Raw genomic sequence first — 144179 nt, 5'->3', positions numbered from 1 at the left:
GCACAAGAATCAGCAAGCAGGATCAGAGTTACATTCCAGCTGGAACAGAATCTAATCTGCTACAGCAATCCAGAGCACATAGCTCAGGAGTCAGTGTGAGAAATTTTGCCATAAACAGTAACCAACCTAACAGCTTTTGGAAGGTGCTTTTCCCCAATTCCAACTGCTGGCATAGCTGGCTTGTACTGAAAACAGCAATACATGTGATTTGGGGTGTTCCTAAGAAAGGAATTTTCAAAAGTGGTCTGCACTGGCATTTATCTGTTTCTGTTCCACTAACCAACAGCAACATTTACCCAAAGGAATTGTCCTCAAATACATCAACTGTTTTTAAAGTTAAGTTTCTACAATAATTGCAGGATCATCTAGCTGAACTTTCACTAAGTTTCTACATTAGAAGTGCTTTGTACACATTTAAGGCTGGTTAGTCAGTAATCCTAGTGGAGATGGAAGGATTAAACATGATCATTTTCCCAATTCCTCTCCATTGCTTTGCAGACTCTGCTGGTGACCAGTAACCACTCAGAGACAAACCTGTACTGTTCCAGTCTCATGTCACAGGTACAAGCTCCACAGGACTACTTGGCAAAGCCAGGTGTCAGAGTAAAACCCTCAGTGCTGCTGCTAGAGGGGTCTAGGGAACACCCAGCCTTTGCTCACTGCTGCTCAATAAGCTGCCATCTGCTTCACTGAGGGCCCAGGTTCTGCTTGAACAGCATTACATAAAACCAACCACCATGACATTCCATGGAGTTTTGCTTGGCTGGACCAACCTCTTCAAAACACAGTTGTCCACAACAAAGACATCGGACCCTCGGATCACTGGGACACATCCCCTACACAAGAGGCACAAGGAAATCCTGTTCTGAATCAGAGTGCTGTTCCCAGCAGTACTGGCATATCCAACCCACCAGACATCTGCAGCTCCCTGCCAGCAAGGGATGTGTGCTGGTCAGATGGTCCAAACCAGCAGTACATGATGAAATAAAAAATCTTTTAGCATAAAGTATTGTTCATTTAAGTTCCAGCCCCCTGTTCAAATGCTTCACCACCCTCCCAGGGAATTAATTTCCCCCTTCCATCTAGCTGGGATTTCCCATTGCTCCATTTGTCTCTCTTACAGGGCACCTCCAGGAGTATTTGGCTCTGTCTTCTCTTACCTTTCCACTTAGCAGCTGCAGACAGCAGCAACACCTCTCTCACTCAACATCTCTAGGGTCCCAGAGTCCCCTAGGAGCACCCACACCCCACTTCTGGAACTCCCCTCCCAGACTGAACAACTGCAGGACCCCAAGCCTCCATCCCTACCCTCTGCCTTTGCACACTCCCGTACTGTTGTGTCAGTACAGTGAACAGCAGCTCCTGGCAGAGGCCTGTGGCTGCCTGTCTGCTCCAGCTGCCCAGGCTCATACAGATGACAGGGAGATAACACAAGGGCTACAATGACAGCTCAGTATTTTTACAGTGCTGCTCACGACATAGATTTCTGCAAAGTCCCAGGATTGGTTGGGACTTTTCCCTCCTTCCCTCAGAATATAAAACCACAGAGAAATGGCTGGAGGGGAGGGGGGGGAAGCAAAAAGATGGCGTGTGGTGGTTTGAAATGAGCAAGATGTTAACTAATTTTACTTTTAATCTTCCCTTTTGCTGCAAAGTGAGCCATTCAGGCATCACATCTTCTGCATTTTCCTTGCCTCTTTCAGAGAAGCATATTGGGGCAGAACTTGCCAGCTGTCTGCCTCCTTCGCCTTCTGCTACCATTATCCTGAGGTACCACCCCACCTTCTGGCCCTCCAGCTTGTTGGGGGGGGGGGGGGGGGGGGAAGGAAGAGGAGGGAGGATGGGGAACACAGTTACTCTTACAACACATCCACGGTGGGGAAGCCAGAATGAACCGGACAAATATTCCAATAGGACATGGCATAGATGGAGAGCTCCGATTTCTCCTAGCAGAGTTTACACCTGCCTCCATCCATCCCCGTGCACACCCCTGTGCCCAGAGAGAGCCCTGCACTGCAGTTTCACTGTCGCTGCCTTGCGACTTCATTAACCCTTCCCCATTAAACCCTCCAGTCAGACACAGAGCGCGCTGCCCCTGCCCCCACCGCGGGAGAATATTCTGATGCCCGCTCTCAGCCAAAGCAGTGACTCAAGTAGGAATGATGCATTTCACCGCCTGTGGGCTCTGAGCACATCCAGCAGCCTGGCAATCCCAGCCCAAATGCCTCGTGCTGTCTTCAAGTAGGTGTAGCTGTTTGCAAAATACAGAGCACATAGAGCCCGTGTGTGGCAACAGCTCCACAGCCACAGATGGATTTAAGGGATGTGGAGCATGAGCACATCACAGAAATCTAGCCTTTTTTCTATACCACTCTACACATTAAGAAGCATGAAAAACAGGAAACAAAAGAGCATTTCTACTTATCCACATGCTCAAATATTCCCCTCTGGTTTGTTGGTTTTTTTTTAATTTAATCAAACCCTGCCTACCTAGTGTTTCACCTCAAGCTGTTTTAACCCCTTCAAGTAAGCTGCATTTTAACCACTAAATCATGCCCCGGTGGCATAAACGGGCAGTCCTTTTTTTAGCAGTAGAACTGCACCAAATCATACTTTCTGCCCAATCAGGCTGTTAACTTGCATAGAAACCTAAAATGCTTCACAAACAAGTTTGAAGTTTACAAGCAGGGTTTGTGTGCTTTCCCCTGGGTTCAACCGCTCTTCTGCTTTCTCCTGTGACACCACCCAGCACTCACCCAGAACCAACACAGCAAACAGAGATTACTCCATCCATGCCTAATGCAGCCAAAGACAATACAGCAGCTTTTGTCTTTTGCAGCTGCTGTTTTTCATAGATAACTTTCTGCCTCCATCCTCCCTGGCTAACCCACAGTGCCTCATCCCACCCAAAGCTCCCTGGCTGCTGTCTTTTTCTCAGCTGGACACACTGGATGGCCATCAACAGCCCCACCTGGCAGAACAAGCTACTCACACCTCTAAGGACACCACCTCACTTAAGTGCTCTACAGCTTCCAGAACTGAGCAGTAGTTAGACCTGCCACAACTTATCTACTTAATCTCATCTAAATCAGGTTTAAAACATACGGGGGGAGGGGGGGGGGAACGGGACCACAAACCCACACTAACAAGATCAGACAGTTGTAATGTAGAATTCTCATCAAATTATCAAGGTCCTCACACACTGGGATGATTATATTCCTTCTGGAAGAAACTGGGGTTTGGATTTCAAGTCCTGAAGTCTTCCTTGATAAACAATCAGCCTCTCCCATCCATCACCAAGCATCTAGCAAAAGCCAGACAAGATCTCTGCTGACCAAAACAAGCTTTCCAGCCAGAATTAGCAACAGTCTCCAATACTTGCTTAGTGACAAAGAGTGCTTCAAATAAAACTAACAAATCCAAAGAATTACAGCTGAAACAAAGCTCAGGAGGGCCTTTCAGCCCACCCTTCTTCAAAGCAGAGTTTTCTGACTTTGAACTCCTTCTGACAAGACATGGTACCACATACCTCCAAAGAAACTTTTACAATTTCAGTATTTTGCGTTAGCTTCTGCCACCAACTTTGGAAAGTCTGGGTAGGTGCCAGTATCAGCAAGGGGGAGAGGCCTGGTTTTCCACCCACTCCAGCCATGGGAAGGAGCCTGAACAGCAACTGAGAAACAAAGCAACCCATCAAGATCTGAAATATTCCACATTCCAGACCGCAGCTGCTAGGTAAGCTGGAGCCGTAACATCAAACACATCCCAACAGTCATTAAAAAAGCCTTTCAAGAGTCCACTACATCTTATGAAAGCAACTCATACCTCACTGAATCCATGTGCTTTCCCAACTAGGTCTTTATTAGTTCCAAGTAGTGATAGCAGTAATAAAGTATCAGCCATGCTCAGCTGCTACCAGTGGTCTCATGACAATGCTGAAAACTAGACATCCTGCCCAAAATGACAGCCTAAAAAACAGGGTACCACAAAACTACAAATGAGCAGTTAGAGAAGCAGGTCCTGTGTACCAGCGCTAAACTGGATCACCACCCATCATCCCAGACTGATGGGAATACAGAGCCCTCATCCTTTCTCTCTGCACTACTCTCTGCTTTGAAATCGACTCCGGAAACCAAATGCCATTGCAACATAAATGAACTAGTCTAGTGAGCAGAACTCAGAATTTACACATGGCTTTGTTTCAAGTACAGGCTTTTTCTTGTCCATCGAGTATATGGTGCCTTTATTGTTCTTCTGGTATTTCTTTTTTTAACTACTTAGCCATCTAGAAAACACAGGAGGTCCTAAATGTCAGTCTTCTCTAAATATCACCAGAAGGCAACACCACAAAACTACATGCAAATCCACAGGAACATTCTGGTTTTGTTCCATGCCCTCTCTGACACTGCCACCTCTGCTTGCTTTCACGGATGATAATCCCACTGACATCCATGAGGTGGAATTCACTTATACCTACAGACAGCTCGAGTAATGGCTAAGTATGGGTTCCCAGAGCTGCCAGACAGGCTCTCTACGACAGTGTGCTCCAGGTATGGAGAGGGCACGAGCGGCAAACCCTGCCTGCAGGTTTTTCTTCACATCAGTGTTTCTAAGCAGCCCAAGCAAGCGACTGTGGACACACAGAACACTGCAGCTCAGCTCCCAGCGTGCCAACAACAGAACCCACCTCAGGTGTCTGACACGCACAGACAGGTGACCTTTCCCCACACCTGGCCCAAGAGTTCTGCCTTCTCTCCAGCTGCACACGCAAACAGCTGCTGAGTTACCTCAGTTTCTAGACAAGACTGAGACACTGGCTCCCCTACCAGGCAGGCAGTCATAACCTCTGCAGCCATCCTCTGCTGCCGTGGCAGCAATATTACTAACAACAACATAGGAAATACAGGGTGCTAGGTCAGTGAGAACACAACAGAATAGTCATCCTTCTTGCCTGAGCCTTTTTTCTACTCTTCCATGCAGGTTTTGCTCTTGGCATTTTTTATTTTTCAAACATCTTTTTCTCCAGCCTTCTGAGAACAGAAATGCTTTGAACGCTACTCTTGTGAGGCCCTTTATTCTTAACTGCTATTAAGCAAAGCTACCCAAGAGACATTTCTTGCACACAGCGAGTTCTGCAAACAAGAACTGAAGGGTTAGAAGTAGCCTGGCTGTGAGGAAGACACGGCTGATGCTAAGGGGGAATGACAAACTCTGGTGTTCCTCTCTAGTTAATCTGATGACTTACTCTTGGAGCAGACAACATGAAACCTTTTTTACACCGTTAAAATTGGGCTCCCACCAATGAGAAAAATAAAGGATTCTTCCTTCCCACTGCAGCAAAAAACATCCATTTTAACTGCCTGCACAGGGTTTAGGAGTTTCACATCTGGACTCCACCATTTAAAAACCTGCTTTGTATTTTTCACAGAAAAAACACCATCTATTTACACATGCACAGAACCTTAGCTGGTCCTTTTTTTCAGCATGACATACTGTCCCCACCCAAATTCAGTCCTGATCTTCTTACTATAACTCCAATTTGGTTTCTGAGGCAACGTGTTCATAGCCGACTGAACCAGCACTCACCAGAAGCATCCACACAAGTCAACAAAGACCTCAGACATCTCATTTGCACACAGAAACACAGGACTGGAAGGCAATCCCTGAAAAGGCATCTAAAATGACAGAAGGATTTCCATTTTATGCTTACAAACAGATTTTCAGAAGTGACTACCGATTCCATGTGTTTCAGTTTCTCCATTTTTCTCTCTAGATAAGTATGTAAAAAGCTGGATTTCAAGGCACTCCACTTTAAATGAGTTCTTCACAGGATGGAATTGCAGCATTTGGTATTCCTAGAAAAATCTTTACTAACAAACAGACTCAATTTTGTGTGAATTAATGATGCTCTGGAGAAAAAGAAGTAATCGTCCAGATTTGAAGCACTTTTAATCTACCTGGTTCACACGCCAGAAACATCTGCATATTTAACTCTAACACTTTATATCGCAAGGGAAAAGGCGCACCTTTGGAAAAGGCCACCCTCAAACTCGGAACATGGCAAAAAACACACAGAAGCCACTGTGCCACGCCACAATGCCTTGCTACTGTCCATAAAAACCCCATGCACTTTATACCTGAAGCACTGCTGAACAAAAAGTTACGATGATGGAATAGCACAAACCAGACTTTTCTAAACGCTGCCATCCCTTAATTTCTTATTTGTCTCCACCACACTGATGTCTTGCAGGCTCCCCTTTAATGTGCACAAGTTATTAAATAAATGACTGTGTGCAGTGGCAGTGGCCCATGACACGCAGCCATTCCGCACTCCCGATGCAAACGCAGCGGGATGGATGAAGCTGTCACGCTGCATCCTCAGAAGGATATTTGTTAGCCTCATTTTGCTGCTGTCATGGGCTGTAGATGTTACTCTGGCCTACCCTCATGCCAACAAGAGTTCAGAAGGCACTGCAGGAAAAACTCAGTGTGGCAAGCAGCACAGAAAGCGCTCAGCTTCCCTACACAGCTTTCAGAAAAAAACAAAGACATTTTATTACAAGGTAGAGAAAACACAGGTTTAGAAACACACATATATGCTCAGAAAGGTGTCTCGTGCTAGGTTTTGAGGCTTAATTTCCAAGTGCTTGTGCAGTTTGATGATGGAGTTCTCAACATCAGCTGCTCCAGCGCATCTCTAATCCATACTGGTTGTTGATAAAATTATTATATGAAGGACACAGGGAATGAGTAACTACCCCCTAACTGACAGCAAGAACGGAACAGCAGCACAGCTCAAGAGAGGCTAAGGTGGTTGAGCACCTCCATGCCAGCACCACGGAGCGCAGGGACCCAGCTGCTATCCACCTTCAGTCAGCTGCTGGGCTCTCCATCAGGACTGTTCCTCCCAGCAGTCATTTCTGAGGCAAGTACTTGCGTACTCTAAATGGCTGTGATGCAACCAAAGTTACTTAAGGACAGCCACTAGAAGCTGGCAGCTTGTGACAGGGTAACACAGACAGGACTCAAGTGTCTCTAAGAGAAGCCAGGATTACTCACTGTATTTCTCCTGGTAATTTCTCCTCACAAAATACCTACTGCTACGCATCCCACTTCCCCCAGTCTGACCCAGTAAGCAGCACCCTTATGATCCACACACAGACACACACAACCACTCCACCATATACACACACGCACATGCATCTACAAATTATAAAAGCCAAAATAACTTTGGCACAACACAAAGAGGTGGTTGTCAACAAAAACAGATGGTCAAAGAATTGGGCAAACACTCAGAGTTCCAGAAATGAAGCTTTTGCTTTCATTCTAAATGCCACACTTCTTACCCAGCTCCAGACAAGAGGATACACGGAGCCAGTCACAAGCTCGCTTCCTGCCAGGCTTCTCTGTTTTCATGACAAAATTAAGAGTCCACAGATGGAATAACTCAAAGCTAATTTTTACACAGGTTGGTTTTCCCTCTCTCCCTCCTCCCCACGATTCCAAACAACAAGAATAACATATTGTACGAAATTAAAGAAACAACTACAAGGAGGGGGGAGTAAAGTTGCAGTGAGGTCATTTTGTTGCTATGACTTCAGTTATGCAGGGAGTTCTATTTAATTTGAGAAATTATTTCTTTCACACTGTGCCTCAGGAAGTCTGCTTCAGCCAAAAGCCTGACAGTATCACAATCCACCATTCCAAGTTCTTATTTTCTCCAGAAATTCAAGGCAATGATCGTAATCTTGTTCTGGCCCGTGACCATACTGCCAGTCAAAATAGTCCAAGCCTTCTCTCAGCCCTCTTACTCTCACTGTTTCCTCCCCTCTCCCAACTCCAGTGGAAGCTGGATTCCCACTCCCACTGAATTCAACAGAGCCCAGTGAAAAGCAGACAAGGTAAATCCTAGAGGTTGCTTCGCTCACAGCACACCATATCCCAGGTACTTGGTGGACACTCCTCTGAAACTGCACATACATGGAATCTAGTCCAATGAACGAAAACAAACACAGTATTAAGAAGCAGGAATATCTAGCAAAGAATGTGCTCATCCTTACCTCTTAAAAAAAGTTCAGAGAGATCTTAGCAGCACAATAAAAATGAATTATTTTTCCTTTCTTTCAAATGGGCATTCCCAAGCACTTGGCCAGCACCAGCGGTGTTCAAATCTGTGGGCTGCATTAAGGCTGACCATCTCCAAGCGCCGCCACTTGCCAACCAGCACTGCCCTATCAGGCTTTGCTTAACAGCAAAAGAAAAGTACCCTGCTGCAGTGCATTTAAAAACTTAGGTAAAACGTGGCTTGGCTGGGACACAAAAACATTACATTTTTAACCCGAACACCCAAAGCTCTGAGCAGAAAGGGAAGGTGCCTGGCCAGCTTAACGTTAACAGTTTCCTGGGGATCAATTTGGCATAAATCCAGCATCATTTACAGAAGCTCTGCTGAAATGTCTAATTTTCAAACTGTAAATTTTTTAAGGCTGACATACTACAGCCCAGTGCTGATACTGGAAACAGCCCACATAAAGGGCCAGCAGCTGCCACGAATTCTAGTAGAAGTAATGAGTTACTTGCAACTGACTGATACCAACATTTAAAGCAGCTGAAAAACAACAGCCTATCAGGAGACTTGGCCACCTTCCCTCCAGGCTGTTGTCAGCACTGACTGCACTGTGTGGATGCAGGAATACGTTTCCATTTACCATACCCAAGGAACTACTACTCTGCTCCAGCTTGAAACCACCATCCTGTTACATGTGGCTCTGTGCCGTTCACAAGCCCAAGCAGAAGCACTAAGACAGCAACAATTTCCACTCGGTGTGAGGGTATTGACTTCATGGTGACATTCCTGACTCTTAAACTTGGCATTCAATCCCTTTGTCTCTATGTTAGAGAGAGTTTGCACATCCCTCCCCCCCGCCAGCACACAGCTATCAGTTTGCCAACACGCACCCGTTATCTGGATTTGCCCTCCATAAAGCTCCCATTATGGACTGAACTGAGTACTCATTAGCCAACGCTACAAACAACTGAGGTCAGCTGACTGAGAGACTGACCTTTTGAGTATGGTGCCTCCAAAATAAACTGCACCATCCACACCATTTGATGTCCTGGTTAATTGGAACCTCTTTTTCCTGCGTTTTGTCAAACACAGTAAATGTCACAGCAAATTTTAAGTGACAAGAACTTGGAAGACACATTTAATTTCCCAGTGGCATACAACAAACTCATCCAGTTTGCATTACGCTTGTTAGAGCTGATCTCAAAGGTCTAATGTATAACTAGAGTTTGAGGAATGTTCATTTACAGATTAGCTCCTGCCCTCTGACCTCAGCAGGAGCTTAATTTACAATGATGCAAACTCAGCTGTGCTGAGCTCCAAAGGCATTCACGGGGAGCTGGAAACTCCTGACCAATACATGGACTAGGCTCCAGCACTCCCACTTTTCCTCACCAGAGAGCAGGTGGGAAATCTAAGGATGGGCCAGGTCAGATTCTTCAGGTTGCACTGCATCTCCCTGTGAGATGTACAGAGGCCAACACATGCATTGGCTTGGGCATATTCAGATAGGGCTCAAAAAGTTCTGATCCTCACCTTTTCTTCCCAATCTAAGTAACTTCCAGGTGTACAAGGGTTGAACACTCTCCCACAGAAAAGTAACTCCATATGTTGATATGGATCAGAATTTTAACTTCTATGCTGAATCTCATATTTTGAACCCCAAGGAGTTTCTGAACTATCTTTCTTTATTAAACATGTCTTGTACTAAACCTTCTCTTTTCTACCTTGGGTGGAGAATCCACCTCCTTCCAAACCTACTATACTTATTGCAGTTCAGTGAATATCCACAGCAAAACCATCTTAGCCCAGGGCAAAACCATCTCAGCCCAGAAGATGATTATTTAGTTAACTGATTTTTTCTTATTTCATTAGTTATTTTCCCCACTTCATCACTTCTACACAACCCTGGTCAGTTTGCTCTTGAAGCTGTCCATAATTTACTACACAACCCTCACTTTCAGTATATATAGTTACTTACATAGGCATACACTGAAATGTGAGAGGCAAGTCTTAGGATTAGCTGACTGCTCTTAACAGGTTAAATTCCAGTGTACCTTTGAAACACAGAAATCCCCAGCTGGGGAAAAAAAAATCCCATGTCCTTAGGAAGATGAAACATATTTTAACCAAGCATTACCATGAGCACCTTTTCAAAGTCCCAGATGACAGGAAAGATGACTCCGCAGCCATGATAAATAGTCTCCTTAGTGGATTTAATGGCTGTCATTTAAGACACTATTTTCCTTCCTGTTGGCTTCACAATACAAAACCATCACATACTCTTTTTCTGGTTTGACAGCACGACAGGGGCAGGGTGCACACAAGGTTTAACAAAAGACAGACCACATCCTACTCTAGGTACAAAAGTCTCACTTAGACATGAAAGAAATGACAACAACTAACAATGGCGGCTCCATCCAGACCAACCCAAGACTGCCCACAGCTTCCTCACCTTCCCACAGCCACGACTAGTGCGGCCTGCTCGTTGGAGATTGCCAGGCTCTGAACAAGTGTTTGGGTTACAAGGAATACACAAAGGGGCAGCCAGTACACCCACATAATCCACCAAGAGCATGCGATGTGTATGACACAGCAGGACTCCACGGACAGACCTGGCCACGTCTATTCCTCTGGGGCTCATGGGGCTACAGATCACTTACTCTAGGGAAAAGACAGCTCTTAGCAGAAAGGTGAGCAGTGAAAGACCACTGCAAAGCTGGGGACAAAGCCATAACTACAATGTAAGAACAAAGTCTTCAATCAAGCTTTTCAGCCATTTAGGGAATCAAAACATCACACATTTCATTCATGGCTAGCTCCAATACATTTATGAGCTTTTGCATACTCCCAGAGTCATCCGCTAACTCCACTACCCTGCTCTGCCTTGCAGAGAGGCCACCTTGATTTACCACTGCTGTGGGCCCAGGATCCTTGAAAGGCAGGGGAAAAGTCATCTGCCCCTCTTCTCTAAAGCCCAAAGACGAGACAGCTTCCTCTGCTTGTTTCCAACAACCAGTGAGCCAGGAAAATTTAGCTCGGGCACTAAGAAGTCATTGGTGTACTTCCAAGAATACTAAGCTCCCTTTGTTTCGCACCATTTCTGCAGTAGCTTCTTTCAGAAGATCATCTGGTGTAGCCCACACCAAAGAACCATCCAGCCCAGCACACTCTGACAGAATCCAGCAGCACACACCCTGTCAAGGGACATAGAACAAAGCAGGCCCACAGGGACACTCATTCAGGACACACGCCCAGTCCCTTAACAACATGTGCCTCTGGGGACTACCTGAGCTCAGGATGGCTTTCCTGTGTTTTAACTATCATCCCTGTTTCTGTTCCAGGCACCTATCCAGACTTCACCCCGGCCTGACAAGCCATCACTCAGCCGAGTCAGACCAGTCAGCAAAGCTGCACTCAGCTCCCCAGAGCCCTCCCAGCTGCCTCACTGCTCAGCCACACCTTCATCTCCGGCACACCAAGTCATATGTTCAGATCAGTACAGACAGCTCGCCTGAGGATCCTCTACCACCAAAACAAAGGTCCGTGTCCCCTCCGTATGTAGGAGACAGACAGCAGATGTATGACAGAGAATCCTTCAGTCTTAGGCACAGTTCTGTCACACATTTGGAACCTGCCGTGGCGTGGGAAGATTGTGACACAACACGAGCAAGGCAACTACCCAGTGCTGTTCCCAACTGTGCTGTCTCACAGTCATCTCAGCTCCTCGCCCAAGCTTTCCTGACAAACCTCCTCGTTCCTATCCTCACAACTTCCTCCATCTCCCTTCACAGAGCAATGCTGTATCTGAAGAGTTCAACTCCCATAGGAACGCTACATTATTTCAGCATCTGTATTGCTTTGCAAGAAGATAAAAGGCAAACAGCAAAAGAAATGGGGAGGAGGAAGGAATGGCCAAATCCTCACTGCAAGGTCAGGCACTAATACACCATCAAACTGGTAACAAAGAAACTCACAGTTAACATTTCCCTTGGGTGACATCATGTACGTTCCTGTATATCCTGTCTCCTTTCCCTTTGTCTCTGCCCGACTCCTGACAGACCAGACCTACTGAGACACATCTGACAAGGCCAGCCCAACGAGGAATGCTACATGGGAATTTGGTAAAGATCCAATGGACACCTCACCGATCCTTCCCCTTTCTCCTTTCCTCCATCTCCACTCGGAAATGGATTCCATCTTTACCCTGCTCAGTAACTGACCTGCACTGGTTGCGTTCTTTCCCTGGGCAGCTTAATTTCTAATTCTAGGCACTTGGTAGCTGGTCCATTTCCTTTTCCACAGGAAAGGAGGACCCTGCCACATGGACCAGAGACACTACTCAGCAGGGAGCCTTCCTGCCCAGGATCAACACTACCAAGCAGCAGCAACTGCTCCTCCAACTCTTTCAAGCACAGCTTAATCCTTTACAACACAATTCTCCAAAAGCTGCAGAAGGCAACTGAACAGCTTGAAACCTCTGCTCAGACACTCTACTTGGTACGGAGATTGGCTTTCCGGACCAGCGGCTGAACATGTGACCTTGAGCCTCCTGCTCTTCCACTTCTTCACCACCCGGGACATTCTGGGCAGACCCATCTACAAGCCACGGCCCTCCAAAGCAAGCCTGCAACTCCACACTTTGCATGGCCGTTAAGACCACCGCCTTTCGCCCACAACAGAGGAATCCTGTGATTCTTTCAAGTCACTGACCACAGAGGAAGAATTCCCATACCCTCAAAGAGCAAGTGCTCTTTTTCAGCTCATCCGTCACACTTCTCTAAGACACCAACTATTAAGGCCATAAGTTCTACTGATATAATTTAAAGCAAGTCCCTTGGAATAATTCCCCTTGTTCATTCATTCCCAGGTGGCAACTTCTCGGATGATGAATTCATGTACTACACAAAAAATTTCAATAAAATACAGAGTCTGCATTTTAGTCTAGTCCATACAAAATGGACTAGGCTGCACTGCTCCAGAAGTGCAAGAGCCTCCAGCACTACAGATACATTAGCTAGAGACCTTAGCTCTGTCCCTCTACCCTTTACACCTTTTTCCCTGGCATTTACCTGCTCCCTCCATTCAGACTGCAGGCTCTGCAGCTCACCTTGCCTTGCACTCTCATCTCCTCCAACATGTGACAGGAGGAGCCTGGGCTCCAACCACTTAACACAGAAGCAGAAAGCGATCAATTCACCCTATGCAGACTCCCATTTTAACCTACACGTTCCAAACAACCGCCCCAGCCACAGCACATTCCAGCAGTTTACTGCTTTAGCAACCAACTCGGTAGTCTCTCAGCAACAGCCTTACAGAACCCAACCCAGTTCATCTCCAGCCATCATGTTAGCTCAGACATCATTTTAACTCTGCTTGCTTCATTCTGCCTCAGGCCCAGATCACATCAAGCAGACCAACCCCAACCAGAAGCACGAGCTCTCTAAAGCCTCAATTAGCCAAGCAGAGGCTTCTGTACCACTGAGGAAGCCTCTTTAATAAGAGCTTTCCTTCCAGCTCTTTGATTAAGCAAAGTGGCCAGAACAGCAAAAGTGACAGAAATGTTCACTGGAGGCCTTACATTTAGCCTGTGTAGGCAGGCAAGCCAACAGCAGCTGACGGAGTATGTGAGTGCACACTCCACGACTGAGAGCCCTGGGAAGAGACAGGAAGAGCTCTGCACCACAATGCTGCCCATTTCTTACAGCGCTTACCCCAAAAATGCCGCATGTACAGTCCACTGAGCTTTGAACCCTCTGCACCATGGATAGTTTATCTGAAAAATGGGAGCAGGACAGAACTGCAGAGGTTTCCTCTTCTAGCAGGAGCAAAGACAGAAAAGGGAAAGAAAGACGGACGCAGAATAAGCAGAATATCATATCCAAAGTAAAAATGACAAATTAAATACAACTTACTGAAAGCTTAGCTCTTCACCAGAGGTTAGTAATTCTTTACCATAGGACTTTCAAGTGTCAGTATCGAGGGCAGCAGGGACAGATTCATATCATGTGGGTTCTGAGACTAGTGAGTGGAAGGTTCCTTTGTACCAAGACAAATTACAACAGCTCTTCTAGCGGAGAGAAGTGGTGGATGGCCGGGACCCTCTACAGCTCTTGGAATTCCCTTTGAACACGCTTGTGCCACAGCAAACGCAGCACCGGACATCGCTTTTGAGCCCAGGCAGTCAGCGGGATACACTGGACACCCAGTTGCCTTCTCCTTAAAACAGCCATCATTGTCAATTATTTAACAGCCCCCTGCCTTTATTTCACATTTCTCCACAGCCATCCATGAGTTCTCCCATACTTGAGCAGTACAGAGCAGCCCCAACAAGCACTGCCACTTGGAGCATGTGCCCCCTACTGAATCCAAAATTCAGTACTTCGTCCAGCAGAGGCAGGAACAATTAGTTACTTAAGGAAAACACCACTGACAGTTTCCTTTTACACCATTCTTCTGGAAGCCAGAGTCCAGCAAAATCCATGCAAAACATTAGGATTTATCCATAATGTCCTGCAGAAGCGCTGCTACGCTTCCCTCTGGAAGCCGTAGCTGTGTGCAGCAGCCAGAACCAGACGTAGTCAGGCAAGTGGTAAAGAGCTAAATGCTCATTGCCAACAGCCACTCCTGTTTCCTTTCAACCCTCAATAGCTAGAGGGTTAGCATGTACATCCTGCACCTTTAAAAATCGTCTTAAATCTAACATTTTTGCTGCCTTTGTCCTGTCAGATGGGATAGTTTTTTAAGTCATCGACTGCTGTATGTTACACATAATTGAGAAAATTATTTCAGATAGCTATTACAATGCTCCAGTGACATTCCTTTCACTTGACCAGCAGTATCTCTAACAGCAGCCATCCTCCTCAAGATTTGGTGCTGTAGATATTGCCCTACCCAAACAAATTTCCAGTGATAGGTGATCGGTCCTGCCTTTATTTTCCCCATCAAACATTACTCAAGGAAGTAAAACTTTCCTCCTTGCTAGGCTCTTAAGTCTTCCCTACAGTTAGTTTATGTATAAGATCTATCAGCTCTTTCTTCCCAGGGAGAACAGCCACCTCATGCTTTCCTGAAATTACCATACAGATTGCCTGTAGAGGTACTAATATGATTTTCCTTATTTAGAAGCCAACAGCTGTGTAATATCACATGTTCTATTCAGCCTGGTTTGTGACAAGCTTGAGCTGTCAAAAGCACACATGCTGGCCACAGAAACAAAAGCACGGAGCTCACCCCTGGGCCACTGGGCCTGCAATAGACAGACCAGAGCAAGTTAAGACATTAACAATGAACAGCATTCTAGCTTTTACCTAGGAGCTCCTGTGGGAACCACTGCAACACAGGAGGGTTGCAATCCACAAGGCTTGGCCTCACTGGGAGTAGTGGGATAGCCTTTCTTGAGGAGAACCCAGGCAAGGCCAGCTAGCCAGAAAACAACCCAGCAAGGGTCACAACACTGAAAATCCATCTAAGAGCCCCTGCAGTTTGTCCTAAGAGTGGCTGGAATCCAGTCAACTGGCACGTCCTCACATGTCTAAAACAAAGCTGGAGGACAGACTTAGGGTCAAACATCAGCCCCTAAGTTTGTACGAAGCTAGCAAACTTAAACAGAGGGTCCTGAATGATCACACATGAAATCGAAGTCCTCTTTCCCCAGTCTCAAAATTTGTGACTGGAGGCACAAAGTTATTGACCAAGTGATACCAGAGGTGTTTAACTCAAGTCCACTCCCTTGGGAGAAGACTCCCTAGCATACAGCCAACAGATTAGCATGAATTTAAAAAAAAAACCTCAAAATCCTTGGTAGGTTTGAACAGCCAAGAAAAGCATTCTGAATCTGAAAACAAAGGAGAAGGAAGTGTTTAGGGAACATTGACACTCCATTTGTCTCACGTGTTAACTAGCTAACATCACATCTCCCAAACAGCAAAGTCTTCTGTTGCCTTTCATTTCTCATGTCTCAGGGTCGGACACCAGAGACATCAGTCAGGAAAACACGCCTTTCTTTATTCACCATGATCTGCCCTGGCCCCAGGCACTTCAGAACACAGTTAAGCACCTGCTCAGATTAAGACCAGTCCCAGAACCCTTTCTTTCATCACGGCACACACTCCACAACCCTGCGGGCACAATTTCTAGCAAGCTACAAGGTAAAGGCTCCTCTTGTCTCTCTAGTTCTTCAAGCTCAATAAAAATTATTTACAGCCTCTCCGGGCTATCTGGTTTAATCCTTTCCAGCTCAAGTATGACATTTGCTGGGACACTATTAGGTTTCTTACGGTGCTCTGACTAGCAATCACATCTGTACCTGACTGTCAGGGGACACTCTTGGCTGAGCTGGCCACCCCGGTCTATGCTGAGAGCTCTGAAATTTCTCAATTGAAACATTTGAAAGTTAATGAACCCTTCTAACACAAAGCTCCCACAGCTCGAGAGATCTTTTATGAGCCCAGCACATGGCGGATGCACAGGAAAACCTCACTTCAGGCAGGCCTCTCTTTTCAGAGCGCACCCAGGCAGAAGGTCAGACTCTCAGGCACAGCACGTGGCAGTCAGGACCAAAAGGCACCACCTGCAGGATAGCTGGGTGGCTCTGCCACGTGGCGCTCCAGGCCACAGCCTGCTCAAAATAGGGCTGCCCATAATCACAGGCCCTCACTGCATGAGCACACAGCTACTATAAATGGCAAACCACTCTTAACTCTCTGAACACAGTCATCAACTCCCAGTCACTGTGCACATGTGAAACAAATATAAAAACGTCAAGAGTCACTTATACAGAAATGTCACAATGGGAAAAAAAAGGACAATATTTTCAAAACAGTAATTTACTTACGTGCATCTTCATTTGAGCTTCACTTCATCTTTCAGGAACACTTCTGTCCTGTGAACTTCAAGCAGTGGAATCTAGAAACAGAGCCCACCCCCACAGTTCCACGTGACCATTGTTAAGACCCAAAATCCATCAGATTTTGGGTCTTAAAGAGTCAGACACAGAGAACTGGTGCCGTTTTTACAGGCATTGAACAGAAGGCAAGAATGGGAGGCAGGACCAAGGAAACCCAGTGCCTCTGCTCCAGAAGCACAATCTTCTTCCAGCTTCCACTCACTCATGCCAGCTCATATTCCTCCCTCCAAAGCTGCACACCTGGCCCAAACGACACCACCCAGCCCAGGGATAGCACTGCATTTAACTGGGAGCATTGGAATGGGGGCAAACCCACACCCAAGTGCAGGGCACTAGGCTATCACTGCCTTAGCAGAAAAAGGGACTGGCTTGTGTCTTTCAGGTCATGGGTCCCATTTTTTCCCCTTGTTTTTTAATTTCTAAGCCTGCAATTGGGGTTGAGCATGGAGAAGGGGGAAGGGAACAGAATCTGGTGAACAGCTGGGGCCTATCACTTTTCATTGCAGGTCTTGGAGAGATGTGGTTGACAGAGTGATGCACAGAGGCTGTCCCAGTTAATGACTTCACCATTCTCCATCATTATCCCCATCATTAGGAAATTAGGAGGACAGAAGGTATTTACTGTAAACCTGCCACCTCCCAAGGAGAGATAAATAGAAACTGATAAATGGGATCTTCTGGTGCTGTTCGTCTATTAACCTTCTGCTTCCCAGTTTAGGCATATGCAGGCTATCCTGCCATTAATATCCAGTAATTGGCATAGCAGTGGGCAACACGCTCCTACCTTGAGCGTCAAACATCTCCTGTGCTGCGTGCGAGCGCACGGCCACGCACACCTCAGCTCTGCGGCTGGGTTTGGGGAGGGGCTCCCATGCACTGCTCACACCTCAGCCCCTCGGCTGAGCGAGCAGCCAGACCAGCTGGGTCTGAGCATCACACAGGGATTTGATGGCAGGAGACTTGGGAGGAGGAGAGCGCACTGTGTGTATGACCGGCCCTGCATGGAACCAACAACCAGCACGCAGGGACACCGGCACCTCCAGCTGAGCTGCTGTGTGTTCTGTCAGCCTACCTGCAAGAACAGCTCACAAACGCCTCCGGGGATGAGAGTCCCACTCACTGCAAACTCTCAGCAACCAGGAAAGAAGCGTTTTCCACACCACCTGAAAGCCATGTGTTCTGCAAACTGCTAAAAAAAAATAAAAAGGCAAGCTTCTGAGGACTTGGAATTTATGAAGTCACCTTGCCGGTCAAAAACAAGCCAAGGTTTCAGCATCCTGGACCGACACTTTTTCAGCTCCCTCCCCACATGAAGGGCTCTTTGCATGTGCTCCTCGCATTACTTCACTCCCACAGACTAAACCTCTGCAAAGGGACAAGTCCTCGGAGGGACAAACTGAGCCACTTCTTCCCTCAGCAACCCAACCCTGCAAGGCTGGAGCAAATCCATACTCAGAGACCAGGATATTACCCATATGGAAAGCAGGCCCACTGGCAAATCAGTCAAACAACTACAACTCTCTTAATCATTTCTTCCACCTAGAAGGTTACACCTCCGCTTTGGAAAAGCCCTGACTCATGGCTGCTTTGCTCTACTGCTTGACATCATTAACCGCTTTACTTACCCTACCTCTAGCATTTTGCTTTCAACCAGCACTATAGCTGCCAATTCACAGGGTGTGCAGGTGACTACCAGCAGGAGACACCAGCCAAGATGACAGCTGCATTTCTGATGAGGAACAATCGGAACAACTTAACACAAGTCTTAAGACACCCACGTTATTATGGCAGTATTTATCAACACGTAACCTTTTCCAGAAGCTCAGGGCAAACAGAGGGCCTGTTTTTGCATGTACTAACCTGGCAAGCAGCTCATCTGCTCTGTGTTGGATGGATGGCTCCAACACTCTGGAAGGCAAGAACTGCAGGCAGGAACCACGCTTGCTCCTTCCACATGCACTCTCTTGCACACACCGACCCAGTGCAAAGCCAGCGTGACTGTGATGGTGAGTTCTAATGGGAACACCGGTATTAATTCCCATCTGTCTAAGCAACTGGCAGTGTCCATCAATTACAGCAAGAGCCAACTAACAGTTGCAGCTGCAAAATAATAAAAGCAGAATTAACATTTCAAGTTCCTGTCATTCACCTGAATTTTTTACAGTTGTAATTAGCAGGCTGCAGAAGCTGTCAACAATCAACATCAGCCAATCTGTCTGCACCAGGAACCCAACTGCCTGCCAGAAATTGTCTTCGACAGGTTTTTTTCTCCCCTTGCTTTCCTCCATTAAAATTTTCCCTTCAAACCCCCCCTAACACTCTCATCTCTTTTACCACCAGTCACTAGAATTGACCATGTCAAAACAGCGAGAGACAGAATGACTGACACTTAACTGATAAAGTCATAATTATTTCCTTGCTCCAAAGCTCAGTATCAAAACATGCTGCTGTCTGGTTCCCAGGCCTCTGCTTCCCTGCCAGTAAAGAACCAGTGCTGCAACCCCTTCCCAGTAAGGTCACTCTTAGCGGAACCCAAACATTCCTTACGCGGAGACACTGAGATAGTAAAAGAACCTTTTCAGCTGAAGGCCGGCCCTTTGAGGAACAGGCGCAACAGTTTCCCAATCTTTAGCACAAGAGCTTGTTACAAACTTTACAACCTGCACCGGCTCCTTTTACTCAGGATCACCCAAAAGCCCGGCACTCCCAGGGCTTCAATTTCTTTTTTCTGTTGTGCACCACCACACAAATAAGAAAGAAACCAGAAACTAAGAAGTCAAAACAAAAACAACAAACCCCAAACATCTGGTCCTTTCAGTGTCAGCCAGACACCAATTCTTGTGAAAGACCCGAGAGCGCAGAAAGCATCATCCTTGCAGACTACAAGCACCTAGAACCAGATGCTGTACTTTCAGAGTCAAGTTAGGTTCTGCTGTTTGTTGGGGGTTTTTTTGCAGGTAGGGGTTTGGGTTTTTTGTTTAGTAAACCCTCACACGTTTAAAGCTATTGATCCGCCTTGAAAGCAAGTTGTAGCACAGGTAAGATACAGTTAAGAGCCGGTTTTTAGCCTCTGCATTCAGAGCGGTCAGATTACACGCCACACACTGCAACAAGGCAGGACACCTGTAAATGGCCTGGGATTGGCGGCTCTCACAGGTGCACCCCTTCACGTAATTGCCAGTAATTGCTATTCGGAGCTGAGCGCGCCCACCCCCTGCAGCACCGGCACGGAGCATGCAGCACCTCCAAGGCACCCGACAGGGGCACGGCCGAGCAAAGGCTAGCACGGAACACGGCCAGTGCTCCACACGCACCCTGCTACCCAACCTCCACCCAATGCAGGAACCCATCTGCCGGCTGAGCGACCACAACCAAAGCACAAAGCCACATAACAGAAAAAACCAGCCAAACAAACCAACAACCCAACCCCTCCCAAAAAACACAAACAAAAACAAAAATCAAAACAAAGGAAAACACACACAAAAACCAAAACGGAAAAAACCCTAGAGCCTCAGCAATTTGTATATCCACCAACAAAAACCGCATGAACTGCCCCTTTTCTTCAGAAAGGGCTGCACAACAGGTTTCAAAGACAACTCACATAGATAAGTGCAAACCTGGTAGACTTTACGTAGCATTAGTATGTTACTACACACACTTGCTCCCAATTAGTATCACTGAGTCACCATTGTCTTAACAAACAGCAACAATGGAACAAATTGAACACAGTAGAAAACCCTTCCCCGGCACTCTTACACATATAATATTGATAAGTTGAACAAATAATAAGAGAAAAATATATTTAGTAACACAGAAATATCTGAAGAACACATTAGAGAAAATGTTCCTTCACACAAACATCACCGAAAGTGCATCAGACAAATACAAACGAAAAACATACTACTCCAGAAACTGACACTTATACCTCTTAGCACAATACAGGGCAAAATTCACCTGCTTTGCAAATGACTCCACAGGATATAAATCCCAGTTTTTCCCAGCTCGACAGCGAGATAGGCTTCCAGCCTGGGACAGAGCCTGCAACCCTTGTGCGGCCCTGTGGACCCGAAACCACCTGTTTCCCAACACAACCAAAACCCGTTTTCCTCAAACCCAACCTGTGACACTGGGAGCAGCAGGAAGGGTACAAAACCATCACTTGGGCTTAAAGAACTGCGACCCGCACTCCCATCCCGAGGGCACCACAGCGCTGCCCGGGCACCCCTCGGCAGCCCAAAATGCCGGGGAACAATCCCCGCCCGAGCAAGAAAAGCCTTCTTACCGACAAAATCTAGCCGGAGTGCCAGGGATGATGGGATGTGCGGGACCAGCTCCTCCCGCCCGCGCCCTGAGGGGAGCCGCTCTCTCCTGAGGGCAGGAATTTCCCGCCGCGCCCTGAGGGGAGCCGCTCTCTCCTGAGGGCAGGAGTTTCCCGCCGAGCCCTGAGGGGAACCGCACGCGCCGCGGCGCGAGGGCCACGTGAGGGGTGCGCGAGGGCCTCGTGAGGCGTGCGCGAGGGCCACGTGAGGGCCGCGCGAGCGCCCCAACTCCCGAGCCGGGGACGGCGCCCCCTGCTGGTCGGTGGCGGCGCGAGGGGCGCCGAGTGGCGCGGCAGGAAATGTCGGGATGCAATGCCCAGCGTTCTCCTCAGTATGTGAGACTACAAACGAACTAGCGCACGGCAGATTGATTCACATCAATAGACCAAGTGAAGGCAGTACAGAAACTGACACAAGGGAAGCCTGAGAGTGCCTTGAGGCTGCAAGGCCTGGATTCACAAATGGAATTAAATAGCAAGACATTATGCACCAAGTAGAAGGCAAGAAACTACTACGTATTTATCCAGTATTCTTTTGGCTTCAGATGATGAATTGTAAAATTGAGGAAATTCCCAATACTTTCCAGTCTTAAAATGTCACTAATAAAGGAGAGCAGACCCATGGGAAAGGTGGACTTTTGTTTTGACAAGCAGCATTTCAAGTGATTGCAATGTACCTCCTCACACTGCTTATTGTAAAAAGTGCACAAAGCGCTTGTAAAGTGAACCTGGTGGTGCCAAAATATTCAGGTGAGGAATACCCGGATGCAGGGCAGGCTCTGCTCCAGGAGCTGAGCCAGCTCTGGCCCAGTGCTTGAGGACAGGCTGCCGGACAGGGGCTGGTGGGACACGCTCCCGCCCCAGGGCACGGCGCTGCTGCCCCGTGCTGCCCACGCTGCCCGAGCCCCTGCCCTGCGAGGTTCTGCACTGGCCTGGGCCCGGAGAAACCTCCCAAAGGCTTCAGGAAAAGGACTGAGCAAGAGATACAGTCCCAGAACCCCAGGACCACCAAGGCTGGGAGAGACCTGTAAGACCACCCGGCCCAGCCATCAGCGCAGCATTGCTGCTGTAACCCCCAAACCACTGAACACATCCCTCAGCGCCACATACAGATGCTTCCTGAACACCACCAGGGATGGTGAGTCCACTGCCTCCCTGGGAAACCTATTCCAGTGCCTGAGCACCCAAACAGTGAAAAAATACTGGTCTAGTATCGAATCTGAGTATCCCATTTCAACTTAAGGCCGTGATAAACACACAAAGTGCTTCCAGAGCAGAGGTGACCTCCCAAAGGCTGGCTGCAGTGCGCAGTTCCAGCATACCGCAGTTCCAGCATACTGGACATTTCCTGGAATGGCACAGGGGCGCACGGCCCCCAGGTGAGCCGTGCCGGGTGCCAGGGGGTCCCGATGGGCCCACGGCGCCGCTTCCGTGCCTGGAGCTGCTGGATCGGCACCGGGGCTCTGGAGCTGAACACTCTCAGGAGCCAGTGCAGATCCAAAACTTGTGAGAGGAGCGGGTGACGGAGGTCAGGGCGAGCCAAGCTGTGCGAGTGACCGCAGGGCACCCGAGCCAGGCTGTCGCTGCCAGGGCTGATGGAAAATGCAGACAGCAGCGGGCATGCCGAGACCTGCGGAGTCAAGGGAAGGGATGGACACGGAGCACCGCCTGCTGTGTCCTATGCTGATGGCATTGTCACCTATGTGAGCAATGCCATCAGCTCCACCAGATATTTCACCTGGGAACCCCTAATCTGAAATGTTCACCTCTGGTTTCAGCTTTCTCATTTAGAGCCCGTTACCTCAAACACACTGTTCGTCATCTTGGCTTTTGGATCCTCCCAAGTGATTCCTCTTTAGAAAGCCCAGGGGACTCCCTGCAGAGTATCCGGGGGAACAGAGCAGCACAGGGAACGTCAATCCAAGGCTGTACAAGAACCCCCAGGTCTCAAAGCACAGCAGCCCCCTCGGCCGAGGCATTTCTCTGAGCCTTATCCCATCCTGCGGGCTGGCCACAAAGGCTGAATGCACATAGCTGGCATTCTATCCCAGTTACGGAGATTAAGTTTGGCTTGGGTTCACTGTAATGAAGCAGCCTTACATTTTATCAGGAGATTGTTTTTTCACCTTAAAAATTATCCAGGATTTCCCTAAAAGGACAGAAGTGACAGCATTAATTCCTTTTATTATAATCATTGGAATTAGGATTGAGACTTGAGTACTAATGCCATATGATGTAGTTTCAGCTGTGCATTCCAAACATTCCAATGCCCACTGCCTAATCCTGTCCAAATATTTTAAAAATAAAAATTAAGAAAAAATCAAGGTGAAGATGTCAATCTTACATGAGCTAATATTTCACTTGACCAACAATTTTGGGTTTTAATGCTAGAATTAAATAGTGATTCAAAATAGCTTTGGAAAAATCATTAGAATCTTGAAGTCCAGGGATTTGAACAGTCACAAGCTGTAGAATCAAAAGGCATGGAGGAGTTTACTTCCTTTGCCCAGCTGACAGTCAGGTTTGCAGCTAACTTCCATGGTTATCTGAGAAAAAGGGAGGAAGAGGGATAGAGCCTGGTGCCCCACTGAACTGCACTCCAAAACTGCTGTTCCGTCAGCTGAGAGCAGGATTGGGTCCTAAACATTTCCGGGAAACCATAAGAATTCTTCGATTTTTCCATCCCCAAGCAAAGTATTAGATTTTTTTTTTCTTTCCCTTCTGTGTAATTAAATTCTCACCAGTCAAGAGGGCACAAAAGCAATCTATAAAGAGCAGTCCTCGGAAAAAGGATCTGACTCACCCTCACTCTCTCCTGCACAGCAGCTGGGGCTTAATTGGGTTACTGGAAAGTATGCATACAAACTAGAGAGATCGTATTTCTCATCAAGCATTTAAAATTCCTGTAAATAAGACAACAGTAAATACTTCACATGAAGCATAAACTGGTGCCAAGCCATTTCACACACAAAAAAAATAAAAAAGGAAACTGAGCAAACAAGCAAACACTGCTGTATCCTGATCTCCGGCCTCAGATCCTGTTTCAAGGGATGCTGCTCCTATAGTCCACGACCTCTTAGCAAAGGGCTTGGCCCTGGCTTTCACTGCTGAATATTAGTTCTCTTGGGAATGAGAGATTATGACACTGAAGTGATGGGAAAAATATTTATGACTCAGGGGGAAGATGGTTTGAAGCATTTTCGCCCTTTTAAGCTCACAAGTCCAGGGAAGGGACACGACAGACCAAGTCTTGAAAGAATTGTTTTATCCTATTCTACTCTTATCAGCAGCAAACAGCCTAAGGTGTTCAAGACCCACCCACCAAGTATGCATGGCTAATTTAAAAAATCAAGTTGTGTTTAGAATTTTATCCTGACCGTGGAGTATCTGGATAGCCTGAGTGTGCTGAGCATTATGTGAACATTGCAGACTCCCTCCTCTGCAGAAACCTGCCCAAATAGGAATGCTGGAGCAGAGAGAATTTGCCCAGGCTGGTCCTCTTGCCACTTTCCTTTTCCAAGAGAACAATACACAACTCCTGCTTTCCCTCTGCTTGTTTGCTGGCTGTCCTACAAGGTACTGCCCCAAAGTCAGAGAATGCACTCCCAACTTCCACAGCTGCCTTCACACAGGACCAAATGTACTCACTGAAAAATCACACTTTCGCTCTTCTGACTTCCTCAAGGAAGGAACCAGAGGAAAGGTCCAAGTTCAGCTATTACCCATCATCTTGGAAGGTTTTCCAATCTAAAGGGGCTAGAAGGAAAGCAAAGCCATGTTTTTTGGCACTGACTGTCACCAGTGGACAACATTTGTGATGGCACCTCAGGGCTAAACCAGTTTGAACACTCTCTCAAAAACATGAGGGAACAGAGCCATATGAAATGAAGTTGGAAAAACCATATTTATCAGCAAAGAGCAGCATCCTGGAGACTGGGTTATTGAGCTGAGGGATAAAACCTTGTCACTGTTTGTCATGGGTCTCTGCAGTGTGCACAGAGCTCAGCTGCACAGTGATGCCAACACCCAGCTGCGACACACCTGGAGATGATCCCATATCCTTGCAGTGTTCCTGCCCTTCCCAGGCCAAGGCAACGCAAGTACTCACACAACAGCCAGCTCAGCAAGTAGAGAACATCCCAGGCAAGTGCCTGTGTTCAGACACCTGGGAACTGGGATTCTGGAGGACAATAATTACAATACCTTGCCCCAAGCTGGCTCCCAGGTGCCTTGTTGGGGCATACCACCCTTGCAGAGAACAGCACTGCAAAGCTTCAGGATGGTTTCCCCCTTTGCCAGGGAAAATGGGGCAGTATGCATCCAGCAGCAGTGAAAGGAGTTATTAGAAACAGAGATTGGGAGCTGAGGAGGGAACACTGGGCACAGGATCCTGTCTGTGTACCTGCATTTGCACCCACTGCCCACACAGTGAGTGTCACTCAATCATTCACTTCAGCATCTCTTGCAAAGCTGCCAGCAAGTGTCCCAAAGATGGTAACAGTTTTGGGCAGAATAACTGAGTTCACAAAAAGAAAACCACCATTTTCTTCACTCTTTCAGTTCCACTGATTATTATGAATAAAAGAACAAAGGAGAGGAAAAAGAAACCCGAACCAAAATAATTGCAACACTGAGACCTTTCAACACCAAGACCCAGCTCTAAGCTACTGAGCTCCCCAGCACGACTTGCACACTGCCTCATTCTGAGAGCCCAGCATTACAGCACTGGCAGAGTGGCACGGAGTTTCTGACACTCTCCTTGACCAAAGGACCTGTGGCCCAGGTGGCTGTGGTGTTCCCTCCACATTTGAAATCACGCGGAGCTCCAGCAGAACCAAGTGCCCTGGACAGTGTTCATTCCAGGACAACTCACTAGAAATATTTCCCCTAATTAAATACACTCCATTCTTCACAACACAGGAGATCTCTCGGTGCTTGAGAAATTATATAATTTCTTTTCAGTGAGATGGTTGTGCCTTTCCAAAAATGTAAATTAATTCCTGCGGGGAAGGAGGGCGAGGTCTGGCCCAAAGAGCGCTACTTGGCGTGATCACCTCTCCTTGCTGTCTCACAGTCGCTCCTGCACAAAATCTGATGTGGCAGCTTGTTTGAAACTTGTTTATTGGGAAGAGGTCATAAGCTGAGAACTGTTCAGAACAGGTCAGGCATCTGATTAAAGGGTGAAAAAACTGAAATGCTTCACATGCATCTCTCAGACAGAAGCTTGATGAGGAGAGAGAGCTTGTTGTAGAAGACTGTTGCCAAGTACCTCACACGGCAGGCAGCAGCAGACTGCAGGACTGGTTAGAGCAGGGGAAGATTAAACAATTCTGCTCTCGGCATTAACAAAGAGTCAGTATTGTTCTTCTGTGCTTCAGAACAGGTTCGTGCTGGAAGAAAGGCCCTCTCTAAAAGAGAGACAATATGAAACTGTGCCAGCCCTGAAGAACTGAGAGTCAAAACAGACGGGGAGAAAGAATAACATCTTGAAATGATCTACAAAACAAAGGAGAGGCAGATCATCTGCTTATCCCTGGTCTTGTACCACCTCAGTGGCTGAATTCCCATGTCCTGAGCCCCAGCTCCGTGACTGTTTCCCCAAGGTCTTCCTTCCATCTGTTGTGCTTTTTGCTGTGCACAGGGAAAAAGAAATCCAGGGCTTTGCTATGTTCTGCACTGTTGCTCTCACACATTCCTGTCAGCTCCGTGTGAGCTGTGCCGTCCCAAGCTTTGGAGGCTGCAGCCTCCGGCCTGGTGACACTACCAGGCTGCTCTCACCGCTGTTGAACGGGAGCTGTCATGCACTCCAAAAGCAGCAGGCAAACAGCCATGTGCTTCCTCTCCTCCTCTCACTCTGCCTTTCTCCTTCCGACTTCATTGTGACGCTGTTCCAGGGAGCAGCCTGAAAAGACAAATTCCTTGTTCCCTGCAGTGCAGGTATGACACAGTTTTCTTTCCAACCTCACACACACTCCTGGTCACGCCCTGCAATGTCCTACTGGAAGACTCGGAGTTATTTGCATCTGGGATGGAACAGCAAACCCATTTCAGAGCCCCCTGTAAATGCTTAAGTAACTGCAAGTTAGGAAAAAAATAACTTCCAGATTTTCCAAGAAGAAAATGCTTAGGAAACAGTAGGGAGAACCAAAGTAAAACATGAGAAATCAAAGTTGTCTGAGAGGCATGAAACTCCACTAGAAAGGCAAAATCTGATAAATTTTTCAAGGATGATTTCCTGATCAACAGCTGCACAGAGAAGGGATGGCCCAAGCTGTCAAGCACAAGTGTGTGGTCCTTTGCTGCACTTTCCCTGGGAAGCTTTGTGGCACTTCCAGGATCTCCTGCTCTCCTGGGCCAGTCCCCTCCCAGGAGCTGAGCTCAGCACTGCATGCCCACAGGATTACTGAATCGGCAAAGGTCTTCCAGGAGCTCTGACCCTGCATTCCTCAAACCTCTCTCACTCCTTAGAGCATTATGTCCCTCTAACCTAGAGAGCACCAAATAAATCTCTCCAGCTGTTCATTCCAGGCAGGCTCTTGCTAAGAGTTCCCTGGAGCAGGGGGTGCTGCTTTAGAGTACACCAGCATCCACTGTACTATAACCTGACCACTCCTCTGGTGAGAGCCTAGTGCTGACAGCAGGGAACTCCAGCCCCCCTGCTGCCCTTCAGGGGTGACAGGAGCAAACCCCCAAACGTGTGGTCTGGTCTCTACAGTTCCACACAGGGGCTGGCAGATACCATTTATGCCACTTAAAGTACAATTGTTGTGCCTTACTAGCTGGGCTTCCAGCATGCAAAGCTAATACAGGGAGTTTTTAACAGATATTTAAAAGCTCTCAGGTGAGGCATTTATTATTAAGAAACCAGAAAGTCATGAGAAGCCCAAGTAAGGCAATAATGCTGCATCTGAAACACACATTTTGCCTGCAGCCTTCAATGCAGTAGTTCTGAAAAAACCACCAACCAATCAACCATATCAGGACTGCACACAGCTCCTCACCGCTTACAGTGCTGAACTTAGCCCTGGGGAGGGCACAGCTCTGGCCTGAGAAGCACCCCAAACATCTCCTCTTTAGCTACACTCCAGCCTGAACAGGTTTTTTGCAGAGTAACAGATGGCCTCAGAAATTACAAAGGTTGCAAAGTAGAATCGCCTTTTGAAAAAACAACTAAAAATTGTTCTACTCTAAAATTAGAGTGCAAAGCACTGGCAAAGTGAGGAGGACACAGGAGACTTGCACTCCCTCGTGCCTTTTCCTTCTGGTTTTTAGAACCACTTGAAGGACTTCCTCCTGCCCCCCCAGTTAGGGCACTGCTCTCTCATGCACACTCACTCTCCCCCTGTCTCCCCACTGCAGTCTCCAGCAAAAACATCAGAGGAAAAGAAAAGTGACAAGCTCCTAAGAAACTGAATAGCTCATTCTGTTTGAATATCGCATTAACCCAAAGCTCTGCTGCTTCATTTGTCAGCTTTTTCAGCACTCCCCACCCCTGCAGCCCCCCTGACCCCATGGCTCTGATTAGCCATGATCAATGTGCACATTTGTGGGAGCTCTGTGCACACCGCGGACCCTCGGCCTCGCCCGCTCATGCAGATAATAACGGCACTTCGAGTCACTTGCCCATAACTCCAAGCTTCATTAAACAGGGGGGATGTCACCAAAAGTCCCTTTAACTGTCTTTTCGTTTGCCCGTAAGGGAAAAATTGACAGTGCTGAAAAATGGGATTTGGAATATAAATAACCCCTGGTTTGGGTGTTGCAGTGAATGCTCGCAGTTGCCTGAGCCCCCGTGCAGGAGCCTCCTCGCTGGCATGGGTGGGAGGAGAGGTGGCTGTGTGGAGTGGGAGACTGCACAGAACCAATGCCAGGGGCAGCAACAGCTTCCCAAGGAATGGTTTTCCCTGCACAGAGCAGGCTCTGGGCAGAGAGTCCTGTCAGTCACCTCTGCTGCTGGCTGGCACACTATTTTCCATCTACCCTAAAAATTAAATAGAAGTCTGATGAAGCACCAAGGGGAGAAAAAGGTAGAAAAAACCAGGTATTTTCCTAAAGCAATGAAACCCAAACCCACAAACCCCCCAAACCCAATCTTTTGCATTTCTAGGCCATGTCAGATATTACCCTGACAGGCTCTGGGGTTCAGAGGTCTGAACCCTAATTACAGTAAATATCTACAGAACTACTTCTTATCTGCCCCCCAGGATGTCCAGGACTATTCTCATCTGATCCCTGAGCAGCTTTCCACAGAGCTCTGTCCAGATGATCCCTCCACTCCCTCAGTGGGTCTGAGCCAGGAATGCTTTCCAGCAGAGCCTTAGGGTGAGCCCTGCACCCCTTGCATCCCCCATGAAGTCTCCGAGTAGATCCTCCCATACAGCTCAGCCAAGCGTTGTTCTTGTCCTATTACGGCACATTCCATGATGCAGACATGCTCCCAGTGATTTCCATGGACTCCAGAGCAGGTTCATGCGCTGTCACCTCTGCTGGGAAGAGCTACACATTCAGGGCAAACAGGAGCCCCTTCCTTTGGGAGACTCCTGACCCCAGACAGAATTCCCCTTGCCTCCAGAGCACAGCCTGCAGAATGAGCCACTGTCTTTAAAACAAACACTCCAACGTCGTGCTTCTCATTAGCCCCAGACTTTTGTCCCCTTATTCATGGGAAGGAGCACCCTGGCCACGGAGCAGTCGTTCCAGTGCTCTCCCTGAATAGGGTCTTGTTTTTCTGTCAGAGCCCGCAGCTCTGCTGGGCTGAACTCCCCAAACTGCAGCAATTATTGTGGCTGAAACAAGACACAGAGCGCATCGGGATCAGGCCACAAAGACTCCAATAAAGGCAACAAGCACATAATAAAGCCCCATGACAACTGATCCTTACAAAAGGCTGTCCTTACAGAGTGATGTATGGCAAGAGTTTTCAGCCCGGTGCTCCCTGCTTTATCCGGATCCAGTCAGCCCTGAAGCTGAGATGATTTCTGTGCTTTGCTCTCGTTTTCTCCCTCCTGGCAGTACTGCCCACAGGACAAGGGACAGACTGACAGAGGCCAGCAGCCTCAGCAGGGACACTTCTATCCCAAACCTGCCCCTTCTGTCCTGCTGTAAAAGTCAGGGAAGATTTGAAAGGAGGAGCAAGGGGGAGGAAAGGAATGCTGGACACGCAAAAAAAGAGGGGGCAATAAAGATGACATGCTTGTGCTGTTTGAGGGAAGGCAGCCTGAATATGCAGTGGGAGTGCAGCCTGAACCCCAACACCTGCTGGATGTAATGGACTCTGAAGTGTTGTTTCAGAATTAATCAAGTCATTTAAAATCATAGCTGTAGTCTCCATTCACTACTCCTGTGCATAAACGCACTGATCCCGATACTCATCCATGTCGGGTGACTTGAGCAATATATCACCATAATTGCCATTTTAGGGCTGCAAATTGGAGCTAAAATAACCAGATGCAAAAGAGATGGCCATATCATACTCTCAAGATGGATCTACAAAGTTCAAGGAGAGTTCAAGCATGGAAGAGGCAATAGCGAGGGGTCAAGTGTAAGGAGATTGTTCATGTTCAAGAGGAATTAACTTTACAAATATATTGTTTCTGAGGTGGTAATTGTACCATCTTACAGCTATTCATACCTCATTGAATCTTTGCATTCTTCTCAGCCATTAGAGTGATTGTTCCTCGTTGAAATAAATTTGATTTTGACAAAATATTCAGTTTTAAAACTGCAACTAATTTTCCCAAGATTTTCTGCTTTAAAGTACTTCGTACTGAAACCCCAGAGCATCCTAGGTATGAGATCTTCAAACTACAGCCTTTGCATCTGTGAGAGTAACAGAACTCTGGCCCTGAGAGCTCACCAAAAAGAGCCTTTAGAGTGCTGTTCTCAGCCAAACCCATGCAGTGTGGCTGTGGGCCTGGCCTGGAAACTTGCAAGTATTCAGACACTTCAGCTACCATGGATTTATGGTTGCCAACACAGAAATGCCTTTCAGCAGTCAAGGATAGTATTTTCCATACAACTTGATGAAGAGAAGTTCTCATAAAGAGCCAAGTCAGTTGTTCTCTGGAGAAATCAAGTGATGGAGCGTCACGAGCATCACGGCAAGGACCGAACGAGCAGGAACAAACTGTCCTGCCTTGTCTGGCCAAGGCTTACAGCCAGGTGATGCCCCATGGTAATACAAGCACTCCTGCCCTCAGAAGACAGCAGTCCCACACATCTCTGCAAACCAAAACAAAAGGCATTCCATCAGCTGTAGGGCAGGTGCCTGTGGAAGTTTTAAGCCTCTCATGAGCACTAGTTTAAGAAATTGCTTGTCTTTTATGCTTTAGAGTCATGAGCCCATTATTTGTGTTTCTATTCCTAGCTTCAAATTGCACCATTTAAACTCTGATTCCAGCTTATTGCCACACCACCCCCAGACCTAAGAATTACTGGCAGCATCTAGGAAGTCACATGCACAGCCAGGGAAAAGGCACTTCCCATTGTTCCTGGAAGGCTGGGTAAGTCTCCCCTGCAAAGCTGTGATTCCAGCACGCTGCTGCTACACCCCCAGCAGACAAAGGGGCAGCCTCCAGCCCTGTAAATCAGCCTAGCACCATTGTGCAGGCAGAGCTGTGCTAATTCATCCTGCGAGGAGCCGGTGACCTGAGCCCTCCCCACAATGGCAGTACAGAGAGCTAATGTGCTATGGGTTACTTGGTAATTCCTGCAGCATAATTGGCCAACATGGAAACGGTAGCAATGATTGAAGTTCATAACTAATTGCAGCCATTACCGAGACAGCATTATTTATGATTAACTGCATGTAGCAGGCCTGATTCCGATTTCACTCACATCTCATTCTGGGCAGTTGTTTGACAGGTAGCTGCTGATGTTTCCCTTCTGGAAGAGGCTCACCCTCATGGCTACAGCTGTGTTTCCAGCATATCAATTCTACATTTGTCAGCTGAGAACACCAGGAAAGTAAGGGGTTTGGAGCCTGAACTCTAGGCTGAGGGGGGAAAAGTCTGCATTTACTTGTTCTTTGATTGCCTGACAGCAGAACTCTGTTAGCCCACTCCTGGTGCTTCAGGCAGCCTGCTGACCTGTCTGCTCCTCTACTCCCATGTTTCCCTGGCTGTCCGGTCAGGTGGGACTTCTGCAGCCTCACTTGACACATTCAGCACTGGCAATTGCCTGTGTTTCAAATCCTCACGTGCTGCTTTGTATGGAATGGGAACAGAGAAGGCAGATTCCCTCAAGAAGCTTACATGCCATTTATGGTTCAAAATAAATGGCTTCCATTTCTCATTTTCTCCAGAGGTCTGGCTGCTGAGTTTCAGCAGGAGTTTTTGGGAACTGGCCTGCCTTGGAAGTCTGCTTTCAGCTACTGGTGCTCAGCACAAAAACCCAGCTGGAGGGAAGGCAGCTCAGACAGCATTTTTTTGGGTACTGCCCTAAACATGGACTCATACACAAACATACAAGAATGTGTGTGTGCACATACATAAAACGTATTAAAATTAAGTCTCCATAAAGTGCCCCAGTTGGACACACTCATTACATTTGATGCAGCCAGGTCAGAGCCAGAAGTCCCTTGCACAGAATGAACAATTCCATATCTTTATTTTACTGAGAGGCCTTGTCTAAAAACTATCATCTGCAAATGGTAATTTTTCTCCACCTTTCATAAACACCAGCAATAGCACAGCCCTCTCTCCCCCTCTCTTTTTCTTATTCAGGATATCAGGCAGATAAGAGTTATCAGTAAAGGTCATCCTCAATTTCTGTACAGAAATGATCTGTCTCCGGTATGTAATAAACATTTATCCATGCCTTTATTAGCTATATTGGATCTGACAGTTCTGTTAAACCATTTTCTTTCATTTTGCTAGGTCATGACGGTTAATGCTGCTAAAAAATCTCATCACTGCTTTTGATCACTGTATTGTCTTCCCAGCGTTAGCAGGATTTTGTAAAGGTAAGCACTGGCTGGAATGACCTATTAAAGTTACAGCCCGTTGAGCTCCTGGCTTTTTTCTCCCCACAATAAAAAGCGAAGGAGTGCAAAGCATAAATTCTGCTCTCGGGGTTATATTTAGTTGGGCAGCTGACATTTAGGAGAGCAGCCACTTCAAGCCCACTTTGCATTGGTTTCGCTCCATCTTTTTCACATCCTCGAGTGTCTGAAATGGTGCTGGAAGCCACAGCACGGCAAATGAGCACAATTAGTGGGTCCGGGAGGTGATGTCCCAGTTAACCCCCACCATGCCAGCAGCATGTTAGGCGGCTGCTCAGAAAGCGGTGGCTCGGCATAAAGCCACAGGAAATGCCAGAGAGTATGAAGACCATGCCGAGCCTCCCCAGAACTGGGATCTGCAAAGGCAGCAACAGGAATGCAGCTACCTCTCACGTACCTGGGCAAAGCACATAGTGAATGCAAGTCTGGCAGCCTCTGGGGGAAGTTCACTGTGAGTTTAACCTGCTGTTCCATGTAGTGAGCAGCAGCCCCCTTAGCCTGCTGTCCTGCCAAGCACAGCAGCCAGAAACAACGGGTTCACAAGGTGCACGCATCCCTTGTGATGGCTGGCAAGAGAAACCTGTCCTCAGAAGGAGCCTGCATTGAATTATGAACAGCTTACACACAGCTACAAACCCCAAAACCCCACTCTGCTGGGGGTGGAACAGGGCAATATGGGGATATTGCAGCCACAGAGACTGCACTGGAGCTACCTTAAACATCCATAACTAAAAACTACCTTCTGTCTGCAGCCCTGTTTTCAGACTGGGCTTGAGATCAGTGGTAGAAAAGAGCATATCATCTCTTTCTGTAAGCAATATACGGCTTTTCAATTTCCTCAAGCAGCAACAATCCATGTTGTTCTGTTCTCTTCTCCAGCTGTACCCAGCTGTAGCTTCACCAGCTTCCAAAGGAAAACAGGAATGGATGGCTGCAGCAACTCACAAGAACAACAGCAAAATATTTTCCCGGTCTCCACGACAACAGGCATATCAAAGAGACAAATCTCTCTGACTGCTTCTCCCCACGCTCTCCATCTCCCTTTGTCCTGCCAGTCTGTGTTCCCCACTGTCCATGTGATATGTACCTGAGGCAGCAGAAAACCTCCAACCTTCTGGATAAAAATGTCTGCCAACCTTGTATACACAGGGGCTGGTGTCCCTGCTGCCAGGACCCTGGTCAGCCCCGGGGAGATGCAGAACTTCCCATCCCTGGCTCTCCTCGTGCCAAAAATACAACTTCCAACAAAGGAAGATCAAGGGTGTTAACCCTGCCGCCCCAGCTGGCTCAACCCAAACCTTGTTCCCGGTAGCCAGGTTCCAAGGGAGAGGCCGCTCTTCCTTGCTCCTGGGTGGCCACCCAATGTCAGCAGCTCCCTGGGATAATTCATGACCAGGCACAGCCAGCGGCAAGGGCTCGGCAGCGGGGACTGCTCAGACTCCATTGTCCTTCTCTGCAGCCCAAGCTGGAAGGGCGGACAATAGACACACAGCCCCAGAGGCGCACTCTGACCCCGATGCCTCAGACCACCAGGCTGCTGAACAAGGGGCAGGACCCCTGTGGTCATGGGAATCTCCAGCCTGCATTAAAATTAACACTGTTTGTTGGTGAGCTTGGCCAAAGCTGGCTCCAACACTTCCAGGTGTACACCTCTCTGCAAGATATTCTCACTCTGGATACAGACACACGAGCAGAGGAAGACACAAGAGAGGAAGACAGAATGGCTCAGAGCAGATTTTGGATGAGCAGCCACTGCCTGTGATTTTTCATGTACAGCTTTAGTTTAGCTGGCAAACCAAAATTTGCTACTGAGCATTTTCATAGCACCAACAGGCAAATCTGTGTCTTGGTGAAGACAGCAGCTTAGGCCCCGGGCTCTGTTTCCTGTTCTGCCTAAACACAGTAAAGTGCTTTCTGCTGGCCGGGAGCAACTCACATGCTCCAGAGAATTCATGCTCAGCAGCCAGCTTTGACCAGCTCACCTTGTACAGCTCCTCCTCTGCACATCCCAACAGGACTCAGAGGGGGTTATGTAACAACTGGTTTGGAAGGGCCAGTCTTCCAGGAAGATGGCAGTCCTGACTTCTCCATGGCCAAGCAGATTTGTGCAAAGAAATCCGAATACCTCATGGACCAATTTGCCGAGTTATTTGTCTTTACAGTGAGACAGGTAACATATCCTGCTATATGCTGATGGCTTGGAGAACAAACGCAGTGCTAAAAAGTAAAATCCATACCAGGATAATGCACCTGATAGTTAATGGCTACAGTATGTGATATTCATATCCACCGAGTCGACACTGAGCTGATCTGCCTTCCCAGGTTTCTGCTAAACAGGTTGGCAAAGGACGAGAGTGGTTTGTCTACCTATGTATTTAACACAACCTTGAACTAATTACAATCAAAAGCCAGAAGCCTGCCCCATTTTAGTAATTAAATAATTTATTTCTAGGACGAAAAAATAAAAACATAACCCCCGATCCTGCCCTGAAGTCATTACCAGCATGATCTTCTATTTGAAGCCTTGCAAACGCTCAAGGAATGGCGCTAGTGATTTGGCCAAAGCAAACCAGGCACTCAGCAGCTCCACAGGCCAGAGGAAATGCAGATCCCAGTATGAGGAGATTAAATTATTATGGCTTTTGCAACAGGGTGCACAACTGTGAGTGGCCCCCTTCCTCTGCTGACCAGGCTGTGCTCCTCCCTGCCGTGAGCACTCACTGTCATATCTAATACTGACAGGCTTTGATAATAATAACATTGTCAAGATAATAGCAGGGAAGTTTCAGTAGAAACTCCATATTCAAGAGCCAGCTGTGCACAGCCCCAGTTGCTTTTTCTAAGAAGATGCCTTCAAAAAGCAAAATTCAGCCTAGCTTCTGGGGAAAAAAAAAAAAAAAATTCTGCTCCCCAGAAGTAAAAAAAAAAAAAGGAAAGGAAGTTATTGGACAAGAAAGGAATGAAGACATTATTACATAAATTTAAATTTCTCAAAGTTCTCAAAGGCATTTTGGTCACTGCAAGCAAATAACACTGCAAACAGAGCAGGCCTTAAATCAGAGAATAATTACCTTTGTGAGGTTTACTGATTGCTCTGATGGAGCTGGAAGAGTCTGGGAGCTTTTCTCCCTCATCCACCTTCTTGCATGACATAACCATTCCACAGCTCAAACGAGGTGGGACACAATGTGATTTTTGGCAAGAATGGTACTATTGCCGAAGTCCGAAAACTCTGCATTTCTTAGGATTTTGGCAAACTTGTTCCTTTGTCCGCACAAATAATGGCTTCCAAAAGCAAGGTGAATGCCATGCACTGAGCCCTGGGCAGTGGAAGCTCACCCTCTGCTGCACTGCAGGCACCCCAGCAGCCCACAGCTCCTGAAGAGCTGAGCTATGGCAGTCAGGCAGTCGTCACCTGCCTCTTCTGTGCTCTTTGCTCACCTTGGCCTCATTCTACACTTTAAACAGTTTTCTTTTAAAAGTCACCCGAGTTCAAGTAGTTTCTCCAGGGCTTTACACACCTCTCAAAACACATTGAGACATAAAAACTAGACATTTGCTTCTAGATTGAGGAACTTTTGGTCAAATGGATTGCACTGAGCTGTGCTGGTCTGTAACCTCAGTCCCAAATCCCTTTTCACAGAGAGAGAGAGAGAGAGAGAGAGAGGATCAGAGTTAAAACCACCTCAAGCAAAGCCAGTCTACGCTCTCTGTCACTGACACCTCTAAAATTCTAACAGGTCTGTACACAGTCCTTCAGCATAACTCAACTCACAGAGTGCAAGTCACAGCCCAAAAGGCAGGTGACGGGGAGAATCCCCCAATATTTTACATCATTTGTCCTGAGCAGGGTTTATATGTTTCTGGGCCCTTACAGGAGTCAGAAGAAGGTAGTGGTGGCACAGAAACCTCTCTGTGCTTCCCATAAACTGGGGATGTGTCTCTTCACTGGCTGGTGTCCTGCAGTGTTATTTAGACAGCAAGAGTGACATGAGCATAAATTACCCAGTGGTGAAATTACTTCCCTGACTCTCATTTGCTGTGTGAGCAGGGACCAGCACAGAAGGTGCAGCACAGAACAAAACCCCACAGGACTGAGCTGGAGCCTCAGGCCAGAACCACTGGAAAGAACATTTCTTGAAGGTGGGAGGCTACTGAGGGAATAACAATCTCCAAAAGAAATCGACAACAAGGAGCAGAGATGGTAGCTAGCAGGATATGCCTAGGAGACATAAATACCAAAATAAGAATGGCAAGTCCTTCCCTTGCTTCTGGCAGTACTGCATTCTTTGAAGGGGTTTGGAAAGCAGATCACAGTGCTAATAATCCATCATTTCCTCCCATGGTGGAGAGGGGATAATGGTGTCCCAGGACCACCTCCCTATCAGGAGACTAAAAGACAACAAAGCATTTATGAAATGCTTTCAAGTACACCCTATAATTCTAGCAGGGTAAAAGCAGATATATGTATATATTGCAACAAAATATGTCTCAGCAGCACAGCCTCACTGCCCCAAAAGCAGCAACCCCAGGCAGGCAGTGGGTTACCTGCATGCCCAGCACTTCCTGCCTTTGGCACTCCCGTGCCTTGGATAGCCAGTCTCCCGTAGGCTGAGGAAAGGGCTGCCTCAGCCCCCAGTACTGCGAGTAGCACTCCCAGCTCCAGTCAAGAGAGTGGAAAGAGCCTGAAATCCCTGGCAACTTTATTTCCTTCCCTCTCTCGCCAGGCTCTGCTCCTGTGTTTTAATTGTGAATTCCTGCTGTGTCACTCATTTGCCTTTCAGGACTAATGAGTGGACATCATGATGCCTTGTGGAAGGAAAGGTATCAGCAGAGCACAAGGAAGAAATACAAGGGATAGAAAGGAAGGAATAAACGCCAATGTTTTAGTCCAAAACATAGGAGTCCTTATAGAGCATATAGGTTTTGAGGGGCTTCCTGGTTTTTTTTTTCCTGCATCTTGGACAAGCAAGGGAGCAGGCATTTTGCTAGGAGCTGGTGAGTGTGGAAGGGCAACTTCAGGATTCCTGCCCACAGCCCAAGTGGATCCCCAAGCTGGCTGCTCTCTCCTTTGGGAGGGGCACTGTGGGACAGGCAGGAGAGGGGGAAGGAGGGAGGCTTTTCTTTACACTTGTGCTGTGCTGAATGTGGACCATCTGTGCCCCCAGCTGGAGTGCTGGAGATGGTCTGGCACTTGAACCACACCATATTTACAGATCTAAACACAAATGGCTACTGCCTGATTGTTTCATGATTCATTAGTCAGACAAGCTCTCCTCTCCCGCCAGCACAGCTGTTACAGAGTAAACCTTTGTCACTTAATAGGCCTGATTATTACTTTCCATCAAAGGTATTGATCTGTGTCATCTCTACTTAAGGGAAAAGGGGAGAAGCGAAGAGGGGACCAAAATGTGTCAGGAAAACAAGAAAGGGGGGGACAAAAATTCCAAAAGAATGACATTTGTGTGGTGAGTAGGGGCAGCGGTCAATGCCTTTCATCTCTCCTGGCTGTACTGTAGCCGTGTATTCATCTGCCACGGTGCCGAGGTTGCTGCTGGAGATGAAACGTCTCACATGATGTGGCACTCCTTGCGCCGCACCAGACTGCTGCAGTCACACAATATGGCCGTGCATATAATTGGTCGGCCAAAGACACAACGTGAATTAACAAACAGTATTTTTAAAAAAATAGAAATCAATTAAGACAAGCAGCAGAAGGTAAAAATACAGGTTCATCTCCAACTGGCACTGCAGAGATTGATGGCGAGACTTGGGTGAGCAGCCCCAGGGCCGAGGCCTCGGCTGCCCCGGTCGGTGCTGCTCCCCAGATTCACACCCGTGGAGAAGCCGGTCCTTTTTGTTCAGCACATGGGGTCAGGTGGGATGTGGCTGTTACATCATTGCCACGGAGTGTTCTACCACAGCCTGGGAGCTCCTCGTTGCTCCGCAGCCACCTGCCAAGCTGCCATTGCAGCAATCCAGGGTTATTGTGGATTCACTCGCTCCGCTGGCAGGAGCAGGTTTGCATCAGCCAGACTGAGAATTTCATGGGCCCTCTGACTTCCAGCACTGTTACCAGCAGCATTTTTGCTTCCTGATGCACCCAGCATGCCAGCAACTGGGAAGGCAGTTCAGAGCCACAAATGCGGCAGTGGGGATCTCCAGCAAAGAGTTTCACTCTCCATTTTCCTTGCGTTTAAGGGTTCACCTCTCCTGAAGCCAATTCCCAAAGCCCTTGGCCCGTCCTCTTTCAGACCAGGTGAAGGTCTGGGAGGTGTGGGACAGAAAATAAGTACAGTGAAGACTGCTTGGCTTGCACTCACAGCAGCACAACAGTGTCACAACTGGGATCAAGAGGAATAAAAGCAATAAATGTGTCTTCAGAGCCAAACATAATGTGCAAAGCCAGTGTAGATGTTCTGAGTGCTGCGTCCAGCTCTCTCCCAAGTCGGGAACAGTTTTGGAGCAACCCCAAAAATACTGCTGCTCAGCTACCCCAGAACACATTCTTTCTGGGTGAAACCCACTCCCTTTGTTCCAAATCTCAATAGCTGCAGGACAGGGCAAGGAATTATCTTGTAAATCCTTTTGGGACAGAGAACTCCAAGACCCACACACATTCCAACGCAGTACAGTAAGGCCTTTTCCTCCCTCAGCACCTCTCATGAACAGTCTAGAAGTACAAGGAGCTTTTCCTCAACCCGAAACTGTGTTTTCCAAGCAAAGAGGTCAGCAGGATGTCACACAGGCAAGATTAGTCACTAAAGGCAAAGCACTGGTGAGACAATGAAGGAGAAGGAGTGGGAATGCCCATCATTGCTGTGGAAATCTCCTCAGAGCACATGGCTTCCCCTGAGGTCAGCCTGCCTTGGGTCACCAAGGCCTGTCCATCAGAGGCTTGGAGAAGGCACTGACAGACACTGTCCCAGCATGTCAGTGGACAGGGAAGCCATCCACACTCTCAGGAGAGGAAGATACAGGCATGTGTGCAGCTCTGACACGGAACATTCTCTTCCCATCCAGTTTCCACCCAAAGGTCCGAAACAGACCAAAACACATATGACTAAATCCGTGCCCCTCGGGAAACCTGCTGTCCCCACCCCAGCATTTCCCTCAGCAGGCCAGGTCCCCTCATACCCCCTCACTCCCGCATTTTAGCCGCATGCAAAGAGAATTCAGAAGGCTGCAGCACGTGACACCAAGCGAGAGTGGTGGCACACACAATCCCTGGAAAGAGTATCTTGGCAATGCTGCGTGAGCTGCGCTTGCCGCCAAGGGCCCGGCGCTGTGACGGTGCCAGGAAATCAGCCGTGCAGCCAGCAGGCACAGCAGCAGCCACGGACACGGAGGAGCAGAAGGGAGCCGTCAGACCCCGGAGACACGCTTGTTCTCTTCTCCTCCTGCGCTACAGCAAGGAGCAGGGGGCTGGGAGAGTGAGGAGGCAGTGAGACGCTGGAAATGTTTGCTTAACCCATTTATCTTTCCAATGCATCAAAAAAGAAAACTGCTTAGTCAGTGCTTAAAGAGAGACCCAAACCAACAGACTGAGATGATACCTTAGAGCTCCAGTTATGAGCAAAAACCTTCCCACTTAAGAGCTGCCTTGCCGTGGCAAAAGGTGCCCTTTTGTCTCTGAGGCATTCAGAAGGAGGTTGAGAAAAACCATCAGGATGTTGGGAACAATTCTGCAGCAAACAGGTCCTCATCATTGTCAACACTTCACTTCCTTCCCTTGGAGACCTTCTTCGGTTCTGGTAGCTGGTGACAAGACTAGAGCAAGGAACCAGCAAGGGAGATGAGACATGAAAAACCCAAAACCAAACAACCCAAAAAAACTCAGCCAACCAACCAACCAAACCTCCAGTCAAGTAGCTCTTAAAGCCTTAGCTTCCAAATCAGACTTTTTCAGGGACTTGCTGAGACCAGGGGTTTATTACTGATTTTTCTTCCTGTCCTCACTGATACAAATCCTACATGGGCCCTACATCACACCTGCTGTCCGTGCAGCCCAGTAAGACCCTGCACAGACCCTGCAGCATCACCAGCAACATCTCCTCAACTTCACTGCAAAACTCAGACAGCAATTTCTTCCTGGAATACATCACAGACTGCACCCCAACACCCAGCATTATGGATTCTTCTTAAGGCAACAGGCACTGCTGGCTGGGGTGGATTTCCCACCAACTTCCAACACTGATGTTCTCCCTTCCCTGATGTTCAAACAACCCCCTTGGACATCCTTGGCAGGCACCAGGGGCCTAAGGCCTGGTGACACGACCTACCTGCCATAAGCATAGCTCTGACTTTTCTGCAAAAGGCAGCAGCAACAGCTGGCCAAATCCAGTCTCAGATTTTCCATATAAATATCTACATTGCTGCTGGTATCAATTGCAGCAGGGTTTTGTCAGGTTCCCTCTGTGAGCCTGGTGAAGTACTGCCCCTCGCAACTGAATTGTGTCATCAGCCCAGGACACCTTCCCTGGGAGGGGAGGGAGGAAAGGGGAAAAGAAAAAAGGGAAAGCTTCAGGTCAAACGATTGATTACAGCTCTGAGTTACAGGGGGCTATTGATTTTTCATTAAACACCATGTACTGCTGTAAAGCAGAAAAAAAGTAATTCATTGATCCGAGCTGTGGGCCATGTTCACTTATTGGCTTCCTGCCACTTCCCATTATTCCCAGTTCTAAATGTATACTGAGGTCAGTTCATTCTCATCATTGCCTCCTGTCACCAGAAATGTCTCTCAGTAACTATTAGTTTAATCACCCCTTTCTTACAATGATAATGAGTGATAATATCCAGCATTATGGCAGATTCACGGATATTATTTGATGTATTCTTGTATTGCATTCCACAATGCTCCAGTTAAGGGTCTGTCAATGTCTCCATTACAAAGCCCCCAGGCCTTGAACTTTATAAATCACTCCTCAAAATTTGCTGCTGGCAGAAGTAAAAGGCAGAGGGTGTCTCAGTTCTGGAGAGAATATTGCTGAAACCGCACTCTGCAAAGTCTTTCTGGCCACAGTTTAGCTGCAGTGAATGAGAGCTGGAAAGGGGAGGAAAAAAGGGGGAGAAAGAAGAGGAACTTGGCCAGCTCAAGCTGCTTTTTCCAGTGAATTAAAATGCCATCATTTCACAAACAGGATGATGATCTCGCTGTTCCGTTGGACGGCGACTCAGGGACAGGCACGCTCCTCCTACAGCTGATACACAGGCAGCACTGCCATCCTGCCTGGCTGAGAGTGACACTGCAAACCCAAGGATGTCTGCTCTGAAGCTTTTGCCTTGTGTTGGACAACCTGCACTTTGAGAGTGCTGCCAGTGCAGGGCTGAAACCCTCAGAGTTTAGTAGCACCTGCTCAAGTAAAACCTCAGCCTGGGAACCATGGCGGGCACAGCTTTTGTAAACAGTTTGTACCTGACTCCAGCCTATAGATTTAGGGGGAAACAGCTCAAATTTGAGATTTACACCCACTGGAAACCTTGCTGTTTACTGTGATAAGCATTCCACAGAGATGTCACTGGAACTGGATGTCCTAAAAGCAACAGTAGGCTCTGAAGTGTTAATTGCAAAATTTTGGACTGATGAAGATATGCTGAGGTGAACAGTCATCAAGCAAGAGGAGGAAAAGTAGACATGGCAGAATCCAACTGTACTATGATGAGATAAGAGAAATGAGCAAATAGAAACTGCCTCCCAGCTGCCTCCAGCAGCACAGAACCGGGGCTGAAACATTGTAACTGTGAGCAAAAAGACTATTTTTATAGAAATAGTCAGATAATAATTTTCTAATATTTAAAAAAAATAATATTTTATTTGTCACTAAGACAAAAAAAAAAAAAAAAGTGCAAGAGAACAAGAAGCACAAAGGACTTTAGGCTATTGTACAACTTCTTACATTTTTGTCAAGCAAGAGGAGGAAAAGTAGACATGGCAGAATCCAACTGTACTATGATGAGATAAGAGAAATGAGCAAATAGAAACTGCCTCCCAGCTGCCTCCAGCAGCACAGAACCGGGGCTGAAACAATGTAACTGTGAGCAAAAAGACTACTTTTATAGAAATAGTCAGATAATACTTTTCTAATATTTAAAAAAATTAATATTTTATTTGTCACAAAAAAAAAAAAAAAAAAAAGTCAAAGAGAACAAGAAGCACAACAGACTTTAGGCTACTGTACAACTTCTTACATTTTTTATTTTGTCTTAGTTTTCCAGAAGTGAAAGACTTATTGCAGGAGAGAACAGAGAAACAAAACAGATGAACACCCAACCATAACGTAGCATTACACCAATTTGGTAGAATTGCTCTCAGGTGGACACTACTCCAGCACCCTCACACTGCTGGCAGTGCCAGTAATGACTTTTCTCTGCCATCATTTAGGGATGCTCCAAGGAGTCCAGTCTCAGACTCTTACCAGGCTGGAAGAGCTTACAGACCACTCAACCCCTGCACATGAGGTTGTTGTTACAACCAAATCTGCACACGTTGTTACACGCAGGCCAGGTTTGGCCTCTGTTGCTAAAACTTCAACTGTGTGCTTTTGTCACTTAGCCTGGAGGTGCCAGTGCCACCCTCCCCATCAGGGTTCCGTCCCCGCCGTGGCCATCACCAGCAGCCACTGCTGGCACGGATGAAACAACCACAGTGACACGGGACATCCACAGTGCCACCCAGCCCAGGGAAGCGGCTCTCGGGGACAGGCTCCAAAGGGACAGCCAGAGCAGCACTCAGGAGTGTCCCCTTGCCCACTCCGGGAGGAAGGGACCCCTGGGAATGAACACTTACATCAGACACCTGAGGGAGTTCTCTGGTCCCCCCAGCCCTGCTGCAAAGCGAGTCCCAGCTCCAGGCACGACAGCAATCACTCATTTGCTTCCCCACACTTTCTCGCATGAAGTGGCTTCTCCAATGTGTTCCGATACACTGCCTCCCCCTGAAGCCAGCCTCCTGCCCAAGCTCTTCACAGTGTGTGGTGGAGCAGGAAGCTGGCTAATTCCTGCATCTGAGTCCAGAGCCTGTTTGTGAGAGGTTGAGTGGGGCTCAGAAGGGCCATCTGGATAGACAAGGAACAGCAAATTCCTACCAGGAACTTGCTTTTGTGCAAGAGGGCTCTGCAGAGGGAGGGGGAAGGGTCCTAAGCACAAGGCAGAGGTGGTGCCCACTGTAAATGAATTCTAGTGCAGAAAACAGATAATGGGTGAGTTACAGGGTGTGGGAATAAGGTAGAGGATGATGGCAGGGACAGCAGGATCAGCCTGAAGGCATCAGGTGCATCCCAGAGGGAGCTCTCCATTCTCAGAGGATGCTGCAGGGATAAATAACACTTTTCTTACCAGGCACATGAGCAAAAGAGCAGCATGTCCATGTCAGGTAGTTATATGGCTCCTATTATCAATAAGCACTTGGCAATCTCTGCTGTGTTTGTCCTCACAACACCCTGACGAGGGAGGGAAAAACAGTCTTTGCAGATGGAACAGGTTTGCCTGCATAGATCTTGAATGTGACAGGGCAAAGTATTTGTGAAGCCAAAGAGAGCGGGACCCAGACTGTTTGGGACACTTCAGCCTCAGGATATCACCTGGGAGTCAATGTGCAAACACATCCAAGGATTTTGACCTACCTCAAGCTCACTCCGGGAGCCTGCAGCAGGGCAGACTTACTTCCCATGTTCTCTGGGAAACGTTACTCTCATTCCTGCTAAGACAAATGCACCCAACACAGACAGGAGCAGCCTGCACCTGCAGGGCATTCCCGCAGCCTCCCAAGAAGTTAGAGAGAGCTCAGAGCTGTTCTTCTGGCTGCCCGAGCACTCCTCCTGTTCCAGAAAGCCCATGCCTGCGGGAGCCAGGTCGCTTTAAATGGATTGGTTGATGCTATTACATATCACCCTAGGAATGAAGCTCTTACTGGCAAGACCTGTTTATTCCTCTAATATCCCCACCTTGTGCCAAATAAACGCCGTTGATGTCACATCATTTGCGGAGGACAGAAAACCTCTGCAGAGCTGCAACCAACAGCCCTCTCTTGTGCCAGGACACAGCACACATCCCGGGGTAATAAAGGCTTCATTTCATGCTTCAGCTCACCTGGGCTGAGGCTGGGATTCAGCATCCTATCCAGGCACAGCTCTGACTCCACAACAGCTCCCGCCTAGTCTTGCTATCAGTGCTCCCAGATTTTATTCACATTTTTAACTCTTAACGCTGTTCAGAAGCAGGATTCAAAGGGAGGGAAAAGGAAAGGAAGGCTTAAAGGGAAAAGGAAGATAAAACCCATTCAGACTCTGTACTTTCTGCTTCTCTGGTAATTTTTGTGCAGACCAGTCTGCTGTAACCAAACCTGAGAGAGCACTGACACATTTTGAGACAGCTCAGCTCCTGCAAGGACCATGAAAATAGGTTGCTTATTGGAGAGAACAAACATCTTACTTCAACAGCAATTTACAGCCCGTCTTCAGGGCAGACCCCTCACTCAGTGCTTCACCATCCGTCCACGTGAAGGGTCTGTCAGAGCCCATGAGGCTGCAGAGCATCATGAAATATGTGTGTGCTTTGTCAGAAGCATGGCCTAAACACTTAGAGTGCTGTAAATATAAACTCAACAGCTGCTGTGCCTTACAGTTCAAGGTAAGGGAGAATAGCTGACGTAAATTGTGCCAGTGTGCTATCAACATAAAACAACAGGGCATGATACATTACCATGAGCCCTGAGCACTTCACATCTGTCTTGACACCACTGTGGGCTTGACACCCGACAGTTCAAAGGAGAAAATACAGCTTGCCAAGGGAATCCTTCCGGCCCTGCATCAGGGCACTCGCCCCACCACAGAGCAGGCAGACAGCACTCTCTGCTCAGGCAGCATTAAAGGATTTGGGCCATGGCACACAGACAGATATGCTGATCTGTTCCATGGGAAAGTATCTGTCAGGATGAGTCTCAGTCCAGCTGGGTGCCTATGCCAGCACATAACCTCGAGCACCCACTTGAAGAGAGCTGCTTGCAATTTCAATTTATGCACATACTTAGGCTGTGTTCATCCACGAGGGCAGGCTAAACCAGGCTCTGCCAGCCCTGCCTCATCACAGCGCTTCAAGCAGCCCAAATGGCATTCCTGACCCGAGCCAGCCTGGGGCCCAGTCTGCCCTGCACCGCAAATGCCATCATGCTCACTGCCTGCTACCAGCTGCACTGATTTCAAAACCTCTCTCCCCCATCCCGAGGGAAAGCTGCTTACTTCTGAACAACAGAAGTCTTGGTTAGATTGTTATCAAAAACCAGCAAATATATGGCACTCGTCAAACGGGGTACAGTCGTGAAGGCCCATGTGGCAACTGGACATGAAAAATTTGGGATACAAGCCCTCATTGGGGCACTCACATTCCTGAGCTAAAAGCCTTTCCTGATCTAAGCATGGCTTAGAAGGCGAGATAAACATAAGTCATTCCTTAAATAAAGTTCTTTGTCCTTAAAGATTTTTTTAAGGGCTCTAACCTGACAGAAACCCTTGGCTTTTGGATGTTCCTCACACGTCAAAACCTCAAGATCCCACTATGCTGTGACAAAAATCTTTTTGTTGAGGTTTAACTCAAAGTACCTGTGTGATTCTGGTGACACCATTGATGGCATCCACACACTGAGCAAGACGTGTTGATGGAAAATCAGGGTGGGAGACAAGTGTGTGCTCAGGTCCCCTTCCAGCACACACATGGGCAGGGCATTTGCCTGTGCCTGGGACCTGGGAAGCACTTTAGGATCACTGGCTTTGTAGGGACCCAGTGAGACTGCACAGCTTTTTTTGAGGTAAAGCTTCAGGGCTTTGTGGGATGTCAGTCTAACCTGGTTCAGAGAGTTCAGGTGGTACAATAGCAAGGCACATCCTCACAGGCCAAGCCCCAAGCACATTTCCTGTCACACCACAGCCTGGAACACACCTAAGTGCCTGTCTGAATCATGACCAGAAATCGTGAGAGCTCAAGGACAAGGTGTGCCTATGGTCACCACTCCTCCATACTTGTTCTGCAACAGCACCACTACTCTGGACACCAGAAATGGGGCTACTGATTTTCACAGATAACCTCAGTCTCCTTACTCAGGCTCCAACCTTCAGACACAAGCTTTGCCCTAGGGAACAAATGAGAAGAGCCAGGCACAGCAGGTATGTGTGACTGCTGGTGAGCACTGAGTATTGCCAAGCATTATAAAATACAGGAAAATAGCAAGCAGAATTTAGCCAGTTTAAACAATCCTGCAGGGAATACTACCAACAGAAACTAATACATATGCAAGCAAGAGCAAGCTGCCCGGGAAACGGAGCACTTTGCCTCCAGTGTCAAAAAAAGCACAACACTTACACTGCCTTTGGTCCAGCGTTAAGTGTATTATTTAACATGCACATATCCCCAAAAGATTCTTCCTGAATATCCACATAGATCTTATCCCCTTGAGTTCAAAGCTTTCATGCAGGAGGGCAACGTTCTGCCTGTGGTCTGAATGAGGAGTGACTGGTTTTGCTTGTCTGGAAACGGTCCAGATTTCTCTCTAAGTGCCCGGGAGCAGAATTTGCCCATGTGGAGACATCCCCAGCCTGGATGGTGACGGCAGTCACTTGTGATCTCTCAAGAGCATTCCAAGTCCACGTGTAGCCATCCTGTGTTTTACTGTGGATTTGTCTTAGATCTGCTTGTTCATCCAGCCCTGCTGTTGGTGTAAACTCTGTTTGTCCCTGTCCCAGTCCCCTCCTCCTCTAACAGGAGAGCTGCATCGCTCTCTTGAGGGATCCTGCTGCACATGTGTGTGAAGCAGTCCTGTCCAGAGCAAGGGGAAGGGCGAGCCAGGGCCCCCACACAAAGTGGCACTGCTGTGCCAGGAACAAAGATCCCAAGCAGGGGTCAGCAGCACAAGTGGCTGTCACCTCGTCAGGCCAGCACTCCAGAGGCTGAGCACTTCCAATTGCGATTCAAATCTGCCATGGAGTTGATCGTGTTTATTTAGGCATTAAAAGCAATTTCCCAAGCACATGTCTGTCACATTTAGACACAAAAGGCTAGCCTGTAATTAGGACGTATATGACCTCACTGGCTTTAATTGGGAGAAGCCAGCATCCAAGCCATTTCCCAGATAGAAGGAAACTGGCATTAGGGGGGAAGTTCGGTGTCAGCTGGTAGAACGTGCACAATACCTTCTGTAATGGCCCCCAATTCATCATCAGCCCCTCCACCATCAGGACTTTGTCAATGGTTTACTCATCAATTTGCTCATGCACCAACACATGAGATCAGGAGACCAATACTGTGTCAGAGAGAATGATCACACAGCAGGAAAAAGGGATTTTAAAAAAGGAAAAAAAAAAACACCAAAAACCCAGGACTAGCAATTTCTGCTTTGGCAAGGCAGCAGGGTAGGCCCAGGGCCAAAGGCAGGGTTAGCCCAAGGGGCTGTGACTCTGCTAACTTTGCACCTGCTAATGCAGGTCAGAATTTAGCCCTCTGGTGTTTGCTGTTACTTAATGCACAAAGAAAATGTTTAAGATTGAAACACCCCAGCAAGAGCCAGTAGTAAGGAAGTCCATTTGTTGTAGGAAAATGCAGAGAACTCTGAATTCTGCTACACACATCCTGCTGCAGAGAAGGTACAACTTTGGCCCGTTTGAGAGCTGCCAGCCACAGCTCTGCCTGCGGGAGAGGCCACAGAGCCACCTCCCGCCCCGGGCACAGCCAGAGCCAGCCTGGGCACAGCCAGAGGTGGTGCCAGTCATTCCAAACACAGAGCCCCACCCTCCAAAGGGACCTGTGCTCAGGCCCAGACTGAGTGGGCCTGTCAACCAATTTGTTCAAAACCGGGACAAGGCTGGGAAAAAGCTATTGTATATAAAGTACACATCATTGTATTATTTATATTTTTTACTGTGATAGGAACAGAACCTGCAACTCTGCTAAACCAAGAACTGGAGAAGTTCAAGAGATGGGGCAAACAAGTGCAAAACAAGCTTTAGAGAGGAGAGAGGCTCACCTTCACTCCATCACCAAGAACCACTGCATGTCAAAACTATGTCCTCTGTGTTCTGGTAGAAGGACAAAAAGATTTTCACACCTTTGAAAACAGATGCCAGGTCAGTCACTGCAGTTATTTTGGTTGGTTTTACTGCTTCACCTCCATGAAAAAAAATCACCTGCACCCCCTCCACAATGAGCAGCCTCACTCTTCATATCATATCACCAGAAAAAAAAAATCTGATTTTTCATGCCTCAGGAATTTCCAGTATTTAAAAATAAATATATTAACAGTCAGATTGAAAGAAAAATCAGCAGAGATGGACAGCTTTTTACATTGGTTTTGGATATAAAACTTAGATCTCAGAACGTTTTCCAGAATTAAATACTTACTTCTAATTTATATCAAGAAGTTTTTCTCTCTCAGACAGGTGAAATGCTTGGTCTTTCCTGACTAACACATTTCACCAGGTCAACAGAAAACGTAAGTGAAGCCAGATGACTATTCAGCCACAAGGAAATGCGCCAGGTAGGTGAAAATCAAGGGAGAAGATACCAAACTGTATCACCTAATTAGTCTGAATTCTGTTCTTAGCACAGCTAATGAGCACTAACACAAAGAAACTGGCCCCCAAGAGACAGCCAAATCCTGCACTAGCTGTAGAAGGCCTCGTGCTTCCTTCCACTCCTAATTCCCTCCTTCATGCCTATGCAAAATAACCTGCTTCTCCATGTCCCTTCTGTTGGTGTCTGTCTGCTCTCGTTCTGCTTTGGTTTTCCTCTGGCATTCCAGCTCATGGGGGTCATCCTGTGCTCGTGTCCCAGTCCCCCCTGGCAAAGAGGAAGAGCTGCACGGGTTACTGCAGCGCGCCTGATCTGTATTCTGAGCCACAGCTGGGGGACAGACCCCGGCCAGCCTCCAGCCACAGCTCCAGGATACAGAGCTGGGCCAATGAGGGAGAGACGCTGTCTGCTTACTGCTTCCAGCAGACATAAAACACAACTCCCAGTGTGTGCTCCCAATAAAGAGGGGCTGGAGGGGTGGAATTAATAGCTGCCGAGCATATCGCGCGCAGGATTGATGGGTTAAATAAGTAACAAACACAAAAAGCACACAGAGCAAACACGCAGGGGGAGGCAGGAGGGAAGGAGCAGGCGCTGGCCTGGAGGGCCTGCAGTGCCACGGAGCCCCTCGGTGTCCTGGAACAGGCAGGGCAGCCCACAGCCACGGCACGGCCTCCCCAGGAGCTGCTGCCGCTCTGCTCCCAGGGAGGCTTGCGAGAGCCATCGGCGCCAGAGCCTGGAGAGCAGGGACAGCACCGGGTGGGCCTGGCAGCCCGCAGACCTGTGCCTGTGCACTGGGGAGCCCCAAGGGCGTGGGGAGGTGTCAGCACGGGAACACAGTACCTGGCAATGCCCACGGACAAGGAGCGGAAGAGAACATCATTTCTTTAAACTCATCTTGCATTCAGCCAGCTGCATATAAATTTCCCTCTATCTCATCAAGCTCTCACTGTTTGGCCTCCTCTGACTGATATTGGCTCATCATACTTAATCTAGGGTGAAATTTCCTCGTCTGAGCTAAATTACTCGCAGCCATCAAGGGAAACGATATTTATTTTTCGTGGGGCTAATGACCTGTCCCCCGGACCCACCCACTGATGGTTATTTACTAGGGCCCAGATGCTTGGGCTCAAAATGAGTGCTAATGTCAGCGGGGGCCATTCCTCATCCAGGGCTCTGATTGAATTGGAGCGATCCCATTGACATTGACTCGGTGACTTTTAAGGCCATTACCCTCAGCAAGAGATGAACCTCTCATCATTGCTCCGACACTGACAGCTGATTAGCGACAAATTACAAGCAGGAAGAACCTAAGACTTTGTTGGGTGATGGAGGGGAGGGGAGAGAAAGTGGAGGGGGACCTTGGACGAGGTGTGGGGAACTTGGAGCAAGGAGTACAGGAAAAGGAAAGAGTGGGAGGGGACAGCAACACCCAGAAGCTGATGCAGCCTTTGGCTGATGTAGAATAGGGCCCACAGCCAAAGGCTGCAGAGAGGCAAAGACACGTAGTGACTGCAGGGAGCCAGAGTCAGAGCAGGGCTGGGAGAAAGAACCTCCACTTCCAGTCAGCGTGTGAAGAACGGACAGCGGGGCCAAACGTAGCTGGGGCAGGCAGACAGCTTGGTGGCAGCTGTGTGCCAGCTCTCAGGAATGACAGGTCCTGTGAAAACAGAAAAGCCTCCAGGAAAGGAAAGGCGAGAGCTGCCTGACAACCCTGACATGCATTTCAGTTAAGGCCCTCATTGTCAGTGCTCAGGCAGCAACACCAACACGACTGAAGGTACTGTCACCGTGACCTGTTTTGTCAAGCACACTGGTACCTCAGTTTCTCTTTCCACTGCTCCTACATTACTGAGGGATAAAGTTTTAATGACTCCAGGTCACACAGTTTCAGTTCTAACCACAGGAACACAGATACTTCTCCTGTCAAACATGGGAGCAGCCAGGGACGCACACCAGTCTCCTGTGCCAACCCCCCAAACAGGGATGAGTGGGTAGGTGTTAAAGGTAACAGAGAAAAATACTGTACCTTAGAGAAAATGCTACCCCCTGTGCATACAGCTTTTATCTGGATGATTTGTGAGGCACACTGTACTCGCCTCCGAAGTAAAAGAGAGTATTTTCAGTGACCCAGTTAATAATGGAGCCATCCTGAAAGGCATTACAAGGAGCCTTGTTGCTCTGTGGTCCTGCGTAAGCAGGCTCACCACACTTCACAGCTCACAAAACACCAGGCCCATATCAAAGAACAAGTGTCATGAAATACAGACAAAGAAAACGCTGGCGAGGCTGAACCACCACAGTCACAACTGCCCTCCCTGAAATAAAACCTGGCTCTGTGCACTTGGCAAACAAATGCAGTAAGTGCAGTAAGTGCAGCCTGTCGGCTGAGGTCTGAAACCCCAAGTGCACCTTCAGCAGCAGTCATGGCAGTTTGAGTCTCAGCCCCCAGCTGAAGGAAAGCTGCTCTGAGAGGAGACCCCAAGCCTGTGGCTCAGCCTCCCCTTGCTCCTGCTTTACAGCTGCATCCGGCACCTGTCTGCCACCGCTTCCAAGGAAAAGCAGCCAAAGCAGTTGCACTGCCCTCCCCTCTCCTCTCCACACCAATTCTTACAGTGATCTCAAGAGGTCACTAGGAAAGGTAGCATACACTGAAACCTAAAATCCTCCTGGGGAGAGCACTGAGCAGTGCATTGGACTGGCCAGACAAGTTACTGTGTTTTATGGCCTGCCAAGAGCACCTGTGACCTCAGCTGTGCTCCTGGAGGTCTCAAGCTGCTCCATTTCAGTAGATGTAGATCCCTCACTGCAGAACTGACGGGACTGCCATCAGGCTTGGCTAGACATGACCAGCTGACACACATACTTTGATGCAGTGACCCACCAGCAACCCTTCACAGTGACAGGCCTTGTCCCACCTCCTGCCCTGCAAGTCTGGACAGGACTCAATGGCTGCCTCAGAACATTCTCTGAGGGAACACAGCTTGGCTTTTTGGACACAAACATAAGCTATGGCAAGCGTACCAGCATGAAAGATGTGCTAAGGGATAAATGTCTGATCCTCGTGGGAAGTTCTCTGGCTTTAAAAGATCCTAGCTGCAAAATTTCCACCTCAGAGACCCTCCATGAGCTCATCACCCTCACTGAGGTTTTCATCACACAGAGAACTCACACCGCTACAGTTAAGTCCTCCTTTTACCTAATTTCCATCTGCCTGTCCAGACCAGTCCATCAGTGTGCAGGGAACCCACCTGTCCCTTCAGCACTGGCCAGCCTGCTTTGAGAGAAAGCTCTGCCAAGCCACCACCTCCCAGCCTTGCAGCAGTACCCTCTCCTGAAGCAGGACAACAGCAACCTGGAACACTCAATGAAGATTAAAAAAACCTCCTATGGACAAGCAAATGCTCATCAGCTTGCAACAATATTGAGCAGATACGGTGTACAGGAATGCATATGGCTTCCAGCCTGAGAAAATGTCTTTCCAAGACCAGGACAGAGGAGCTTTTCTCCTTAGAATTAATCTCCCCAATAAATGTAGCATTGTAGGGGATTTGTCATCTCCTAGAACCGAAATCTAGATAATTGGAGCAAGTCTAGTTGTCACCTGGTCAAACAAAACACAATCCATTCACCAACTGCAGCATCACAATACTTGATCACCAAACTGCATCTCAGAGCTCACAAAGAGTATAAAAGATCTCACATCATCCTTTTAAAAACCCTGCACATTAAAAGGAAAAGATTTCTTGCAACACATTCTGCACAAGCCCAAAGACACCTGCTAGTGGGAGGAGGTCTGAGCCAGGCTGCCAGGTAAGAGCAGCTCGTCTCTCCGGCTGTGGAGCGCAGCGGGAAGCTGATGGAGCGCCTGGCTGCCTGCGTGTGCTGCACAGTTGCTGGGGTGGGTCTGTCCGACCACGCATCCAAACAGGCTAATGCTCCCTTTCCCAGCCTGATTGGTCAATTTAGGTGACATATTTTGGGCATCTCTGCTTACTCAGTGACTGCAACTCGTACCCCGTCCACAAATCCCCATCTGCAGCCACAGATGGCCCTTTTTTCCCCCCCTTCCTCCCTTCTCCATTGTGTAGAACAGCTCTTGGAGGCTGCAGAACAGAGGCAGGGATGCAGAATTGCTGTGCTCTGCCACACAAGCCAGCCAGACATTAAATTCAACACAAGCGAGGAAACCCCAATTCTGAACCTGCAAACTGTTCACTGTGCAGCCAAAAGTCCCTTTCTCCAGGTCTGGCTCACACACAAAGCACAGCCCAACAGCAGCAGTTAAACACTGTTCTAGGACAAACCAGGGAAAAATCCTGCAGAGCTTTAACTGTGCAAACTTGATTCTTCTTTTAGTGTTTAATATACTTTATGCCAGACTTTGCAAAGTGTTCTCTTCTTCTGCACCTTATGAGGAACAATAAGACTTACCCCAACCTGGGAATAGTTCCAAAGCCTGGAAAAATGCTATGAGCAAATCCACTTTTATTTCTGTTGCAAAATACCTACCTGTCTTTTCTCACATTGCCTCATTCCTAACTCTTCATTTTCTACTTCGCTGCTAAACAGCAACAGGAGATGAAAAAGAGCTGTTTCAGCACTCATTTAGTCTCATTTGTGTTAGCCTCTAGTGCAAGAGGACCCAGAGCAGGGGAAATGAGTTAAAGAGCAGAGAGTAAAGACACAACTGTTCCCACACAGACTCACTTCCTTCAAACCGCCTGTGCTGCAAGGAGGAGGCAATTTACCTGTACAGTGCTACCTAAGGCTGGGCTGTTGATGCTGCCAGCCAAACTGCTCTCAAGCCCTAGGGCTTGTGTCTAGGAATGTATTTGTGGTTGTTCTTTTGCCTAGGGGAGTAACTGTGGTTATTTTTCATGGTTATCACCACTGCTACTTTCAAAGCAAACAAGCAAGGCTGCAGAGCCTAACCGTGCTCCAGTTCTGCACGAATTACAAGTGCTTTTACACTTCAGTTGAAGCAAAGCAAAGCCTTGTCCTCCTCCCTACATTGTTCAAGTGCCTTTCCTGTATTTCAGTCCTTTACACTACAAATATATATATTTCTTTTTTTTTTCCTTTTTCTTTTTTTTTTTTTTTTGAGCCTATTTATTGCAAAGTCCTGTGCTTGTAACAGGCCCACCTTGAGCAATGTTACTGACATTTATTTTACATTACCCCTAGTCTGAAAACACATTTCATGTGATACTTTGCCAGCTGGGCCCAAAACTATTAATCCATTTTTAAAATGCAGACAATTTTGTTTTTAATCACACACTTCTATTTTGAGTTGGGTGCACTGTAATCCATGGAGTTCTGTAATTTTCCACTTCATTTATTTTGGATTTAATGAGCTGGTAATAATGTATATTTCCAAATGAAATGACTGCCTGAAATGTGGAGCAGAAAGTCACAAAAGTAAAGAACTTGGGCAGGGAATGTTGCTGTCTGAAGTTTTATGGAAATAAATTGAACAACATTAAGATCTGGAACTATAACAGAGTGAAAGCCGTGGTTAAGTGCTGATTTTCTGTTTTCAATAGTTCTTAAAAAATATTTTTAGTGCTTACTGTTGTGTTAGGGTGAAGTAGTCTTGGTACACCCCTGCACAGCATCAGTTGGAGCCCTGATTTTTAATTGCAGAGGGGAAATCCCTCCTCCTTAGAGCCTTAGGTGTAATTCCCATTGCAATCAGCCCAGGAAGACTCGGGTGATCCACCTCCCAAATCAGGCTCCTATCCTCCGCTTGGGCAGCTAGGCCAGGGGAGTGACTTCATAAAGCTCTGAGCAACCAGAAGCTTCGAAAGATGCTTGAAAATTCGGCCACTTCATTAGATGTACAAATATGAGGCATTGTTTTGTACCTTGAAGTGCGTTCTTTGATGGCTCCTAGATGCAAAGCACTTTTCCTCTGCTCTAGATGAGCAGGAATTTCATGCTAAGCAATAGCAACCAAAATTCTCACCTGTTAAATGCATGTTTATGTCTGATGTGTGTTCTTCTGCGTGTGTATGCTCCATCTGGGCACAGACAAAGGACACCATCATGGCATTACACCTATGAAAAAAACCCTTTTTGGTTTGCCACAGAGGGCAAGGATCACAAAGCAGCCAAGTATACAAAGTAGACTTGCTTCATGTGAAAACACACGGGGTTTTCATCTTGGCTAATTTTAAAATAATCCTAAAAGTTGCATCCTCCTGCATAGCAGCTCTTTAAACAGAGTAATAGGCCCATCACCCCCACTCCCCATTCCTGGTCAGTGCCACGGAGTGCCAGAGAAGAGGCAGTGCTTCCAGCAGTGATCTTAGACAAACATTTGAACGGATAGCAGGCACAAGCCAAACGTTGTGTTTGGTATGGCAATCCCAGCCATGATCCAGCCCAGCCAGGATGTGTCATCTCGAGCTTAAGAGGAAACTTGGCAAAAAAAACCTAGGCTGTCTCTTTAATGGCAAAACTGCTTTTAAAGATGATGTTTAAAATATTAGTTTAAATGCTACATTCACAGTCCTGTTCTGCAAACTGTAAACAAAAGCTGATTACCCGAAGACATTTTCCACTGTAATTAGGTTCAGTCCTCAGTTTAAAAAAGCCCCACATAACTTGTAAGGAAAAACAGTCATGTGGTATATATCCCCTGCTCTCCTCAGAGCCTCTGAATAATGTGACTGTGCTAATTGGTACCCATTAGGGCAGGAATCAGAATCCCACTGCCCCAAACACGCTGCCTTTTCCTGGTAATTACAGAGCTGGCAAACACCCCCCCAACAATTTCGGGGTTAATCACAATGAATCCTGTATATAGTGTGATGCTGCATTATTCAAAAAGGTAATGAAATTCCAGGAAACATCAGATGCAGCAGGTACACGAAGATAATTCTGTTTTTATAACCAATTTCAGTCAGATAAATACTAGAATCCTTTCCAATTTTCCCCCCATGAAACTAAAGTGTCACTGAGATTTACAGCCCCCTCAAGTTCTCTTTTCAGAGGAACATTCATTTACATAAACAGATAATCCCAGATAAAAATTTCCATTAGACAAAGGTGAAATGGATCAATTTTCTCTGCCAAGACAAATCTTAAATCTTGAACAGATAGGGTCATTATTACACCAGGCCCATTTCAGAAATAATGTGTTAAAAAAAAAAAATCAGCCGATAGCAGCCATTTCCAGCTTTCCAATTATCTTTAAGAAAAGCTTATTCTGTGGACAATAAAGCACATTACTGCACAATATGATACAGTCCATAAAGATCACAATGTTTTATGAAAGGTTAAAGAAAGCTCAGCACATTTAGGGGAATGTCATAACCCACAAAGTCTTTCAAGACTTAACCAGCTCCCGGCGCAGGCCGTGCCAGCGCTGCGCTCCCGCTGTGGCAGCGGCGCTTCCCGGGGGCGCCGGGGATCCGTGTGCCGCCACACGGGACGGACGGGCTGCCGCAGCTCCCCTTCCCCCGGGAAGGAAGGGAATTACCTGCCCCTTCTCAGCCTGCTGGGGACGAGGAGTCGGCCGTGACGACACTTACCACACGCACGGGGCCCCTCTGCCCCTGTCCTCATGAGCAAAGGGCTCTTCCCAGCCCGCAGGGATACCTGGCACACAGAGAAACATGGAATGAGGTCACTGTGCTGCCTCCTCCTGCTTCACCTGCACCCCTGGCTGGGCACTAACGGGGGGAGGCAGAACCCCAGCCTCTCCTCCCTGCTCCCCAGCACCTGCTGTGGCCTTCCCTGCAATGCCAGAGCAGAGCATCCAGCTCTGCAGCTTTTCCCCAGGCCCCAAGCTCCAGGGGGAAGCCGGGCAGCTGGGGCAGGAATACCCTCCCGCGGCAGGGAGGCCACGCTGCTCTCCAGTGCCACACAAGTTTGTCAGGCCCCTGGGAATGGAGTTTATGAGGGGTGACAGCAGCAAGGAGAAAGTGCCAGAAATCACTGCCTAATAGACACAGCAGTCAAAGCAAAACAAGAAGCAACTTACCTGAATCGATTTTTCATCCAAGAGGAATCAGATTTATTTGCCATTTAACTAACTGCTCCTTACAGACATCACAGGAGGAACAGGGAGAGGAGTGGTATGGGCGTGAGTGACACGTGGCTAGTGTCAGGAAACAAGATCCCCTCACAAGAGATGACCTGCAGGAAGGCTTTATCCTGCTCACTGCCCAATCCTGTCCTGCAGACCCCTCAGCCTGCTCAGGAGTGCAGGTGATAAGGCTGCACAAATCCCTGGGACAGCTATAGGCACCACTTCAGAGCTGGGAGTGTGCTGCCACTTGCTCTGAAGAGTGAGAAACAGGAATTACCTGAAAGAGAAATGGACACCAAAAGGCACATCTGGACATGCTTTTCCAAAGCCTTATCCTATACCAGAGCATCAGGCAAAGTGATTTTCATTCCTTTGCTAAGAGCACCTCAAGACCATCAGGTGAACCCAACAGTCTCCGGAGTGGGGACCTGGTTCAGTGCCTTTGTCTGAGGTATTTTAATTCCTTTGTTGCGATGGATCTTCTGGACCGAAAAGCCCAGTGGGACAGAGGCTGCTTGGTGTCATTTAGCCTTACAGCAGGCAGCACCCTGGGTTCTCTTTTCCATGGCCATCACCAAGAGATAGTGACAAACCTGTGGAGTAACAGCAACTCATTCCTCTGTGCAAGGAAGGCCATTATCTATCTAAATGCAAAAAATATGTGAAACTGCACAAGCATTTGTTAAACTTCTCTTCAAGGGTCTTCTGGTTCAGCCACCAAAACCAGAGGCATACCAAATCTGAAAACTCAATGATATGGCATCCCTATTTGCAGTGAAACAAATCTCTACGTGAGCAGCAAGGAAAAGTTCCTTCCTCCATTGCTAGAAATGTCAGTACCTTATAGTGACACCAGAAGAAAGAACCTGACAGGACCCAGCTGAGCCATCCGACTGTTTGCTACAGCTCTATCAGCTCACCAGAGAGCTGGCAGCACCAATGCTGGATGGAGCTGTGCAGGCTGCAGAGGATTAACACCACCCTGGTATCAGTTCTCCTCAGATTTTTCAGGCCATGTTTGTGCTTCTATTTCTGTCCTACAGGAACATGACAGAAAGCCTGCTGTCACCTTCTACAGCTTGAAACTAATTGTAAACTATTAAAAGAATTACTATGTGCAGAATTTTTGAATGACTGCTGGAATTTTAACTGATACCTGCAGTTTGAAAAAAGGGAATTTTCTGTGAAGTAAATAAATGCCCTGGTGCCAAATTTAAATTAAAATTAATCACAAAAACCACGTCTGCTCTATCCCACCCCAGACATCAAAGAGCCCGCAAATGACAGCACTTGTTTTCAACTTTATAAACTCTTCTATGCCGTGTTTAAGTAAAGGATCACTACAGCTCACATGGGAGGCAAGAAAGAGCAACAAAGAGCAGAAGCTCACAACTATCATCTCTCAGACACACACAAACACTCAGATTTCACTCTCTGTGGTGGATAAGAGGTGAGACATTTTCAAGAGGGACAGTGTTTGACTTGCTGGTAGGTTTGGGCTGAAGACAAGAGATCTCCAACAGGCTGCATGATTCAGTGATTGCTGCACCAAAGAAGCTGTACAGGAGGGACTTGGGTTACCCATAGAGGGATCACTGGATCACCTTTCAACCTGAGACGTGGTCCCAAACACTTCTAAATAAAGCGAGGTAACTGCTGCAACCCAGGAAAAAACCTAAACAACCCAAGCAGGATTTCCTATGAACCAAGACAACTGGGGTAGATCACATTGGGGTCTCATCTGCCCCAGCGTGCAGCCTTTCAGCTGAATTTTGAGTAGCTAAGGCTGTAGAAATGACACAAAAAGAAAATAATGTCGATGTTCAAAAGCGTCAGGCGATGTGATTAAAGCTGTCAGGCGCAGCGATCAGCATGGCTTCAATACACAGAACTTGCAGCTCACTAGAAGACACTACATGGCTGACTTCATAATTTTATTAAATTGCTTTAATTCTGAGCTGGGAAAATCTTCCAAGTAGAGCCATACTTCCTTTAACTGCTACTGGAAACTTTTTTAATGTGTGGAGATACTTGCTATTGCCATCACTGGCATATCAGTCATAACATCTAATGGTGTGGAGATTGTTGCCTTATAAAATTCACAGCTGGGTAGCTACATGGCTCAAGGCTAAAACCTACTTTAAAATCCAGTATTTTAGGAGGGAGAATGTTTATTAAAACATTTTGCCCATTAAAAATATATGACATATCATCGGTCATTCCATGTGATGCAGTGCCAGCCCTTTTTTAGGCAGTCCACTTGGGATGACTGCTGAAAACCTGGCAAGCCTGTTTGACAAGACCACATCCTAATAACTAACTAGTCCATCAAAACAAACCCCAAACAAACAAACAAAAGCCCCGCAAACAAAAACCCCTTAAAAAAGCATTCCAGCAGCCTGAAAGAAACTCACCACTGCCCCTGAAGTAGCATGCCCAGAACTCGCTCACACACAGAGCCACAGTTGGTCTCTTCACGCTGACAGTCACACACTGACATGCTTGCTTGATCTCCTCATGGCACAAGTTACACTGAAATAATAATGAGCTGCAGGTTTTAGTTGGGTTTTGTTGCAGTTTTTTGGTTTGGGTTTTTTTTTTTTAATGAAATGTGGTGAAGAGAGAAATGTTGATAAATATTCTTTCAGCAGCTCCAGGGGCATTTGGCATCCACTTCCATGAGGTGATGCATGTCTTACCTGGAGAACACAAGGATGAATACTTGGAGGCTAAACAAAAACCCAAGATTGCTGTCTCTTTGACCATTTCCCCACCTGTACTCTCTTTGTAAGGAGAGCCGCTGGCACTGCACAGCAAGGATCCCCCTTGTCCAAGGTGAAGCTCCCTCCCCAGTGAGTACTCCCACTGGAGTCAGCAGGGTCACCATGGATGGCCAACATGAGTGACCGAGTTCCCCATCTGATCCCACCTCTGAAACAGCTGGCATTTCAATTGTTAATTGAGAAAATTATCTGAAAAGCTCTGACAAAGTTGAAAGGTCTCAGATATGCAGAGATGGATGTGCACTCAAGGCTGTCTGTTCTTCTGGCTTGTGCTGCCCATCCTGCAGTTCCCTCTCACTCCAGCTGGCAGTGGCACGTGTCACCATGACCTAAGGAACCACAGCCCTTCCCAGCTGCCTGCAAGACATGCTTCCATTGGGGTTTTGCTTCCTACAGCAGCAGGACCAACAAGGCCAGGCAGGAGCTAAGAGGTCTCTTCCCGAACCACTGGCACAGCTTCCAAGGAAGCCAAGGAAGTGAGGATGAGGGCAGAGCGGGCTGTGCCTGAGCACAAGAAGGGTGACACCTTGGATGTGAAGTGTCAGTCATGTCCAGTGTGCTCTTTGTCCCATCAGGCCCAGCCAGACTCCTCAGCAGTGGCAGAGTCACCTGCTCTTCCTACTCGATGTGCAGAAGAGAGGGTTAAGCTGTCAAAGTCACTCTCCTACAGCAGGAGAGATTCTTCTGGGAAGTTAACCCAATCATGTCCTGGGGTCCCAAGGAAGCACAGACTGTCCAGTATGTCCTGGTTCTAGTCCCAGCTGAGTCTTTGCTTTGAACTAATTCCCCAGCAAAAAGAACACCGTGTTTTATACTTGCAACAAGTATGCCACCACTGCTAACAACCAGGAAAATAACCCTGACTGCAGTACACATCCCCTTGCAGGAAAAAGCATGGATACTGTTATTCATACTTGTACTGTACAACTGTTCCCGAAATGTCAGTCTTCTCTAATGACCCTAAAGAGACTGAAAATTAAAGTGCAGTTGTGGGCAGGGAAGCGACTCTATTAAAAAGAGACAGAGAGAGCCTGTAGCTGTTCCGAGCAGCCTTCCAAGTTCTATATATTAACTAAGCCTATGCACCAAAGCCATGTTTTTAACTACTGTCAGCACTGCGGAGTCACTCCAGCAGCAATCGAGCAAGCTGTTCTGCCTCATGCCTCATCACCATTTCTCACACTCTGCATCAAAGCACCAACATTAGCAAATTCAGCTGCCCTTCAAACTCCCAGCTCCAGTCAGGAGGAAGCATCTGCGGCCATTCAGCTCCTTGCGAGGCTGCTGAACAAAGTCCCAGCTTGCCAGGAATACCCAGAGTAGCCCAGCCTGATGGCTCCCCGTGACACATGGCCCTGGCACAGGCAAGGGAGCTGCGAACAGCTCCACATCCCCACGCCGCTCTCGGATTCCCACTCCAAACCCCTCCCCGGCAGCGTGGATCATCTGCAGGCTTTCAGGAGTCACTCCTGCCATTCAGCACGTCGGCGGGAATCAGAGCACACTTCACATGTTGGTAAGATCACTTGCCAGTGACACAGCACAGGCTGACACAACTGCCTTCTGCGGAGCGCAAAGCTCTCGTTCCAGCAGTCAGAACACCGTCAGAAGGCATCCATCAGCTTAGCAGACTGCAGGAAAACAGGAAACAGAATCAAGACGGGCTTTGGGCAAGAGTAGCGGAATTCTAACTCCTCATGGCTCAGCGTGCACAGCACAGACAGGGAGTTCAATCACTGCCTCCTTTCTCCCAGAACACTGGGTTATTGTCATTCTGAGGTCACACAGGAAGCAGGAGCAGAGGCAGAACAGAATCCTCAAGAGTGGTTCAAATCCAAGTGCTCTGCAGCCACTTGTGGGACATGCTGGTGAGTTTTGTATGACTGGTGAGACAGCATGATTTGTGAAAGGAAATGGCAAGGAGGGTGCAACTGGAGAACAGAGGAAAAATCCAACAGATGCTTCTAAGACTGGGAAACAATCTTCTGTGGACTTTGCTTAATGTTTGACAACTTTAAAAAATCAACACATTAGCTTAAATATGTGGAAGTAATAGATGAAATGGTCAAATAATTTGGTAACAAAAGGGAAAAATTAGGTAGGAAAGCTGGGTACTGATTCCCTACCCTCTTTTCTCTGCAGAGAATTTTCAGTCCAAGTAATAGCTGAGAATGAGCATTCCAGGTCTCCCAGGCCCACATGGAGATGGGACTGGGGCGCCTACTAGCATGAAAAGTGGACAAACAGAAGACATTTTAAAAAAGGGATTAAAGCAATTGCAGGGCTTGTTACACTGTACTTGGCTCTTCACAACTTCCAGCACTTCCTAATACACGGCCTCCTCCTCAGCACTTAAAACTCTCCATCATTTAATGAAGCTATGCAGAGAATGAGGATAAGAGAGGGGAAATGACCTGTGTATCTTCAGAAGATCACAGAATTCCAATTTTAGTAATCAAGACAACTGAGGAAAACTTATCTGAAGACAAACTAAGTAGCAAGGGGAAAACCCCAATCTGGCAGGCAGGTGACAATATCCGCGGTGCAGTGAGCCAAACAAGACAATAATTTCCTCCCCATTTCCTGGATCTTTCAGGAGCATTTTTGGATGCAAGGCAAACCTTCATTTTGATATCACGAATTCTCAAACGACACCACTGCTGCTTAGCAGAGACTGTGGCATTTAGCAACACAGGAAAAAAAACATGATGCACATGTGTTCGTCTTGGCAGATGACGAAAAAACAAGCCAAAAGGAAGTGCAGTGAGATCATCCCAAATGTCAACACCCAGGCCTTGTTCGGGATTAAAGCAGTGCTTCATAGATCAGATTAAAAAGCCCACTGAAAGTTTGGAAGGACTTTTAGAAAAGGCCCAACTGACTTCAGCATGGAAATCCTCATCAGAACCAAATGAGAACGCGTGTCTGTGGTCCTACTTACAGCAACATTCAAATACCTGGAGATATCCATCAGTACCAGTGAGGCTTTACAGCAAAACCCATGGGATGGCTTTACAGAAAGGCTGGTTTGACTTTTAAATGCCTTAAAAACACAATCCCCTTTGGTAAATCAAACTCCAGCCAGGTGACAGGAGCCTCGGACCTCCACAGGAACAGTCTGGCTCTTTCTTTAGCAAAGTCCCAAACCCATGTTCTTCTCCAAAATTACCTTATGGAACAAAGTTGTATAAATACATCAACTAAACTTACCCCAACTACAGAAGCAAAACATCTCAGTCAAAATAATTGGTCTAGAAATGCCTTCTGTTGTGGCACGAATTCCAGCTATGATAAAATTTTATAGGCAGACTGGAGTTCAAGAGACCTTTAACTACGAAAAACAAAAAACCCAAATCTGATGTGCCTAAAATTCAGGACTCCACACAAGTGAAAGGCTTTTTCCCTCTACCAATTTTTTTCCCCTCTATCAATTTCACTGGAAGCAGACTGTTGTGCTAGGAAACACCACCCATATGATTAAGAATCTTCCCAAAGCAGCTTCTCTCTTTCCCTGAAAATCCCTTAAGTTCTCAAAAAAATTTCTTTATTGTCCCCACATCACTTCCACCTTCAGAACATATCCAGAAAAAAAGCCGTTTGTCAGTTACTTCCAGTTCTTTCAGTTCAGGACTCTATTATGCTGCGCAATTGTTCGTGTGCATCTGCTTAACGCGGAGGGAAAAGATGTTGCTAAATTGGCAGCAGCACAGTGGGCAGGGCAGGAGAGGTGCCTTCTCCATTGTGTGCACAGGGCGGTTCTGCTGACTGCAAGGGCTCACGCGGCAGAAAAAACCCCAAATGCCATCCCTGCTCCTGCTATTGGCAGCTGCTCTCTTATCACCAAAGAGAATTTATCGCACCACTGACAGATGCTGAGATTCAGAAGCTGGAGCTGAAAGCCAAAGGGATTGATTCAAAAAACAAAAACACCCCTTGGAAAAAAAAATAAATATATATATATATAGGAAGAGCCCTAGCAAACCAAGTCACTTCAGTGCACACATTACATGGCATCTCTCCATGGGGAGAGGAAAGAGAGAGCTGAGCCCCCACACAGATGTCAGCAGGTCTGTCTGCAGCACGCCTGGAAGCTGTTCACTGCTAAACCAAAGAGCTGCAGGAAACCATGGAAAACTTGGCCACAAAATTCCTAGTGGGGACAGTGGGAGGAGAGAAGACTTTCAGGGAAGAGGACCTTGAAGTCAAGCTTTCTTGGCATTGAAGTCATTATCAAACACAAGATATTTGTATTCCTGGTGTTGTTTCATGAAGGGAATTGGTGGATCAGGGCTGTCCTGGGATTTCTCTTCTTGCCCACACACTTTCTCTGTCAAAGCCTCTTTGGCTCCCATGAGGCTACAAGTCTTAGTTCCTTATGTGTGACTCTGCTGTGTACCAACATCCAGGAATCCACTGCACAGCTGCTGTGGCTACTCCCGAGAACTGGAGACAGGATTCCTGTGTTGCACATGACGAGGGGCTTTAATACCTCCCCTCCCAATGTCACACATGGCCCGGTGCACACGGACCATCCATGCACACAAACGCACACATGGTCCCTGTGGCCATAAAGCAGAGCCCCTACTTCATCCACAGGTTTTGCCAAATTGCTGCACACAACATGCCAATGTATCCCTCCTGCTTCCTGTCCCCAGGGAAAACACCATTGTGTCATCACAGGCAAAGAAACCCTGAGCTATCCACCAACACTGCTGTAGGCACGATGCGAAGGAAGACATGCAGTGCCTTCTGTCATTTTCCTAACTAAGGCAGCCTGATACAGGGTTATAATTCCTGGGCACCAATCTGTCTTTTCTGGAAAACTCAGAGCAAGCTGAATTCTCCCAGAGCAGCAGATTACAACAGTGGGGAAAGTTTGAGTCCCAGAGCACCTCCCATTTCCTTACTTGTAACGTGGAAAGCCCCCGAACAGAACTCGGGAGGAGGCATTTTGCCGGGCACTTCAGAAGAGGACAAACTGGGAGCCACGGCAACTTCAGGAACTTTAGCACCAGCCCGATGCGCACTGCTAGGGCTCTGCGAGGCCCGGCCCGCCGCGGAGAGCCCCACACTCTATGGAATGAGGGTGAGGATGAGGAGGCAGCCGGCGGGAGGCAGGCCCAGGTGCGGCGGCAGGACGGGCGGTACGTGGAGCAAGGCTGACACCTGCCGGGAGAGCTGGGCATGAGCGGCGCGGAAAACAGTTTCAATGCCTCAAAAATCAGCACCGGAAAATATTTCCACTCTTTCAGTTTTAAAACTGAACCACTCTGGGGTTTGCTCACATTCTGCCATCAGCATTTGAGATAATTGCTTGGGATCATTGTTCTTCCCCCGGTCGCTCCCCGGAAAACCAGAGCATAAATGGAGCAGGGCACAAACAGATCCTGGGATTCCACACAGTCCGACCAGTTTTCCTTAACCGGATCGGCTCTAGGTTTCCAGCGGCAGAGCCCCACACCGCTTGTTCCCTAAATAAGTGAAATGTGGTGCAGGCACACAGTACCCGCTTGGGCTGGTGCCTCGGGAAGGTGCGGGGACAAAGGGTTCCCGGGCGTTTGTCAGCTCCCCGAGTCTGGGATCCCTGCGGAGCCATGGGCTCCTGCTGTCTCGGAGTGCCGGCTCAGCCGAGCGGAGCCGCAGAGCCCCGAGCCCTCGGGCAGGCCCGGGGGCAGCTGGCGGCTCCGTGCTGGGGGCGCTGCCCATTGCGCTGCCCATTGCGCTGCCCATTGCGCTGCCCATTGTCCTGGGCACAGCCTGCAGCTGCCCGGAGCCCCCTGCTCTCTGCGTGCCCCTCAGCAGGCAGTTCGGCTCCTGGGTGACCTCCTCAGCCCCCTCTCTGAAAGCCTTCCCTGCCTCCACCTGCACAGCTGACTCCAGTCCCAACAGGAAAGTATGGAACCTCTCGAGCGCGCTCATCTTTCCTCCCGATTAATCTTATCTGCCAGTAAAATTCCAGATCGTAGGAATCGAGTGTAGGAATTAGGGCAAGCTACTTACTTACCCAGGAAGGTCAATTTAGGTCAAAGCTACCGCACACAGATGGCTAATTTCATCCCTTACACATACAACACAATTGTTCAATAAACTCAAAATAAGTAGCGTAAGTAATTAATTTAAAGCTGCCCTGGTTGTTTCTCAATTTCCCCTATTAATTTAACCTATAACACTCCTCCTATCAAAGCTTCAAAGCTCTAACTTAACAGCCAATTAAAGCTTCTTTAGGAAAAAAAAAAGTGCTGTCAGCGCGGATTTCTTCTGACTGAGCCCCTTGAAGCACTGGGGAGTTCATTTAAATTGCACTGGGCTTAGAACCAAAGTGCTTTTTGCAGGTATAATCGTCTCAGTAAGCTAATGAGACAATGGACAATTAGGATTAATTAAGGTTTTAAACTCGGTATCAACTTTCTGATCAGCCTTTGGCTCGACAGGTCTGACGCTGGAGCAAACAAGAAATCTATCCCTGGGTGTGCCAGCGGGAGCTGGCAGGAGCGCACACAGTTTTCCCCAGCTCACTGAGATCCGGGGCTCAGCTACGGCCGAGGGTCCCCCTGCAGAATGCCTCCTCTCTGTGCTTCTCTCCTAAATTAGGCTCACCAACCTCATTATGGAAAGCTTGGGTGAATGGGAAATCCTGAACCGGAGGAGCAGGACGGAACAGGAAACAGAAACTAAGTAAAACAGGAATGAACCACTCCGAGTCAGCCTCCAAATACATCCCGGGAAGCTGAAACACAAGTAAGCATCTTAAATCTGAGCCTGCTCAGTTATTATTGTGGACAGGATTCCTCTGAGAAACTCCTGGTGTTCCATGAGGGGGAAAAGATACCCAGCACAAGGAGCAGCTGAGCAGGAGGGAGGAGGCAGGTCTGCAGGGGCAGGAGCAACAGCGCTCTAAGGGCACTGGCAGGAAGAAATCTCAGTGAATGATTATCGGCACAAATATCCAAGAGCTGCTGCTGACCGAATCCAGCTTTATTTGGGGAACCAGGTGGCGTAACACAAACCTGGGGGTGACACGGCACAGCTGGTTCTGCTCAATGCCTGGCCTGGAGTGTCAGGCTGGATTTCAACCTCCCGTCACCCCCATCTTTTACTTCCCGTGACACATCTCTGCCAGGGGACAGCCCCGCACGCTCCTCACGGCGCTTGGTGCAAGGAGACCCAAGACCTTTGCAGGGGCCCTCCCGGCACAGGGCTGGCAGGGAGGGCCAAGTGAACCAGCATCACCCTCTGGCACTCTTGTCTGCACCTTTGGAACCAAAACTCTTATTATTATACTTTACCCCCCACTACTGTACCCCCCACTACTGTTTTTTCTTTTTCTTTTTTTTTTTTTTTAATTAGCAAAAAAACCATTAAAAGCAACTGGTAGCCACCATACAATTTTTCTTACTGGGGCAATGCAAACTTTTGGAAGAGTCTTGCTCGCTACTAAGACTTTTTTGTTACTTCCCAGAGTACACAGGGGAACCCTCAAAATGCCAGTAATCATGATCTCAATTAACCAGACGTTGCTCTTGCACAGTGCAATTGCAATTCCCAGGGGTTGTTTGACCTGAGAGGTTTGTTCCTGGACTATCTCACTGAGGTTTGCAGCCTCAGGCCTACCTGAGAGGAACGCCTGACCGGCCCAAAGGCACATCTCTGTTGTTTCGGAGGGCTGAAGGGTCCAGAGGGGCCGAAGGGGGTCCCAGTGTGTTCAGAGGAGTCCTGGAAGGTCTGAGAAGTCTGAGGCACCTCAGGGATTTGAGGAGTCCAGGGTATCTCAGGGGGTGCCGGAGGTCTGAGGGCTCTGAGGTGCCCTGAAGGAGGGTTCTGAAGGTCTGAGGGACTCTGAGGACACCAGGAAGTCTGAGGCCCCTGAGGGGGTCCTGGCGGGTCTGAGGGCTCTTAAGACACCTCAAGGGTCTGAGGAGCCCAAGGTGCCCCGGGGGTCCCGGAGGTCTGAGGGCTCTGAGAGGCCGCAGGGGCCCGAGGGGTTGTGGGCGGTTTGAGGGGCCCCACAGATCTGAGGGCTCTGAGGGGCGCCGGGAGTGTGAGAGCTCTGAGGCACCGCGGGGAACTTCGGACTCCAAGGCGCCTCGGAGGATCCCGGAGGGGTCCTGCGGGCGTGCCGGGGGTTTGAGAGCTCGGACGGCTCAGAGAGGTCGCGGAGGTCTGAGGGCTCTGAGGCCGCTGAGCTGTCGAGCAGCCCGGGCCGCCCTGAGGGCTCCGGAGCTCTGAGGGGCTGGGGCGGCTCTCGGGCGCCCCCTGGCGGACGTTGCCGGCGCAGGACGGGGCTGACCCGCGCGGTGACGCCATCGGCGGGCGCCGCGCGCTGACGCCATCACGGCCGTTCCCGGCGCCGCTCCCGATCCCGCTCCCGCTCCCGCTCCCGATCCCGCTCCCGCTCCCGGCCCCCGGCCCGCACGGGCGGCTTGGGGCGGTCCGATGCGGCGGCGGGCAGGATGCACCAGAAGCTGCTGCGCAGCGCGCACTACATCGAGCTGGGCAGCTACCAATACTGGCCGGTGCTGGTGCCGCGCGGCATCCGGCTCTACACGTACGAGCAGATCCCGGTGTTCCTGAAGGACAACCCCTACATCACCGATGGATACCGCGCCTACCTGCCCTCCCGCCTCTGCCTCAAGAGGTGAGCGCGCCCCGCGGCCGCGGGCCTGCCCCGGCCCCGCCGGCGCTCACCCTGCCCCGCCTTGCGTGCGCTCTCCCGCAGCCTCTTCATCCTCTCCAACGAGACCGTCAACATCTGGAGCCACCTGCTCGGCTTCCTGCTCTTCTTCGCGCTGGGCATCTACGACCTGACGGCCGTGCTGCCGGCCGCCGGCGCCTCCCGCGAGGACTTCGTCATCTGCTCCGTCTGCCTCTTCTGCTTCCAGGTGGGCTGCCCGCGCTGCGGAGCCGCTCCCGCCGGGATCAGGGCAGCAGGGTGCTGGCCTCACTTTTTACTCGTCCGGGGAATGTGTTTGCGCAGCAGACGTGTCCCCCGCAGCTCGTGGGCAGCACGCTGTCCTGGAGCACAGAGCGCTGAAGGCACTGTTGGTGCTCTCTGCAGGGTACAGGCTGCCTTTGTGCAGCCACAAGTGGCTCTAGTGCTCCTCCCTGCTCCTGCACAAGGCCACAGAGAACCAAACACTTGCCAGGGAAAAGATTTTGAGCCAGCCTAGGAGCAAACAGTTACATTTCGGAGTGCTCCTTCAGTCAGGGCACACAGGGCAGATTTGGGCTTTGGGCTGTGCCCTGTACTGGTGCGGATGTGTCTCCCCGGAGCACTGCCAGCTCTCTGGGCCTCAGGAGCCCACCTCTGTTACTTGCACAACTGGTTACCGTGCTTTGCAGTGTCCTGCCCCTGCTCCCCCTGCCAGAGCAGCTCTGAGGCTGGCTGGCAGGGATCACGAGTGCCTGCTCCAGCTGCAGCCCCGAGGCTTGCTGTGCTCCCTGCTCCTTTGTAAGGCATTAACCCCCCTGCTCTGGCCCTCTGTAGGTCTGTATGCTTTGCTCAGTAGGATACCACCTGTTCTGCTGCCACCGCTCCGAGAAGACCAGCCGGCGCTGGATGGCGCTGGACTACGCGGGCATTTCCATCGGGATCCTGGGCTGCTACGTGTCAGGGGTGTTCTATGCCTTCTACTGCAGTAACGTGAGTCAGGAGCACATGTCCTTGCGGGGCTTGGTTCGTGTGCTCTCACTGTGGTTTCTGTGCTGCAGGAAGGGGGTTCAGTGCAGGTGTCCAGGGAGAACAGGAGTGGGGAGGCAGGGATGGGAACTGGGACATGTCCCTCTGACCTCAGCAGAACTGTGCTGGCTGAAGAGACAGGCAAATGCAGGTTCTCCTTTCCAGCTCCTAATTGTGTAAGCCTCGGGAAAATATTTAAATTTCTCTCCTGGTCCTACCTGTATCCAGTGCCTGAGGCTGGTCATGGGATGCATCCCATCACTTTATTCCAACAGCATTGCCCAGGAGGTAGCTGCTGCGAGGCAGAAACCACCTTATTTTCCCTGCTCCTAACAGAGGATGAGTAAATGAGTTCCCTGTCAAGGCCTGCCCTGGACGTGGCCGTCCAGGAGCTGAACTGGGCTGTGAGGCACAGTGCATTGAAAACATTTGGTGCAGGGCCTGCTTGGAATGAAGGATGTGGTGCCAGGTGCCCCCCAGGAACAGTCCCCTCCCCTCAGTGCCAGGTGACAAGCACAGGGCCCTGCTCTCAGACCCACGGCTGGCACTGGCAGCAGGGACAGGGGAGGCACTGCCGTGCTTGGTCACTGAAACCTTCTGCCATAGCTGACTCGTGCACTCCACAGACTTGCCTTTGTTTCTTTGTGCCCTCAGTACTGGCGCCAGGTGTACTTGATCACTGTGCTGGCCATGATCCTGGCAGTGTTTTTTGCTCAGATCCACCCCAGTTACCTCACACAGCAGTGGCACAGGCTGCGCTCCATCATCTTCTGCTCTGTGTCTGGCTATGGAATCATTCCCACCATCCACTGGGTTTGGCTCAATGGCGGCGTTGGGGCATCCATTGTACAGGTAAAAAAAAAAAGGGAAGGAAATAGGATTCCCTTTTGCTTTTGACTTGCCATCTTCCTTGAGTTCTCTTACACTTGGGGAAACAACGGGGAAGCAGGAGGGGTTAAAATTCCTCTAAGGACAGAATTCTTTTGGTTGATAGGATCCAAATGGGAACACTGAGAAGTGTGTTGAGAGGGGATAGACAGCTTGGGAAGCTTCCTTGTGCTGTGCTGCCCTAGAGCTGCACGGTGGGAAGGAAAGCAGGATCCAGCTGTGTCTGTGCCTGGGCACGGAGCAGCCTGTGCGGGCAGACCGCACCCTGGCCAGGGCCGGGAGCTGAGGTGCCTGTGGAGCAGGAAGGAGCCTGTCAGGCTGCAGGAGTGCGCAGGGCTGGCCGCCTCCACAGCTCCAGAGGGCAACCAGGAGACACTGGGATGATGGGAGGATTACTTGTCTCCTTCTCTGTTCCCTAGGATGGCAGTAGAAATCAGCATTCACCTGCTCTTGTCTCCCACACAATCCTCCTCTGACAGCTCTTTCATCTTACTATTTTCCTGTTTGCTTCACCCCTTGGAATTATGCTGTGAAAGCAGCAGCCCAGTACAGCCAACTGCAGTCTGGTGTGCCCCAGTATGAACCACCCTGAAATCACTACAGTTGCCGAGCAACACCTGATGGTGCTGACAGAAACACTTCATTTTCATAGTGAGCACAAACTGCACACACCTGGGCTGGCCTGGATGCATGGCTGTCCCCTGGGGTGAGGGTTCAGCCAGGTGCAGAGCTGCTGTGGAATGTGGCAGAGCACCTCTTGGAAATAGATGTGGCCTTCATACAGGACATTTCACAGTGTCCCCCTAAAAATCAGCAGTAGCAGTTATGCCCCACTTTCCCATCTGGCTTCCCCTGGGGTGGCAGGATGGTGTCTGTGGTACACATTTTGTTTCCATACTTCAGAAAAAGGGCCTACTTTTGGTAATCCTGCTAACAAGATCCAGCTGGTGGCCGCGTGGCTGGTGACTGACCTCCACTGTGAGCAGTGCTATGTGCTGATCCCAGCCTCAGTGGGGTGTGCAGTGCAGCGGCCCTGGCCCTGGCTGTGCTGTGCAGGCTCAGGGCAGTGGCAGGTGACCTTGCACAGTCACATGCTGTGTCTGCTGTTGGCTGAACGGAGTAGCTTGTGTGTAGAAGCTAGGGGCTGGAATAAAAGAGCTTTCCCAGAGTTTGGCATGTGTGTCCCCATTGGATTTGTGCACAGCTAACACAGGCAGGGAAGGTTTGGTGCTTTGGTCATGCCTTTTCCTTTTTTATCTTTAGGGACTTTCTGTTTTTGCCTTCTAACAGAATAGGAGAGCTTGCTTTTCTTTTGCAGGAGTTTGCTCCGCGGGTATTTGTCATGTACTTCATCGCTGCTGTAGCTTTTCTCTTCTATATTTCCAAAGTTCCAGAAAGATACTTCCCAGGTAGGAAATTCTCTTCTGGCTGTTTTCTTTTCTGCAGTTAAGCTTCCTACAGTGCCCCAGTCCTTGCTGTGGGTGCAGAACTTTCTGGGAAAGAACAGGCTGACCACGTTCCCCATGCAGTGTTCCCACACAGAGCAAAGGAGTGGGACGAGGCAGACAGCTTCCATCAAGTTCGTTAAAGAACTTTGCCTGTCACCCCTCACGGGCAGGGTGTGGCAGAGCTCTGCAGGAGACCGATTGATTGCTGACTGCACTGCACGGCTGTGGCCGAGTTTAACAGCGCAACTCCATGCCCTTGTTCTCCCCCACAGGCCAGCTGAACTACCTCGGCTCGAGCCACCAGGTGTGGCACATCCTGGCAGTGGTGATGCTGTATTGGTGGCACCAGTCCACAGTGTACATCATGCAGTACCGGCACAGCAAGCCCTGCCCCGAGCACAGCGCGGACTTGTGAGCCCAGGTACGGCTGCTGCCACCCTCGGGGAGCAGGATACTCTGACCACAGGCTTCGGGAATGCTGGCCTGAACCTCAGCTCGCTGCCCCAGAATGGATCCTGACTGGTGCCAATAAAAAGCAGGCATGTGATTCCAGGCACTCTGCTCACCTCTGTGCAGCTGCTGGGCCCTTGAGCAGTTTTAGCGCAGGCTGGACTTAGCCCTGCCAGATCCCTTCCAGCTCTGTGCCACCATCTGAGTAGTCTCAAACCATCATTAGTACTTGTCCTTAAGTAGCCTTTTCCTCAGGCTTTTGTCAGTTTTTCAGTCTGCTTAGCATTGATCTGGATGTTGTGGCAATCAGATGAGTTGCCCATTACACGTGCACAGTGATTTACCTGGTTTCCCTGCTCTGTTTCAGAGGCAGCACGAGAGGATTTGTGACTCTGAGGGTCTGGGCCTCAGTGAAGAGCTGTGCTGTCAAGGACTGAGGCAGTTCCTTTCCTTACTGCTGGACTGTTACTCCCTTGCTGGGACAGTGTTACTGCAAGCTTTGATAAACACAGCAGCACTGCCTGCCTCGGAGGGGCGTTTCCTCCCCAGCCAGTTCCTGCCCTGCAGTCGAGATCCAAACAGCTCTGCCTGCAGTGGGACAGCGGGAGGCTGAGCTAACTTGGCGCGCAGATCCCAGCAGGATGCTTTGTTGCTGGGCAAACACCAATGGCTCAGCCAAGGCCTGGATGCCAGGTTTGCAGGTGGAGTGCAAAGTCAGGAGAACGCTCCTGGCAGCGTGCCTGTAAAATTGTAGGAACTGTGGGAGCCGGTCCTGGATCCAAACCACAGCCCTGAGGGCAGTGCATCCTTCAGCCTTTACGTGGAAGATGTGCTTATGCTTTGGCATTGGCACAGGGACGCATGAACTGGAACTCAGTGGATTTCTGTCCTGGATGAGCTCTCTGCCATTCCCTGGGAGATAAGATAACGTGACATCCAGCACACCTAGATCTTCCTTGCAGAGCTTGAAAATAGCCTCCCCCAAGGGGGGGTGTGGTCGTGCCAATGCTTTAAGAAATTTCTCTAGATCCCTTCAGCAATCTGGAATCAGTATTCCAAAATATTCCAGGAGTAGCACTAAGCCTGCGTGTCCATGTTTGTTGCTGTTTTGCAATCAGGGAACCTGCTGGGGATGCAGATTCCTGAACTTTGGCCTTTTCCAGTGTGCAGGATGATACTGCACTCACAGACACCGCTGTCCAAAAGGACTTGCTTTCACAATCCTGCCGCAGTGCCAGGGCTGCTTGGAGTCAGGATGTGTTGTGGAACCATCCCTCATGAAATGAACACCAGGGAGCCATGGAATACACTGGTTATTGCGCAGCACCGTTAAGCTCCAGGGGTGCCAGTCTTCCAAAGAGCACCGGAATCCTTTGGACTTGTGGGTTAGAGGCAAGGGTGCTGCTGGGACACATCCCAAGTGGCTGAGTCCTTGTGGAGAAGGCTTCCCTCCAATCCACTGGGAGAGGCAGGCTCTGTTGGTTGCCAAAAGCCACCTCCCTCTGGGCTAAGGCAGAGGAGCAGGACTTGTTTTCTGGTCAGGGTGTGCCAAGGAGAGGTGGAGTGGAGGTGGAAGCTTACAGACAGGCACCTGCACTCCTCAGGCATGGAGAAGGCAGGATGGGAACTCCCGTTGATGTGCTGGACAGGGATGTTGTCTGTTTAGGCCGGAGGGTGGTTTTGGTGTTTTTCTGTTGGTTTTTTTTAACTCCAGAAACAAGTATTGGCAAAACTGACTTTGCATTACTGATTCAGCTCCCACAGCTTTCAGCCTTTCAGTGTAAACACTGATTTTTTAATGATTTTTTTAACTTGACAGCCAAGCAAGTTTCAAGTGCACTAATTACTACTACTGAAGCCTGACAAGGAACTTGCTAGTGTAAAAGTCTCTTTCCAGTGTTGTGTAAAGTGATACCCCAATAATGTGTCTGTACTCTGAAATATTACTGACTTCAGCATTTGCTAACGTATTTTTATAATGGAAACTCTTAATTTCTCCAGCAGTTTCCACCAGATAAGGAAACTGATTGCCAAGCTGTGCATTTTTACCTGACACAATTTATCAAGCTGCATGATGACCTTTGATGTACATACTGATCCTATAAATAAATCCCAGTTCGTTGTTTTTTTCCTTGGAGTAACATCATTCCTGCATCTCATGCAGCAAAACAACAGATGTCAGTGGCTCGGCCATGGAACTTGTGCCACAGACAGGGATTTTTGGGGGAGGCTCTCTAGCTGAATTTGCTGATGAACTTTCAGCCTACAACCAGTACTCTTTATTAACGGAGTCCTGCTGCTGCTTTATCTGTTCTTGACCATTTCCATTCTCACTTCAGCTCACCCGAGAGTAAAATCAATGCAAGGAGCATCCAAGGAACCTGCTCCAGTAAACAACTGCAGGAAGGGGCTCGCACCACGTTCTAGTTCATCCAGAAGTGCAGAGCTCAGTCCAGTGGCACTGGGTCCCACTCAGGACCTTTCTGCAGGAAGGCTTTAAGGAGTAACACTGAACCGAAGGATTTTCAACCAGATGGACACAGCAGGCTGACTGGGCAGCAAATACTACTACTTAAAAAACAGTTTTAAGAGAATCACAGGTGCTTACATGACAGCTACAAAATAATTTAGCAGCACTGCTTGTAATGAGTAAATGAGACCTCCACACAAATACCTGACAACGCAGTGTTGGAGAGACCTGCAAAGGCACTGTTACCAGGTTCCTTTATTTAACAACTCCAAGGGTTTTATGATATACATCAGCCTCACAAAAAAAAGTTAAAAGTTCTCGCTTTAGTAGTACACAAAAAAGCTTTAGAAACTCCAAATCTAACAAGAAATGGAAGTGTAGTTCAGGCAAGTGCACTTAAAAGCTGAATGCCAGCAATTTTAAAATAGTTTTTATACTCTTTAATAGTAGGTGATGCCTCAGTCACAACTTTACCATACACACCATCTCCTTGATTTCCTTTCAAAATAGGCTCTATGAACAGTAACACAGCAGCCACCCTTGGTGCTTAACTCATCATCACTCAGGTCACAAACAGGATTGTGGCTGCTGGCTTACCAACACCACAGCAACTCCAAGGAGTACGTGATGTGTGCGAGCATGTGTATATTTTATATATACGTCTAAGATATATAAAAATACACAATATAGTATAAAAAACTCCAGATAAACTCTTTTTCTCACAGTAGCAAATATATCAACTTATTTTCACAGTACTTGGTTTTACTAACTGGGACACCCAGAATGATTATAAGCTTTTTCCTCCGACGCTGGTGCTCACAGAGCCCCCACCACAGCATTAATTGTATTAATTACACACCTAAAGGCCCTTTGAGTCCACAGGCAAACACAACCACCTGGTTTTTCTTTCCATCAACCAGAACCACTTAAAAGAGGTTGTGCTTCTTAGCACTTGGGGACAGACTCTCTCTCCAGCAGCTGATCCTGGAAGCACCTGGTTTTTCTTTCCATCAACCAGAACCACTTAAAAGAGGTTGTGCTTCTCAGCACTTGGGGACAGACTCTCTCTCCCTCCAGCAGCTGATCCTGGAAGCCTGTGCTTCAGTCCCTCAGCATGCTGAAGGAGAAGCTGTAAAAACCCATTGGGATTTCTGTCTGGAAGGGAAGTGCCAACCCCTCACCTTGCCCTCTCGCTACCACAGGCAGCACGTACATGTCTACTGCAGCAAGGGCTTTCCTGCTGTCTGCTAAGGTCACACTGCACTCCACACACCCTGAAAAAAGGCAAAGGATACCCCGTTCCCCGACAGTCACGCATTTCACCTCCTTTGACTAGTGGACAGTGGCTGAAAACAACCCCAAACTTGGGTTCAGTTGTGTACAAACTACATACACCAGGAAAAGTCAGCTTAGCAGGGTGCACCAATCTCACATTGACTGTGAGAAAGGACAAAATAACTGAAGAAAAAAAAGTTAAATTTAAGCAAAAACCTGACTGGTGTCTCAAGTATGAAGAACCAGGTTTGTTAAGGCCATTAGGCGGCAAATATGACAGCCCATAATCGTGCCAGCTCTAGAGTCACTGAGGTCTGCAGCTTGCCTTGGCCTTGTGTCTCCCTTCAGCTAGGCTGTGCTGCAGTGTAAGTGCATAGAGACCCTGTGCCAAAAGCCCCTGCAGCCCCCTCAGCCTGGGGCCTGCTCACCAACAGCCCATGAACACATCTCCTCTTTGTCATTTACCTGATGGCCTCTGCTGCTGCCCAGCCTCCTCCCTGCAGTCCAACAGCCCCAGCCTCTCCTCTGGGCCCTGGAGCCAAGCCCCAGGGCCATGTGCATCCTGAACCCTTCCTGTTGCTTTCCCACTGGGAAGACAGCAACAGCCTGGCTTTGGTGAGGACCGGCCACATTTAGGACCACAGTTTTCATCTCATTTTGTGTCCACCTCACTGCCACATTTGTCATCGTGCTGTGTTCCAAGGGCTCTTCAGGCAGGTAACAGCTCTGAAAGACATTGAGAAGGGCAGCTCATAAGCATGCACAGAGAGAAAAAAAAAATAAAGGGAAAAAGACTGTTAACCTGAGTGTCAGAAATGCTACAAAAATTGGCATGTGCTTCTTGCAGCCTTTGGCACCAAACAGGTGAGAAGAGCAGTAATAAAGCCTGGAAAGTCCTGTGTTGAAACGTTTCTACTCAATCTCCTAAGGGCTTAACTCCTAATCCTGGAAAAGGCACACTGAAGCAGGCACAGCTGGAATATTCCACCTACACCCTGTGAGAAGTGTAACTGAGGAAGATGAAGGTAGCTATCTGTACATCATCACTATGAGCTACGTTCAGATTCCAGAGCTAAGGGAAGCCATCTCACGTACATCCTAGGGGGCATCTTATCAAACTGATCCCAAAGGAGTCACGTGATTTGTTTTCTATGTGTTTTCAGTGAATATTGAAAGGGACCAAATCCCCCCATCATCTCCGGAATATCCAGCAGGAGGAGCTGGGGGGAAAAAGCTCACAACCCCGAATCTCTCACTTCACCTGCGACACAGGGGCACGTGAGGACACCCGGCCACAACCAGGGATGTCCCCCATGTGCAAACACCCAGCGACCCACTGCTCAGCCTCCGGTGGAGCGGGACAGAAAGGTGAGACGAGCCGAGGAGCCACCTCCTTGGTGTCCCTGTGAGGATGGCCGTGGAAGCCAGGCTGGGCTGTCCCGAGGGGCACTGTCCCTGCACACGGTGTCCAGCCTCTGTGGCACAGGAAGCCAACCCTGTGCTTGGCAGCGTTCACACCTCCTGCCATCACCCGAGACTCCTGGGTAATTCCCAAAGGGCTCCGTGGGGTGAAACGCAGCTCTGTGGTGCAGCAGCCACCAGCTCCTGCTGGAACACAGCCGGGCAGGAAGCTTCTCCAGAGCTCAGTGCATTTAGCGACCCTTAAAAGAGCATCAGGTTACAGTCATTCCATAAAACTGTTGTGGTAAAAAACCAACAGGTCTGAGAGAGGACACATTATCTTGGCAATCAAAATCCAAGAGGAAAACAGACACAAATCCCAAGTTGTAATTAAACCACCCCAGCGGTTGTACCTCACAGTCAACTCTGCAAGTCATCTGAAGCACTCCACTTGCCCAAGGACAGCCCCTCTTCCAGTGTGCTGAGGAGTCTCCCAAAGTGCTGCAATCCCGGCCATGTCCCTGCTGGCTCACTCCCTGACACATTCAGGCTTCTCACAGATCAGTAAATCACCTGCTTCCTTAGTTTTGACTCTACATTTCCAGTTTGCTACTTTACATTAATGGCACTTACTATTAGAAAAATAATTCAAAATTGACCATTTAGGCACACACAAAAAAAAAAAGTCTGCCTTTCGTCTCTGCAACTGCATAGATGTCTGCAAGGTCCTAAGCCATAGCTGTGCTCTGGAATTCTGGGCCACAGCCCCCTGAGGATGTGGCTTCTTGATTTTTATGATTATTAAAGGTAGTTTTCACCTAGGAAGCAAAGACTTGGCTATTTCCAGCACATTATCTGCATATCAGTATGTCTTGGTTCTTAGGTCTGCTGAGACACGAAGAAGCACTGCAGCTCATTAGCCTCCTGCACATATGGGAAGCATTTTCCATGTGCTCCCTGCCTCTTCTGCTCCACCGGGGCACATGGCAGAGGGATGGAAAGGCGAGACCAAAGTGCACAATGACAGCATGTCCCAGGGCCCCAAGTCAGCGACAGCGATTCGTATTCAATTCCTCATTTCATTCTGGGAGCCACCTGCCACAAGGAAACAACACTTCTGATTTTTTTCTCTCTTTTTCTGAAAAAGATCCAAATCAGAGCTAGCCATTACTTGCAATTCCGTCACGCACGCAGGCCACTGCCTCCTCAACCTGAACAAGCTGTACAACCCAGGCCCCTGGCATTTCAACCACATAAATTACTCCACTAAACCTTTATTAAGGGACTTGGAGAGGCGTAGTGGGGGGAATCCACTGGAAGCCTCTACTGCTTAGAAGGGAACGGAGCTGCTCCAAAGGGATCCAACTCCAGCGCCTGCTGCGCTTGGCTCTGCGTGCTCTGCACCACCAGCTCTGTGAAGGGCACCGCACCAAAGTCATCAGTTTTCAGCCCGTCCCCTCCGTGAACAGCCCCGTGCAAGGAGCTCTGCCTGGGCCTGCCAGCCACCACCACGGCGCCGTGGTCCCCGCGGCTGTCCCCAAAGCCCTGGTGCTGGGCGTGGCGCATCAGCTCCGGCGGGTGGAAGGGCTTGGCTCCGAAAGGATCCAGCAGCGTCTCGTCCGTCTGCAGAGGGTTGGCTCGATCCTTGCTGTCGGGCAAGGCCACGCTGATGTTCTCCTTGGAGTCCGAGATGGTCAGGAACTCGTTGCTGCTCTGGGAGTCCCTGCGGCCGGCCTTCCTGTGCCGGCGGGCGCGCTCCGGGGTGCGGTAGCTGGGTTTCAGCCCCTTCTTGCTGCTGGTGGGGGTGCCGTGATGGCGCTTCCCGTTGTTCTTGGACACCTCCTGCTTCATGCGCCTCTGGCGGGAAGACAGCTTCTGCAGGCTCCGCTGCTGCTTCACCTTCTGCTGCTGCTGCTGGCTGCCTGTGATCTCCTCGAACGGAACCAGCCCAAACAGGTCCTGCCTGCTCCCAGCAGACTTGGGGACAAGGGACGGCTGAAATGGGGTGCAGCCAAAGATATCCACGCTCCGCGGAGAGGCGGGGGAGAGCAGAGGCTCCATCCCGGAGCCCCGCCCGTCTTGCTGCGGCGCCTTTTTGCTGAAAGGAGCTTTTATGAAAACATCAAAGTCATCCTGCTCTTGGCTTAGGCTGGGGAAAGCCGCCTGAGAGGAAACATCTTTGTCCGCTTTCTCTCTCGCCTGAGGCTGCAGAGTGAAAAAGGGCACAGCTCCAAACACGTCAAATTCTTGGCCAGAGCTGATCGGAGTGCTTGGCACCTCAGGCAGGGACATGGGCTCTGTGATTTCACTGCTGCCCGCACCGTCTCTGAACCGAGCGCCCAGGAGCCCTTCCGCACATTTCTGCTTGGTTCGGTCACAGTCAGAATCAGAGCTCTGCTTTTCTTCCTCCTCTTCTTCCACCTCTTCCTCAGAATCCATGAGGAGAGGTCGGTGGCCTAAATTCTCTGGTTCTGTATCATTGTCATCGTTGAAGTCTCCATTCTCTCCATGCAAGACTTCTTCATCCTCCTGTTCTTCTTCTTCCTCACTGCTCTTGGGAGAAGGAGGATCCGATTCAAAATCGCTCTCTGACTCCTCACCACCTTTTGTCACGTGTCCCTCTGCACTTTTCCTCCCTGCCCGGGGATCTCTAAATGCATGGCTCAGTTTTCCAGCCTTTGTTGGGGCCCCTAAGTTATTTCCTTGATTGCTGGCTGAGTTATCCACTTGTTTTCCAGGGGAACCTGCGGGTCCAAAGAAAAAAGCAAATGAAAACTTAAAACATAGAAAGGCAAAACTTGCCCCACACACTCCAGCAGCTGATGATCCAGCAGCTGATGCAAAACATATATCCTGTACTTAGGGAGGGAAACGAGCTAAAAATCAGATCAGACATTTCAAACAACACACATAAAATGAACAGACAGAGCCGCCAGCCTTAATTCCAAAGCACAAGGTGCCTGGACATGCAGTACCAGTATTTGGGGGGCATACACAAGGGGTTAATGGACACAGCTGATCTCTAGGAACAGCTTTTCAAACCCAGTCATTACACAGCCACTCTCCTCTGGGGAAATGGGAGGCAGCAAGATTTAAACACTAATTTTCTGTATTTTTTTTTCAAGCACACAAGCTATTTTTCCATGTGCTTCTGCTTTGATAGTCTGCTCCGACAAACACTGCTCTAGTCATGAGAGCAGCTCCTTCTAACTTGCGCAGCAACTGAGGCACAAAGACTCCTGCTTTTCCTCAAGTTTGAGAGCAATGCTTTCTGCTTTGTGTCTAAGTGCAACCCGTCAGCTCAGCTTCTCAATGGCAAGGAAATTTATCTACTTCTTCCCCTCTGCCAGCTTTCTCCCTACTAGCCACTGACAACTAGAACTGAAGGAACAATTCACTGACGAGTCTTTTGTGGTTGCCTTGGGAACACTGGAAGCAATAAACATTTTGCAGTGGTACAAAAACGAGATGGCAAGAGCAGGCAGAGCAGGGGAGGCTGCACAGTGGCATGGCACTGCTCTGTCACTAAGCACACCCAGTTTCTCCCTGTGTCAGAGCCCTGTCATGTGGGGTGATGTTTTCAGGAGTGTAACTGACTGATTTTTCTGCTGGAAGCCAAAGGGAAGGACGAAAATCAAAACACTCAAGTCTCCACTGGGTAAAGCACACCTGCCCTAGAAATGTCCTCTTGGCCACAGACAGGGTGCCCAATGTTACACTTAACACCAACAGCAGAATTCACCTCCTGGCAGCCCAGAGCCACTGCCCACAACCTGTGTGCCCAAAGCCTGGGTGCCACTCTGCCCAGAGAGGCTGTCAGGCACCCTGGCACTGGGGACAAGCCTCTCACGTCTCCAGCACCTGACAGCAGCTGGGGCCAGGGCTGCTCCTGTGGAAGCAGCTGTTAGAGAACTCTACCCACAGCACTGCGCCCCTGAGCTCACCCAGCCACAACTAGGGCTCTGTTATACAAACGCTGACATTTAACCTACTCCATGTGTTCAAAGGATGGGAAAAGCTAGGGATGGCTACAGGCATCTGCTACTTCTCAAAAATTCCTCTTCAGCCAGAATCCTGCTCAAAACTCTTGGTTCTTGCAATATACAAAATATTTTCTCTGCTAATTCTTTCTTTCACAAGGAAACTAGTGTGCAACTTCTAGGTCAAGTCAGATTCTTTTCTTTCTATGCTCCAGTTTTACAAGAGCCATTTCTTCCATTTCTAAAGGGAATTAATAGCGATTTCCTCATCCATCAGCTTCCTCACTCCTTTGCAGCTACACTTAAAATAATCAAAATTCAGCAGCAATACAATTTATGTAAGGATTTAAAAACAAGATGACCAGAATGACTAAAACCATCAGGTGATTAGGGCTTTGAGCTGTTTCTTCTTGCCTTCTGGTGTCAGATTGCTTCTTATCTACTGTAATTTTAAATGCTACATATTTGCTTTACCCACTAAATTAGAATCTGGATTATTCTGCTGCTTACTTTAGATTTCCCAAAGGTACAGCTTTCACATTGCACTATGTAACCGCCCTAGCCTCCAAATCCTGCTGTTTTTACTGGAACACTTATGTTAGCATAAATGCAAATAGATTTAAAAGAAGAAAAAGGGACTACTTCTAGGCTAGGTGTTAACACCGCTTCCACAACAAAAGGCCCAAACCTCTTCTCTACGTCCATATCCACAAGAGTTTACAGTCCCATGGCATGGTTAGACCTCTGCATTTCATCTCAATAATAAACAACTAATAGAGCTTTTTTCTATTTTTTTCCAAGGAAGAACTGAATCACAGTGTTATTTAAACCTTCTGGGAAGTCAGGCGTATGAGGCGCTGTTGGTCAAGCGGTGCCACAGTCGGATCCCTAGAACACGAAGTGCAACAGGCACTGACAGACAGGACACAAGCTCTCCCAGGAGCAGCTGAGCTGCCCACGGGGCCGTGGGAGGCACACGAGGCGCAGCTCCCAGCCCCAGGGCTCCCCAGGCAGACGGCACAGCCACGAGGACGCTCCCCACAGCACGCTCCAGGCACGGCCACCCCGGCTGCTGCCGCGCCCCAACGCACCCACCTGTACTCACAACGCGGTCCTTGCTGCCAACACTCAGCAAATCGTCTCGGCAATCGGGCATCAAGACAACCCAGCCTTCCACCCTAAGGGTTCCTCTCTTCAGTCTAACCAGTACAACCTGCAGAGGAACTGGGAGGAAGCCAGGAACAACTGGCCGAGCAATCCCTCTTGCTGGAGACACGCATCCACAGCAACACAGAGGCCACGTGCTCTCCCTGTACTTGCAGCTCTTCAAGGAAATGCTGAGCACTTTCCTGGCTGACAGGCAGACACAGGGCAAGTGCTTGAACAGCAATGAGAACACCACAAGTTTGATGTACGTGTTGAGTTTTACTTTGCCCACAGCAGTCTGTCCTGGCCCTGGTCAGTTCTGTGGGCTCTTGCTCCACCCAGGGCAATGCCATGGCACGCTGGACATAGCACACACCAGCCTTCGTGCTGGCAGGAATGAGGCAGCCCACAGGAAAGGGAAGCTTAAGGTGCAGGTTTGTAAACATCTGTCCCTGCACTTGAGAAAACATGGTCCACAACATCTTAATTTTGAGGCCGCTCAAAGACACAGCATGAAGACTCTTTCCCAATCTAACAGCACCACAGCGCAGTCAATAACTGCATCTCAGCTCAGCAGTGGTTTCTTAAAAAGCTTTCCAAATTTCTGCATCTTCAGCTGAGATTGCTCCTTGTCCAGTCTCCTTGCCAGAGTCAGCAATGTGACGTGGTTATCGCAGCACAAACCCAGTGTCTAGGCATTATGTACGGACTGGGAATTATCCAACAGTGACTGCAAACCCAAAACCTCCACTAGGAGCTCACTACTATCAGAGCTGCAGAGCCAGCAGGTATGACCCAACACAGACCATGTCACCTGGAACGCAGGTGGCACGCAGCAGATGACACTGTGAACAGCACCTGATCTGGGGGTTTAAAGAAAACACTTGTACTGCAAAGAGCATTTCCAGAATGGTGACATCACTGCTCCCACACTGGACTGTGTCAGGAGAGAACAAGTATCTTCCTTTAGCCTTCTGTGTGTGCTGAGGTTAGAAACAACCAGAGCCACCCACTCCAAGCAGAAACTACTCCAAGATACTCATCTGGCACACTTTTAGCCCTACCTGGCCAACCCTGAGGGAACAAACCATTTCTGCACCCACCTTTGCACCTGCAGTAGCTTCATGTTAGCCCCAGGAACAGGGATAAAACTGCATCAGACAAGAACCAAAACTGATCCAAAGAAACAAGAACACCCTCCCTAGAACTATCATATTTTGAACTAAGATAGGAGTAGTTTGGTCTTCTACACTTGTACAGTTTTGTCCCCATTTCACTGCTAATGAAGTTGGCAAATGAAATAGAGCACTAGACACAGAAACAATCCCCCAAAAGAGAAAAGCCCCTGCTTAGTGACAATTGAATGCTCAGGCCAAACAGATTTCCAGACTGCAGTGTTGTGTCGTGTTGATTTCATGCAATCTTGTCAGGCTGCACCGCTGCAGAGACATTCAGAGACGCATTTATAGGGCCCTGCTGCACGCTGGGGGCAACATCTGTTTGCAATGTGCTGCTCGGATTACCACACTTCTAATCAGGTTTGCAGCTTGCAGGGAACAATTGCTCTTGGCTCAAACGCGAGCCAGGTGGAACGTCTTTAATCATATAAGAAGATCCCAATCTTCAAGGAAATTTGCTGTTCCGATGTTCTTTTTCGAGACACGGGATTATAAGAGGATGAATTCCCTCTAACAACTGCAGTAATTACATGCCTTCTGCTGGTTCCTCATTTTAGGGTATCGTGGGGGTAGCCCAAGAGTGGGGCATAAGAGCTTTAAGCTCCCTTGGAATTGGGAACATACTGCCACCATCATTTCATAACAATTTGCCACATGTCAGCCCAAGGATTAGCGGTGGGCTGCAACTAAATCTGCACCAGTTCTCTGACAACAGCCAGGGCAGCAGCTGCTCAACACTGTAATGGATTTACACGTCTTATCACCTCTGTTTTCAAGAGCAACAAAAACAGAAGAATACCACACTTCTGCCTGGCACTATTGCTGACATTCTTTTAAATAATTACTCCAGAGATGAAAGAGCAATGTAAAGAAATAGTGCAATGTGCCCATGACTGCTGCAAGATTTGAAAAAAACTTTTTAAAAAACCCCAGTAAATAATTTTGGAGAGAAAAGGCAGATCCTTGGCAGAACCCGGACATACCATTTATACCTATGATGGGTGAACAACTTCAGGTTACTTAGGAAGGAGTATCTAGAATAGCTAAAGTTTTAGATGCTGTTGATACAGGGAAATATCCTGAACCTGCATTAAGCAAGCACTAAGAATAACTGAAAGCACAGCCAAGAAGGTACAGAGTAACATCAGTGAAGCTTTCAATGAATACAGATATTGACAAGAACTTACTCTGCCAAGTTACCTAAACCTGAAACACTTTACAACACCCACACCACCGCACACAGGTCTGGGCACCTATAATCAATAACAGTAGCTGCCAAAGAAACATGAACTGTTGGCAGGAGAATTTTTAAAGTTCTAAAAGCAGCTCAAGTCTCTTTTGTTTCTTCTGGTCTGGTATTCATAATTTCTTCTTAAGTTCTAGCAAGCTGTGTCTCACTGAAAGGCCCAGACTGCACAGAGGTCCCAGGGCTCCACAGCCACGGTACAGAACTCGCAGAGGTTTGAAACCCTGCTGGAAGCCACACACAAAAAACAACTGAAGGAATCACCATCCCCCACATCTGCTCCTGCCAGGACATCACACATCTCCGCTGCAACGCTGTGCACATCCAGCAGCACCTACTGCAGCAGGGGATTCCCAGGGATGTGTCCAAGGCTCCAGATGACTCCTGTGGCACCGGGTCTGACACACAGCTGGCTGGTTTGCTGCAAGATCCACACAGCTGGGACAACACAGGCCACACCACAATGCCCCTCTTACCCCAAGGCAGACACCTGCAGCCACCATTTGAAGACACCACCAGGTGGCTGAGTGTGGGGAGCCTGGAAGTCAGAAGGAAGCTGCTGCAGAACTGGGCTCGCTTTTATTCAGTCCCTGCACAGAGAACAGGCCTGCAGCGGCGCAGAGGGGTTACCACGGAGGCTACACAAACAAAGTGACTTGATCACATCTACAGCACTCACGAGCTGTACAACACTCAGCAGAACTGTTGGTAACAACATGACCTGGATCAGAACCCCATCCCGAGATCCCAGGTGACAGCTCACGGAGATTCTTCCACAGGAGCCACATGCCTGAAACAGCTCCAGGCAACACTGCCCAACATCTCCTCTTCTCACACAGCCCGTCCATGTAACTTTGAGTGTTACCTCAATTCTTGCATTCCTTCTGGGAATTGCAGTGTAAGGCTGAGAGAAGCAAAAGGCCTGGCTTCATCCCCCAAATTGTCAGTGTGAATAAACGTAAGGTGACCAAAGGCACCGAGTACAGCTCACCAGCAACTGGACAATATTCATGACATTTCCTTCTCACATTTGAGAGCACCACAAAGCACCTTTCTCCCGAGCTTCTGTAACACTTGATAATAACAAAGGGGATTACAGCATAAGCTGGTTAACACACACTTGAATCAAAAACTTCAATTCCGAAGCTTCCTGTCCACAGGAGATGTTTTTTCCACCGTCACCATCCAGTTCAGGCATTCCAGAACCAGGACCTGTTTTCCACATGTGAAGTGCTTAAGTGCCCCAGTGCTGGCTATTGAATTCTCTCTTTCATTATAAGTTTGCAATGTAGGGTTTGTTTCTATCAGATCAAGCACTGGAATTCTTTCCCAGGTCAAGTTTCTTTTCCAGTCATCTCAGGTCTTAGGGCACTACTATTTTCCACAAAAATTCAGGCATTAACTAGTGTGTGTAGCAGGTTTACTTGTGAGAACGCTTTTAATAGGATACACACCACGGGTGAGAGGCACCAAGAGCTTCCACAGTGGTTCCCTATTCCCCAAAGTGAGAGGAACCCAACACCTGTTAGCTCATTTCACACCCCTTGCCCTCTGTGCACGCCAAGGGACACACGTGCTGCTGCTGGCCCTCCATTCCCACCGGACAAAAATAAGCACAGAAGGTCTAACAGACAAGCAGCCACAGTCCATCAGGTGCAGGTTTCTTCTCCTGGTGCCCCTTCCATCAGTGCCAGCCTGAAATACACTCTCAGCTCCACGGGAAATATCCCAAGTCACAGCATCCCACAGACCTTCCCAGCGACGATCGAAGGCTTCCAGCTCCAGCCTCGGCTGCTCCCTTGCCTCAACCTCCCAGACATGTCAACATACCTGGTGACACCTGCTTAGCCAGATGACCAGCAGTCGATGTTGGTGGGTCCAAAGATGACACATGATGATCTTCACCATCTTGCTGCTCTCTCTCAAGAGGTGACCCGAGTCAGGTAATTACTGAGTGAAGAGCTGCTTTCAGCCTCCAAAACAGGAGAAAGCCTCTGGGTGACTCTACTCAGCCACAACTCACACACACTTCTTACACATCAGACCTATGCCAGAGCAAGGAAAACCAAGCAGAAAAAACCCAACCTTGGAGCTGGAACTGTTGTCAGCACAGTAGAACACAACTTCAGTAGGAAGTGTGATTCTTCAAGAAAGTCAGTTTTATTTCCTTTAAAGATCCCATGTTTGTAAGGTCACCATATCATTGTAACTGAACAAGTCAGAACTCAGTGGCCAGAGCCCTGGCAAACAGTGCTAGCACACTCCCCATTTGGCCCGAGACACGTTACAATAAGGAAACAAAACTTGTGCTTGAACAAGATCCCAGAGTCCCTCCTGCAAACGCTGGAACTGCACTCAAGGTATTAAACCTCTGTTCCCCTTCCAAGCAATCCCCTGCTTTTGGATGCCCTGAGTAAGGGACACAGGTGGTTTACTGCTCAGTTACATGTTTCACAATCACAGGGAACAAACCAGAAAGAACACAACAGTGTTAAGTGCAAGCAGAAATCAAAACAGCAGGGAAGGACATTTGTCAAGTTTGCCCCAGAAAGCCCTCAGCTAGAAATTAAATGTCCAAGTCAACAGCTTTCTCCTTTTCTTAGCTGCCATGCAACTCCTCTTTTCAAGACATTACCAAGAACAGTTCAGTGGGGAACACAAACCAGCTTTGAGAAGATCAATATTAACATTTAAATATTTATTGTACCTGATTTGTTTACCAAGTGTAATTCACAGTTAACACATAATTAACAATGCCTTTCTTGAAACTCTTGTTTAAGTGCCAGTTAAAACTCCACAGGAAAAAAAGGCTATAGCAAAGTGCACAATTTTTTCCCAGTGCCACAGCTATCATTATACAACCAGCTCAACATGTCTCAAACAGCCTGTTTTTTCAGTCATGACTGAATTCCAGGGGATTTTTGCTCCCCTTAATAGAAGCAACTTGTCTTTTTTTTTTTTTTTTTAGTGTGTCAAGAATTAGAGCTTGGATTCCAAGTAAGAAAAATAAAGAACGTGATAAAACACAGTAAAGACATTTGTTACAATCTAAAGCTATGTTATAACCATCCAAAAAAGCCAGCAACAATCAAATGCACTTTCAAGATCACAGGTGAGGAAAGCAACAGAATAACCCCTGGACACAAGGGTATGAATACTTGGCAGGAGACAAGTACCTGATGGTCCCCATCTTAACTGGAGTGTAAGCTATTTTCTGTTTGCTTGGCATGTGAATTCAGGCTTACCTCAAAGTGAGTCAAAACAACCTCTGGAAAGAAGATGCCAGGGAAACCTTTCCCAATAGCACCTGCAGAGCAAACCCTTCTTCACTGAAATGCCTTTCACTGAACTACTGACCATGAACAAGGTGACAGAAAGCAAACTTGTGCTGAGAGAGTGAAACACAAGCACAGACTAAGCACACAGTCCTACAGCAAGCAGAATGAACCCAGGTCCAGGGACAGGAGCAGCCACGGGCACAGGGATTTCCACTGAAGGTTTTTTAGAAGACAAGAGCATTCCCCTGCCCACCCTTCACCATGTGGAGCACCACAGCCCCAGTGAGCGCTTTGCAGCCCTACCAGAGTGTCTCCAAGAATGCAGGACCCAAGTGAAAGAAAACACAGATACTACCTTAGGTTGACCCCAGCTGATTTATTTTAAGGCACGTTACCTGAGCTTTTGAAGTTCCATAAAAACAGTCTGTACATGTCATACTAAGGCACCTTTATCACACAGGAACTCACAACAAAACCCAAGGGGCTCCAGAAGTGACTGATCCTCCTTTTACCATTCAACTACCCACACAGGCTTTCCTTTGTCAAAGGTACCAAAATAAATACTAAAGTGCTGATCAACCAAATGTTAAAACTGTTCCTTAAGTTGCTGGCTGATGCAGTTTCCCACTCACAATGCCCACACAACATGTTATTTTTACTTCCATTCAAGGTAAACATAGACAAAGCTGAATTGAAAAGCAATAATGAATGCCCACCCATGTGTAGACAATGTAAAATGTTGGCGTGTGACTCAACTTGTACCAAAACTGTGCATTAAATACATAGAACCTTACTGTCTTCACTCAGCTGGACAACTGAACTAGAGAAACAGTGTGAGTCAGAAGCAGACTACAGGGAAGTAGCAAAATTTGGCCTTAGCAAGCAATTTCCCTTCAGCAAAAGCACTTGTGGTTCTGCCCAGATGATGCCCACTGCACTGGCCCAGTAGAACCACACCACACACAGTCTGTCCCAAGGCTCCACAGGCACCAGGAGCTGGATGCACAAGTGGATTTAACTGGAGGTGAAGAACACACCAACACATCCCTTCAGGATGGCACATCCCTGTTAGGAGGCAGCCGAGCCCTTGGGCATTCTTTGGTCACTGAACTGCTGTGCATACTCCAGCAGATACACACACCTACAGGTATGTATGCATACAGCTACGAGGTAATCATGTCACAGATGGAACTTGCCTTGCTGAGAAATGAAAGGAACAGAACCAAAGGGATCTTCAGGAGGACTTGTCTGTGGAGCAGCATGTGGCTCCACACTCTTATCTGAAGATGCTCTCCTGTCCACCAGCCTGTCTGCAAAAAACAAAATGAAACAGAACTAAAAATAAAGTAAAATAAAATAAAAAGGGAAGGGCTTAGACCTATGCAAAGCTACACGCTGTACAGGGTGAGGGAGGAGTATCTTGTATGCTGGTAAGAAGCACAGCTCTTGCCTGCACAGCTGATCTGGGCAGCCCCTTCCCACTGCAAAGAAGGAGCCTGGCAGAGTGCCTGGGAGGCTCTGCCCCCACACCTGTCCCTGCTGGAGCACCAGGGTGATCCCAGGCCTTTGTGCAAGGCTATGAAAGCTGGGCTGGGGATTCTTTCCCAGCGAGGAAGCAGACTCGTTTTCTTGGCTCTCAGTTTTGCACAGATGATTAAGTGGTTACAGGAGCTGTTTAAGAAATCTACTTCTTCACAATGCTGTCAGAAAGGCAGCATCAGATGTTGCTTCTGGCCCATCACTAACCGATGATCACAGCAACACCAACAACAGAGGAACGACAAGAGCCAGGAGCTCCAATCTGTCACTCTGTGTCACAGCCCTCCACAAAGGTGCTTGGTTCAGAAATCCATCCAATTGCACATTACCCTTCACTGCAACCAGCACCATTCTACTAGGAAAACCCTCACCAATTTCAAGCCATGTTCTGGCCTGGAACTAGATCCTCTTTCATGAGAGAAGCCATTAATCACCCCAGCAGTACCCATCACTGCACACACTGACACTAAGCCCCTCAACACATGAAATCCAATGGAAATGCCAGCCTGACAAATTGTGGCAGCATCTTCATCCCCTAACAAAGGCTTTGTCTATTTACTTACATGTTACTGTCATAAACATGTAGGCTCTAAAAACATATGCCAGATTTAAAAACACCTTTAATTTATGTATAAACCATCAGCTCAACAGTGCAAGCTAGGCTTCTGAGAAGAGAAAGAAAGGATTCGTGTTTTGAACACTAGTCAGCACCAACAACTTACACACCACTGTATGTGAGTTATAAAGTACAGAACAGCAGTTGGCTTCAGTAACAGAAAAACAGAACCACTGATCAAATCTGCATCTGCAATTCTCTTTTCTCTAAACGGCAAAAAGTTTACTTAGTACTCAACAGCCTCTCTCCCTATCTCTGTAGGAGATAACCTACACCTAAAGAGAACTCAGCCTTCAACATTAATGCATAGCTAAGGAAACTCCACTAAGTCCCACACAGTTAAAGACAATTTTATAGGTACAAGACTTAGTTTTACAATCAATCTCCTGATCTCTCATTATTCCAGCCAAACCTGACAAAGTACCAGCAGACAACATGAAGTATAATGACTCCTGCTTTGACTGCAGTCAAGGCATTAACGCTGCCAAGAATGCTGATACGATCTCTGGCACAAGACCCTCGGTATCAAAAAGCCAGGTCCCTGAAGGCTGTGGCGTGTGTACCTACGTGCCCAGCCTGACACAAGCCACCATGCTCCCGCTCCTGAGGGACAGCAAGCCCCGGGAGCTCCGAGCAGCTCCAAGGCAGCCCATCCGTGCAGACAAGGCTGCCATCTAGTGTGCTGCCCGCAGGGGAGTGAGTGACTCGGGTTATTTCTGCCCTGTCTCCATGTGAGCGACTGAAATCCCCAATGCCGAGCAGAGCTGTGCCCTTGGGCTTGGTCTGCACTGCAGATACAGCACACCAAGGGTGTTACCACAGCCAGCTCTCCTGAGCACTGAACTGCCTTGAGGAGCTGAGCCCAAAAGGGACCTTGGTTGTCATCTTCTTTGGCCCGCTCCAGACTCACCAGTGTGTTATTCCAGAGGACTAAGGGCCACACGTGGAAGGAGCGTGCTTACAGATATTCAGTTCTGCTGCTGAATCCAATCCTTAACTTGGACTTGGAAGGAATGCTAGATTTCAGCTAGTACATAAGCCATTTTCCCCAGCTCCCAGAGAGACATTTGACTGTAAAATGTATGCAGGCTACATTCCCAAGTCAAAAACAGGAATCTGATTTGAACCACACAGGATACAAGGGAAAACTAACAACCAGAGTTTCACAAACAAACCCACCCAGTCTCTTTCCTAAAGGATTAACAGGTAATGTGCACATCCAATAGGAAAAATACTCAACTGGAGGCAAAGGTATTTTTTTCAGTTACTCGAAAATCAACTTTACTGTACTTTTAATTGCAAGAAACTTGCTGATAGACAGCCAAGCATATACAATCTGTTTTTTAACACTGTCATGTCTTCCAAGTCCCACTAATAAATCTGATCTCAACAAAACCAGTTATAGGAACAGCAACTAACAAGCATGTGTTCATCAATTAAGAACAGAAGGTAATTCCAAGTAAAAACCATGGAGATAGCTGACTTCACGAGGAAAAAGTTTATTCAACTATTGCCATATCAGTACAATAAACCAGCCCTTACATGTAGCCACTCAAAAAGGACAGTACAAAACATTAACATAATGTAATAGATCAATTTTCTTTCAGGCATTTTCAAAGGACATATCAGACCCACACAATCTTCTGCTCTGGTGTGCAATAAAAAAGCTGGAAAGGAATAAAGCAAGCAGCCAAAATTCTCTTCCCATCTGACAAGATACCTCTGCTGCTGAGAGCCTCTTGGCAGTGAAGGTGGCACAAGCAGTGTAGAAGAGCTAAGATACTACCATTTTTGCAGTAATCGAGCCAGTAACTACCAGTTTCAGACGGTGAGCTCCTATTGCACGTGTTCTCAAAAAGGAAAAGGAAAGGAAGACAGGCCCAACCGTGCCCTCAAATGCTCAGAAAGAAGGTTCTGTACACAGCCTGCACGGTCCTTGGACAAGCAGGGGTTGGAACTGCTGAGCAACCACAGAGCCCTCATTTACTGGGAAGCAAAGTAAGCCTTCAAGCGTCCCTTACTTGATCTTAGCAGGTCAAACTCTCTGTCCAGCAGCTCCTCCTCTGTCAACTTGGAAAAATTGTCCTCTCCAAAGGGGTTCCAACCTGACATGTCAGGTGGGTTACTGATGTTCTGCTTGGGGTAACTGGGAATTGCTTCAGCATCAGGAATGCCTGACCTGTGGAGTCAGTTCAAGGAAGCAAATAAAGAGAAACATGACAGGATTGGTTATCAGGGTCAAAATCTGAGACATGCTTCATGGTGCCAAGTCCTACACACAAGCAGCACACATGCAATTAAGAGCTCATCCCAAAAAAGCTGAAGGCTGATCTAAAGGAAGCCTAATAGGGACCTACACAAATATATAACCTGGTTTCTAACAGCAGTGAAACTGGACAGATCTGTAGGTTTTTATTTCTAAATCAGAAAGGAAGGGGATTTTATTACATACACTGTTGTTCACAAGAATTAATGCAAAAGTCATCATTTCTTACCATTTATTATGCAAAGGCAGGTCTGAGGGCCACTGTTCAGGGACTGTATCTCTTCTGAGGTGTATTTCGTGTTACATACTCAGGTCACACCTCGGAGCACAGGAGTTAGCAGCCCCAGCACATCAAGGCCAACCACAAGGCTGCTCTCAACAGGGTGTCTGAAACCCCTTTCAGATGCACATAACCTCATTCAACACAGACTACTGACCACCCCGAGCAAACTGGTTAGCAGTCAGTTCCTGGAGTAAGCCCGTGAACAAGAAATACTGGAAGAAATACTTCAAAAAAACTGTACCAGGCTCATCTGTTAACAAACTGTCTCACTTTGCTCCCAAAATATCCTTTACCACTGAACACCCACTGTCCAACTGCTCTAAGTCATCTCTTACTACCCAAGCAAGTAACTTTGAAGCAAGGGTTTGGCAGTGCTCACCACGACTAGCGATGTAAGCCACGAGTGTGGCTCTCACCTGCTGGTAGGGTAGGGAGGATCTGCTGCCGTTCCGCCACGCACTGGGAGCGACCTGGGGTAGGAGATTAAGGCTGGTGCAAAGTCTTGCGGAGAAGTGATGTACTCAGGGGACTGCACGTGCTGTGCCCGCTGCTGAGCCAGCAGCTGCTGCTGCAGGAGAGCCTGCTGGTACTGCTGCACCTGGGGACATCAGGGCTGTGTTACCAGAGCGGGCTGGCCGAGACGCTTGGGCCAGCTCCTGCTCTCGCAGCCACACACAGGCACCTCCACCACCCTCCGGAACACACGGGCACAGAGGAAGCACTCCAGCAGGGCAGACACTGCTCCTCCTGTCCAGCCTATTACCGCCTGGATTTCTGTAATTACTGCAACCCAAATATATGCCACTGCAGCACTGCTAACTGCGTGCTCATCATACTCTACTCTTACATCTTAATACAAGATTTTAGGACAACTTATCCTGGTCTTTACAAAACAGGCTGTGGCAGGTAGCCCTTCTGCTTTTCAGTAAGAATTGGATTTCACAATCTTCACTCACTATGTTGTGTAACATGTATTTGCTGCTGTGGCTAGTACAGGAAACATGAACCAAGTACATTTCACATGGGCACAGACACACTTTATGAAACTTGGGATAGATCCCATCCTATTATTAATACAGACAAGCTAGTCTGGATTAACTTCCCACCAACTAAATATTATTTTAGGTGCCAAACTGCATGCTATTTACCACATCCACAGCCCAGTGCAACCAGCCAGGCACTTTTCTCACTGTAACTACACAAGAGCAGATTCACAAGCACAGGCCATGTATTAAGACTGTACTACCTCTGTGACTTACCATGGCAGGATACTGTGACTGGGCAGGCTGCTGCTGGTACACAGACTGCAGCAAAAGCTGCTGCTGGACCATCTGCTGGTGCACTGCTTGGTGATACTGCAAAGGCAAAAAATAGCTTTAAAAGGTAGTGACACCCCCTCAGAAACAAGCAGGTATTTGAATTAATGCTTCTTCTGACTATAACATCTACGACTCCACAGCGTTTTTTAATTAAGATATATCATCAAGAAGCAGCTTGCAATTCAGTCACTGCACAAAGAAAAAAAACACCAAACATTTATCCCAAGCTCCTTTACACGTGGCTGAAGCCTTGAAGTCCCACAGTGGTGATGCAAAGCAAGATGGAATCAAGATGGAATTCAGGGTCAAGCTGCAAGAACACAGCACAAGGCAAGCAACTTTCTAGGGCAGACACTACAGGGCCAATGAAGGAACAAAGCAAAAGCAAGAAGGGACAGGAGTTCTTTTTGCTGGAAAAGTACAGGCAGCAACAGCAGAAGTGTTGAATGATTCCAAGGGTTATGAACACACACAATGAGTCTCCAACACCTGTCCAACAGTTCTGACTGTACCTGCTGGATATAAGCATCCTGCATGGCGGGCTGGTGCTGCAAGTGGTGCAGCTGCTGCAGTCTCCAGTCTCCCTGCTGCAGCTGCTGGAGGACCCTGTGCTGCTGTGGGGTGGTCCCTTGGGACTGTGAGATGTCTTGTCCATTCCCTGGTCGACTGGTTCCTGTGACAGACAACACCACTGACATCCAGACCCCCCAGCTCCAGCCAGAGCTCTCCCTGGCCATTTTCCACCTCAAGCTGACGCTGCCTTTCAACTTCTCTTCCCCGTCTGACAATTAGGACACGTGACAGATACCAAGCTGACTTCTTTACAAGTAATTCCACACCTGAAAACGAACCATTTCCAGGTGCAAGATGCTGGAAGCTTCCCCTGGTCTCATGACAGCAAGCTGGCTTCCAGACTTCTGCTTTACCAACAGCTAAGTTACACACTGCAGGACCTCAAGCCCTTATCTCAAAGCATGCAGCTGTGTATGCATTCAACACAGAGGGTTTTGGGTTTTTTTTCCCCTAAGGAAACTATTAGCTCATCCATCAAATTCCCTTAAACAGAACACCTGATTAATTTTGCCACTCCATTGCTTTTGCACTTTCAAGAGACAGGTACTACCATAAATTTCTCTCTGCCACAATGTGTTTTACATCTGAATGATCTGTTCCTTGTCACAACAGAAAAAGCTTTTCAAGCTGGGTGTTACATGGATCCCACCTAATAAAAAGTACTTATACCTGGGACACAAACATTCTCAGTGGCCTTTTGAGACTCTTCCAGTACCATCCCTGAAACTACTCTTCCTTTTCTGCAGCAGCCACAGAACAGCATGAAACGCAATTACAAAGTGCTCTAGGTAAAAATGTCAACTACTTAAGTGAATATTTATCAGAGCTATGACTCTTTCTGAATGAGAAAAAGAACTACGATTTTTCAAAAACCCATTTTACTTGAATGTCTCCCCTAATTCCTCCTGCACCCCCAGTGCCATGTGGAATGAATCTGTCAGTCATGAGAGAAGTGACATATTCCCAGCCTACAAATACCACCAAACTATTGGTGCTGTCTCATGACTGCTTGAGGCACAGGAGAATATCTTTCTTACTACAAAAAACCACAGTTTGATACAGAAGGGCTCTGTACTATTTGTGAATTATTCACAAGTCAAAACAAGTGTGAACTTCTGGGTGCAGTGGGCAAGTTCATTCAAAAACCAGTGTTAAGCACAAGGGAAAAACACTTGCACTTCTCAATCTGAGTTTAGTTTTTGTGGCAGCTCAAATTTACAACTCACACATTTAGAATCCTTCAGAACTGAAGATTTGGTTTTCCCTGTGTAAAATAGTAAGACTGATAAAACTGAGCTGTAAATGTCATCTCTAGTGGAGCAAGAAGAAGAGAGGCACAGTCGCTTCTTTATTTTGCTCCATCCTTACACTTGGAGTTACCTTTTTGGCCACGATTTGCAAATTCCCCAGGAACTTGTACTTTGACAGGAGTTGCTGAGCTCTGGATTGCCAGCACGCTGGAAGGGGCAGTGCTCGAATTGGCCTTTGGTCTTTGTCGTGGTGCAATTGAGGTTTCTGTTGGTCCAACAGCATCTGTGATCCTGAAAGGACAATTTTTCCCAAATAAGATACTGATGAAAAGACAGCTACTTCTATTTCAAATTTGATGCAGTACATCTCTTAACAGCTGAGTTATGTCTTAATCATGTGCTACTCTACTTCAGCACTGCATGTAAGTATCCTAAAAATTTGCTCCCTAAAACTCCAGTCCTGTGCTTGGGTCCACAACCCCACAATTAGGACCACTACTGCTGTTCATACGTACAAGAAATATGAGAAAGGAAAACATTGCATTAGTTCAATTATTTCTACTTCTACAAATTTCTTATGTCTTTGTTTCTCTTCCTTTGAAAATGGAGCTGATAATTATAATTGAGTGTAAAAATAACAGAGCCACATGCTGGTAGATTCAAACCCAAATAACTTCCACTAACAAGGAATGAAAGGGCAAAGGATTTATCCAGCATCAGCCTTAAGTTCATACACACTAGATGATAGCAGAAATCAGAGGCATGGAGAGGAATTTCCAAGGTTTTGAATGAAGACAAAAAAGTGAACATTCTTGCATAAAAATTTCCATTTGTCAAAAACTAATAAAACCCATTTACTTTCAAAATATCCACTTCTCACCCTGAATTCTCAATATAATGAAAAAAGGAAAGAAGTGGAATCCAAACAGACTTGAAGCTCCTAGAAACACAGTTTATCTAAAGACTTCTACTGAGGTAATATCTCATTTCTGAACAAGTGTATGAAAACAGATTTTAAACAAACATGTGGCCTTATCAGCATCAGATAAAGAAAGAGGTAAGTCACATCCTCTGCTCACCTTGCTTTTATTTGGCTTTTCCTAGCAGCTGCCTCACTAGCCGTCATGGGTTCAGGAAGACTTGAGGGGACAGGAGAACTCTTGGGAAAAACAGATTTGAATAAATTAAAAAAGCAAAATCCTGAAAGTAAAATTAATTACACACTGAAGAGGAATCCTTGGATTCAAGGCCTCCTCACAAGGCTTCATGCAGAACTCTCAGCTGCAGCTGGAAAAGGGTTTACCTTCACAGCACCTCTACACCCTCCCCTCTGTGTATGGCAGAAGTAAAGCAGGACCTGACTGGCCTGACTCTTCTGCCAGCTGCTTGGCTTCAGGCACACTGCCAGCCATCAACAATAAGGTACAACACGGTCTTCCTGTGACTGCACAGAGACTCACTTCGGCCTCCAGCCCTAAAGTGAAGCCCAGTCTTGGAAGAAGCTGTTTTTAGCACAATCTGCTCTTCCACCACAACACAAATTCCAGAAAACCATGCAGCACCAAAGCTTTGATGGGCTTTTACCTTACCCCCACCTTCACCACGTTCCTGAATGAATCCCACATCACCTAGACTCTGTTTTATTAGGAATATGGCAGTTTGGGGCAAAGGAGGAAATCAATCTCTCATGACAAATACACATAATAAATGCAAATCTAAATCTCGTCAAAAAGAACAGAGACAGTTAATTATCAAGTATTTCAAGACTTCCTGGTTTATTTTAATCTGTTTCCAAAAGGCAACACTCCAATTTACTGAGGACTTCCTTCTACAATGATAAAGGAAAAAAAGAAGTCAAAGGGATCTCAGAAAATTCACTGGTCTGCCTCTGAAGACAGAGATTACCACAACCGATATCTGTTGCAAACTCAATTTAGGGATGGATTTTTCCTGATGCTTGTCTTGAGATCCACTTTTAAATACTCAACATGAGCTAAATGCCCCCAAATTCCACTGCACTACGTAATTATATCCGTGAAGCAAGTGATCTTGCAGACCAAGCTCAGACCCCCACGGAAAGCAAGGGTCAGGGAAGGAACACAGGCTGACTCAAGTACTGCTCTGATTGCTTTCCAACTCACTGGAGTCCTCCCAATGGACTAACACAATTGCTAAGGATGCCTGAGCAAAGGGTTTATTTAAGAGCAAACATACCTGCTCCTGACACTCCATTTACAACATTCAGCCTTCTACTGCCATCAAGGTTACCATCTGAGTATTTCATATTGGTTGTATTAAGAGATTACTACTGGCTAAAATCCTAACCCAGGTGTTGGTATGGTATCAATATAGTCCACACAGGGAGCTATGCCCTCAAAATGAAGAACATATTTGGTTTACAGAGAGCTCATTCTGTGTGTACACAGCATTAGCTTGTTGTGCTCTCTGCTCTGTGTTACATTCAGCAAACAGGCAGTCAGTGACAGAACTGATGTGGTCTCTCAGCTGCTCTCACTGAATTCTCAATACTACCTACACAACACACTGAGAACACACAAGGAAGTCAGGAGTACTTACATTAATATTAGACACTGGACACTCCTTTTTGGCAATTTTAAAGGCAAAGTAAGATACTTGAAAGATATCAGGTCTCTTCTCTTGATCTGGTTCAAGCATGTATCCTGCAAAAATTGGTAAGACTTATCACTGCTAGATCACAAAAAGCCTGTTGAGACAGCATGCTACCAGCAAGGAAAAAATCCAGCAGTGCCACCAAATCAGCTTACCACCATAAGATTCATTTACACTGTTATCTTGGGTTTGGGGGACTTGTTTTAATACTTTTTGTCTAGACAATACTTTATAGGATCAAAAACAATTGCAGAATGTGTATGCTGCTTGATTTGCTGACACTCAGTTGTGCAAAAGGGAGCTAAACTAAGTAGGAATTAGTAACTGCAGAGAGAAAGACAGCAATCAACTCACTGCACTAACATTTTCCAGGATTAATACAAAATTCAGTGTAGCTAAAACAAGATTGACACACCTTACTACAACATGCTAAGGCTTTTCTCTGTAGGTTTCATTGACTGTGAACAATTTTGCATATAAAAAAATACAGTTCCATGAATAAAAGGACCTTTCCTGTCCCTGAGAAGACAAAATTCCCTACGTTCCCTCTCAAACACTGGCTTCCCAAATTAAAAGGTTTGCTGTTTTTCCAAGAAATCAAATATAACACAGTATACATAATCCAGCAATCTTGCCTAGATAACCAGAGAACCTAAATAAACAATACAATACACTTTGTAAAAAACCTAAGCTTCTAAAAATATGTTCTGCTATCAAGTAAATGAACACTATGAAAATTTAACTTCTCACTTCTGGTGAGCAAAGTGAACTACATTTGCACAAATGCTCAGTAGAACAGCCAGCCTAACACATCATTTTACACAAACCCTCCATAGGTTGAAAAATAATGTCAGACAGATCTGAGCATTTTACACCAAGTCATCATTTCATGTCCTGTACAGTTCACTGCAAGTTTAATTTTTAATTTAGTATTCAAAAACTAACAGATTCCAGCCCTCAGCTGCAGCAGCATGGCATGGAAGCAGAACACTCACTGAAGTGACTCCTGCCACTTGATTCTGAAAGGTTAAATCCACGGGGTGGGGCACGTTCAGCTCGTTCCTCCCCAGCCTCTGCCTTGTAAAAGAGCTGAGATGAAGCCACAGGCCCTGAAATACCTTTTATGACAAGTGCAACTTCTTATGACCTCCACTCCAAATGGAAAGAAGGGAAGTTTACATAAGGACATTCTGCCTCACACACATATATTCCATGTCAGTACTGCTCATCTTGGCACAGCCATTCATTGAATTAAAAAAAATCTGCATTCATACCCAGGAGAAAGGATTAAAACCCATACTCTTCTAAGAAAAAATACCACTGTGACAGAGAAAAGTACTTAAGTCCTTTGAAAACTCATCTCATTCTGTCAGTACTGGCAGAAGGAAGTGCTTACTATCATAACTGCCATTTCTCAATTGTCAATGTGCACTCAAAAAAGTGGTTTGGATTTGGTATTACTTATTATGTAACAGCATAAGCTAAGTGGTCAACACATCCATAGCTTAGAGTTGCAAGAGCTCCTATTCAAACCTTCTGAATTTTTCATATGCTGTCCATCTCACTCTTTCAAGTGAGCCTACTCTAAGCTGAAAACAAAGACAATACTGATGATGACTGTAAATATTAGCTCCCACATCTCTGTGCCTGGGTAATGGATGAATCACAAGCCTCAGAACTGCTTCTTGTCCAAAATTTTCCTTCACACACTTAAGTGCTTCCAAACGCTTGCCAGAGCTCAGGTCTGACACTTGGGGTTGCACAAAACTTACAGACTTTATTCCACTATAAACCATGCAACTACTATTAAAATTGTCCCCAGTGAAATTAATCTTGCACATGGATGTTGCTATGCTAAAGCTCACTTCATATTTATCTAAGCACAACTGCCCAACTTGGACAGAAAAGTCTGACGTTCCACAGAAAACACACACTTAAGGGCAAAAAATATAAATAAACAGAAGCACTCTTTGCACTCCCCCTAGTCCTTTGGGATTTGTCAACACCTGAAGAAAAAAACAAATCACCCCTGAGTCCCAGAGAAACCAAAAGGCTCCCCTGAGCCCCAGCAAGGCCCCTGGGGAGCTCAGAGGCACAGCTGAACGTGGCAGGTGTTGAGAGCAGAGGTGCTCAGCAGCAGCTGCTGTGCTCTGCTGGCTTTGTGAGCTGCAAGGGCTGCTGCCCGTGCACTTACTGATCAGGCAGTGCACGCCGTGCGAGTACCGCGAGCCGTCCGGGATGGTGAAGCTCCCGTCGCAAATGGCCACCTGGCTTTCCCCAAAGGGAAGCGAAAAGAAGCAGAGCTTATACAGCAAGCAGCCCAGTGCCTGTAAAAGAAACACAAGCCCTGTGAGGGGAGGAGAGCAGGCCCTAGGCAGCACTGAAAATGCTGCACCCTGGCCACAGCGATGTTCACGCGCCGCAGGAGCTGCGCTCTGAAACGCAGCTGGTGTGACGAGCTGATGGATCAAAGCTGCTCTAACGACACTTCTCTTCCACTGATTCCTCCAGCAGACCTATACAAACCAGAGCACACCAGGAGCTGCATTCTCAGTGTCACATCACTCACAGATAACACCACACTTTGCTCTAAATCTCCTATGTTTTCCCTTGTCTGCATATCAACAAGGGCAGACATCCCCCTTCCTTTTAAACTTAAAAAAAATCAACCATGGGATTAATTTTGTTTACAAAAATGTAACTACCCAAAACACCTCTACTGTTCTGTGTTCTATAGCTGCCCAATGTATTTAATTTTCCAATAATTCATTTTTCAGTCAGTCAATGCTGGTCGTAATTCCCCCTTCCTTAACCAGTCCCATATATCACACTATTCAATTTTTTGCTTACCCAGATATCTGCCTTGGTAGTAATGGGCTTTCCTCCATATAGATTGATCATCTCAGGAGCTCTGTATGACAGTGTAGTGTACCTAGCCACAAAACAGAGAGGACATAGCTAAAAACCTCGCTCAGAAGTGAGAGGGTGTTTTCCTGATCCACCATGCACACACCAACCACACAAGTTTCAGACATGTGCCTGGAATTGTCTCTCATGATCCACATCATTAGTGCATTTGCAGCATCACAACTAGTACCTGGAGCAGCAGTATCAGCTACCATACACAAGAATAAGCATTAAGACAGGCAAAATTTGCCTTCAGTGTTATTGCCCCAAAACACAGACTGTTACTGGAGTGACTGTGCACATGCAGCCTGTCATCTCAGGGGGTGACTGCTCAGTCCTGCAAGGGCTCTCCCTTCTCACAGTGAAATGTGCAGAACACAGACTTCAAAACACTAACACCCCAAAACAACTGCTCAGCTGGTAGATCAAATACTTCAGAGGTGGAAAAAGCCTCTATCACTTCCTGACTTGAAAACAAGCAGCCTCTATTTACCCCTCTGCAGTAGCTAGCCCAAAAAGGCAAAACAACAATAACAGATGTTTTCAAGAGTGTGTCTAAGAAAAGATGAAATATTTTTCTCATCAGTCTCAGGAGAACAGACACGGACCATACTCTGCAAATGAGACTACATAAATCCATTGCAGTGCTTCTGTACATTAGTTCTTGGTATCTTAGCAAGTATTTGCTTAGCAGTAATAAAAAAGAGCCCAAATAAAAAATACCCAACTCCTAAAATGGCCAGGAGCCAGACATATATTTTTGAACAATTCACTGTCACAACAGCATGCTTTTTGCCAACAGTTTTATTTTTAAGAATTGCAGTTTTGAAAACCAATCTGTGAACAAATGAAGGAAATCTTATCAAATACTTGCAGTATTTTACTATATTTACACCATAATTAATGGCTGATCTTGCATTTATTTCAAGTCATTAGTGATACATGCAGACCACACTGTAATACATCAAGTGTCCTGGCAGCACAGCCACTGCTTAAGATTGCTCACCTAAAAGTGAACTTACTTTTTAATTTCTTCTTCAACCATATTAACACCATCTTTTTGAGGGTTCAGGTATTTGTTAGTGGCACTGCCAAAATCACAGAGAACGTAGTTCCCGTTATCATTTAACAATAGATTCTCCACCTTCAAAGAAAACCAACACACAAAAAGCAGGTTAACATAAAAGCATGAATTTCCAGGTTAAGCATTACTCCATGATCTCCCACACAAACAGGAAGTTTTCCCAAAAATCAACTGCTAAACTTTGTTCTAGCAATAAATGACATCCTATGCTTAATGTCTGTTTATAGCTGCACCAACAGCAAGCTCCCAACTAGAAACCTGTCTTACAGAAACCTCTCCCACATCCTCATTCCTTTTCAAGCAGATCCCTGATTTTAGCCTGGATTTTCTTACAGCGAAGGTCATACCTTGAGATCCCGGTGAACTATAGGTGTTTTGCACTGATGCAACCGGGCAACAGCTTCACAGGTGTCACAAAAGATCCTCATGACTTCTGGCTCGGTGAAGCCTGTCTGCAGGCGCTGGTTCATCTGGTTCACCACTTGCCCAGCTAAAGAAACAAGAGAAGTCTCTTTCAAGCAATTCCTATCAGGTGCAGAAGTAAAGAGTTCCATGCACTAAGTCCATGATATGATGCAAGGACGTTTTCCACAGTTACTGGATTTGAACAAAACAAACCTGGTTTTCCAACCGCACACTGTTCTATCACCCTACAGAGAAAAATTACTGGCTCAAATGGAAACAGTCCAGTCCCTGAGGATGAAACATGTTTGAAACCAAATGCTGCAAACACAAAAGAATCCATCACACCAATGTCACCTCAAAACTGTCTCTTGCATTAGGATCCATAACCCAAACTCTGTCAACTGAGTTCATTAATTCATTCTCTGAACACCCTCTCTGTCTTCCTGGGAGACAAAGGAGGAAGAAAGGGGAGGCAGGGAAGGAGGGAAACAAAGCACTGAACTCATCCTCCAAGCAAGAAGACTTCCCTTTCCCTTTTCATAGGTTTCTTTTAAGATTGGGAATCAATACTTCCCTGTTCCTTGCAGTAACCGTACCAGACACCACTAAGCCCTTCCTACCACAATGCTCACTGCACACAGAGATGAAGAAGGATTCTTGCAGAGACACAGCAGAGCCTTGGTGGGCATTCTGTCAAACACGGGTGCTTACAACACAGGAAGCCTACCACTGTCAATCTGTCTGCCAGCTGACATCCACGGGGCTATTTACCAGCACCATTAGGGAAACAGTACTACCAGCAATGAGTCAGAACTGAGCTCCCACAGAGGCACAGAAATTCACCCATGCAAGAAGGTAAAGGGCCAAAAATGTGGCCGTTAGTTTTCAAGCTGTCTTTCATCCATTCCCCAAGATCTACATTGTCTTTGGCTCCTTATGGTACAGATTACACTGTAATGCTCACTGCTTCTCCTGCAAGTATCACCCACATATGCCTGCCTCAGCTCCACCTGAGGTCGGGCAGTACAGACCATGAGATGGCTTCTTTCTGGGCTCAAAGTATTGCCTTTGTGCTTGCACTTTGTCCAGAGTACCACCAATTAATCACCAATCACGAGGGTTAACCACCAGCTCGTACCAGGAGGCCAGCACCCAGTCTCCCTAGATTTTAGGCAAACTTCACAATGAGTTAAACTCATTGGCAAGTTTATCCCCTACATATGTGAACTGAGGGGAACAGAAGCCCAAAACAGACAGTCCCTGACTTAGGTATTGTTTCAAACAAATCTACATTGTCAAGCAGGAACACATGGCTAACATCTTTCTGGACAGCACTATCAACCTGAACTTTACTAGCCCATCTGTACGGAAATCACCTGTCAGGTGAAGCTTCTTCAGTGTTGTAATCTAGAACAAAAATAGCAGAGGGAGCAGAGTGGTGAAAATTTGCTGATCTTTGCTATCCAGTTACATTCCAGGTACCTGTTGCTTAGCACCAGCAGCAGAACAGCACAACTGCACTTCATACGTAGAGAATTAACTTCCCTGTTTGTAACCATATTTCATTACAAAGCTTTGCAAAACTTTCACATTTTGCCCAGTGCCTAGGCGGCAATGCCAGCAGAAAAGTGAAACGAACTATACCTGGATTCCAGCTGTGACACATACGTGTTAACCTCCCATACAGAGGGAACAGTTTTAAGCAAAATCACAGGTGACAGTACAAACATTTTCCTCTGGAAACCTAGGCAATGACTCTTACCTCGACAGTACTCCATGAGGATGAGCACCTCCCACACGTTATCACTTAGTGAGTTGACAGCACAGTCCAAATAACTCACAATGTTCTTGTGCCCAGATAACTCTTTCTGAAAAAGAAAATGGACATTACACTTCAGTACTGAGAAAACAAAGAGCCATTTTCAGTTCCACCTGCAGCACTGGAAGAAAGTCCTCTTCCTTGGGAATCAGACATGCTGACCAAATGGAAAATACACATTTCATTTGAGGTACCAAACACACACTTGAATAATTCCTTCAGAAATTCATCATGCGCCAACCCTAAAGCCAGCATTAGTTTCTGTAAGTACTGGTGGAAAACCAGGAGCACAGCATCAAAAGCAAGAGGTGTCTAGAAACGCTGGAGAGGCACTGGACGTGCGCACACCACAAACTGACACACTCTGCAGTTCCAAGAATGGCCTTCTTACCATGATGGTGATTTCCCTCTTGCAGACGTTGAGGTCTGGCACGTTATTGACACACATCCTCTTCAGCGCGCAGCGCGTCCCGCTGGGCGCGCGCACCAGAAACACCGTGGAGAAGCCACCTGGGGAACACAAGTGCAAAAAGAAGCAGCTGCCTGAGCTTCTTGGTACTCCTCTAGTCACCATCACTGCATCCCAAGGATGAGCAACAAACACCTGGTCGGTCATTGAGTGACTAGAAACACTTCACAAGTTAAATATTTGTCACCCCAACCCATTTCTTTCAAACCAAGTATTCATGACAAAACTATTCAACTCTTACTATTTTCTTCCAAGATGACATGAAAGCATTAGAAAAGCATTTTCACATTCAAATGAATCCATGAAGCACAGAACAACTATACATTGAGACATCAACCCTGAAGTTCTTAGAGTCATTCAAAAACCTGATTCAGGTCAAGGTACATTAATTCCCTAAACCAAAATTCTAATACATAAAAAATAAAAAAATTAGCAAAAGTCTTGAGAGACACTGAAGAAGTGATGTGACTTTTCAGGCTAGCCTCAACAGCCTCCCCTGGAGCCCCAGACAATGCAAGCAACCAGCCCTGGAGAAGTGTTTTTATTTAAACCACACTCAACGTGTACACTAAAATTAAGCATTTTCTCCCACTGGCAACATTGTTATCCTACAGTGGCCTGAACTGGGAACCACACAGTCAAGCCCACTCCCCAGAAGGGTTTTTTGAGGTTATTTTTCTCTCTTCACTGGTAGAGAAGAATCAAGGAGGCAGGAACTACAAGTGAAACAATCTACACAGGAGGTACTGCCCAGCGCTCAGGACAGCAAAGTGAAACCCCACAGGGCTGTTTTAGCTGCCTCCTGTTAGTCCTGCCTGCTGCTCAAGGAGGCCACACTGGCATCACCTCAAGGCTCACAGGCACAGCTTTTCCCACACTCAGAGGAAATCCACCTCACAGCACAGCCCATGCCAATCTCTGCTTTCCTGAAGCGCTGTCTGACCAAAGCCACGGGAACTCTGTACTAGGGCAGGAGCTCGGGTACACCACCACGACACAAATAAGTAAATTAAAACAAGTAACTGCTCCAGTCATCAGGAAGCCAATTGAAATGCACACATTCCATGGTACCCAGCAGCATCTGCAAGCTGTGCTGATTAAGTATAGTGCACCTCAGGTGATGCAAGTCTCATGTGCTTGAGCAAATAAGCACATTATCACTGCCACTCAAATAGCTAATTAAAGAATTTCTCTTGAAGAGTAAGTATTTAGTTTTTCAACTTAATTCTCATTTAGCCAAATGGCGTGCTAGGCTGCCAAAGCAGAATTACCACAAGTTTAATTCAACAGCCTCAGCCTAGTTCACACAGGGCCTTCCTAAAAAATTCACAGGACACCCACTCCTAACAGTTCAAGTTCTTAACACTCAGCTCCAGCTGGCACTGAAATGATCCTAGAGGGCTCCAGCCTGGGGAGCTCTGCCAGAGTGATGTGCAAGACCTTCATTAGCAGAAGAGTTTTTTTACTACCCTCAAAATAAAACTACCTGGTTTTTAAGCATCAATATCTGACCAAAAACAGAAAGCAGTAGTCAGGTAAAGCAAAAGACTCATGATTAGAAGGTAATAATCACTTCTCGACTTTTTAAGCCAACTTATAGCCTTGAAATTCTCTGTCTAGCAGGAGAACAAAAGAGAGCTCCAGATTTCAAGCGTCCCTGACAAGTGCTCCGATGCAGCCGGAGCAGGCAGGCCTGGGCAGAAACCCTCGGTGGGAAGCAGCAACACCCACATGCCGAGCCAAGGGCTGCTCTTGCCATCAGGTGGCGGCACCGGCCCGCAGTTCAACCCTAGGGACTGAAAAAGCAGACCTGCTCCTCTTTGGGCAAGAAGCAGAGCCCTGACCTTTGATTCAAACCCCGAACGGTTTGCCATCAGTGAACACCACCGCCATAGAAATCCTTTCCTCCCAAGGACAGCCACACTGCACTTTGCCCTGGAATGCTTAGTGAAAAGCCTTTCTATAGAATCTATACTTAGATAAACCAATAGATACTTGGCACAATTAAACTCCTTAAAAAGCTCACACATCTTTGTTAACTTTCTTTACTTGAACTGTCTTTGTGCCACCTTAACTAGGTAGACTTCTGGGATCATCTTATCAGCTAACCAGCAATGATTCAGGCTTTTTTTTCTGGACTAGTTATTTTGTTTGTTTTTAATGAAATTCTACATCAGCCACATGTGTTGGGTTTTTTTCCTATGTATATTTAAGGTCAACCTTGAGTAATTTCACAGGCCTCGACATGCCATTTACACTTTATCATGTTACATTCCTGAAACCCGAACCAGGAAACAGTGGAGTTGTCAAAATTCTAAGCACTCTATTTGCTTACTCAGAAGAAAATAAGGCTGAAAAATCTTCCAGCAACTTTACCATCTTTCAGACTGCTGAGAGCCATTTTATGGAGACAGTCTAGGAGAATATTAACAAAGATCCTCTGAATACAGTTACACGTATTATGTATATACAGACAACAACTTTTTTTACATCATACAGATTTTTTTTGAAACATACAAAAGCACCAAGTGAATCCAAGTAGTGAATCCCTTGACTATGTATTCAAATCTCAGACAAACAGTACAGAACCTCTGTACTGCAGAGGATTTTACCTCTACAGTAACACACAGCAACCACTAACGACATATGTAAAAGCTGAAGCAGGAATGGCAGCTACTACACTGTAAATGTTCCTTACAAATCCATTAAAACTTGGCAGTTTTGGAGAGGTGACTGAGTTTTTAGCATCCATTTCCATTCAGACATGTAAATCCTCAAAAGCATGTTCTGAGAAAGCTAAGGATTATACAACAGCATATTTCAGTTACAGTACTTCCATGTGTTTTTTCTGTACATTTCAAAACCTGAAACTAAGGAAGAAATAGATGTGTACACCAACAGATGCTAGTCGTTCTCATGTGCCTAAGGAATGCAGACAGCTAGGTATTGAGGAACTTCCTCAACAACTCAGTATGATCTTGGGTTCAGGAGGACAGGTTTTGAAGACACAAATGAATTTCAGTATAAAGCTGCTGTTAACCACAAGGACAGGTTATTTCTAACTTGAAACCTGCTGCCAAGACAGCCCTCAGCCTCACAAGCCCTTGGTCAGGGAGATGGCCTTGTGTCCTCTCCACAAAGCTAGAGGAACAGGCTCAAGTGCAATTATCCCCCTGTGACCCATCTGCCCACACATACCCTCTTCTTCCCCAATTCTGCAAGATGGCTACCCATCCACATGCTAATTTCCTTCAAAATACCAGGTCTGCCTTTTTGGCAGATACTCCCAGATGCAGGTCTTTTTCCAGATACTCCCCCATCCCATGATTATTTCAGTATATTTACCTTTTCTTCACTCAACAACACTTTCACTGCTAACTTGCTGGGAGAATCACTTGATGCCTGGGCCACTTGTGCATGTCTGCTCCCTGTTAGTTCCAGGGACAGATCTTCAAGGCCAGGCTGACCTGCAGCCAGAGCCAACCCACTCCAGAAGTGACCTAGAACGGCACAGCTTTCCAAGCACTGTAGCTGCAAGCCCAACGCACTGGAGAGAACAATTTTATGGACTAGGAATCCACTCAAAATACAGAATAAGACCAGTTCAAGCATAAACACCTTGAAACAGCTCCTAGCAGTATGTAAATAAAACTGAACTGCAAGTCCATAGCGACAAAGAGCAGTAATTCCTGATTAAATGTTTTAAGCATCTTTCTTCCACAGAGGAAAAAAAACCCACAAAACCAAACAAAAAAAAATCCCACACAAAAAACCCCACCAAAAACAAAACAAAAACCCAAACAAACAAAAAAAAAAAACCCCCAAGAAACACCAAACCAAACAAAAAAATAACCCCAAACATCCCCTCTTCCTCCCCCCAACTCTAACCTCTATAGCTTCTGTGGTACTCCAACACAAAAGAAACCAGTGTCCAAAATCAAAGGACATTAAGAAGAAACTCCAAAAAGAACTAGTCTTTCTTCACAAAAAAAAAAACCCAAAAAAACCAAACACAACCTCAAGAAAAACAGCTCTTCATGTCCCATCCCCGTTTGTATGGAGGACTGGAAAAGGCCCTTCTTCAGCCTGCATCAAACAACATCACGGTGCGCTATGTCACCAGGAATTTGGAGCCAGCTCCCTTCTGCCACAGCTGCAGGCAGACCCATGCCAAGAACTGTTTGCTGCAGCTCAGTTTTGGTCCCATCCTAAGGCCGTGTACAACACACACGGCTCTCTGGCTCTCCAGAGTCCTGCCACGACCCCCACAGAGCCCCCTGTTCCACGCTGCTGCTCCATTTCCCTGGCGGTGCGCTGCCACAACATCCATAACTCTGTGTCCACTGGCATCCTGTTGGGATAGGCTCACTGGTACAAACTCCCAGAGCCACCCTCCTCCCCACAAGGATGGCAGTCCTTCCCCTCAGGGGCACTGCATTCAGTCAGTCAGCACACATGCTGTACTGCAGGCACTTTTAGGAGTGGCAGACTAAATGCATACACAAGAAACACCTGAGTTTTGCCTAGAAAATATTAATTTAATTCTTGAAGATGTGCAGCTTTCCGTCTGTTTTTGACAGCAAAACCTTTAAAAACGCAGAGAACTCCAACATTTCAGTTTCTCGTCAGATTCCAAACACCATGTGATTGTTGAGGGAGTAACCTTGAACAGAAACTTAAAATGCCTTTTTCGAGCCTTATGAAAAATTTCTGATGAAACCTTTAGGTTTAGTCACAAGTTCCACCAGAGGAGGAGACCAGAGTTCTGTCTGTCCATTCCTGAAGCCCCTGTGCATGAGAAGATGAGGGGATGTCCTATCACTAAACATCTGTTTTCCAGCAGTGCAACACAATCTCCTGCAGCAGCTGGTGCGTACCTCATGCCGCACGCCAGCTTCCAGACTGTGGGCTGAGGAGCAGCCGGTGTTCCCCACGGCAGAACGCTGCCTGGAATGCCGTGGGAAGCGGCTGAACAAAGGCAGCGTTAACTAACCCCGACCAATACACAATCCACCTTCCCCTACATTTACATCTGTGCTTTTGTGAGCGTGCACATGGGCATGGATATTCTTCGTGAGGCTCACCCCACCAGCCTCAGTCATGAACACGGGGCTGAGACACAGCTCCACCCCGGAGATGATTTGACAGACATTGCTCCAAAGCCCAAGAGCTCAGCATTTGCCAATCCAAGAGCAGAAATAGCTCCCTACTTCTAAAATACTCCATTTCTACACACACATTTCAGAGTTCAGTATTTCTCCGCTTTATTTTAAGCATGCAGACAATGCATTCCAAGGGCCATACCACTGCTCCCTTTCCCACTGCCCACACAAATTCCCACCATGTAACAAGCTGACTATCAGGGCTAGTTTAGACAAGTAGCACTTTTTTTCTCCAATCTGCATCCGCTCCTAGGGCAGCACTGGGAAAACAGCAGCTGTGAATCACATCCCAGCAGGACAACACCGTGCAGCCACAGCAGGCAGGTCTGCCACGCACACCTCTGCTAATGGCACTGCTACCCTGCCACAGGCTTGCACGTCTGGATTCCAGCTCTGCCAGCACCAGCTGTGGGCCAGCCTCACAAAACAGCTCTGGCAGAAGCACCAGCAACTGCCTGGGGGATCCAAGACATTTAAGCTACTGAGGGAGATGGGAAAGCTGAATTAAGACCTGCTATAGACCTGTGTGAAAAGTTTCTGCATTTATTAACACCCATGCACCAGACATGCCCAAGGGCCAGCTATGAGATGCTTAAGATTGGGGATATTGAACAGCAGAAGGAAAGAGCTCTGTGTCCTGGAGTACAGCCCACCATGAACCCACCTGCTTCTCCATATCCAGGAGACTTGCTAGCCATGCCTGACTACTGCTCCCAGGGCACCTCCCGCCTGACAGCCTTGGCTGCTAGAGAAACAAAAAACACCACTTCCTAAAGCAGATCAATTTCCTAACACACTTGCAATTCCTGCAGTAAACTAAGGAAAATGAAAGCAGATTGACTGAAAAGCTCACTTAATGCATGCTTTTAAAAAATAAAAAGCAGACAAAACCAAAAAACCCAAGCATTTGCTACACCCTGAAAGAAATGCATCTTATGCACCCAAGAGAAAGTATTTTATTTCTTAGGGTAAAGCTGATGCCTTCTCATACCCTGGCTGGAAAAAGACCAAAAACCTCCCCGTATTTCCATCTTCAATCAGGCTGCTTCAGAGTTAGTCACAACCACTGTACTACTTTCATGTATAATACCATCACCACCTCCTTCTGTTCACTGGAAAAAAAAACCTAAGGCATTTAACTCTGCAACTATATTTAACAGAAGCTTGTATTTAAGTAATACTTCCTTCCTGTCTATAAGGAAAGGACCACAGCAGGCTACCAGCAGATCACACCAGTTCCATTTATTTACTATGAAAATTATTGTTAACATCTACTTACCCACCCGTGCTTTTCACGGGAAAGCTTTTCAACTTACCCAAGACATGGATAAGACACCTACAATGAGCATCCACTAGCACAGTTTACAAAACAAATCCCAAAACCATTAGACTTGGAACAGCAGTTTTATCTTTTGCATGTCTTCCCCATCTCGTGCCTTTGTTCACTGAACTCGGCTGCAGCTGCAGTTTGGTCTGACCTGAAAACACTGAGCTCAAAAACCACAAGGACACGATCTGTGCATACAGGCTTGACAAACACAGAGTCCACCACTCTACAACAGTGAGGTTAAGAGCATGAACCCATTTCATTTTCTAGATGAATTTGAAATGTCATTCGCTACTCTTTTAATAAAGCTTGATTTTAGGTCCAGTATAATGAAAAAATCAAATACAGTGACAAATTGGTTAAATCAGCAGGTAGATAATATACAGCCAGTATGCAAATACCATGACTCTTTTGGAACTTAATTGTCACACCATACAGTTACCAACCAGTTAAGAAAACAAACACCTTATCTCTACCGAACTCTTACTTCCCAGCTGGCCTTTCATTTTCCTGCAATCCCTGAGCTGTGGTGTCCATGTGGAGGGCCGTGAGCGCAAGGCCAGCGGGGCTCTCCCAGCTCCCCCGTGCCTGAGCGTGCACGGAATGCCCCGAGCCGAGCCGAGCCGAGCCGAGCCGAACCGAGCCGAGCCGAGCCGCCGTGGCACGGGAACAAAGCTGCGCACACAGAGCGCGGCTCCGGCCCCGCGCCCGGACCGCGGCGCCCTGGAGCGGTGCCACCTCTGGCTGCCACACAAAGACAAGAGCCACCAGGCCGTGCACACACAAACCAAGCGTCTGAAACGCCAGCGGCACTCCAGACTGAGGCAGATGTCACCGCAAGAGTCTCTGCTTTCCTCCTTTTCTAAGGCATCTCGCACATACAAATGAGCAAGATGAAGCCCATCTCTTCCCGGCTACCAAGAGCACGCAGTCCCACTCACCCTCACATCTGAGCATAATTCACTGGCCATTCATCCTGGAGCATGACTAGAATTAGACTGACTGCCAGGAATTAGTGCTAAAAGACCCAATATCAATAATTAAGAAGGATTTTCATTATCTTACCTCACAGTCTTTAGCTATTGACAATTACTGGTGCATGTTCAAACTCCCCCATACCAAGGGTGTATGCTGAGATACAGACTTAGCCAGCATAAGAACAACAGGGGACCAGTAAACTTTAAGAGCACAATATCTAGATCCGACCTGCTCGCACCAATGAACAGAACTACAAGCCATTTCAGGCTAAAATACTTCCTTGGCACCTGCATGGGGACAGGCAGCTCTTGAACCTCTACCTGGTACATGGTAAATGCATTTGAACACTCCAAACGGCACATAAAGCATCTCTCAAGACCTGGCAGCACTTCTGTGATTGGGATTTCAAACTTCACACTGTACCATTCGACAATTTTAAATAAACAATGCACTTACATTTCATAACAGTCTAAGCAGCTTGATAATTTTAAATAAACAAGCTACACTGCAATGGCAGCAGGACTACAAATAGCAGAGACAAGATTATCAAAATCATTTAGCATTTCTCATACAACTCCCATGTTTCAAGAAGCCAGTCAACAGTGGCAACTCAGAACAAGGCAGATATTTATTAAATGGGCTGATCTGGAAACTAGTGGGTTTGGGGAAGTCCCAGAATATAAAGTGTTAGGACCCAACTACCATCTAAACTCAAAGATGGCCTTGAGCAAAAGCCTCCTCTTAAAAATGCAGCCACACAACTTATTGTCAGTTTAACAAAACAGCAAGTCATAAGAAAAGCATAAAATGTTTAATGGAGAAATCAAATATTTGAAGAAAGAACAAAGCTGGGAGGATAATACTGTAAAGTCACACCAAGATGGATGAAACTTTAAAGACTACAAGACTAGGCCAAATAAAATGCAGCAAACTACTTCCTTCTGAGTTGCCAAAACAATATAAATTTGCTTTTCCATCTTCAGATTGCCTAAGATAACTCTGGATAGCTCCTTCTGGGATCAAATACTCCTCCTGTTGCTTACACAAGTTCTCATCAGATTGCCTAAGATAACTCTGGATAGCTCCTTCTGGGATCAAATACTCCTGTTGCTTACACAAGTTCTCATGATGTAAAAGTCAAGTGATAATTCACCTAAACTCACGGCAAGTTCATTTGCGCTTACACAAGTTCTCATCATGTAAAAGTCAAGTGATAATTCACCTAAATAGGGTCTCAACTCTATAGATGCAGACTGTGCTACGGAGCTCTACAGAAACACAACAGCAAGTCTCAAAGAAAGCCATTAATTCATTTGTTTTTCTCCAAACAATTAATTTTCCTGCACATCACACAAACCAGAATTGATCCCATGTCTACTGCTGACACACTAAATTTCATTCACTCTTCCTGTTCTAGTCTCATGAACACACATTGTATTCAGGTCAGGTTCTTATACATACACGTCAGCAGAGTAGAATTTAGTGCCTTACATTCTTTAATGATCTATTTGCTCTGCACCACTCTCATAGCTATATGCAAGTTCATCATCCAGAACAAGAAAAAACTTGTTCAGCAACAATTTCTCTAAATAAAAGCACATTCAGTTTTTCAACCTGCAGGAATTGCAAAAGAACATAGGCAAGTGTCATATTAATCACTCACTTCCAAAGCTATTTTTTGTTCCAGAAGAAGCAAAACGCTGCAACAATTACTCATTACAACTGCTACTGAAAGACAAGATGCACAGATAAAAATCACAGCCAGAGTAACAAATTTTAAAATATGAGTCAGTTCAACAGAACTGAAACAAACCAGGAATTGGACCATCCCTGTGTTTTGGCACATGACTGGTAGAGACTTGCCTATTGAAGTTTATAGGCACCACAGGAACAAATCCACCCATTCAAATAACATGCAAGTTTGGAAGGAAGCCAAACATAGGCATGACTGAATAAAATCTCCTCAAGCCCTGTAACATCAGAATTCCTATCTTAGGATCTTAATTGCATGTGGCAATTAAGGCACAGCATGTTACAGAAGGGATGAGGAAGAAGCCATCACAGAGCCAGGACGTTCCAAACTCTACCTGTATCTCTTGCACAGACTCACATGACTCAGGGCAAATCCCTTCATCCTGGTTTCTCCCTCTGTGGAGTAATGGCTCTCCAAGAGCCATGTGATGCTCTTTGCAGCAATACCAGCTTTGATACCTCTTTGAAGAGCAAGATACAGACTGCTCAGAGATGTTCACCCTCACCTGAGACTCTATAATCAGTTCTTCAGTACTTTCACCACTGGCCTCAGAAGCAAAGCAGACCTAATGATCAGCAAGACTAAGGGAAGACTCTTCTACCTTTACAGGGAGAACACTCCCAAGTCTGCCAATTTTCAGTTCCACTACACAAGAGGGCTTTAACACGTGATGCTCAAGGACAGAGCAGCACGTTTTCTGCTACCAAACCAAAATCAGCACTCCTTACTCCACTATGACAGTCACCTAGGATCAAAGCTGGAGTTTTTTTATTTCCAGTTGGCAACCTTCACTTTTCTACTTTCCTACTTTCCTCCACCCTGCCTCCTCTGTTCAGAGGCCCAGTTTCACAGATGAACCCACCCATATCCAAGACATCCCACTGGAACCAGAAAAAAGTAACCAACTTAGACAAGCGTGAGCAAAGAACATGCAAATGTGGAGAGGAAAGGTTCCTACCTCCTCAACCAGGAGACAAACACTGAAGGAGACTGAAATCCATTCCCAAGACAACCAGGGAAGCGGGAGCAGAGGAACTGATGCTCCTTTCTCGGCAGCAGCCAGACAGTGATGCAGAGACACACAGACTCTCCTCGGAGGAGAGCAGGGGCTTCAGGATTGCCACACGTGTCCATCCTCTGGAGGAGCACAGGCAGGACAAGCCATCTCTGCCGCAGCGCAACAACCGAGCCGAGATGAAGTGACCTGCTAACCACCCTCAGACTGCCAGCCCCAGGCATCACTAACAGGCACATACCCCAAACACATCAGGAAGCAGCTGTTCACCAGCACACTCACGGTTTAAAGTAAGCCCATGAACACAAATGAGGAAAAGCTTCCATTTCATAACAGATGCCTGCAAATCTAACAGTTTCCCAGGAAAAGGAGGCATCTGACGCAACCAAGTTACAATGAGGCGAGTGACTGACCCTGCCTGCGCCCTGGGTTAGTCCCCAAGCAGCCACCCAACCCTCACGCTGCCCTCTGGCAGGCACGGAGCATTCATAGTGTCAGTTAACACAGCTCAGCTTACAAACACCGACCAATTCCTTCAACTGCGGCAGCCTGCTTAGCTGGAACATTACAGAGGCAAAAAATAGCTGCAGCAAGCAAAATATAGCACAAGGTTAAGGAATTAGGAGAATGAAGACAAACAAAACACTGTAAACCCAAGCAATGCCAGAGACAAGCGGCACAACCTAACTGAGCACCTCCAACACCTCCCCTCTGAACCAGAGGTGACACCTATTCAGCTGCAAGTGAGACAGCCATCAAAGAGCATCTGTGCACTTTTACAGAGCCCACAAACTTCTACAGCTGGAAAGGCAGCTGAGCTCACTCCCTTAACACGCTTATGCAACACGACATGCTCGTTCTTCCCTGCTGCCAAGGCCAAGCGTGCCAGTGACTGCGCTGCTCCCTAGACACTGAGCCCATCCCTGGTGTTAACTTCTGCTCTCCCCGCACAGAACCACCGCAGGAACCCCTCCCCGTGGTGACATACGGGTTACTGACTGACAGCTCTGCTCCCACACTGACAGCAGCCCCCAGAAACACATAGCCTCTTCCCACAACTACTGGCTCCCAGTTAGCCTGTGTCTGAAGAGGAGTTCTACTGCTTTTATCCATTTTTCTTTTACATGATGAGATGCCAGACACCGAGATTTCATTTTGAAAAAAATTCAGTTTAGCCTGTAAAACACACCAAAAAAAACTTGAAGATCCTACACAGCCTCTTTAAAAGCTTCTCCATGTCCTCCTCAGACACAGCTAACCTCCATTCTCCCATGCTGCCTTATCCTGTGAGGGTGTCCAAGAGCTTTCTCCTGCAGCACATCTGCACACATACCCCTCCCCTTATAAATACTGTAACATTAGCATTCTTTATCAAAATGCAACTGCAAGGAAAAAGGCAAGTAGATGGCACACACATTGGCACATCTGTTTTTCCTCAAAATTTGGCAAAGGAAAGATGCCTTGAGTATTTGTGTGACATTTACATGACACTGCTACAAATGAAGTTCCTTCTCCTGTAACCATCTGACTCTCAGCCACTACTGGCCTGGAAACTTAGCTGGGAATTACTAGATTCCCAAGTACTTCCTCTTCACTTAACTGCTGCTGGCCACACAAAAAGGGATATCTTGTCATTACCACTGGTTGCCTGGGAGAAGAAGCCAAACCTTTCCGTGTTACAGCCTCCTTTCAGGTAGCTGTAGAGAGCAATAAGGGCTCCCCTGAAGCTCCTTTTCTCCAGTTTCCTCAGCCACTCCTCATATGACTTACTCTCTCTATAAGCCTATGAATTCAGTATACCCTATATTTTGAGATCACTGTATCATCTGAAATAAAGAGGGAGCACGAATGGTGGCAGGGAGAGCATCATGAACCAAAAATTTAAAAAGAGCCATGTCTTCCGTTTTCTTTGAGTTAGTGATATGTGCTTTTGACTTTAACAAGAAAGAATATTTTACATAGCAAAAGCCTCTAATTATTAATAATGGAAGAAAAATAAGAATTTCATCTAGAGGAAAATGTCTTTAAAGTTGTCATTATTTTTATAATTTAAATGGTAGTAAGTTTTTCATAGCAATGTGACTAAAGGATCTATCATAATTCTTATATTCTAATTTCCTATTTTGCTAAGTTTGTGTCACACTATTACTGTTATTTAAAAGCAGAAGTTGGCATTTAAATGTTTAATAATTACTCGGTTGTAGAGCATTTGTAAAGATTAATGTATTAAAGGGATACATTGAGGATGTATTGCAGGGATAGCATCCTCAAAAAAGACCATAACTGCGTGCAGTTAACAGAGGCGCTCCATACACACACGGTGCAGGAAGGAGTGTCCGCAGGGCATGCAAGGACTAACAACTGGATAATCAAAGAGCATTAGACCGCGTGTCCTAGGAGCTGAACTTGGCCCCGGCTGTACAACAGATGCCTTTGTCGGCCTACAGATGTTTCCCAACCTGCTAGTTTCTCCACCCGTGTCCCAGAGGCACACAGCAGCTCTGAAGAGCACAGCAAGAGCAACTGTTCTGCTCAAGTGCCACCACAGCGGTCAGCACACCGCATGTGTGACTGCTCAAATGAGAGAACTTCATTCTGTGCACTATGGTACATGAAAGCAGACATTCACCTCAATATCGGTGTAAGACAAGGATCACAGCCAAATGCCCAAACTGCTTTTGGTTTGCCTGCTCGTTACACTGAGCACAGCTCCATGCTGTGCCAGCCAAACGAGGCTCTTTTTTCACCACGTGAGCTGCCTTCATGAGGCTCGGGAAGCCCCAAGAAAATCCCCACACACCACAACACAGGCTCCCCATCTTTCACCACCCAGAAATCAAAAGCTGCTCTAGGATCTCAGCACCTGCCAGTCTGCAGATACACTTGATGCAAGGCAGCTGTGACTATTTTGGGGCGTGCAGAAGCGCTTCACGTGCATTGTATTATGCTTTCAGCCAAAACAAAAGTCAGTTTCAAGTGCTCACTCTGCTTTTTCTCCCTTATATCTTGAACTGGAACAAACCGTATCTGCTGCTCCATTATTAGCAAAGCAAAACTGTTTGAGACAGAATAACAGGCTTGACCTTTACAGTCATGTGCAAACAGAAATGTTTCACTCTGGAAAAAAATGGACATGACCAAACCAACTCAAATGCCACAAGTCAGCTTTCCAGACAGCCTTCCAGCTCATAATCCACCTAAACAACTGAACTAGATTACAACTGAACATAAAACAGCAGCTTCCACAGAGCAGCAAGTCACATGCAATAACCAAATTAACCAAGACCAGTACTGCACACATCACCTTGGCTCACAGGAGAACACTAGCACACCCCAGCACAAGTAACCCCGCACCAGGTACATTCATAACACCTGCCAGAGAAAGAAGCTCTCCCAGAGTTAACAACTGGGGCCACACCTCGTGGAAACACTTGGAAGCACTAAAGTTCATAGATCCATTACAATGGCATCGCTCTTTATTTACCTCTCCAGAACAAAGAACAACAAACAAGCCCCACCTTGAGAGGAGATGAAGCAGTGTTAGCTATACAGAATCCTGCTTCCAAATTTACAGAAGCTGCTGGAGCTGCAAATCCTCACAATCCCTTGCTCTGAGGATCAAAAATGATGGTATAAAAGGTTAATTGAGGTGGGGGGTAAACAAAGGCCAAGAGAATCATATGCACAACACAAAGTTTGTTTATTTGGATTACAAACTGACCTGCTATTGCTGAGACCTAAGGTAGAAAAAGCAAAAACCACAACAGAACATTCAAGACTACACAAATTTCAAAAGCAGTTTGAAAGAACTTAAATAGCATGACTACCTACAAATGCAAGAGAGCTCACAAAACAGAACCTGGATCTCTCAATTAAGGTTACATTTTTCTTAGGCCTCAACTACAACAGCACCAATGTAAGAGGCAAACCAAATCAGAAGAGTTATCAAGTACTTGCAAAGACCACACACAATTAAAGTATGACAGTAGAACTCACAAGCAGCTCATTCTTTCCCTGGTGTAAGAGACCAGAGGAATGGTTGACTGGCTCAAAATAACCAGGTGGAAACTGTGCTAACAGGGTGAGCTCGGCATAGGTGAGACAGCCACTGCTCCTCCCCTGCCCCACACTGTAATGGCACTGACTCCCTCCCTGGGCCAAAATGGCACTGACTGGCCCACGGCCTCACCCAAAATGGCAGTGACTGGCCCCCGGCCTCACCCAAAATGGCACTGACTGGCCCACCGCCTCACCCAAAATGGCAGTGACTGGCCCCCGGCCTCACCCAAAATGGCACTGACTGGCCCACCGCCTCACCCAAAATGGCAGTGACTGGCCCCCGGCCTCACCCAAAATGGCACTGACTGGCCCACCGCCTCACCCAAAATGGCAGTGACTGGCCCCCGGCCTCACCCAAAATGGCACTGACTGGCCCACCGCCTCACCCAAAATGGCAGTGACTGGCCCCCGGCCTCACCCAAAATGGCACTGACTGGCCCACCGCCTCACCCAAAATGGCAGTGACTGGCCCCCGGCCTCACCCAAAATGGCACTGACTGGCCCACCGCCTCACCCAAAATGGCAGTGACTGGCCCCCGGCCTCACCCAAAATGGCACTGACTGGCCCACCGCCTCACCCAAAATGGCAGTGACTGGCCCCCGGCCTCACCCAAAATGGCACTGACTGGCCCACCGCCTCACCCAAAATGGCAGTGACTGGCCCCCGGCCTCACCCAAAATGGCACTGACTGGCCCACCGCCTCACCCAAAATGGCAGTGACTGGCCCCCGGCCTCACCCAAAATGGCACTGACTGGCCCACCGCCTCACCCAAAATGGCAGTGACTGGCCCCCGGCCTCACCCAAAATGGCACTGACTGGCCCACCGCCTCACCCAAAATGGCAGTGACTGGCCCCCGGCCTCACCCAAAATGGCACTGACTGGCCCACCGCCTCACCCAAAATGGCAGTGACTGGCCCCCGGCCTCACCCAAAATGGCACTGACTGGCCCACCGCCTCACCCAAAATGGCAGTGACTGGCCCCCGGCCTCACCCAAAATGGCACTGACTGGCCCACCGCCTCACCCAAAATGGCAGTGACTGGCCCCCGGCCTCACCCAAAATGGCACTGACTGACCCACGGCCTGCAGTAACCCAGACCTGTTGAAAGGTTTTCTCCAGGAGAAAGCCAAGCTGACCCCCAGAGTGGGGAGATGGGGAGAGAGCCCCTGACCCTCTGTGGGTTCATGACCAGCTGGCTACTGAACCTCCTGGGAATTTGGTTGTTTCCCTGCACACCACCCAGAAGGAATCAAGCTACCTTCCCTACTGAGAGGCCCCTTTTCACCGAAAACTGCTTTAACCACCATATGTACTAAACAAAGCAAACATTCTGTTACACAAACGTGAACTACTGAACTTGTAAGTACTTAATGAAGTACCTAACAAATGAACTTTACACCACTCGAGTGGCCTTGTCCCTGCCTCTCCATGGTCACTTAGAAAAGCAATGGCCTCCTAAGCCACAGCAGCAGAGGCTCAGCACCACACAGCCCCGGACTCACCACTTCATCAGCCTGGATGATAGAAATAAACCACTGGTACTGGTTTTATTTTTATAGTGGTACCCACTATATTTTATATATTATATTATATTTTTATTTTTATAGTGGTACCCACTACCACACAGCTTCTCTCCACACACACAGGGGCAAAGCAAAGTCACATGTCATGTTCACTCTTTGCTTTGCAGCCCCTCTGGGCACCTCTGAGAGCAAGGGGCACACAGAACTACCCACGTCTCCTTCAAGGAGCCTGGCATCTCACCTCCATGCTCCCCAGCAATCCAGTGGCTGGCTAGGGCGTGAACTGCTGTGGGGAGAACACGACACAGCACTGCTTTATTCTGCTAAGATACAACAGCACATGCCCCACGACTCCATTCACCAATTCTCAACGAAAACAAAAAGTAAATGATGACCACCTTTCTCCATCCCATGGAAATCAGCTTCCAAACCAATCCAGTCAAGTTGGAGAAGGAAGCTGGAGAGTCCTCTGGCCTTATTTTTAACAGCTGTAATTGCCTCTTTCTTGCTTCATCTGCACTTGTTAAACACATACCCATATACTCAATTACAACATTTCCCATAACCTCTTTGGTCTGCTCCTGGTACAAAGACAATGCAGAACCTGGCAAAGCCTTTATTTATTCAGCTTCATCATCTCAAACCCGGCCAAGCAATCAAGACACTAAGGCAAATGAGCATCCTCCAATGCCTACCTTTATAGCAGGCAGAAAAATGACTTTTACTGCAGTAATTAAGCAAAAAGACTTTGTGAAGTCCAAGTCAAGGCAAACAATGAAGTAACCAGTATCACTATATCAAGCCACAACTTTCCATCTCCTCCCCGTGTAAGACAAAAACATTTTGAGAACTTGCTAGTTTTAACTTTCCTTTTCACTCTTCACAACAAACTGTTCTGCGCTGACATTTGAGATACATTTTAGAGCATGTTTCATACCTGGCCACTTCCAGTTTGCTGCAATTTCTCAACCCTAAGGTTTTTTTCAATGCTGGAGTTTCCGTAACTGCAGTTCCCCATGCACCACCTGTAACTTTCAACAGAGAACTCCCCATATTTTTATTAGATTTCACTTTCCAAGCCTGAACTGCACTGCAAATACTCTGCTTCAACAAAAAGAAAGACAAGGCCTTCACTCTATATCAGTCACTTATTCCACATATTTCTACCTAGCCCTCAAAATACACAGGAATTAATTTTCTACATCGAACCTTAAACAAAATTAACTGCTTTTTGCCCCATCTCTGAGAAATAAAAAGTCAAAACACATACCTCCATCCAACAGCATACTGACCACTAGGTTATGGAGGCCAAGAAATGATCACAGAATAGGGGTGTTTAGAACAAAAGAAAACATCTAACAGCCCAACAACTACAGCTCTTCAACATCACATCTTCTTTAGTAAAAACATGCATTTCCTTCAGATAGCATTATACTTTATTCAGAACAACTGGATTATAATGCTCCACACTTCTTCCTTTAGAACACTGCAATAAGTCCATTTTGTCCAAGACTAGAAAAAAGCATCAGGAGGGCAACACCTGCATCAACATGGGATATCTACCCAAAGATAGATTCCAGCCCTGCAGCCCAGGCAGGTCATTACAACCCCAGCTTTTCAGTCCTCCAGTTCCCCGGAGCTCAATCCTCCACAGCACCAGGAGCTGCCTTCCTAAGGCTACTCACAGCAAAAGCTGGAAAGAGGGTGGGGGTTAAACAGCTTGCAGAAAACAAACATATCATGCTATTAATTCTAACAGCTAATAAAAAGACAATATACCACACCTCTGCTAACAGAACACTGTGCATCTCCTCTCAAACAGATTTGTTAAGATGTTCAGATTCATTAACTGCATCTATCATTAATGCCTCATAACACAAGCTCTAACTTGGATGGCTGTTAGCATCTTAAATGCTATTTCATCAGCACTGAGTAATAGGAACTACCTGACAAGTTTACAAGCCTCGGTTAAACTCAGTTATAGAAAATAAAAAAAAAAATAAAGCCTTGTGCAAAGAGGACAGGAGAAAAAAAAAAGTTTTCTCCTCTGCCCTCCCTACAGAAAGATTATTAACCAGGGGATTTGTAAAGTGTTCAGCATTAGTTACAGGTAGCAATATGACTAATGTAACAGCAGTAAGACACAGTTCTTAGAATTAATTGCTGCTGAGGCAAGGGGTTGATTGTCAGCGAGTTACTCCCGGATAAAAAGCCCTGTCCCGATCCACAAAGCCTGGTGTCAGCTGGGAGCACCAAGCGCCACCCGGACACTCAGTGACAGAGCCGTGCCCCGGCACACACCTGCAGCACACACACACCCTGCGAGGGCCCGGCTGCTCCCGGACAGCCAGAGGAGCTGGGGGAGCCCGGCCCGTCCTCCCAACCCTGCACTTGTGCCGCCTGCTCTTTCCTCATCCCCCAGCCCCTCCGGGTCCTCCCTCCCTACCGGGGTAGCTTGGAGACTTTGCTCAGCATGCAGCAAATCTGCACTGCCCCAACCCTCATCGGTCCTCACCCCAAGCATCCGTACTCAAGAGACCGAACAAAACCTGAAGGAACAAAAAAGCAGTACAAAACATCTTTCAGACTCAAAAGTAGGAAGTTAATTCACACAACAGTCACATGTTAAAATTTGGACTTCCCCTGCCCCCCCAAGGGCTGTCAATTTGTTTCTGCCAGCTACAGAAAGGAAAAAAACCCATAATCTGCAGTGACTCTAAACACAGAACATTATGAGAAAACTTTTAATGATGTGCAACAGTAAACAAAGCACTATAAAATTTCCCTCCTCTCCACTACATACGTTTTCTGTGATATCACCTCAATTTGTTCAAGGGCCCACTGTCTTTATTTTTTTAAAGAAAGCCTCTGTCTTGCCATCAGCCCAGCCAAGACTTGATTTTCTGTCAGACCTCCTTCCAATGACTTGGAAGCAGTTCCCAGCAAGGGCCACCCAGACCTTAGGCAACCAGGTATGCAGTTGGCTAATTCCTGACACCACCTTCCCACCCCAAATACAAAATACTGCATTCTAAACATCGCGTACCAAATCCACCTTTCCATAAAAATCATTCCTAGACAGTAATGAAAAGCTAAGTGCCACTCCTGTGTTCCCGTTCCAATCAGTAATATCATCTTCATGCACTTGTTAAAACCGCATCTTAAATCTCCACAAAGAAATGCACATAATCAGTGAAAGTTAACTAGTATAGTTACACATAAATATACTTACACAGCCTAAGCAACACACAGAGGAACTCCACAGAGACGTTTTATTTCACGCACAACACCCCAAGCAGTGAGCTGTAAACACTCAGTAGCCATGAAAGGTACAGAACCAGCCCTAAGCTCGGTGACCTGGGAAGGGAATTACACTTTACACATCGCACCAATTACCAGCTCTGGGAGACGAACCCTGCACTGTTTCCCACACACAGTGCGAAACTCAAAAATGGCTCTCCTGCTGGTGTCCCACGCCAGCGCCGAGTAAAGCAGTGCAGATAACAAAGTCCAGCCGAGCCCACGGCTACAAAAACCCACACAACTCTTCCCTCGGTGCCAGTGGAAGTCCCACGACACCAAGTGCAAGCTCGCCACGAGAAGCCGCGCTCCCTGCAGCGAGGGGAGAGGCTCCACAGCACAACCCGCCAGCGCCGCACCTCCACTCGTGACCGTGACACCGATCCGCCGCCTCACACCCAGGAACACCAGCAATTTCACTCGGTCGCGTTCCTTCGGGGGCTTTTCTTTCACAGCAGGGGGCAGAGGCAAAGCAGGCAGGCTGGCGGAGGCGCCGGTGACACCTCACCCCGCCTCACTCACCCAAGGCGCCGAACCGGGCAACTCCGAGCGCCCCAAGGAGCCCCCGGCCCAGGGAGCGGCCGAAGCGGCACAGCCCCATCCCCGCCAGCGGCTCCCCGCGGGCGAGCGACTCGGCGGGGCCGGGAGGGCCCGGCTCCGGCCCGTCCTTACCTTCGGCAAGCGGCTCCTCGGGGGTCACCTGGTACCGCCCCACCGCCAGCGCCCTGCCCAGGGCCACGCCGCTCGCGGAGCCGCCGCCCGCCGTCCCGCCGCCGCCGCTCCCCTCGGACTTGGGCATGCGAGAAAACTTCTTCATGGCGAGCGGAGCCCCAGGAAGCACCGGGGAGGAACCGGAGGCAGAGCGGCGGCCAGGGGGTGCCCCGCTTCACATGCCGGCCGCGGCACTAGCTTCTCCTCGCCCGCCGCCGGCTCCTGAGGGGGAGGAGGAGGAGGAAGGAGGAGGAGCGGGGGGAAGGGGGAAGGAGCAGCCACAGCTCCGGCCGGCCGGGGCGGCTGAGGGGACGCCGCGCGCTGTGCCCGGCCCTGAGGGGAGCGCGGCCCCGAGGCGAACCTGTCCCTCAATCCGCCCTCGGGCTCGCCTCTCGCCGCCCGTCGTGCTCTACCGACCCAGCCCGGAGCGGGACGTGCCCTCGGGAAGCAGTCTGCGGGGAGGAAAGCGGTGTGGAGACGCGGTGAGCGCGGTGGTGAAAATGGCGCTGCAGGCCCAGGGGTGTGCGGCCTCGTGGGTCTGTGGGGTGCTTCGAAGGGAAACCTCAGGGGGGTGGTGGAATCTCCTTCTCTGGCTGCTTCCTGTGCGAGTTTGACTGGATGATCTCCAGAGGTCCCTCACAAACCTAATCTAAATATCTGTTTATCTGGGAAATAGGTGTGAAAAGTGTTGATGATGGGTATGAATTCCAGTGGTGTGTCTCCACATATACTCTGTGCACAGGTTTGAGGGTGACTGAAAAGAAAGGGTGAAATGAAGTGTCTGGGCAGGTAACCATCAGCAATGAAATTTAAAATGTACATTTTCCCCTCTGTTGAAGTGTTCTGACCAGGTACAGTTTCCCTAATAGACATGGACAAAACAAACCAGGGAGTTTTCCACCACTGATTCACAGTGCCCAGGTTGATTTCACATGGGAGTCCCCCACGTGCAAATAAAAATGTGGTACTTGTGTGGGGTTTTTTTCTCCTTACCGAATGAAAACCGAAAAGTTAGACCCACACAGGTGAACGACACTCTGTCAGTCTCTCATTCAGGAATGAATGAAGCTGGGTTTTTGGCATTGACTGTGGTAGTTTTCCACTGAGCAGGTAAGTTTTGATGGATATCACTTACAGTCACTGGTTCAGTAAAAACTTCTGAGAGGTCCAAAGTGCAGATCTTCGGGGGTGATGTTTCAGTAACCAAATTATTTTCAACTTAACCATGTTGCCACACTCTTAGTCAAGAAAATGGCAATGTGTCTGTACTGAAGGGACAGCCTGTCACACGTGGAAAGCACTGATAAGCTGCTGGCATGGGCAGTCCCCTTTCTGAGGTCGCTGCTGCCCTCTCCGTAACAGCAGGTCAGTTTTTCAACAGCTTACAGAGATTAATTCGCAGTTTCCCTTGGGAGAGAAAGGAATTTCCAGTGCAGATAAAAGGAGCAGAGTTCTGTGAGTGGGATGGCCTAAGCAGGAGTGTTGTAAAAAATACTGTATTTCCTAGCAGCCAGTGTGACTTTGGAAGTGTGACTGACTGACATTTCTATAAGCTGTATTAACATCCAGAAAGGAGGAGTTGTGAGTTGTCTTTCACTGAAGGTGTGGAACCCAAAGTAAACTTTGCTCCCCCTTTAGTGAGGTGAAGCCTCTCCTGTGGTTCAGTCACAGCAGGGATGCTTTGTTCTCCTGCATCTGCCACGTGTGCAGCAAACCCCACCTGTTTAATGCAACACCTGTTCGGCAGTGTGGCAAACAGATCAGAAAGGTGTTTGCACTACCTAAAAAACAAACAAAACAAGTTTTAATGAAAGTCTTCACAAGCAAGTGTTTTGTGGCTGGTGTAAAACAGTAGATGGTCTGAAGAAAAAGCTGGTGGTAAAGAACAAAAATCAGAAATGCAACTACTGAATTAAGGAGAGATCATTGGGGGGAATGATGGCCTGTGTAATGTATTTTTTCTTACACTGTCAACTTGATGAATTGTGAAATCATAGGTGGTACTCAATTTCATTAAAAAAAAAAAAAAAAAAAAACAAAGCCAGTATGACTGTGGAGCCAATACTGACCTTTCACTGCATGGAAACAAAGTCCCAGTCACCTGCTGTGTATGTCTCCACCACAATATTGGAACATTTTACTTGGGGTCTAAAACGTAGACACATTCCTGCCTTCAGAGAGCTGTGTGGCACGTAAATGACCCTCTCCCTGGCCCTGTTGGGCACGTAGCACACACCCTGGAGGCTCTGTCCCAGCCCGTGTCACAGGAGCAGCTCTGGAGGGGTGCTCAGCACAGCAGTAACTCTGCCTGTGCAGGCTGCCGGAGGCACTGCTTGTGTCACAGAGCGTGTCCATCGCTTCATTTCCCAGCCCTGGGAATCTCAGGACAGGACAGCTGTCCTGTCCTGGGAGCAGAGCCGGGCAGCTTGGAGGAGAGTGAGGAGCTGTGCCACCTGTACAGTCAGTGCAGTGTGTTAGCTAGACAGCTGTAAAACCTTTGAGGATTTGTGGGGGAAAGCTCCAGCTGAGGACAGCGCTTGAACGTGCTTCACCTGGTATTTCTTGGGGTGTGAAACGTGGTGGTTTAATCCTCTTTAAACTGAATGGCTCGGATACCAGCACCTTGATTACTGCTTATCGAGCGTTTCTTTCCTCACATCTCTCCCTGCTCATAACTCTTTCCTCTATACAATACATAAATTTGTTTTAAATCAGTCCCGTGAGGACAGAACAGCTTCCTGCAAAAATATTGAAAATGCATTACAGAAAGTATTTATTAAGGCGAAAGAGAAGTAGAAAACTTCCTTTGTGTGGGTGTTGTTTTGGAAAGGCGTCTTGCTGCTTCTGGATAAACTCTTTTCATTCTAATTACCCAAACTGAGTGTCAGAAACAAAAGGAAAAATTATAATTTTATAGAAATGTGTCCTTTATGTATTAAAAGTTTGAAGGAAATTGGTAATAGAGGATCTCAAGTGTTCAGCAATTACTGCAGCAAATTGTTTTTTTGTCTTATGTGGGTATGTGAGGGTTATTTTCTATTTTGTAATAATTCAGTCAGTGGGAGCAAAACACTGTCAGAGAGTGGGTTTGCCAATAAGCTCTGCTAATTCATTTTCCCCTCTTACTGCTTCATTGTTTTGTTGTTTTGCTTCTGGTCCCCTGACAGCTGCGAGAAACATAATTTTACACATTTAAGTAGCTGTGCAAACTTTCTATCTCAGTAAATCCTGTGTCTTAGTTTTGTCCTGGTGACCCTCGTGCAGTCTGGTTTAGGCACAGTTACTGAAACCACACAAAATGTTTGTGATGAGCTAAAAGCTAAGCAAACCCCAGGAGACAACTGGTTTGGGTTTGGGTTTGCATTTTTTCTAGGATGAAGTCATATCCCAGCTCCACATCTTAAAGGCAGGAGTAGTAATGAAAGGCTCTTTTGCTTTGCTTTATTATAAATACAAAATTATATACGCAAAATTGCAGAAAGAGTTTGGTGTGTTGTGAAATGTCTTGGCATGGAAAATAATGTTGATGTGGGGGGGAGAATGAAAAGCAGAGAACAGGAGTGGAATCACTTGGAGCAGAGGGGTGGCTCAGGTCAGTCCTCTGAGGGCTGCTTCGGTCCGGAAGGTCTGGGCAGCCCTGGAGGCTCTGCGGTGACCTTGTGGCAGAGGCACATTTTCATTCCTTTCAGTTCCTCTCATCTCGTCTAATCAGGAAAAAAGCACATGGAGCTGTGGAAAAAACTAAGCTGCTGATTTCCAGCTTTAAAATGGAAACAAACTGAGGAGCCAGCTGGTGAAAATATTCAAGGTGAAAATAGCTGACATCAGCTTTGGTGACACCCAGCACAGCTCTCATTGACACTGAGGTCAAGAGTCTTTTATTGCAACAGAGATTCAGTCATCTGTGCTGCAGCCAGCGTTGGTACCAAACAAAATATAAATTCCTTGTAGAGAGCACAACCCCTGGCCCATACAACGAGGCAAAGCAGGGAAAACAAAGGCAAATGTGCTGGTAGGAGTCCTTGGTAGAAATCCGAGGGGAAGGAATTGCAAAGAGCTTATGAGGGGCTCAGAATTGTTTGCATCTGACCTGGTAAATTGCTTTACATTAATAATAGTCTGTTTCCTTTCTGGAGCAGAGCAGTCTCCTGTGTTTGTGCTGATGACCAGGCCTCTGGCTTCATTTGATAGGGTAACATGTTCCTGCTGGCTGTGAGAGAGCTTTCTGAGATCCCTGTATTTGGCCTCTTGCAGTTGAGCTCTTCGCCATCCGTTGTCCAGGTTCCCGGTCATTCCCAGCTCACCATCAGTCTAGTTGCTTTCATTCTTTCTTGGAAGCAAGGCCTGATCTTCCCCTTGCTGTAATTACTTACTTTTGCGCTCCTAAAAATGCCTAAGGAGTGTATTATGTAGAAATGCAGTGTGCCCTGTGCAGCCTTTTTAAGGAAGGCTGCCATCCCAGCTTATTTAATGAGTCTTACCAAATTGTTCTCTTCCTTGAAAAAGTTACTCAGGTGACTAAAACACGTGGCCTTTCTCAGCACTTCCTAATCACGGTATGGGCTTCATAAAAGGACTGCTGATGGTACTCAGAGATCTGTGGTGCAGAGTGTTTCCTTCCTGAAAGCTAAACTTTGTTACAAGAAAACTAAAATGCCCAAATTCCAACACTAATACTGCTCTGCTGCTTCTACAGCTGCTTTTGAGATAAAAAGGACAAAAGGTGAAGGTCAAGCACAAGTGATGAGCCTGAATGGTATCCTACTTCCAGCAGCATACAAATTTGACTGTAGCATCCTTTGTTTAAGTACTTTTGAGAACTAAATGCATTACTTCATAAAAAGTATTCAAGTGCCACTGAAAACCCCCAGAGGCATTGATGTATCCCAAAGTCAGTTGTAGCAGTGAAAAGTCTTGGAAGAACCACAGGCATTGAGGTTTAAGAAATAATTTCATTTCAAATCTTTTTACTCTTTGCAGAGGTAGGATTTACTGTTGAGAATTGCTCTATAAAATGAGCAATGGCCTTTTTCCCTCTGTCCCGTGTATTTTTTGAGTCTTAGAGAACTGCAATATTATCTCTGGTCATTAGTCTTTAGGCTAAAATTTCTTAGTTCTTGATATAGTCTTACAAGCTTCCAGAGAGGGAGGAAAAAGCTCCCTGGAACAGAGAGTCGGGGAAGAAAGAATGGCTTTTGGGTCACAAGTGAGCACTCTGTGCTGCTGCAGGTGAAACCACAGTGACTACAGAGGTCACTGCTGGCTGACTCCTACCTTTAAAGGCCCACTCACAAATGCAGTTATAAATACCTGGGCCCAAGTGCGTGCTGAATGCCACGGGTGAGTCTCGGGCACAAGATGGATGTAACTTTCTGTCCTGGGTAGGAGAGGTGGTCCTTAGGGGGAGATCTGTGTTGGATATCTGTTCATTTCCTTTGATGTAAGGGCTGTTACACAGGAGAAATTGGTCAGTGTTTGTCAGTGTTTGCTGCTGGGAAGACAGGAATAATTAGTCTTAATCTACAGGAGAGAAAATTTAAACTAGACAATTCCTGTAATTAGAGTGTAAGGAATCAATAGAAGAAAACTCATTAAATGTGGCATCCCCAGCAAAAAGGTGGTGAAAGCTTTAAATTTTTCAGTGTTCCATTGATTCTCTTTAAAGGCTTAATAGGTAATTATTTGTTCAGAGAAGGTTGAAGTTGAATTGCAGGTACACGTAGTGGAGCTGAGTAGGTTCACCCAATTTCAGTATTTACATATATGCATTTATGACAAAGAAATGCTGTGACTCAGTGGAACCTGATGTGACCTGTACCAGAGATGTTAGCTTTAGACTTAATGGCCCCAGCCCACAGTGTGCTGGCTGCTTTCTTTTACTCTCCTGTTCGTCTGTGCTTGACTGCAATGGGCCTTCAAGGTGCTATGATGTGGAGTTTACTGTAGACATTATTTCAAGTTTTGTTGCAAAGTCAATAAAGTAGTATAGGTTAGCTTACAAAGCACATGAAAACTAGATTTAACAGTAAAAGAAAAATCTACTTGTGGGGCAGAAGGACCTGCACAGGCCAATAAATCTGGATTTGTGACAGGATATATTTGGGAAAAGGGATTGTGCGCTAAACCCAGCAAGACTGTGAAGTGTTTTCCAAATTCACTTTTTAAGTTGGTTAGGACTTGAAAGATGATTGCTGCAATCTGACAAGCCTTCAAGACACACTTTTTTTTTTCAGAGCATGCATGGCTTTCCAATTGTATTGGTTTTGCCTATAAAATTGTGTAATCGGTTAAAAAAAAATCCTTTCTGCATTTTTTAATGATTTTTTTCTCAGTTTGCAATTGCAGTGACACTTTCCCTGCAGGACTCTGGCTTATCACTTCCTTCTAGCCTTTGATCAGTCTCCACTAAATGCCTACACCTAGTCACTACTGTTTAAACAGAGCTGTCACAAATAATAGTAATGCTTATAACCTTTACTATTCAGACTTGCAGTGTCCATGAGAGGAGATGAGGAAAAGCAATCCGGCGAGCCTTGAACAGGGCCTGGGCACTGCCCGTGTAAACGTGGGTGCTGCTGAGGGACAGGAGCACTTGATGCTGCAGCCAGCAGGCCTGGCTGTCCGGCGTGAGGCACTCCTCGTTCATGGGCGATTCCTACAGACCTCCCAGTCCCTGTGCACCACCCGAGGGACATCAGCACAGACAGGAGGTAAGGAGAGAAACCCTGGAGGTTTGGTAGAGCCGATTGTCCTGTGGGAGCAAGGGTACAGTTTCAGGGACAGCCCAGCTGTGCGCCGTGCCAAGTGCAGGTTTGGCAGTGAGATCCAGCGGAGATGAGAGCGCGGTGCACGTCAGCTGGTGCTCAACGTTTGCCACTGCCTGGAGTGATTAAACTCTGGGGGCTCACGTTCACTCCAGCGTAGCAGGACCGGTTCAGACGTAGCTTAATTAAATCGCTGCGGTGTGCACACCGCTCAAGCAGCTTCTAAACTGATGTAATTAAATCAATCAGGGCAGAGTCTTTATTCAAACTGTTGCTCAAGTACTTCATCCGTGGTCAAAGAGATCGTTTCTCCCTGCTGCCTGTGTGCCCTGGGTATCCCTGGAGCGTAGCGGGGCATTCGTGTTTATTTGTTGCTATCCTGCCCTGTATCAGACTCGACTGTTTATAAAATAAATCAGCCGAGTCCCACTTACAGATCTAAGGCAGCCTTGTCTGTTATGCTGCTATCTGTTAGCATTACTGTATGAAAACCCAACAAAAGGCTAGAGGAGGAAATCTGGTAAAGACTGGACTGGACAATGTTGTTAAGGTCATGACCCTGGTATTGATATGCAAAACATGAATAAGATAAAATTATTTATTTAGGCTGCTCTGTATTTGTATTCCAAAAAAAGATGGCTAATTAAACCCAAAAGCAGACAATTTGCACTGCCTCTGGGAAAAAGATATAACCATGCAACAGCAGACAGACATAAATATACATAGGAGCAGTTTGTCTATGTATGTAATAATACTGGACTAACCTGTAGAACCCTTTGCCGCTAAGGTCATGGGGCTTAACAGCTCAGGTAGATGCAAAGGAGACACCTACTTTGATATCAAGCAGGTTGATTAATTATTCAGTCATTAAAGTGCAGTATTAACTTTAGTGCTCCGTTCCAGGTGATGGAAAAGGTGTCTTCATTATTTCGATATCTGCTGAATACTTTTTCCTTTTTGGCATCTGGTGTGATGCACATTCAAAGCCTGGATGAGTCAGTGTCAGTTACCAAATTGTACTTCACATGGCAGTATATTCTGATATTGTTATGTAAATCCTGTGGTCTACCTAAAGAGCTCATCTGTCTGCAGAACACATATCTGTGTGTGCTAGAATTTTAAAGCAGTATTAAGATGTAAACATTTTTTTAAAAAAACCCAGTCCATTTAGTTAAAAGCAAACCCTGTTGTTTTCTGATGAGGGAAATAATGTTGTTTTTTTCTTAGCTTTCTCATGTTTGGTACCGTTTGGGAAATGAGAACAAATGTCTCAGTTGTGCTTCATTTAGTTTGGATTTGTTGATTCAGTAAGTGTCATTTCCAAAAGTGTTTTCAAGCCTCGCTGTCAGAATGAAGCCAGACACTTTGCAGTTAATAACTCTGGAGTTATCTGGAAATGAAACACACTGGCTGTGACCTAAGAAAGCAGAACCTTCCTACATTTCCTCCTGGTCCTTTCCATCACCAAGAGGTCCTTATTGACAGTAGCATGTGTGCTTAAATATCTTTTTTTGTAATGCGTATTCAGCTGGGAATACGTAATTCCGTAGATAAGGTACCAAAATCTCTAGCTGGCCTTCTGCCAGCCTTAACTGCTGCTGAGAAGATTCTGCTTGCATTTGTGAACTCTCTGCTTTGCACATAAAATGCTTTAAGACATGGAAGAACACAGGGCCTAGATTATCTTAATGTAGGCTTACTGCAGAAGGCACCTCTGTCCACCAGAAAATGTCTGCCACATTATAATGTGCTTGATTTAACAACTGTGTGGCTCAAGTCACAGCTTCCTGAGGAAAAAGAAAATTAGAGGTCATGCTTCTAACACCTGACTCCGGCCAGAAGGCCTGCTTGTACCACAGAATAACAGAACTAGTTTAAGTGTGGCTTGAAAATACAAATAGAGGATCCAAGAGATGTGAGCTAACCATTCCGTATCCAAAGGACTGCTGTGTTTGTGGGGCACAGTGCCCTTCGAAATGAGGTGATACCAGTGAGAACCATCAGATGGCTGGAAACCACACAGCCTGTAAGTAAACATGAAGTGGGAGGAGTTGTTTAGCCCAGCAAAGAGTCAGCCTCTTACTGACAAAGATAGCAAATGGGGAGGGATCAGTCTGCACAGTCACGTTCCCTTTGACCAGGGCAGAGATAGGGGTACCTGAATCTTACCAAATGAAATTTAGGTTAAACATCATGGACATGTTGTGTAGCTGCAAGGACAGTGAGTGGCCAGTGGAGATGGTGGTGTTTCCATCACAGTGAGGAACAGCCTAGACAAAAGGTGCTCAAGAGCAAGCATATTAGTTTTTAGTTATTCTCCAGGCAATCTCTTTTCCCAGGACTCTCACACTGATTCTCTGTGGATTTAACTGCTTTGTCACCACCCCACCTACACTAGCTACCTTCAGAGGGCCTGACTGGTTACATGTCCTGTGCAATTCTGGGCAACCTGCTTGGGTTTGGAATTTACTGCCTCTGTGTAGGACTGGAACACAACCTTGTGTGCCTTACCATTGAAGTATCACCTGTCACTGATACTAGTTCACATAATAGAGGTGCAACCTGCTCCACATCACGAGGCTCACCTAGAACCTAGAGCAGCAGCACTGCACTGTCCTCCCGCTCCCGCCTGAACTGATCAGGACAAATGCACACAGCATTTTGCAAGGGCTGAAAACCAGACTAGAATCCTGGCTCGGCAGCCAGAGCCTGAGTATGCAGCCTTGCCCAAGGACAGCTTCCTCTTTGCTGAGTGAGTATTGCTGACAATCTGTTGGTGGTTTTCGCTGTGTCTGCTTCCTGCCCTGGGAGCTGCCCCTTTTTAGTGTTCTGTGGTCCGGCTGTGTCCAGTGCCTGGTGACGGCTTTACGGACAGCTGCTACCAAACGCAGGGGGAAGCACAAGAGAAAACATGGGTGCATGCTCCAACAGCTGCTATCCAAAGAGCCTTCTGGGGCTTAGTGCACAGCAAGCACTTTGTACCCAGCTAGAGACAGTCTTTTTTCAGCCACATTGCCTGACAAAACAAAAATCATCCCCTCTCCACCTAGTCCAACTGTTTCATAACAGCTGATGTTGCAGCAAAACCCCCATCCCTCCCACTGGTAACAGACCTCCATTAGTAATGCAGGGTGTAGCACTGCTGCTCAGCTCTGGGTCCTCTTTGACCAAGGCCTTCAGAGCCATCCCAGGATGAGTGAGAAGCTAACCAGGTGCAGTCATGTCCACTCACCAAGATAAGGAGAGCCACGTTAGCCATCATTCCTTACTGACGTGGCATTTCTATTCATGCTTCCATTCACACATGGAGAATTATGATAATTTATAGCTAAAGCTCATGTCAGTTCTGCCTGGCTCTTCCTCCAGAAGATTTAGAAGTTTTTCTTGACGTTTTTCTTGAAGCTAAGTTGGTGATGAATTATCAGTGCCTGACCATTCAAATAGCCCAGTCCCACAGGGTTGTTCTGTTTCCTCTAGTCTCTCACTTGTCATTTGTTTCTCCTGAAGGTCCCATGTGCCAAGAGCTCTAATCCTCCAGGAAAATGTATTTAAGTTTTCCCTGTAATCAGGTGTACAATAGTGTATAATCTTTAAGGCAGACAGCATACTCCCCATGCAAAGGAAGCACTTGCATTTACCATGTGAAGCCTGCAAGACAAGTTTTCCTTTAACCTTCCACCTGATAAGTAGAGAGCTTTAGCACGGCTGTCAGAATTCCCTGAAGCAGAGGCTATAAAGAAGTAGTATTTGGCAAGAGCTGCTGTCATCTGCGAGGCTGCCTCTTTGATCCTCCTTACACTTGTGAAATCATGCCAGCATCTCTGCAAAACAGAGCAACAGAGCTGTTGTGTTAAGGTGATCTCTCTCTCTTGTTTCCTCTGATGGAATTTTTGCTTGGTGACTTCTATTTTTGTACAGTAAGAAGAGCCCCGCACCTCCTTCTCTACAGTCTCTACCTTTGTGTTGCAGCCATTACCCGTGTTACAGATATTTCCTTGATTTCTCACTACATTTCCAGTCCTATATTATACTGCACAACAACTGAAAAGTAATTAATGAAGTCAGGTAGGAAACCTGGTCCTGAGGAGTCACCCGTTGCCGAGAGCTGACTTGGCAATGCCAAAAGCTGTGGCAGAACTCCAGGCTGTCTCTTCCAGGGATTGGTATTCATGTACTGCCAGTACATTCATGTACCTTTCAGAGCACTACCATTGAAGAATTGGTCAGACAACATGAATAAAAATTCAGGAGTGTTTCCCATCTGGACCTCTTTGGATTTCTGAATGCTGAACGTAAGCATCAGCCACACTTCTGAACCTTTTTGTCATGTTCTTTTTAACATGCCAGCTGTGATTTTATTATCAGTGAATTAACACAGAAAGTTAATCTTGAGAAAATAAATAAGCATGGGAGGTTTAAAGCATTTGAAGTCAAAGTCTCCCTTAATTCTTCTAATATAACTTTTATGTACCTCGTTAAAGTACATCCACTACATTAATCATTCCATATTCACTGAAATATGTCAGGATTAACAGTATAAAAGTACAGGTGGAATACAGAATCAAACAGAAATTACTGTTTTACTTGAGACCCTCTGTACATCACATTAAAGCTGAGGGAGATAAAAATATAGGTACAACTAGCATGCAAGCTTTTGCTTCCAATTATGATCAAACTACCAAATCCTTTTGCTGTTTATGCTTCACTAGACTGCTTCTGTTTCTGAAAGGAACAAGCTGTGTCCAAGCTGCTGAACTGAACTTATCTAGAAAGCATGAAATCAGAGGTTCCCAACATGTGCCTTTACAGTTAACATCCACCACAAAATTAGTACTTTCTTTAAGAACATGTGTTTTAAAGTGGGAGCATCTTTGGAACCTTTGATTAGGTATTTTTAGAATCAAAAACCAAACAGAATTTGGACACTCAAAGCACTGCCTGTATTCTATGTTGGTGTAGCAGCAGGTAGAGCAGGTCTTGGTTGACAACCAGAGCTGCTGTAAACTGACATGATGTTTGTCTTTTGAAGAAAACCAACTCCTGCACTGTCATCTACTGCTGTGGGAATTATGGCCTTCAGAGGATCCTGCATTTTACACAGCTCTGGACTATGTCCTTTTTAGGGGCAAATGGAACCCTTGCATTTACCAGTCCTTTAGATAAAAGGTGCCATTTAGAAAAGACCCATTGCTGGGCTCCCTTTCCTTTGGGACCTGCAACACAGCTCCATGTTTCTATGAAGCAGTTGCTGGAGTATTCTTGAACAGAATTGGAATGTGGGAACAAGCCCAGTGTTAATTGTAAACATGGCACGAATTCAGTGTCCAAGGGCAGCAGACCAGGTCGAAAAGTTATCAGTTTGCATTTGACCTTAAATATTTGGCTTCCACAAGTATGTCTGTTTGACAGGTTTGTCTCCTACTGGTGTATCTTATTCTTTGTGCAGTCATTTATACCAGCATACAGAGGCAAGAAGATTATCTGGATCAGAGTGGTAACATGCACTCACTTAATCCTTCTGTCCTACATATTCATCAGTCCTGTTCCTTCTCTTGTTCTCAATTTACATCTAAGATGACATTTCGGACAAGGGAGCAGAAGAAAAGATCATTATTCTCTGCAGCACAAGGGCCAGATTTTCCATTGCTTTCCACCGTGCCAGGGAAAGGCAGTTGGCTTCACTGTGGCTCAGGGGGAGCACAGAGCAGCCCAGGGGCTTGGTGTCCCCTCTTTGAGCCAGCTGCAAGCACAGCAGGAGATGAGGTGGGAGGTCAGGTGTATAGCTCATATTCTGTGACCTAAACAAAAGCCATCAGCTGGGCTGCATCACCTACCTGTGCCCTCTGAATGCCAAAAGCTCAGTAAGCACACAAACTTTCTCAGGACCCCTGAGCTGTAGGAGAGTGTTCCCTCAGCCATTCACAGAGAGGGACACAGCCTTCAGTTGATGTGCTTGGTTCAGCAGCATTAGCTGGCTCCCTCACTACACGAGAGCTCATCTCCCTTGCAACCAACAAGAAAATTCCTTGAATGCCAGAAAAACTAACTCTTGCCCTTTCTTGCCCAGGCAGTGCCTAGTAGTGTCTTTGGATCCAAATCTAGTTTTAGCAAAGTAGTTGAAGTGATAAATCAGGTAAACTGTACAGCAGAGTGACATGGGGGGGATCATGATGATTGTTACTGAACTGCATTGCAGCAGACAGGAAAACAGCAAGCAGAGCTGCTCTTTGGCCCCACGCTGCAGGTAAAGAAACAGCCCAAGCCATATTTGACTAGCAGGAACCTCTGCAGCTAAATTTAAAGCATAATGTAATTGTATTGTTGGGATGCTCTTCACACCAGTGTTGCAGTGCTAGAGAGAGGCAAAGAGAAGTTTTCAATTTATTTTTGAAATTATGAAAAACCTTCACCAACATTAAGGGTGAGATTTGAAGTATTTGAAGAATATAGACTTTGTATGCAGTGATGTTTGACACCCCAGATGGGAATCCTGTGGCTTAGGCAGGATCAGTCAAATTGCTTCTGACAAAACTGGTCCAAAACTCTGTTTGCATTTCTCTGACCTGTGTTCTCATGTAATGGTGATTTGCAAGCTGTGGGTATTCAGCTTCACTGAAGGGACAAACAAAAAGCTTTCTGCTACAAAACAGTTTAAGCAGTTGGGAGGGAGAGCTCAGGCCTTAGTTCACATACTCTTTATTCTCTTTATTTTGAGCCATTTCAGCATCGGTATATACCTTGGTTTTGACCTAGTGAGGGAGGATAATACACATGGTCTGGGCACTCAACATATTTCACCATTTTAATGAGCTAATATGCATTGTTATCAACAGCATATTTCTTGTTTTAATACCTCGATCCTGACAGTCTGAAGTATGTCTTTAATAGCCCAGAAACAGTCCTGCTGTGAGGGGAATGAGGCAGTGCAAAGCAAGGCTGAAACACAAAGCCTGCTCCAGCTCACCAGCACCTTGTGCCAGCGGAGCACTGCAAGCTGAGTGACACACAGGGCTTGGTTTCAGACAGGTGGCAGAGCTGGGAGGGCAGAAATCTTCCAGGCATAGCTCCATTAATCTCTGTACCCGTTTCCAAAGGGAACTGTCATTTCCCTGTCGGTAAGTTTTCATCCGGGCTGCTGCTGACAAGCCGTCAAAGCATTTGGCCAATCCTGCTCGCACAACCAGTTGTACAGTCACAGGGGAGAGGACAGGAGCTAGACCTAAGGAGGCTTTTGGCCTCCTGCTGTGCTTAGATTATGATTTAATGCTAAAAAGTTGGCATGGCAACCAAATGCTTGGCAACAAAAGGCCAAGGAATGGGTCCAGAAGAGGGCCAAGCAAAAAGCACTGCCCAGCTCTTCCAGGGGCAGATCTGTGCCCTGCATACCCATCTTGTCAGCGCTTCTGTAGCAGCCAGGGTTACAGCAGAAGAAGGCGTTATTAATAAGCTAGGCAGGTCTGCAATAAGTGAATAGCAAATTTCTCCAAAACACTTGAAATGGACCCTGGCGCCTCATTCAGGCTCCTTGTGCTCCGTCCACCAGTTGCCACACGTTGCCAGGAGACGGTCTTGCTCCGCAGGAGGACTCGCCACTGGCTGCCATTGTGCTGTCCCTGTGTCCCCCTCCTCCCCTGTCCTGCTCTTGCCCTCTCCAATAGCAGAAGCCTGGCAGTGCTCTGTTTCTCAGTTCTGACACAATAACTTATTTTAATTTGAAAGTTTTCAAAAGCGTTTTGGTTTCTCTGCGGTGATTAACTGAGCAAAATCCCCAGTCTGCACAGCTCCAGGCTTGCGACACGCAGGCTGGAGAAGGGACACGATTGCCTTAGAGGGTAGGGCTGATCTACAGGGGGATTTACATGGTGAATACCACTCAGTTGCTGCATGAGCACCTTGGGTGCATCTCCTGAAGTCCAAGGTATTAAGTTTGGGCACCTGGTTAGGGTACACAAGTTCCATTTAGTCTCACTTGTGCTGGGAACTTTATATAGTCCATTAAATCATGCCCTTGGCTATTTAAATGTTCCCAGACTGTTTTTGATCATATAGGGCCTCAGAAACCTCTCTTGCCTTTGGATATTGGCAAGCTTAGTCCCACGTACATCAGAAAAGAAGCCCTTCATTCTTCAGCCTTCCTGAGGCACTTCCCTTATATCCCTAAGGAAACCTCTTGAGTATAGACTCGGTACGGGCTGATACAGCGTCACCTTCCCAAGTGTGCGGCTGCCAGTGCCAGTCTCTTGATAAAGAGAGCTGGGCTGCTAAGCAGATAAGTGAAGTTAAAGGTTAATCAGTTCCAGGGCTGGTTTGCCAAATACTGTGAGCCAGGGATGTGTTTATGCTGCCATTTGGCATCATCTTCCGTGGTCAGAACAAACTGAAAGGTGGCAGCTGAGGAGGAGGCTGCTGTTGTGACAGAGACCTCGGCACTGAGAGGCTCCAACATAACAGTGTGGCCAGGGTGTAACTGGAGAGCACAGTACTTGAGCTTCCTCGAGGACCTTGGAAAGCAGACAGAAAATGAGCAGGGATTTTAGTGTGCTCTTCGCAGGGACTTAGTGACACAGCCTGTCCCTGTGCCTGTGGGGAGGGCAATTCCTTTGCCTGTTATTCTCAGTGCTGCATCCAGACTGAGGCATCATCCTGTCTCTACCTGGATGAGAAATCCTTCACTGTCTGCAAGTAAATCAAACTGAGTGTCCAATCTCCATCACTCCAATACTTTTTCTAATTCCAGCATTCCTTTTCTCTGTCTGATACTTCACCATCCCATACTTTTCCCTCCCTAATGTCAGAGATTTCGAGATGCTCTTAAACAGACACACATCAGCTCTTTCCCTCCATATCATTTAACACAGACAAACTGACACAAAGAAAATAATTTTCATTAAGTGGACAGGCTAATTAGACTAATGTATTTCATTTCACCAGAATTTCATTGTTCCATTTCCAATTCACTCTGGCACCATGGGGCACATTCTCCTCATTCTTCCTTCCCATCGCTAGGAGCAGTGACAAATGAGTTACATCTTGTTGCTCTTCTGAGACTCCCCAGTTGAAAAGGACCCTGGAAAATAGAGCATCAGCCTCACTGTTTCCAGCTTTCACAATCTGAACAGAGGAGCTGTCTTGTGATCCAAGAGCACAGGAGTGGATTGCATATCAGCAATCCCAGCTCCATGCCTTACTAGGTGAAGATAAATAGTTGAGATGTTCCCTAGTACAAAACGGGAGGGGAATTTCAGACTACTCGGGCAGCAGGGTGACTCTCCAGGGTGCCAGGTGATCCAGTGCAGCTGGCCAGTGTTATGGTGCACTTAAAGCTGCATGGGGAGCACCAAGCTGCTCATTTCACCCTCTCTCACCATGCAGTCCTAATGACCCTGTTAGTAAACCAAATTAGCTGTGCTTATAAGCCTCACTGGTAGCTGTTTTGTTTGTAGAACTCCATGAGGTGATTGTAGCTTGTCCTGGTTCATGTGAACTTACTTCCCAGCTCTGCTTTTATGAACATGTGGAACTACAGACTGAAATCTTTCAGATACACCAGAGACAGACCGTAGGCCTGGCGCAGACAATCTGCAGGTTCCCCAGTGTGTGGAAGGGTTATGTTTGCCTGTCACTGCCTGCCCATCCCTCTCCTTTTGTCTTTGATTAAAGGCACAAGCCACACACTGACCAGCACGTGGACAGCCAGCAAAGTAAGTGCAAGGAGGTTCACAAGCACACACACATACAGCTGAGGCTTTGTTCCAGTCCTGTTTACTCACAGGGGGAACAGTTGAGCATTGTTTCTGTCTGACAAATTGTAACTGTCCAGCTAGGAGAGATCTAGTTCCAGCTGGTTACAGCTGCTTGCATGTCTTGCCTCCTCCCCCTCCCTCTTCCATAACTCTGGAATCCATCTTACCTAGGGACAGAAAGAACAAGTGCTAAGCTATTCGTTGGATTCCTTCCCACTTGGAGGTGACACTGACCTCATCAGGCTCTCTACTCCAGCAGAGGTAAGGTCCTTATGAAGCATGGCTCAAAAGGTGAACTCACACCTGCAGGTGTCCCAAAGACCTTAGGGTCCTGCACTTGTCTTACACTTAGGAGCAGTGAAGAGTGAGCCTGTCAAAGTCCCCACCAAGTGCTCTCAGCTTGTCAGGCACTGGAGAACAGCGGACACTTGATAGTGTTGGAGCACAGCCACAGGAATCTCACAGCTATTTACTACCTAATTACTTTTTTGCCTTGTGTAGCACCTGATGCAGCAGACGCTGATCGTCCACTGTCCAACACCAAATGTCATGTGTGACTCTTGATCCCAGTCTCAGAAAACGAGTATCAGAGCACTATTGTCAGAACAAAGCTCGCTCATTTTCTGTTAGACAGAGTAAGGCCAGAATGCCCCTAAGTGCTGGATTTACATCCTCCTTCCATCAAGTAAATTATGTTACCTTTTTCAAGACAACTTCCTGCTTTAGAAGGACATCGAGGCTCTAGCACAACAGAGGAAACAGCTGTCTCAAGGACTGTCACCTCAAGTCTTCACAGAGAAGGGGTGGCAGAATCAGTTTGGTGCTAAATGACATAAGATAGGTTAAAGATCTGCAAAGAGAACACAGTGGTTCTAGAAATACAGAACCAAACTGAAATTCCTGGCTTAGCGAGGCCTAAAATCTTACTCCTAAAGACATGGGTGTCTACCAACTCCATACGAACAGGTGCTTGCTAGCTTCACTGTTCAGTCACAAAGGTGGATTCAGAAACTCTCTAAGCCATTTTCCAATTTATCCCACTTATGGAGCATTTCAAAACTAGTTTCCATTTCAGTTTTGTCCTTTCTGAGGGAAGGGGAAAAGGCCAGTGTTCTTTACCTAGTGCTGAAATGGCTCTAAATAGACACACACAGAGAGTGAGAGCGTAATTAAAAGCTAAGTTTATCCCATCATCCAGAACCTGATCTTTGACTCCTGACCAAACAGTAGGCCTGGGTACTGAGTGCATGGTTCATGTATATATAGTTTGTGCTTGTATATGTAGTTAAAGCAATGCAGTTCAAGTAGTACACAATGTGTCACAAAATTCAAATGTAATAAACAGAACATAAGCCCCAAAGTTCTTTATTTGTTCATCCCACCATCAGTACACAAACCAAGGCTGAGTGCACTGTTAACATTTCTGCTGTGTTGCATTTAATGGGCTGCTTTAAGCTCCTTTGCATGCCAGCCTTCTGTGCGAGAACACTGATTTGCCGTTCAGAAGGGGAAATTGTTCTTGTGGGCCCTGTGAGGGAAGGCATGCTCAGCTTCGTATCAGCAGATCTCATGAT

At 47.2% G+C, this 144179-nt stretch overlaps 2 protein-coding genes across 6 annotated transcripts; one reads left to right on the top strand and one right to left on the bottom strand.

Moving 5' to 3' along the window:
• Positions 1 to 68733: 68733 nt before the first annotated feature.
• PAQR3 (progestin and adipoQ receptor family member 3) lies at positions 68734 to 75260 on the top strand. Of its 2 annotated transcripts, XM_041426995.1 has the most exons (7): positions 68734 to 69305; positions 69387 to 69549; positions 70155 to 70310; positions 71001 to 71198; positions 72553 to 72643; positions 72955 to 73103; positions 73500 to 75260. In XM_041426995.1, exons 1-6 carry the CDS (start codon positions 69121 to 69123, stop codon positions 73095 to 73097), a joined length of 936 nt encoding a protein of 311 aa, XP_041282929.1. In that variant the 5' UTR covers positions 68734 to 69120; the 3' UTR covers positions 73098 to 73103; positions 73500 to 75260. The 2 variants fall into 2 exon arrangements, with proteins under 2 accessions (XP_041282929.1, XP_041282937.1); XM_041427003.1 differs by lacking the exon at positions 69387 to 69549 and having other exon boundaries at positions 69195 to 69305.
• A 560-nt stretch (positions 75261 to 75820) lies between these two features.
• On the bottom strand, positions 75821 to 126423 carry BMP2K (BMP2 inducible kinase). 4 transcript variants are annotated; one of them, XM_041426963.1, is made up of 18 exons: positions 126060 to 126423; positions 106190 to 106308; positions 105742 to 105847; positions 103922 to 104064; positions 103513 to 103634; positions 102434 to 102515; positions 101778 to 101910; positions 99530 to 99633; positions 98032 to 98111; positions 97083 to 97243; positions 95642 to 95802; positions 95070 to 95165; positions 94227 to 94408; positions 93283 to 93440; positions 90303 to 90416; positions 78139 to 81022; positions 76597 to 77603; positions 75821 to 76498 (listed from the first exon to the last, which is right to left on the bottom strand). In XM_041426963.1, the coding sequence occupies exons 1-16, from the start codon at positions 126202 to 126204 to the stop codon at positions 79602 to 79604; spliced, it is 3327 nt and encodes a 1108-aa protein (XP_041282897.1). In that variant the 5' UTR covers positions 126205 to 126423; the 3' UTR covers positions 75821 to 76498; positions 76597 to 77603; positions 78139 to 79601. The 4 variants fall into 4 exon arrangements, with proteins under 4 accessions (XP_041282897.1, XP_041282905.1, XP_041282915.1 ...); XM_041426971.1 differs by having other exon boundaries at positions 76597 to 78538; positions 78692 to 81022; XM_041426981.1 differs by having other exon boundaries at positions 78692 to 81022.
• Between the last annotated feature and the right edge of the window lie 17756 nt (positions 126424 to 144179).

This window comes from Onychostruthus taczanowskii, unplaced genomic scaffold, assembly GCF_017590055.1.
Source record: "Onychostruthus taczanowskii isolate IOZ18803 unplaced genomic scaffold, ASM1759005v1 scaffold114, whole genome shotgun sequence".
Lineage (NCBI taxonomy): Eukaryota > Metazoa > Chordata > Aves > Passeriformes > Passeridae > Onychostruthus > Onychostruthus taczanowskii.
The sequence above is the reverse complement of the archived record's forward strand: the minus strand, read 5'-3'. Positions and strand labels throughout refer to the sequence as shown.

Coding starts and splice junctions, on each gene's coding strand:
- PAQR3 (XM_041426995.1), top strand. CDS start 69,121: ATGCACCAGAAGCTGCTGCGCAGCGCGCACTACATCGAGCTGGGCAGC. Junction 69,550..70,154: donor TCTGCCTCTTCTGCTTCCAG/GTGGGCTGCCCG, acceptor GGCCCTCTGTAG/GTCTGTATGCTTTGCTCAGT. Junction 71,199..72,552: donor TTGGGGCATCCATTGTACAG/GTAAAAAAAAAA, acceptor TTTCTTTTGCAG/GAGTTTGCTCCGCGGGTATT.
- BMP2K (XM_041426956.1), bottom strand. CDS start 126,204: ATGAAGAAGTTTTCTCGCATGCCCAAGTCCGAGGGGAGCGGCGGCGGC. Junction 99,634..101,777: donor CGGCGTGCACTGCCTGATCA/GTAAGTGCACGG, acceptor CAATTTTTGCAG/GATACATGCTTGAACCAGAT. Junction 98,112..99,529: donor GTCCAGTGTCTAATATTAAT/GTAAGTACTCCT, acceptor GTTTTTCCCAAG/AGTTCTCCTGTCCCCTCAAG.